General features: G+C 39.4%; 1 protein-coding gene across 2 annotated transcripts; it reads right to left on the bottom strand.

Moving 5' to 3' along the window:
- Positions 1-10,700: 10,700 nt before the first annotated feature.
- Positions 10,701-105,120, bottom strand: LOC146319363 (glutamate receptor 1-like). 2 transcript variants are annotated; one of them, XM_084729968.1, is made up of 18 exons: positions 104,809-105,120; positions 96,548-96,682; positions 63,256-63,495; positions 47,981-48,165; positions 44,339-44,392; positions 44,067-44,225; positions 43,561-43,728; positions 43,359-43,463; positions 40,989-41,099; positions 40,641-40,847; positions 38,786-39,001; positions 36,007-36,130; positions 35,762-35,903; positions 31,102-31,300; positions 30,640-30,887; positions 22,462-22,576; positions 16,796-16,930; positions 10,701-11,151 (listed from the first exon to the last, which is right to left on the bottom strand). In XM_084729968.1, the coding sequence occupies exons 1-18, from the start codon at positions 104,903-104,905 to the stop codon at positions 10,924-10,926; spliced, it is 2,868 nt and encodes a 955-aa protein (XP_084586094.1). In that variant the 5' UTR covers positions 104,906-105,120; the 3' UTR covers positions 10,701-10,923. The 2 variants fall into 2 exon arrangements, 1 of the variants encoding a protein (XP_084586094.1); XR_014771542.1 differs by lacking the exon at positions 22,462-22,576 and having other exon boundaries at positions 11,021-11,151.
- Between the last annotated feature and the right edge of the window lie 22,583 nt (positions 105,121-127,703).

Here is a 127,703-nt window from a genome sequence, read left to right as displayed (position 1 = left end):
ATTGTTTTGTTTCCTCTGGGACTAAAAATGTATTGATACCAAATGTATTTCCACATCTATATAAAACATGATCGAACTTCATTTAGTATACAATACAGTAAACTGTGAATTTTATCATCATGATCTGTAATTGTGAAATTTTTGTTATAATGCAAAGCTAAGAGGAATACAATACAAGTGAATACATACATGCATGCTTCACTCAGTGCAACTTGATTAGGCAAAATTGTCTTTAAAAAAAAAAAGAAACAAAGTGCGGAACCCTGAAGTGTTATGTCATATTGTATATATTTTTAGTGATGTGAATAATTATATACAATAAAGGACCTAAACAATGTGGACACCCTTGGCTTTTTTTTGTTTCTTTTAAGCGAAGCTTGAGTTAAAATTATTTTTGCACTTTTTAAAAACGTTTTGTTGTTCTTTGTTTACAGGCAACTAGTCAGTTTGTTTCTCTTTTTGGTCATTTTGAATCTCTTTGCAGCCATTGTGCGTCTGGTTTCAGGGAATAAATCTATTTAATATATAGTCTTTTTCTCTAAGTCACTATTTGAACTGCACCGCTAATTTTGGACACACAGTTGCTACATTTTGCTCCTTTAAATGTTGTGAGTGCATGCAATGGTCAAAATTAGTTATTTCAACCAATATTATAATAAGATAATACTGCCTACTGCAGCTTCGCTGTTGTCATGGTGAGCATGTTAGCATGCTATCATTAGCAATTAGATCAAAGCACCACTAACCCCGAGTACAACCCATGCTAACGCCTGACGGAGCTTCTAACATACTACATGGTCCTGGAAACGCCTCATCCTGAGCATGAAGGGGTTTAAAACACATTGAAGATAAACCTCTGCCGTATGTGGCATTTATATTCAGAGGCCTAAAGGATCTTTTTACCGACTCTTGTTCTTTTTAACACACAAAAGTTCTTCTGAGTGCCACAGAGACTTCATCTCATTTCCACTTGTTATTTCAAACTTCTCTGTATTTCTCTGCGGTGAAGAATGGTCTGGTGTTTTGCCGGCAGCCCCTCAGGGATCCAGTCCTCCTCCTCCTCATCGCTGTTCCTCTGGAAGCTTGCACAAGGGAAGCAGTGGAAGGTAATGGGCCACAAACTCCTAATCAGGGCCTTTCTGGGGCTAATTGTCGGCTTTGTTTCGACCCCGTCTGTCTCCGTCCTCCCTCACAGCCGGGGGAGTAATGAGGCGTTACGTGATATGATGTCCCCCTCAGGACACCAAGCCATTCAATGAAAGGTCCTGGGAGCTCGGAAAAGAGCAGAAGCTAATGGAGAGAAACAAGGACGAATAGACAAAGTCATAAGAGAAAGAATGGGGTAGAAAGATGGGGGTTTAAGTGCGATGAAGCCAAAGACAACAAGGGTTTTGTGCTGGAATGAGGAAGAGAAGAAGGAAAAGTTACAGAGAGAAGTGGAAATTAAGACACCACTCCGAGAGATGGATCGATGAAGGAAAGAAATAAAAAAAAGGATTAAGAAAAGGTGAAAGAGCCATAGGGGACTGAGCTGCAAAAGGACTCTGTAGGGGAATCAGAGACCCACAGGCAAAAATGTTCATTTTATTGAACTTTCCAGTGTGAACCAAATCATTATAAAAGCCTCATGGACTCCACAAAGCCTCGAGTATGTAACTTAGAAAACTTTACACTAAAATATGCATCCTTTCTTACAGTTTTCCACGAGCCAAAGAAACATCTGAACAATAAAAATGCCAGTCATTACTTGTACAACGAGACTTAAACAACGTGACAATGAATAAGAGGATCAGCATGATTAGCAGGTTAGTTTGTATAATAAAACGTCTGAGGACAAAAGACTGCTGCTGTCGTGGGGCCTTTTTACACCTTCAACCAAGGTAACCAAAGTTCATCTTGTTGTTGTATTGCATATATTTGGCACAGTAGGTTTTTGTTACATTGCAAAAAGAACTATTTCTAACTAACTTTTTCCAGCTGACTCTTTATAAAGTTATCATCAGTCGTCAGACAAAGTTCAGTTAAATATTTGCTGTCTTCATCCGAGTCAGGCAAAAACGCATTCATGTGGAGACTGGATTAAACTTTATCTGCTCTAACGTACACCGAGAACGTTAGCATGTCCAGCTAACTAATGCCAGCTGCAGTAAAGTTACCTCCAGCAAAACTTGTTAGATACGACTTCATCTGCATTTGCTATGTGGGGGATTTGAGGAGAAGGATGTGAGCTGGTGCGTCTCTCTGGCTGGCTCTCTTTGGTCTAAGCCAGGTTAGCTTAGCTCTTATCCCGGCTCTTTTTCCTGGCGGAACAACAACGCTCCCGCCTCATTCCGGAGGCCGAAGAACAGCGTAACATTCCCACCTTTAACAGGCAGAAAGGGCTTTACTATCGCACAGCCCTCAACTCTCAGTGAGCACAGATTTATACACTGTGGAAACCATTCTGTAAAAGCACTATTTCAGGGCTTTTTAAGTGTACCTTTTCTGATGATTCAGTTAAATCAATTATACAACCATCCATTTTTAATAAACATAGTAAAAGAAATCCCATCACTGGCAATGTTTTCACTTCCCCTTACATCAAGGGAAAAATGTTTCCCACTGACCTGAAATTAGTTTACTTTTCTGAGGAGGCATCTGCAAGCCGTCAAATTTCAGAAAACAAGTTTTATATTTCTCAAACTCCGGTGTATTGATCGTGCTGATGTGTCGTGCTTTCTGCAGGGTGATTTTCTTCAGTAATGTCTGCTGAAGTGTTGGCAGATTGAGCTTCTCCAGCCTCTCTCGTCACATTATCATTTCAATACCAGAGCGAGATTTCTCTGATCTGCCTCCGTCTCTCCACCAGGCCCAAATTTTCCTGTCAGTCGTCTCTAAAGTGAATTTTTTGCCGTGTTGCTCATCAGAAAAGCTCCTGCTGTCTAATTTCATCAAAGAGTATTTTTATATTTACTGTCATTTTAGCAACTCTTCTTTCAGAGACTGACGTTTTTTTCTGAGAAATAAACTTCTACAGAGGTTCAATCACCGCATCACATCTCTCTGCAGACTGCACTGTCTTCTGTACTCAGAAAGTGTCATTTCTGCCAATTGGTCACGCCAGATAACAGCTGATAATTAAACTGGAGAGAGACTCGATATCACAGTCCTTCATCTGACAGAGCTGTACTGGTCTTTAGAGGGGATTTTTCACCATCAATAGACTTGAAATAAAGACTTCTAATGCGTCTCATGTCAAGCTGGAAATGGGAGATAAAATCTGATTTAACCTCCCATCTGGTGTCGCCCTGTGGCTTCAGAGCATCACCAAATTATTTCATAAGGTTTCATAACGTGACAGATGAGGAAAATATATGGCAGAGGCTTGCCCCAGTCGCAAAAGCAATTTAAAGACAATGAAACACTGCTGAGTGGAAGAAGGTCTGGATATCATCTGAAATTAAACAAAACTCTTTTGATGTCTAACTTGCAGCGAGACTTATTAAGTGTTGTTTAAACACAAGCAGGCAGAACTTCAAAAGCTGGTATTTTTTAAAAACTCCAGTCGAGAAATACCGGATGAAAAGATAAGTAAACAATACTGCAAATCAATTTATTTTGATACTTTGCGCTCGTCATATGTAGCAATTGCATCTGCAAAAATGAGCACTGTGGCTTCAATAGCGAATTAGAGATTGTATGTTGAAAAGGTTGAAATCCTATTTAACATACGATCTGTGGTTGAAGTGAATTGTTTCTCTCTGTCCCCTCCTCTTCAGACTCGGGGAAGCTCAGACAGGCTGCAGGAGTGCAAGATGAGCACATTGTTCTTTGACATTATCAAGCGAGGACGAGTCCTACACTGTGAGTTGATCAGTCTGTCGATGTAAAGTTAAGCCCGTTATCCTGAAAACCAAAGCAATGAACACTCTCGAGTTTGAGTTGAGTGACTGTCTGTCTTACTGCCTGCCAGACTCTACTAACATATTGCTCAATTTAGCATTATGAACGTCCACGCCTTCTACAAGATTAGTAATGGCATCTTAAAAACATTTATTCCAGCACTGATGTCAGAGAAACAAGTATTTCAACTTAACATGTTTCTTTGATCACTGATAACTTATCGTCATTTGCTTATTTATAACATCAAATGTATTACAGATTCCTCCTTTAATCCTGTGGATACACTTTGGTCTATTCCAAATACATCCATACATCTGTACAAATGAAAGGTGTATATAACCTTGAGTTTTGTCAAATTTAGTACTTTATATTTTGATTTTTTTATTTCTTTGATATAAGTATTGTATTGTCGCTCACCCCCTTCTCTACCTGTACTATTGGAGCTGCTGTGACGTGAATTTCCCCGGTGCGGGATCAATAAAGTTAATCTTATATTAAAAAAAAACTGAATGTCTAACTGAACTGAATTTGCATTTTAAAATATTGCTTGACCTGACCTGTTATCAGGGTTAATGCTAGTAAATAAACTTTAATGAATAACTAATCTGAGTAAGTCCACCTGGACAGCAAGTGTCAGTGTAGTTATAGCCTAATATCCCATTACCAATTAGCCTACAGTGACATGTAATATGTGAAATAATGAAAAGTGTCTTAGTATCACCCAAACATTTACTTTCAACCGCCATGTTTTTGCATATGTGACATCAACAAATAACAATTAGGCAAATCATGTACCAAACTTAGGTCGACTCTCCAAGTTGTTGTTTTGACTTGAAGGGGCTCTCGTGGGATTTTTCCCAGTCCAGAACTGTTTTGTCAGATTTTTGTGACACCACGTGAATGCAAGTATAGACGATGCATTTAAAAAATACGGTGGCATTATTTTTGACTACAAGAAGAGAAATGTGATTCAGTTGGACTTGAAAGTGTGGGTTTTGTACCCGTCAGTGAAACAAGAGCTGTTGGCTCTGTGCAACTATCCTTCCTAAAAATTAAACAAATGTAAAACTTAGACACACATTTGAATGTGCAATATCCAACTGCATCTTTTTATGGTCAAATTGAAGCAACTCAAGGCACCTGGATACATAGAAAGAGTTAAATATTGGGAAAAAATAATGCTTACAGGAAGTATGACAGTACCAACAAGTCCTCCTCTATAAATAACAAAAAATGTTTGTGAAAAAGAGACATTTGTTATGGGCTGTTTGAACACCAACAGTTCCATGACAACTGAGCAAACTTCATTTGAATGAGTGCGATATGGTCAAAACATCCAAGCGAATCAACTAATCTTGCGTAGATTGTTTCATCATTATGGTTTATCTTGAGGGGAGTTTGAATGTTTACAAGAGAGAAAGAAATACCACAGAAGTTGAGAAATTTGTTAAGAGTTTTTATTAAATAGAGTAACTGATCAGAACGTAATCAAGAAAAATTATAAACCGATAAATCAATTAAAAATAACATTGTTTAGACAAACAAGTGTAGCTCGGCACATGTATCATTCATATCATACAAATGTGAACATATTCCTGATTTTTGTTCCGTTTCAGAGTATAAAAAGTTCTGCTGTGGTGCTGCTTCGTCATGTGTTCAGTCCAGAAAACACTGGGGAGAAAATCCAGAAGAAACGTGTGACCGACCTCAACCAGAACACAACAAACAGCTTTCTGAGGATATTTCAAACACGATGCCTTGTTCTTTAAGTCATGTGAACCACAAGGCAGAGCAGATTTACATTACTGGTAAATTTCATAAATGTGGTTCAATGAACGCCATTAAACCTCAGATTTTTTTCAGGAAGATTCACCCCAATAGTGTGTGACATCAGTTTCTTCCTGTGTATTAACGAAGCAACGTAAACAGCATGATGTCTTGTTCAGATAGTTTTCAGCCACATTGAAGTCTGAGACAAAAAGAAGTTTGAGGGCTCTAACATAGTAGATGGTGTACTGTATTTCCTCAAATAAAAGCCAGGTCTCAAATAATGGCCAGGACAGTGGACAAATCACAGTTCTAAATAGAGACCAGGGGACAAAACAAGCATGGACACTTCCAGTCCCTGCATGCCAACATATTTCCATTGCTTTAATTTAATTAATTCAAGAATCTCATCATGCTATTTCCAAAAAATTCGCACTCATCTAAAGTTTTATTGTCCTATTTTATTATTATTTAATTTGAAACGGACACAGGAAATAAGCTTCATACTATAATATGACCAAATATACTGTAATTATTAAAAATAGGGACTCAGAAATAAAGGCCTGTCTCTAATATAAGCCTGACTCAAATAAAGGCTTGGTAGCACCTGCACTTGAGCTCATTAAAGACCTTGGCCACAATTTGAGAATTTACAGTATGAGAGGTTTCGAAACACTTTGTGAATAACTTTGTGACTTCACCAAGTTGACATCTCCTGTCGTTTGACAGTTAAAGTTTGCTGCATTGCGTGTGATCATATGGACATTTAGAGTTTTATTTTTCTATGGTGGTCTTAAGACAATAAAACACACATCTTCACCCTTTTGACAACACAGAAAGAAATGCAGCAAGTAATTCTTTAAGCAAAAATGCCAAAAAAAGAGAGATGCTTTTCACCTTTTCTGTGTTTAATACCATTGTGACCTGAATATACTTGAGGGTTTTGGATTGTTGATTGGACAAAACAAGTCACTTGAAGACATTTGCCATTTTCTGACATTTTGTATAACAGAAAAATAACCTATTAATTGATAGAACAATTGGCAGATGAACTGATAATAAAAATAATTAGTTGCAGCCCTAATCTTTTCCTCATTTGCTTTTGTTTTTTTTTTCCATTTGCTTCTTTTTTCAAATATGGTGAGAGAGCTGCAGCTTATCAGTCGCATACTGAAAGCCCGTACAATTAAAATTTCTCCTTGTGTCTGAACAGACCTGAACAGAAGCCACAGTTTTGAAGACACTGAGCATAAAGTATAATTCATAAGCTGAGAACAGCTCACATTTGTTAGTTTGTCAAAAGAAAAACTCAATCAATCAATTTGTTGTTTTCCAGGATGCTTTGGTGCATTTTTCATGGCAAGAAATCTGTAGTTAGAAATTCCACATTTTCCCAAATGACCAAGAACCCCTAACAAAAAATATTTGTCCAAAAAGTCTTTAAACAATAGTTCAACATTTTGGGAAATACACCAATTCACTTTTTTTTGCAGAGTTACATGATAATATTGATACCTCCCTCATTGCTGTAGTGTAAATATGAAGGTACAGTGACCAGCCAGTTAGCCTAGCTTAGCACAAAGACTGAAAACAGGGGGGACACGACTGGTGTGACTGTCCAAAGGTAACAAATCCACCTACCAGCATTTGTAAAGCTCACTAATAAACATGTCATATCTTGTTTGTTTCATCTGCACAAACACCAGAGTGTAAAAACTACATGTTGTGGTGTTACTGGGGGTTGACTGAGAGCAGAAACTTCCCGTTTACCCTGTTTCCAGTCTTCATATTTAGGTACACTGGCTGGCTGCTAGCTACCACCTCATATTTACTGTGCAGTAATGAGACCAGTATCAAGGTGGCACTCTCTCCCTTTGAAAAGATATTATGAATATGTCTAGTCTTTAAATATAGTGCAACCCCCACTTTTGGATAAGTAACTTCCAAAAAATACATCTTATATTCAGGCCATTATAATACATCACTGTGGTATTCATTATAATACATTATTGTGGTGCTGAACACCAATTAGAGGTCTTCACGGGTCCACTCAGTTCTGTCAAACCTAGACCTCACCTGGGAGTTGGACTGGGTCCAAATTATGCTACGCCAAGTACGGTAGAGTGGGTCGATATGACTAATACCCACATGGATCCAAATGGACTTGAGGGTGGTCAGTAGCAGTATCTGATCATGTGGTACATCATAATTGGCGTGGGCAAGTAATGCATTACTTAGTAATATGTTGCGACAATGGGATTACTTTTTTAAGCAACAAGTAGTGCGAGGGATTATTTCCTGAAATTCAGTAATTACATTACAGTTACTAATCCTTCTTAGTTGCTAACTAGCAGTCACCTTATTTTGGAGGAGTTGAAGGCTTCAGGGTGAACACTTTGCAGTTTCAGCAGGCGCTGGTGCCGTGCCATTGTTCCGAGGGCAAATTATATCCAAACCCAGATAGTCCCAAAAATGTCCCGTTGGACTGAAAACCTGCTTGCCCAACATCCCGTTATACTGAAAACAAATACCCATTGCTCCAAAAATACACACTAACCCTGACAACTGCAGGGAGAGTTGGAGCGATGGGCCCTCATTTTAGGGCTAATGGGCTTTTGGACAAATGGGCTTCCGATCCTATGGAGCATTTTTGTGACTATTGTGGTTTCAAAATAACAGGCTGTTGGAAAAAAAGGTCAGTCTCCCCAGTGCTAAGCTAATGAAAGCTGCTGACAGCTGGTAAAACCTTCAAACTGTCTGTCAAACCATGACGTCTCATTTTAAGATGCGGTATGTGTGAAGGCTTTGTCGTCATTAAAAGGCACCTTTGATGGATCTGAGCTGAATAATGCAAGTAATGTAATGAGTATAAAGTAACTAATTATTATTTTATTTTTGGATGAGTAATCAGTAATGTCAGTCACTTTATGAGTAATTCATAACATTTTTCATAACACTAGTCACTATGGGGCAGAATATTTTAGGAAGTCAGCAGCCTGCATAAAAGATTTAAGTTACTTGATGACAATTAGGTTGACTTGGAATTTTTGATTGACAGATGCTAATTACTATCTTGTCTATTGTCCAGGTCACTACAGAATCTTCTTTTTGCTGTTGCAGGAGGTAAAAAAAAAACTCATTTCTTGTGTAATTAGTTTTGATGACTTTCCTTTTTTTCCTGAAGACATTTTTGTTATTTGATTGGCTATTAACTGATGGATAATCATGTGGCTGCAGGTGGTGGTGTTCTTAATCTATTTCAGCCTAGGCCGACTGTCTAATCTTCTTTGGGTCTGTTCGGGTCAGGTTTGGGTAGTTTCTCCACGGGTTCATTTCACAGGGGACCACCCATTGTTCCGATGGCCCATTATTCCAAAACCGTTTGAAAATGTCCCACTGGACTGAAAGCCCATTTGTGCGACTCTCCAACATCCCAAAAACGAAAGCCCACTCTCCCTGGAGTTTTTTTCCCCTAAATATGCAAGTGTATTTTGATGTGCAAACCTCTGATTTTCATGACCTGTGTTTTAATAATAATAAACATGTGGTTGCTTAGGTTTAGGAAAGGTTTAGCAGATGGGATTCAATCCATTGGGACATTATTTGGTTTATTGTTTTGTTTTTGAGTTTTGAAGTAGTCCGAATCAGATTCAGGGTTGTTGCCAAGCAGGGCTGGGCAATATATTGATATTATATCGATAGGATAGATGGGATGTCTATATCCTGATATAATATCTTCTTAGATTTTGGGTATCATATGAAATAATATGGCACAAGTGTTGATTTTTTTTCTGGTTTTCAAAGGCTGCATTACAATAAGTTAGATTGTTCTAGCTGTTCTATCATTTGCCTTTACCCACTTGTGCTAATATTTTGCAAAAGTGCCAGGTCATCCCTACAACATCGATCTGCAATAGCGATATCAAAGCATTTGGTCAAAAATGTTGTGATAGTTGATTCTGTCCATACTGCCCAGCCCTACTGCCAAGTAGGTTTTCACATATATACTGGTGCACAACAATAAACACAGCACGAGAAAATAGAAGGATTTCAATAGAAAATAAGAAATAACAGGAAAAAGGACTTTAAAAATAATATGATACGATATAATAATAATGTACCCTCGGAACAATAGCACCCACTTCAGATCGGGTCCAACATTTTGGACCGCTGAAGACCTCTAACAATATCATATTATACATTTGCTACAAAATATACAAACAAAAAGCATTTTGTGCAGAAAACTCAGCAGGTGACACACCTCTCTTCATACCTAAACTGTATTATTATATTCGAAGCTCACTGATCAGGTACTCCAGAATAATATCAGCAAGATTTTCATTGCCAACACGAGTGTTTGTCTGTGTTTAAAAAAATGTTTACATGCTCAAATTCTGACTTTCTCAACCCTCTCAGATATGGAAGTGGCATTTAGCGTGAACGTGACGAAGCTTTCGGTGTTACTGCTGAACTGGAGGAAGAGAAGAGGAGTGAAGGGTGGGATGAGGCAAAGAAGAAGAAGAAGGAGAGCAGATGCATTAATTAGGAAGTTTTTAAAAAATGAATCCCTCCTCTGTTTCTCCCCCTGGGTTCTATTATTGCAGAGGAGGAGGAGTTAAGTTTAAGACAGCGCTCGTAGAAAAAGTAGAGTTTCAGTTTTTTATGGTTCATTAAGCCCAGTCGCTTGTTGACTCTGTTTGATTTGATTCAGCTCTGGTGTTGTGTTCAGGTGCTCTCTGGATATCAGAGTTCTGTTGTCCAGCCACGGTGAACATGAACGCCCCTCCTTCTGCCTGCCTGAAAAAAAAACATCCTCCATCTTTTCTTCTTTTGCAAACTCTCTTCCACTCTCCTTCTTTTTTGTCTTCTTTTCTTTGCATCTCTCTTTTCGTTCTCTCTTTCTGCCTTGTTTTTCCCCTCCTTCATCTCCTTCACCTCTCCTTACGTCCTCTTTGTTTCCATCGTTACTGTCTTTCATCTCCTAATTTATTCTCCTTCTTCATCCTCGCATTTTTTCTCTTCCTTCTCCCTTTCTTTTCTTAAATCTTCCACTACATTCCCTCCATTCTTCTTTTCTCCCTCAGCAAATCTCTTTCTTCTCCTCCCTCCTTCCTTCCCTGACCTCTGGTCTTTCCTCCCTCCATCTGTCATCTCTCCTCTTCTCCTCTCTCCTTTCTTTTCTCTTAAGTCCTTCTTGTGTCCCGTTTTCCTTCCTTACAAACAGACAGACAGACGGACAGGAGCGTTCCGTCCAATCAAGAGTCTCAGTTTTGATCACATGCCTGAAGAGGACAGTCCCAGGCCGGCAGCTTTGCTCATGCAGGGTAAACCTTGGGCTCCGGCTTTTGGGAAATCGTGCGCCACCACACGGCCGTTCTCACCTCCAAGCCCTGACGCTCCTCCTCCTCCTCCTCCATAACCGCCTGCCACTGCGCCGCCTCCTCCTCCACCGCCCACCATCCCACCGAGGCTGGTGCTCATCATGGCGGCGTCGATGAGCTCCTGCGAGATAGAGAAGGAGTAAAGGAGCCTGTTTAAAAACTTAAGATAAACACACAGTGAAGTTCAGTCAATCCTGGGACGGAGTTCTGAGGTGTAAAAATCCATTCAGCTCGCAAGAGTCAACAGAAGAATGCTGTTTTCATCTTTATTTAACGGGTGAATCTCCTCTCTCAGCCTAAAATAAATCATTTCCCTCTCTCAGTGTTGACTATTCGCACATCAATATTATCTTTTCAAGTCAAAAACAAAAATCTGCCTTTCAGAACATCTTGTTTGATGGATTTCCTTTTGAAACCTCAAGGAAATGAAAGTCGACATTCGAACAAGCTTCCACATGACAATATAACACTGTTGGACACAACAAATAGCATACTCATGATTTAGCTTTTCTTAGCGCCTCGAGAACGAAATGTAGAGTTTGTCTTAGATGCTGATACAAAAACAGTCGTCAGGTCAGTAACAAGACAAGGACTAATTATTATTTTCATTTTTGATCAGTGAGTCTGTTATTTTCTTGATTAATCTATTAGTTGTTTGATCCATTAAATGTCAGAAATTGTCTAAAATATTGATAAAAAATCCCCAAAGCCCAAGGTGATGTCCTCTACTGTTTTGTTTTGTCCACCATCCAAAGATATTCAGTTTACTGTTATTGAGGACTAAAGAAACCAGAAAATAATCACATTTCAGGAGCTGAAATCAGAGAATATGGACATTTTTTAGTTGTCAACTGGTCAATTAATTGACTAATCATTGCAGCTCTACGGCGAGGTGTGAATTTCATTAGGAGAAGGTCATTAGGAAATTTTTTTGAATGAAGTGATTTCAAGGAACTTGATCAACACTATTCATTGCAGGAGAAAATATTTAAATAAATGGCACTGCTGAGGTACCCTTGAGCACGGCATCAAACCTTGAACTGTTTCAGGTGCCTGACTATGCGGCAGCCCCATCACTCTCAACATTTTTCAAAATAACTGTGTGTCTGTGGGTCCTGTGTGTGTATTTTGGGCCTGTGTGTGGGTGCATAATAATAACAATTGAGTGAAACTGAATTTCCCCAAAGGGGGATAAATAATGTGTTTGTTATTGTTGTTCTTCTTCTAAACCTTTAAGGGAAAATTTGGCAGTTTTCATATTGATATCCAGTCAGTGTTGATAGTTAATGTAGTCAATCAAAGCAATAAATTCCTCAGTGCTGCTGTATTGACTGGGGAAGCTAAGTTCTCCTGCTGCAAACATCTGCTGTTCTTCCTGCATCCAGTGATGTCACGAGTGATGTAGTTGGTGTTAACGAAGAACTACAGACTGTTTCAGCTTCTAGTCTCTTTGGGTAGCCAGGGCGCGTGCTAGATGAGTATTTTTGGCGCCTAACACCATGTTCTGGCCAACAAAGTAATAGCGATACAGGGCGGTGATACACAGCAAAATGGGCGCGGGCGTAGGATGCTTGTGGGCAATGCATCCTGGTACATGTAGCTCCACGAGCAGGAGAACTCAGCTTTCTGTGTCAGTATAGAAGCACTGAGAACTTTATTGCTTTAATTACCATCAACACTGATTGGACATCCCTGTGAAAAGTTCAGAATTTTCCCTTTAAAAACATGAGGATTCTCAGGCAGTTTCTAGAGTCATAAGGAGCGCCTTTTTTCTCTTGTCTAAACAGATTAATTTGCATTTGACATCAGAAATAATAATATTCTTGGGGAGTGTAAGTCAGATTTGACTGAGTTAGCGCTCTGAGAAAGGGTGCGATTTTTGACACAAATTGCAGGCTGAAGCACCTTAATGACCTCCAAGAGATGTGTGTCGCAGCTGTAAATCAGCGGTCAAAATACAATAAACATCTTCCTCTTGTTTCGAGAACACCTGCATGCACCTGTTCCTTGTGTGTTTGCGTGCCCCCGTCATGAAACGTCTGCTTCAGTGAAAGCACGGGTCATTAGAAGATTTTTGAACAAATAACCACTGTTGTTTGTAAAGCACAGTCTTGATTAGGTAGGTAGGAAGTAAGGTATTAGTGTGTGTGTGTTTGTATTCAGTCATCACCAGTAGTAATAACAGTAAAAGTTGTTTTTGAATAGCGGAGCTGTCTCTCGGTGTCTCCTCTCAGTGAAACTAATGATGTGGATCCAGAGTTAATATCCTGTATCAGGCCTCTGAGGCTCCCACACTCCCTCGCTGTTTGCCGCCTGCCATCAACAGTCGTCAGGAAGATTGGTACAAATAAATCCCAGGTTTATTCATTTACTGGAGCAGCTCTAACACCCACAACACCTCGGAGCCAGAGCTCTCACATCTGAACAACAAAGTCAAACACTTATCTCCCTCCTGCTTTCACCTCGAAGTTAACAGTTTACAATCCACCTGAGTCAGCCTCCAAACACTGTAAACACTGAGGGGAACTCTATCTCTCCCTCTCCCTCTCTTTGTGTGCCTTTCGTTCATCTCTCGCCAATCACTCTCACTGTAATAGAGGGTTTTATTGTCACAGTCTACATGTGCTGTCAAAACACAACAGTACAGCATCTGTCTCTGCACAAAGTCTATTAATGTTGTCGCCTGCAGGAGCAACAGCCACCTGTTAAAACATCACACAGAAGATTTGTGATTTACTAACCTGAATACATTTTCTTTTCTTACAATAAATAAATAGTGGTGTGTAATGTGTGCCTTATGAAAATGCTAATTCTTCTCGACTGTTAATTATTCAACCTTAACAACCGTCTGTCATATCTAACATACTGCAATCCCTGTTAATGCTTTTCCTCCCAGAAGCACCTGAAATTAAATTTAGCTTAATGCTTAAAAATTAACACAGAGTATAAGTATAAGAGGTGAAACTCTCATTAGGCTGTGGCACTACAATACTGTGTAATATTCTGAAAAACAAAGGGATCATAACAGAATTTAGAAAGAAAGTCCAACTTAATTATGTACATGGGCGCTAAAAAAGTGATCCCATTAAACGTGTGTTTGCGTGCCCCCAAGCATTAATCAGAATATCACCTTTTCCTTATGTGCAAACTGAATTCTATCTGTTGTAAAGTTTCTAATCTGATGGAAATACAACTGAAGATGAGGAAGACCTGGCTTCGGTTTGCCGGCTGCCACTAACCAAAGAATTTGTCCGCATGGTAATTTTCGAGGTGGACCCACATTGTGTCCTGGGAACAATATGAGCGTCTTTAAATCTTTAGGGTACTACCCAAGTTTGTTTTGCTACCGTCATGTTTCTGTCCCTCCCAGAAACTCCAGGTGAGGCAGACGTGCACAGAAAGAATGTATTTTATCCCAACCAAAGAGAAACGATCAGATTTAACATGTACATGGATGTTATTTGCCTTTCAATCAGATTATCATATTTACACCCACTCTCTCAATCAGCTTGAAAATGAATTCCGATCAAGATGGATTGGATCAGTGAGTGTTTACATGAGGAATTTTTCATCTGATTCAGTTATTATTCTGATTATCCTGGTAGCTGGCTGCAGTATAGGTCATATACTGCATCACCTCCATGTTAGCAGATGGGGCATGGACCAAACTAAAAGATCAAAGTACACTTCTAATTTTTCCCAAAGATGGTTTCTGCCATTTTAGGTAGTTCTTATCGCACTGATGTATGTTTGAGGGATCATTTTTCTGATTAGTTTGGTTTGAATTAGCTATTTGTGTTCAGTCATGACTGACAGCTGAGCTCTGTTTCTCATTGAGTCGGCCGGGTGTAAGGGCGGGACCTCAACACCGCGACTCCAACCCTGATAACTTCTGCATTAGCTCTGTCACCAAATGACGTCACCGGCACTCCAACACCAGCACTCATATCTGAGATATTTTGGCTTCATTCTTCCTCAGCGAGAGGAAGCAGAGATGCATCGTCCGTCTTTATTTACAGTCTACAATTAGCACTGAACACAGAGCGCAGCTGTGGCTGATGGGAAGCCCAATCATCAGTGTGTTGTGTCCAACAGTTTTGTATTGTGATGTGTGATGGAGACCGCGGCCATCGGGTCTGTTTGAGAGGGTTATGAGTCATCACAAAATTAACAGACAGCGTGTACACTTGTGTTATAATAGAAAAGCAGCAATAAACTAATAGAAAGTTGAAGTGGTGCTGTTAACATGTCGGCAGGAAAGAGAAAAGATTCACTTCGTCTCTACAGGAGAACATATTTTAATATTTATGGCCAAGCATCAATTATGTAGCAGTGAGTCTTTCATGGTATATTGCTGTATTGACTATTAGTTCTATGTGTGCTGCAGTGCTCCTCAGTGTGAATACATCTACCTCTGCAGCAGGTAACCGCAGTGTAACCCTGCTCTGCACAGCCCTCCATCTGCTCTGACTGATGAAATCCTTCACACATGTTGTGTCAGCGCCGCCTTCGGCGAGGGTTTCAAGTCTTTGTGCACAGACGCACATGTGAACAGAATAACAAAAGTCCAGCAGAGATGAGAGTAACAGACTGGTGCTTCTGCTGTGGAGAAAATAGCTCTAATGACTTGTTTGTTCCTTCTGAGCAGCCCATCAAAGTCTCAGTATAAACCGCCACAGTCTGTAATGAGGCGACCGCCGTTTCATCACATACAGACGCTGGCGATAAAGAGGAGCTCGAGAGCAGAGTGTCAGATAAGTAGAGTTCAGCTGATGCACTTTCAGATGGCAGTAATGCTGGTGATCCTGCCCTGTGGATGCTGGAAAGAACTACTCTGAAGCTACAGATAAAACTCCTGATAATCAAAACATAAAACTGCAGCCATGAATAATATTAAATGATATACATCTGGTTTACCAGAAATATTAGTTAATAGCTCATGCAGGAACTTGTATGGGTTTAGTTAGGAACAGAAACTTAATGAAAATGTATTTATCTATTGATATTTTCTTAAATTAACAATAAATCTGCTTGTTTGCTACTTTACCAAAGTGGTTTGTATTGGCACGTCCTCATACCTAAAAACCAGAACACATCGTTTGCCAGTGACTCCAAAAAACAACATAAATGATCTCTGAAGAGTACCAGCAACAGCCCAGACCTTTGTCATTATATGGTTAAGTCTGCAAAATGGACGCAGCATGGTTAGGTTTAAACTTGGATTATACTCCCAAACGAACGTGTACACAGCTGTGGACACAATGGATGCACAGTAGCTCAGCTTATAGTGCTGTCTGGAGTCCGTGTTAAACACTCGTGCTGTACATTGGCGCCGACAGGATCAGAGTACTGGCGGTCGCAACTAATGATGTCCGCACAGAGCCTGTTCACCCTCAAAATTTCTGTCATACGGACCTTCATGTATGTGGAAAGTATAACACCAGCTATTTTGGGGGGAGCTTTGAATTTAGACCAAAGATTCACAAGATGAGTTGAAACTTTTTTTTTTTTAAATGGCTAAAATGGTTTTATCTCACTATGACTCTTTGATTTCTTTTCTCTGGGAGAAAACCGGACTGCATGCTTCTTCTTGCTTTTCTAAGAACAGATCTCATTGAGCGGGGATTCAGCCAGGGGACCAGTAAAATCAAATCTGTTATTTGGTGTTCAACGACATGATTTTTTCAAGATATGGCACAATAATAATCAATATTAATATTCAGGGAAGACAGCCACAAGCTTTCAGTCGATCACGCTGGACTCACCTTCATTCTTCTCGACTCGATCCGGGACTTGTAGCAGAACTCGACCAGAGCCACGAGCATGGCCAGCCCCAGCCCACCAATCAGGATGTAAAACACTCCCGCTACGTTGCTCAGACTGAGCGCACTTGTCTTGTCCTGTCAGCGCAGAGAGGTGGGGTCAGGGACAACCAATCATTGAGCAGAGAGTCATGACATCACTACAGCTTGAACGCTACTGAGGATGAACTAGAACATCATTAAAACTAAAACTAAAAAACATCTTTCTAACTAACAGCACACTTTTTCGGCTTTCAAAGGCTGTGACAATGAGACTGTAAAATAAAAAAAAAACAATCTGTTGGCATTTAAAGGGGCACTCCACTAATTTTACAAATCAAAATCAGTTTATTCATCACCAATCAAAACGGGGTACACTTTAGGGTTGGGCTTCCTTATGATTGACAAGTCACTACCATGGCAACCTGCCAATCAGGATAGAGGCTTATCGATAGAATAGTTGGCTGTTCACTTTTCCCAGTAAGCACATTTTCTTTTAAGCCTGTTTTTCACTATCCCAAAATCAGCATCCCAATTAATATCACAGTTAACACGAATTGTGGTTGCAAGCTAGCTACTGTTAGCATTAGCTGACAACTTAGCATTTGCTGTGAAACCCCCCTGCTCCATGCTCATGTCTAAAAATATGGTGACCTCTGGCGCAAACAAAAGTGAAGGAAAAAAAAAGAAAGAAAGATGGCGACAGCTAAAATGCCAAAACTTGTAGTATTCAGCATTTTTGAAGTTTGACATACAAGAGACTAAAAGCTGCTGTACTTGGTGTAATTGGTGAAGTACCCCTTTAATTTTCATCTCCTACCAAGGGTAAGATAACTAACTGTCTCCTTTGCTCCTAATCACAGCCTTTGATAATCCATATCTGTGACATGCAACTTCATGCACATAAATGCAAATAAAGTGAAGGAAAACTAAGAAAAAAAAAAAAACTCATCTCTATAGACTGGGTTGTTGATTCATTTACTTAAAAATCAGGTAAAAATTAGGTAACATTTCAGATTTGCTGTCTACACCACAGTTATATTCAGTATGAATAAAAAAGAGGATGTCTTTGCTGTTCAGTCCAATATCACTTCTGACTATGTCAACTCGTATAAAAGAACAAATGTTTAGTATTGCATCCTTATAAAACATTTCTTTCTGAAAAAGGGGGGATTTGATTGGTTGTTGAGCACTTGTTTCTCATGACATAAGTGGCTGCGTGTTCTTCTGTCGCATGCATCACTTGATTTTTGGTGGGCGTGTCTTAGCTTTCTCATCCAATAGCATGCAGCCTCGTTAAAAAAAACAAAAATGAACAGGAGGGAAAAAAAAAAGCACTCAAAGTGAGCGGGGCCTTTCTTCAACAGGAAGTGCTGTGAAGCTGGGGAGAGCCTATCAGAGCGCTTTCCTCTCCAAACTGTCATGTTTACCTCAGTCAATCAGCTTGTGTGAAATACCAAAAGACACTTTCACATCAGACTGAAATCAACATTTTTTTTTTAAAGAATACATTTTAAATTTAAATATCAGTCAGGGTGACAAAATGTCAAAGGGAGTAAATGACAGAGTAGAGATAAAATACAGAGAAGAACCCTGCACACCAAGACTGATATCAGGTGGATAAATGACAAAAATGTTGTTTAATGTGTAAAAATTAACTAAATGTGACTTTTTTTCTGGAGGAATCACAAATGAAAATGATGATGCAGTATTTTTAATATCTCAATCAGCTAATATTATAAAGCCTAATCAACCTCAAGGTTGGTTGATAGCCTACAACAAAAGCTTTGACCCCTAATTCCAGCCCAGTCTCCCTTCCAACCTTGTCAGATACCAATGCAGTGTCACCACCCCTCTGCAACTCTTAATTCTTAATTCATAAAATAATATCGACTTTATATTTGTCAAAAAAATAGAATGACTTGAATTTAAATTTCCCAGGGATCTGATTTCTTTTTATGAATGTTCTATAGTGTGAATGTGGAAAAAAAAAAAAAAAAGTCTCATTACAGCTTTTTTCAGTCTGATGTTAAGTCTTGCTGCCAAAATGATGACAGACTGATGAATGTTTTCTTCCATTTGTTAGTTTCGGTCTGTTACACAGCGAGTTCAGAGGAAACAGGAGGTACATGGCAGATTGGAGACAAAAACGTAAGTGTGTGTTTGTGTGTGTGTGAGAGAGAGAGAGAGAGGGGAGGAAGAGGAGGGTGTGGTAAAGCTGTGGTCAGTAGCTTCAGATTTTTATCAACTGTTGGTTAGCAGCCATAAACAGAGAGAGAGAGAGTGGGAGGTAGAGAGTCCTATGTTGACACCATGAGAGAGCGAGAGAAAGAGGAAGAGAAAGAAAATATATTTACAGTTCTGAAAATCTGACTTTTTACATCTGATGTGTGGGTAAAAAAAAGACTTTAGTCTGGGGCTTCTCTGCCAGGCCAGAATAGCTACTTCCCTTTTGACAAAGAAAAAAAAAAATCGCCTGAAAACGTCTTTTTCAAAACTCCAGCACACTGTACAACCACAAGGATAGTCTAAAAATATAAATGTAAATGTGGCACCCAAAGGCAAGCAGGATTTGCGATTAAGAGTGATGTAAAAAGTCACATTTTTCAGCAGAGTTCCTCGTCTGTCTGTCTGTGGCTGCTTCAATTGAACTGTGCTGACCACAGAATATTCTGGAGAACAGAAGGAAGGCTGAGCAGAGAAAAGCCTCTGAAGAAATCTAATGATCTGGAGACATGAAAACCCCTTATCTCCAAAAAAGTCTGCTTTGTCAGAACCGGCTAAAGCCCGGCTCATTTTCTCATTAATTTGCATAAATTCATCTGACTGTACGCAGAGTCTGTAGCAAGTTTTGAGGTAACAAAGTTCATCAAATGTACTCAGCACTTTAAGCAGGCGTGGACAGCTTCTAATTTTAACTACAAATTGGAGTCATGAGGTTTTCACATGCCATGAAAAAGCTTAAATGACCTAATGTTGGTTTGATTTATCCTCCAGCTCTTCAGAATGGTCAGCTGAGCAGCAGTGTTACACTCTAAAAACAAAAAAGTTCTCCTCCCCTTCTTGTAATATGCCAGCAGGTACTGAACTTCATGTTGAGATGTTAAAGTAAAAGTTACATTAAAAGATTTATACCACTTTCTTCTCTGTACAATTACTGTGATGCTACCACCAGGAACCATTTAGCTAAGCGTAGTACTGTATTAAGACTGGAAACAAGGGCAGCTAGCCGGGCTCTGCTGAACAATAACAAAATCCAGCCTTTCCTAAGGCTTTAGGCACATCCCAAATCTTTTATTGCACTTGCCATAAAAAAAAGTTTATTTTTATGATTTATTTATTCATCTAATTATATATTTTTTGTTTTATGAGCTGCATGAAGGGACTACAAGAAGCATCTTGTCATACACACTGGATGAGTGCACTCAGTACTCTGCAGATCTCTACCTGGCAACCCAAAAGAGTATTTGGATCACCAACATTTTGATTGGTAACTGGAATTTAACTAGCTGGATACTCCAGCACTGCTAATATCCTACTAGACATTTCTGTGTATGAACTCTTGAGTTGTATGTCCAAATACCTGTTTTGTGAGGTCACGATGATCTTTGACCACGCACAAAAGTCTGAGCAGTTCATCCTTGAGTCAAGTTGACATTTGTGGCAAGTTCAAAGAAATTCTCTCAAGGCATTTTTGAGATATCACATTTACAAGAATGGGACACTGCTTCTTCTCAAAAATTGTGATTGCCTTGGTCACACACACACAGCAATCACATAATCCTCTGCAGGCTTACACCTGGGGGTCATAGAATGCCTTTTACTGATGTAATGACCCTTTCTTCTTTTTTTAGTTTCCTCTGCAACAACAAGGATGGGTTGCATTGACTGGTCTTTACTATGTCAGGTCCTAACTGCTAAGTAGGTCTTTGTTAAGACCAGTCTTTAGATTGGACTTTACCTCAGTTGTGTTAACCACACTTAAGCCTAGTCTGAACTACTCTTGGTCTCAGCAATGTGTGTCCATGTGAATGCCCAAGCGACCATGCCTAGCAGTGTGCGCTGCTGAGATACATTATTAACGATCTGCCGCTCTCTTGCTAATTTGGCACTAATCAATTCCAATTTGTAATGACGTTATGCAGGGTCAAGGAAAAATAAAAGGTGATTTCAAAGATGTTGTGATAAGACAATAGGGTTGTGCAGCCAGCACAACAAAACACTGACTGCCTAACAGCCCAATGTAATAATAAATAAGAAGAGGAAGCTGTTGACTTGGAGAGAATAAACAGAGGTCATAAATGATTGCTCAGACTTGGGGAGCCAATTTACAGAAAAATTTGAAAGGTCTCCTGAGCAGGGCTAAGAAAAAACGATTGTGTGTTTTTTTTTGGACAAAAATCCATTAAACTGATGGCGGTCCTCCCATGGAAATGTCAGTATAAAGTGTTGACATTTTTGGAGTACTGGTATCTATTAGAATGCCAAGTACCGTCAGACTTTGGTTAAGGCCAGGCATAAGCCCTGTTGGTGCAACCGGGCCCAGGACTCAAGGAAATCACTGCTTCCTTCCAAAAAAAGAGTCCACCAGATAATGCTTGTAAAACCACAACCTGATGTTTTCACACTTCAGTTTTTGTCCAGATTAAATAAACAAGATACAACACGTAAATTTGAGGAGGATTTAGTCACCTTTGTAGAGAGCCAGGCTACCTGTTTTCCCTTGTTTACAGACTTTGTGCGAAGCTAAGCCGACCTACACGACTGCTAGCTCTGATCTTGTATCTGGCTGACAAATACGTGAATGCTTTCAATCTTCTCATCAAAACCCTCTCTCTCAAATGACTTTGACTTTTATCTACAATTGGCTCTGAAACATAAATCAGTTTGGTCAAACTACAGGCCTGTTTCACAAGATTAATTTTCAGATTGTGACAGCTCAACAAATTTCAAATTAACTTCTTATCAAATACAGATTACATTTTCTGTCAAACACCATCAGGGACTGAGGAAAAAAGCAAAATATTTCACCAAGTAGAGACAGTTGAATCTTTGGTGGAACCTTCTTCGTTAGCCTTTGCTCAATTCCTGGGTGTCAAGCCTGAATTATAAGAGCTGAAGTTTACATTCGTTGTAGCACCATGATCTTAAAGAGTACCTCAACAACAGGCTAAGAAATAGTGGCTGCCATTAAAGACCCTTAAAACCTTTTTCTCTGTCAACTTCTTGCTCTGATTAGGTACCAAATTAAAGTTCAATACCCGGTGGCAAAAAATGATTATGCATTTACCAAAGTCACAGATGTTTTTATTGCGGGTCCACCTTCTAACAGGGTGAGCCAGAAAAAGAGTTATATCCAGATAACTACTTTTTCTGTTAGAAATTAAGTTGACAAACAAACCGAATTGGCCCAAAAAAATGTCCTATTATCATTAAATTAATTGAGAATAACAAAAACAAAACAAAAAGTTCCTACCAACTTAGGGAAACAACAAGAAAAAAACATTTTTCTTTTCAGAGTGTACCTGCTGAAGTTTAGGGATTTGGGGGGTGGGTCTGATGGGGGTAAGGGAAGTGGGGGAAACCAACACATGACCTCGGGACCAGGCCGAGCGACCTCAAGAACTGACCTTTCTGCCGGAGTCCTTGTGTCCACACTCCCCCTTGTCATACCACCACTTGTTTTTCAACTTGTCTAAGACGGCTTGTTCATTGAGCTTCAGTACTGCTAGGTTTACTGGGATTCTTCAAAGAACCATCAGAGGAAGGGAGGGGGAGGGGGGTTGGAAATAACATAAATAACATTATGCACCTCCATGTTATCTTATGTTATTGTTCAGCTGCACAGCAACAGAGCTGCAGTAGCTACAGCAGCAGCGGCAGCAATGATTTGAGCAAAACTGGCATTTGCAGTACAGATGCTTTTGTATGCTACAGAGAACACCTCAACAACAACAGAAAGAAAAACAAAATCAAACATAAAACAGGCACAATCACACATAAAACTGTTTTGGAAAATATCAGTGTCAAAGTGATATGCGTTAATACTCCATCTAGCTTGGTTTGACCTGACTCCCTACGTGCGAGATGTGTATTACTATATCACTTTGGGTAACCGGCAAGAGCTGAAAACACTCCGGTATCTTTTGGTCTAGTGAGCAAAACAGTCTGCTGTCCAAAAGCAAGAAAATATATAAAGAATTTTGTAGGGGAAAGAAGCTGAAGGATTGCTGCAGTGAAACTTTATGGGTGGAATAAGTCAACACTGTCCATAAACAAGGAATTGATTCAAGAGGTAAGATGACCAGAGGGGGTATTTTACTACGCAAGCTGACTGGATAATCCTGGTTCAAATTTTCTCAGTTGATTTATAGTGACAGAAATTATCTCAGTGTATGTGGATTTTTCTTGTTGATGAATACAAAATGTCTAAAAACAGATACTTTATTTTACATACACATAAACCAGTCCACATTTCTTTCCCCAGAATATAAAAAAAAACTTGCGTTGAATATAGTTTATTTAAAGAAACTTTATGTACCTATTCTACCAGCTTCAAAATCATGTTGATGCTACACTGACTTGTTATACAGAGGATGGTGTCTCCATTTTTCCCACTCTACACCCTGTAAGCCTTGGAGTTTGGTGAAACTGGATCTTAATTTATGGAGAAAATGTTTTCTGATGTTCCCTCTGATGTCCTCTGGCTGCTCCGCCTCAACTCTTTGTGATTTACAGAGTCTGCCGAAGTAAACTGTTAGCTAGTTTGATCAGCCGCACTGCCTGGACTTGGAGCTCAGAGCATCAGGGGAGCGTTAGTGTTTACACCGGTTGAACATGAGCTTTGGACTGCTGGGAAGAAGCTGGATTTTTTTTAATTTAATTTTGGATTGCGTCAACCTGTTCCCAATTTTAGACCAGATATCTCTAAAGGCCCTGTTTTGTTATTAAAGTTTTCCAAGTGTGTTTTGTAAAATACCCCCTGGATCAGAAGATGTAAAGTCAGAGAGTGAATCATTTTGATCATTTGGATCAAATCACCACTATTCCAGAGGTGGAAGCAATATTATTACTACTGAGAAAGACACCAAACAGGAGGTTCCAGTGTAATTTCAGAGGTGCCATCCGGAGTGTTTTATGCTTGATATTTAAGTTGTGGGTTGTTGCCGGTTACCCCCGTGTACCATTGCCTGTCGTTACCCGTTGGGGGTTACGGTGATCTGACCTTGGAGTCCCCTCCCCCGAGGCCGCACTCTCCCTTGTCATACCACCATCTGTTTTTCAATTTGTCCAACAGGCCCTGCTCGTTCAGTTTTAATACTGCCAAGTTAACAGGGTTTCTACGGGAATGATAGTAATAAGGGATAGAAGGGAACTAAGTGTTAATGAGCATAGGACTGCCATAGTGAAGATAGCAACATCATTACATCTGCTTACAAGCATGTTGTTATTAGTGTGATAATAAAAAATGAATGGTTCTCTACAGGACAGGTTCACTGCTTTTCAACCCAGACCTTGTTAAAATGTTGTTTCCCCAACCTCCTCATTATGTCTTCGTTGATTTAACGAGGATCTGATGTTCATGTACGTGTTTGTTAAGGGAGGGGGATCGGTTCTTCCAGAGGAATCCAGAGATCCTTTACACAGCAGAGCTTCTTCTCCAAGTTCTAACCAATTTCAAGTTCAACCATTTCCTGTAAGTGCTCAGTTCCTTGCATGTGTCTCTAGATGAACTTAAATCAGTGACATCCTGGAACATTCTTGGGGTGGTGCTTACAGGTGAGTGCCTGGGAGCCGGGTGACTCCCACAGTCAGGAAACAGCCTCAAAAAACATCTTGGAACCACTAGTTTGTGGTCTCACAAACAAAAAGGCGAAAGGCAGGGGTTAAGTGAAATGCCTGTTATAGTATTCCCATTCATACATGCGCTGCAGCCATGAACTTACTAAACATCATCCATAGACGTTGTGTGTGAGTGTCAGAGATCCTGAACATTAAATTAAGAGGAGAATCCACAGCCTGTGAGTGGGCCAGTTGATCAACATTTCTGTCCTGTCACTAGCACAAAACCAGAAGGATACAAACAACTGAACAAAACACTGCGATTGCCACAGCATACTTTCTGCGTCATGTCCTGCCTCCTGCACGCTCTACCCAGGCACCACCCCATGCCTAAACCAAACGGAGTATTGCCAGTAGGTGAGAACATAACTCACATAAGACAATTAGGGCTGGACGACTGGACGAATATATCATCTATCGTCAATGGGCTGAATCCATCGCCAGTCGCTTTTTTGGGCCAGTTTTTGGGGAGATATTTGTCATTTTATTTTGCTAATGTGACGGTCAGCACAGCGACAGCTGCTGCTCCGCGCCGCGCTCTCATCCTGTGGCACAGTACACACCCACTCAGCCGAACCATGAGCACGCCAAGCTGGATGAAGAGTGAGGGGTAAACATGTTATGGTTTAACGAGCCAATTAAGCTCATTTTCATTTAATAAAAGAGAGAAACTTTAATTCAGAAGGTGTACAGTTGTATTCCTCTGTTTAAAAAGGAAAATACATGTGAGAATATTCAATTTCTTGCACTTTGTAAGTTAATTTTGTTTATTAGATGTAGTGAACGTACGCAGCATGCGTGACATATTTCATTCACCGCTTGCGCACATCTCCCAGCTGAGACTGGAGAGGATAGGAGGGGGAACGAAGATATCGTCAGTCGCCACTTGATGGCCTGACGATGTTCATTTGGAAATTTTCTAACACACTGCCCAACTCTATAGACGATCTTTTGTTGTGTGCTTCATGAGTGAAAGGGCAACTCTGGACAATGTCCAGACTTGATTCTCTAGAGACTGTCAGGAGTTCATATGAAAAAATGGCTCTTGGATTGTCACCTTTCTCATGGTTAAAGTCCAAATGTATCAAGTAGATAAGGTTTGTTTCACTTTCAGGCACTCCGGCACTGGCTTTAAAACCAAACTCCATCACAGGGGCTGGTCTAAACCTTTGACTGACCTTTGGACCAAAGTACTCTGGCCCAACGACCTTTGACTACCCAGTCTGTTCTCAGTATAGGCAAAGAATTGCTGACCTCAACTAGATATCATTCATCATTCTGAATACACTTGGGAGAAACAGCCATGTTCTTAATCCAGGATCAGGGTCTTGTTCATGACTGATCCATCTTTGCCAGTTGGGGGCACTGGTTAAATCTTTCAATTTACAGTTTCAGTTTCATACAGGACACCCAAATTGAGCCACTGCTACTTTCAGCCATTTCAGAAGAATATCTCTTAGAAGTCTTCCTTTGGACATGTCCAAGTGCGTAAATTGGTAAAACATGGACAAGCTAGGGGGTGACTACACCTCCCAACTGGCTTAGGATCACTTGAGGATCCCCCAGGAAAAGCTGGAGGGAGCTAGTGGGAATAAATCCATTTAGGCTACTCATCCAGGCTGTGATGTGTGAATAGACTGATGGATGGCAAAACTGCTCCACTGTTTTGTGTTGAGCCCAGTGATGATCAGATATAGCAGGAGAGTTAGTTTCTCACAAACAAAGTTGTCTGTGAGGTATATCTGTGAAGGAAAACAAAATTTCAATATGGTCTGGGTTGAAAAACAGCAAATGCATCCTATTACTGACTACTGCGCAGCAAACCTTGACTTGCATTAATTTCCATTCATTACCTGATAAATAAAGGAGGAACAACAGACAAATGTTTAGACATAAACACCATGTGGAATATAAAATACCACTGTGACATAACAAGTTCAGATGTAATGAGGGGAAGTTTGCAACATGTGTTTTACATTTGTGTCAGATCCTATTTAAAATACACAAATACCCCACAAGCTGCCTGTTGTTCCCCTTTACATACCAGTGATGGTCAAAGCTACAGAGTGGCAGAAGGTAGCAGTGATGTTTTTATGGTAATGGAAAAAAAACATGAAACAATAAAATGATTGGTGATGAGTCGACCATTAGTACTTCAGTTTGAAGGGACAATGTCATTAATTAATGCAATGATAGCAACAGCAAAAGAAGAGTTTTGTTCTAAAGTACATTATGTATATAAGAGAATATGCAATAAACAATTTAGTGTAAAACATTAAATGGTCCAGTTGATATGTGAACAAGTCAAAAAAAAACTTGTTAATTCTACTGCATTGTTCACGTAAATGTCAATTCGCATTTGTAACTTTAAGAAAATCAAGAACAACTATACTACTCTGTATGAGATGTAGGCATTTGTTAAGACATCATATTTCTTGATGTGATTGAAGTTGCCATTAAACTTTGGTCAGAGTGGTGGTTGGCCATAATATCACAGTAATCGTCAACCAACTATTATCTCAATCAGGCCATTTCAATGCTGCTGTCAATTAATGGTCAATAAATGACATTACATATGACCTGCTGCTGATTCATCTAACCTGGACTAGAAGGTAGTTAAAACGTTGTAACACTCGTTCTTGACATTGATATGCATTTGTTTCAAATCAATCAATCCAGATTTGTAAAAATGTCATTTTGGAACAATACTCTCCAAAGTATCCACAGTAGCACAGTCTTAAGTCTTAGCAACAGTGATTCTGCAACAACAGATACAGCAGCAACGTGAGCAGAAATCAGATGCTGATTGATGGAGTTTTAACAGAGAAAACGATGAATTGAAGTACTTGATATTGTCAGGTGTTAGTACTGCGAATTGGTCAACCCAGAGACATAGTAAGAATAAGAGATGTGTAAAGGTGATTATCCAGTATGCTCAGCAGTCATATGATTTAACACATCTGTGTTGCTAGGCAACTGATCACAAAAACTGACTCCTTCTTGTTCTTTTTTTTTTTTTTTCAAAAATGTGTGATTGATTTTGTGCTTTTTGTACCTGCAACTCCATGCACACGAATAAGAAAATGTGTGAGTATAATTAAAAACTGCAGAGCTATTATTATTTTACACAAACCTAAAACCATCTTACAATGAAGGCAGAACGTCAAGCCAATTTGCTCGGCTCTGTTTTCTCGTCTGTGTAAAACTGATATTGTTGGAGCCACATACACACACACTTTTTCCAGTGATTAATTTCATAACACAGAGGAACATACTAATTATTACATTCAGCATGTGCTAATCTCATCTCTGGAGTAATTTCCTTTCTCTGACTCTGGGTTGGCTGTAAAATGCTGATGTGAAGCAGAAAGAATGAGAACAAGATGTTCTCTCACAGAACATCTGATTAAACATGGACAAAGTCCACTGATGTCTGAAACAAAGAATAGAAAAAAACATGACTTTTAAATGCTGCTGTCAGGTAAAAATAAAAGCACCCAAATTCCAGTTTTGATGATTTGTTTCAATTTAGCAGATCTAAGATTTTTGGTTATGTTTTGTAATCCTGTGACCAATGAAACCAAGAAAACACTGACAATAAACCAGCAACTATTTCAATAGGGAATAGATGATAACATTATCATCCAGCACCAATGGCTGACAGTTATTGACCACTGAGCCCACTAGCATAATAACACTGTGACTTAAAAAAGCCTTCTGTATTTGTAGCTGTGTGTTGTGTTGTGTGCTGTAAGGCAGGAGATGTTGGCAAAATTTAGTTTTTGACATGTGGGAGAAAAAATAAATAGAAGCTGCTGCTGCTGGTCATTGCACTATATCTCCATGACCTGCAAATTATTTTATTATTAAACCTATTGTTTTGTTAGCTTAGCTTCCTGAATATAGCTAGCCAGCCATTGTTTTGTGGGCTGAGTGAGACAGACTTCTCTCGGGTCAAAACTCTTCTGAGGTGTTGCTGAATTGTCTGTAGGGCATGACTAGGTGGTTGCTGGGTTGTTACTGTGCTTACGTGATGCTTACGTGTGCTGGTTGGCTGCAAGGGCATGTCTAGGTGGGTTGGTAAGTAGCATACAAACAGATAAGCTTAAGTAAAGGACAAGTCCCTCAAAATTGGACTTAAGTAGACAACAAGAATAAATACACCACACATTCACCGGGCCTGGATGGTTGCTAGGTGGGTACTGATTGGATATTAGAGGGCTCAATATGATTAGTAAGCAAATTTAAATGGTTGCCAGGTGCTTGTAAACCCATGCAATTGGTTACTATGATGATTCTGAATGGTTTTCCAGGTGTGCTGTTTAGTTGCTAGGGTGTATTTTAATTTGTAGAGAGTAAAGTGTATGTCTTTAAATTCAGTTTGGGAGTAATTATCGTTCTTTTTGAGTATTCAATTCATTAACGTAAATGTTTTACCTGACAGCAACAATGCAGAAAGATAGACAGAAAGACAGATAGGCAGATAGATAGATAGATAGATAGATAGATAGATAGATAGATAGATAGATAGATAGATAGATAGATAGATAGATAGATGTCAGTGATTGTAGATGCAGAGAGACAGGCAGGTTGGCAGTCAGACAGGCATAAGAGATGACATGACAACAGACAGGTAAACAGGCCGACAGATCAGGAACAGGCAGACAGACTGAAACACTGAGACAAACAGACAGAAAAAACACACATATGGACAAAGACAAACAAAAGAGAGAGAAAGACAAGACAGACAGAAAGACAGATTAAGAGACTGACAGTCGGACAGACAGACAGACAGACAAACAAACACACAGACAGTAAACGAGTCTAAAACCCAAACAGACTTTTTGAACCAGTGGTCCAGACTCTGCAGAGGTGGGACCAAGTCATTGTTTTTCCAAGTCTCAACTTCTGTCTTAAGCTGAAAGCTCTAAACGTTGGGTTTAAAGTCTTTAACAAGTCATAATGCATTTTAATATGTAAGCACATGGCAAGCATATGAAAGCTATAGTTCGTATTTTAATGTGAATCACAAATACTTTCTCATTATCACTGTTTCAAGTTAATTTCATAGGAAATACACAATATTTAAATTATAATATATTTTATACATCTACTCCACCACATTTCAGACTAAAGTATTGTATGTTTTACTTCACTACATGCCAGCTGGATAGTTAAAAAACACATAAATGTTTTCCACAACACATTCCTGCAAATGTTCCATCAATAAAAGCCTTGTTAAGAAATGAAGGGTTTCTGTCCACTAAAATGCTAGAGGGCTTTTAATTTGAAATGGATACAGGTAGTGATGAGTTGTCTTAATAGTGAATCAAAATTAGGCTTAATATGGGAATCAGAAATAAAGGCCTGCCTCTAATACAAGCCTGCTTCAAATAAAGGCCCGTGAACTTTTTTCAGCATTTGAAAGGGGGCATGCCATATAAAGTTTGGCAACCACTGATGTTTCAGATCTTTCAAGTCCACATTTAGTCAAGAGTCATTTTTGTTAAGGTCAAAGTGCATTTTTTGATTTTATCGAGACAAGTCTAAAGTCATAAAACCTATGACTTGAGTGCGACTTGAATCCATACCTCTACACTTCAGTGACCACTGTTTAGATCCCAGAGCACTGGCATATTCATGTTAACAATTGTTGAAGTGATAAATTTGTAAATTTTGTTTGGTTAATGTAACCAGTCCGTTTATTTATCTTCAATTCGAGGCTATGAAAAAAGAATGTATGAAAGAATGTTTCTATGTAAAAGGACACGCAAGTTTAAGAATTTAACAAATGTGTTGATGACGTGGTTCAACCTGTTGACATGGTTGGGCTGGATACAATTAATAAGCAGATGCACATGCCTAGTTTGACTGGCATGGGACTAATTTCCCACAAAAACAGACAAAACAGGACACCAACATTAACCCCACATTCACTGTCCCCTGTCCAGAGATTCAGAGTGTACCTGAGGGGCGATCCTTTGGGCGTGGCCACTCCGTAGCCTTTGGAGTCTAAGTTGCCTCCTACTTTCATGGTGTCGCAGGGCTTTCTCTGCTCAATGTACTCATTCATGGAGGACTCCAGCAGGTAGGCATACTTGCCCTTTGACTTTCTAACTCTACTCACACCTTCAGTGGTGCTCTTGACAAACACTGAAGGATCCGCGCTCCGCATGTATGACCACATCTTCTCAAAAACTGCTATTTTTGACCGCTAAAGTAGGAGTAGATGGTAAAGACAAAAAAAGACAATCAGGGTATCATATAATGCATGCTACTGAGAATGTAACACAACCATGTTAAATTAATAAAGTAGCCATATTTCCAGAAACTGTAAAGGAAATTAAATTTAATGTACACTTGTATCAATCCATATAAATTTTTATTCCTAGCCTAGCTTCAAAAAGAACAGAAAAGAATGCCCTCACCTTGAAGAACTCTTTGGTTGAGCCTCCATCCAGGGTACCATACGCAATCTCCGTCTGCTTGGCCAGGTCCTCCGCACTCTCTATGGGGGAGACCATCCTCTCCACAGTGAGGAAGGCTGCCAGGTTGGCTGTATAAGAGGAGATGATGATGAGGGTGAAAAACCACCAAACTCCGCCCACGATTCGACCTGAGAGAGACCTGGAGAGAATGAAGATGGAGAAGAGAAATAAATTGGAAGGTCCAATTTTTAAACAATTACTTATCTAGTATAGTTAGCATTCAGCACAATGTTGTCAGTCTGAACACTGCGTTCACACTCAATTATTTAGCTGCTCAGTACAACCAGAGGCTGATCTGCTGGAGCGGTTGGACCTTGCTTGAGGATACCTCAGAGCAACACTTTTCCTTTCCCCACTCTACCCAGATTACCGACTGAACCATCTGGTCACAAGCTGTATGCCTATTATATTAGGCAAATTAATAGTGTTTAATGTCTTTTCAACCTGTACCATAGCTTGGACCAGATAGTTCTGGGGACTCCCTGAGAAGGAGCTGCCCAGTGGAGAGCCACGTTCCCAGAACTACGTACCATGAAGTGATTTTTTTTTCTGTTTGCATTTGCCAAAAGGAACACTGAAGTGACATAAACTGCCCACCAGTTGGAATAGCAACACCACTTCTGCACAACTTCTGAGGTCTTTAAAACCTGGACTTCACTGTCCATTCGACCCACCAGCTGTTCTAAGAACTGTGAAAAACCTTTCAGTCTCTCCAAGAGGGCAGGTCTGCCTGTCTCTCTGTGGATCTCTGTGGATCCAACACTCAGGCATGAGACAATAGCTGGTGAAATCAACTGAAACTATGGTATGGATATTTAGGGTCCCCAACTTTTAATGTCAATTGATCCATTATTAAACTTTTGTCGATTACTTTTCTGACAACAGACCAATCATTATTTGATTGTTTCATTATGAATACTTTAGTTATTTGTGATTGTAGACTATTTCAACACTAATCTAAACCAACCAAAAGCAATTTCTGATAAAGGTAATGTAAATAAATGTCAGTCATTTCAGGAAAAAACAAGTTCCATCCATCAATCCATCCATCCATACATCCACATTTACACATTCTAGCTCTTCCTTCCCAAGGCATTCCCGAACCAGATGAAATAGGTAATCCCTCCAGGGATTTCTGGGTTTACTTCAAGGTCTCCTCCCAGCTGGAAGTACCTGGAAAACTTCTAAAGAAAGGCACCAAACAGGATCCTAATCAGATGCCTAAACTACATCGGCTGGATCCTTTCGCTGTGAAGGAGCAGTGACTCTACTCCGCGCTCCCTCCAGATGTCCGAGCCCCTCATCCTATCGCTAAGAGTGAGTTCAGACACCCTATGAATGGAACATCTGTCGGCCACTTATATTTGCAACCTCATTCCTTCGATCAGTACCCAAATGTCATGACCACAGGTGAGGGTTGAAACATAGATCGACTTGTAAATCGGAAGCTTTGTCTTCCACTCAGCTGATGGTGCACCAGTTCACTTGGGGCAGCAACTCACTTCTAACCACTCACAAACAGGTTGTGTCTTTTAGAATAATTAGCTGCTCACAACCGTTTTCTGCAATACTGACCTCCAATATGGCCACCAGAAGACACAACACATCACCAGAGAGGCCTCTGTTGCAACCTCTGCTCACTGCTGAATCAGTGGAAAAAATAACACGTCTTACTCTTATTTTTATTTCCTACAGTAGGTGTGACAGCTGAGGCTGAACTGGTGTGAATAAAGGAGGAGACATGGCTCTGCCTGCAGGGACACACAAACACAAGCATCCGTACCTCACATCAGCATCAAACACATCGACACATTTGCACAAGTTGCATCAAACACAGACTCATACACACACCCTGATACTGTTAAACCCTCTGGTCCTAACCGGCTCATTTAAAGGTGACCCCGTGTGATGTGTTTCACAAACACACACACAGAAACACACACAAACAGGGCTTCTGTTATGATGAATGGGGTTGAGACAGATAGACAAAGCATGTATCTGTATGCGTACGTGTTTTTGTGTGTATCTGTGCAACAAAAAGTCCTTACGATAACGATAAGAACATCAAAATGAGGATAGCTTCCCTACAAGGAACAGATTTATAATGAATCTGATGCAAACTTAATTTTGATAAATTTGTGTGATCAATCATTTTACGCCTCTTTGATAATGATCTTCACATTTTTTCCCTTTATTGTAAAGCACTTTGGAAACTCTCTTTTGTTAATAAATATGATGAATGAATAATGAATGAATAAATTAAATCACTCAACATCTTGTTCTCTTCTCTTCTCTTAAAAGGAAACTTTCCCGACGTTCAACAAGCTTTGTATCATTACAGTGTCGGTTGTATGAACAATGAACGGTATTTAAGTTCCCTCCATGTCGCCTGCAATCAGAGCTCCCCGCTCATGTTATGCGTCATCTTGCAGGCTCTAGTCCTTTCATATTTTTTGTATGCTCGCCTCCATGGACAGTCGGCTCAAGAGAGGGGCTGTCACTGTTTAGCCAAACGTTAGTGGCTCTGACCAGCTGTTTGTTTACACTTCAGCAACCAAACTCGTTATCCAAAATAGTCCAATAGGAGCGACCTGGGAGTGGTTTTGGACATCAACAGGTTCAGTGCATTCTCCTTGTTTTAGGTTTTCTACCTTTTGAGCGAAAGGAAATACCACAGCTCTTTTCTCAGCTTTCTCCTATATTCTTATAGGTGATACTGCTTTACGGGTTCATAATTGATTAATTAATGATAATGATGCAATAAACAGCTAAAGCCACGTTAAGACACCAGCTCTTACACCGCTGAAGAACTTTGCTTATGTGGCATGATCAGGAAAAAACGGCAGATCTAATAAGTTGTGGAGAAGTGCTGATATGCAAGCAGTAGGTTAAAAATGTGTCTACATCCATTTATGTGTAAATGTGGCAATAGAAATCCAACTTGTGCACGTGCAGTAAGTTTCAAACATTTTTCACAGTATCAGTTCTCCAGTATCAGCTGCACTTTCTCACTCTCTCTCTTTTCTCTGACAGTGAGTTGACACACTCTGCTGCAGTGCCCACACAATCCTGCCTCCTCTCACTTAATACTTTGTTTGTCTCATCACTAGTACCATGGTCATTGTCATGATATAGCATTCTTATACTTATCTTTCAATAAAAATAAAAATGAGAAATTCCAGTGTCATGACAATACTTGTATATTGCAGTCCAAAACTGAGCCTTTGTTTGTTTAGGGAGGCCATAACAAAGTACTAATACTGCACTGCAAAAATCCTGCATTGAAATCTAAGTAGGCAAATGTACTTGTTTTCAAAGTAAAAGTGCTAAAAGCATTAAAATGGCCCCTGTGACCTTTCTACTATTATGTATGTATCATTAGATTATTGTTACTCACGCATTAATAAAAAAAAGAGGGATTTCACTGCTGTAGTTGGTTCAGGCAGTTCATTTTGAACTATTCTGTAGAGGATTGCAACCAGTGATTATTTTCAATAAGGATGTGCGGTCACAATGACCCAGAGCCCGAACCGACACCTTCACAATATTATTTTCATCCAACCAACACTGCAAACCTCAACACAGTAACAAATGCATTACAGTTATTAAAATCACAAAAAAGAAAAGCAGCAAATGACGACTGAGATTGACAGACCGACAAATATGCCTCGACATACACAACCACGTGCGTACACACGCACAAACTGCGACATTGCTTTAATGAGCTTTTGAGGAAAACAGTTACTGAAAAAGCCATGAATGCACATACATAGTGACACACGCACTCACTGTATATACACACACACACACACTGACAAAATAATACACACATACACACACAGAGTGCAGTCGATCCAGAATAGAAACAGCCTCAGGCCTTCACACAGCTGTAACATACAACTAACCCGGCAGCATGTCATACAGGATTGTATGTGTTACATGATAACGTCTGTGTGTGTGTGTGTGATGATACGTCTACATTAATAAATGGTGTATATCACTGATGGTATGGCTGTGTATCTACACTATGTATCTCAGTCTGCCTTTGTTCTTCCATGTTTGTGAGGACCGACTGCGAGGACATTTTGTCCAGTTAGACAGGAGATGATTAGCTTACCTTAGACTGTAAGCAGAGGGAAACAGCTAGCTTGGCTCTTTCTACATTTTAAAAATATACCTAGCAAAGCTCAGAAATAGTTCAAAATAGTTTTTGTTCAGATTAAACAAACAATAAGAATGTAATCAGTAAACTGTCTTAGAATTTGCTGAATTGAAGACAGCGAGGCTAGCTGCTTCCCCGTTTCCAGCCTTTATTAGAAGTGTAAATCACAAGATTCACCACAATATGATATTATATATATTCTTTGGACAATGTGTTCATCAGTGTAATGCTGCAGGTGGTAAATATGGAGCTAATTTGAATTACTTTAAATACTAGCTTCTGAATTATCTGAAAGCAGAAGTAAAAGTAGAAGTGTAAAGCATCAGAAAATGGAAATACTCAAGTATAAGTATAAGTAACTCAAAATTAATACTTGAGTGCAGTAGATGTAACACTGTTTGACACATGTTAGATGTTGTGTTTGTCCAGGCGTCCTACCTGGGGGAGATGTCACAGCCCTGCTGCATGAAGGCCCCGAGTGAGAACCAGAGTGAGTTAAAGATCCCAAAGTCATTGGTGTGTTCTGGAGTCTCTTTTTCTTTCTGTTGGTTCTGGCTCTGGCCCTGAGACTGGGAGTAACCTGAGACACAAAACCAGTTTCACATGTTACAAGAATGACGTAAGCAGGACAGATGATGATGATGGTGATGACTATAAAAATGATAATGATGATGATGAGATACCTGGAGAGTGAGCTAGCTCAGAGGATGAAGTGGGCAGAGCTCGCCGAGAGGCAGAGGAGGCCAGAGTTTCATCTTCATCATCAGAGTCTTCACCCTGCCACTCATACGGACTGAAGCGACTCACCTGAGACACACAGAGACACACAAGCACTATCAGCTTACTGTAGGTAAAGTATCAGTAGTAAAGTACAGGTTGTGCAGTAAAATGTCTCTGTGACTGACATTTGATTCTATGTGACATTAAGCGCACTGTGGAGCACCTCTCCAGATGCAGCCACTGTCCACTGCCACCTGTCCTGCACAGTGAATTTTTTATTTTTTTTTCTGGACCAAATGAGGGTTGGTGATTGTTGGGGCAGTGAAAAAACTGAAATGTTATCTGTGTGCATATCTGTAAGCTTCTATCTGGTTTACGCTGCTATTGTTATGCACACTGACTGACAGGGAAAAAAATTTGACTGCTTAACTGGAAGAGTCTCAGTCGACTAAAGGATCTCTGACTGATAATTACAATCTTTGATTTTCAGGGAACAGCCCTAAGGCAGATATTAATGCCACATACATTCTCCCACATTCATGTACATGTGAGTGTGCCCTATGACAGTAAACTGGGTTGTGGACAAAAAAAGCCACTTGCAGAAATCATCTGGGCTTTTTCACTATTTTCTGCCATTATTGACCAAAAATTCTATCTATCCAATCTAATCTTTAGAGATTAATCAATAATGAAAATAATCCTAGTCCATAGTATATAGCCCTAATCTCAAGAACGACTGACCTAAATTATAGCTAACACCTGAAGCAATTTTTACTTTTCCTGTAGCTGTATAGTTTTCTTTTATGTAAACCTTTGATCAACAAAAGGGACTCCTTGAAAAGAACTTGTTAAGTCTCAACTTTTAGGAGATAAGGGAGGGAGAGAGAGCACATCCATAGTGAAGTGGCGAATGAGAGCAGCTCATCATCAGATTTCATCTGTTTGATCTTTTCTTTAATCTCATCACTGAGCGTCATCTGTCGACAAAAGTGGATAACTTCTCCACCCTCCCATTCCAGCGAGGTAAGGCCTTGAACACCTCTTGAGCTGCAATTTTTAAGCTCAGAAATTGCAGACATCCTGGCAATGGTGCTCCAGTCAACACCAGATGAGTCAAACTGTCTATACTTGTGGAGGCACTGTGGCTCCTAATACTTCTATCATTCAGTAAGGCACAGGTTTAGAAGTGGAGTCAGTCCACAGGCACTGCTCAGCAGCTGCCCACTGCCCCTAATACTTAGGATGGGTGAAATCTCACTCTGCGTTGTACCCTGTATAATTATACATGTAACAACAATACTGACCTTTACCTTTCACTCAGGATCTTCATTTCTTCACTTAAAGCACGTAATCACCATTTAAATTAACTTCTAATCACAGCGATTATAATACTTTGAGAACTATAATACTCCATGATGCAGGGCGGCGCAGCGGAGCTCTTTCTTTTTTTGAGATGGTGACACATTAGCAATGCTGAAATTTGCATATTGCAATCAGATTACGAAGTGGAACGATAATGAGAAACCTTGTTTAACAGCAGGTTTAAATGCAAAGGGCCTGTGGATTGGATCCCATTACCCAAATCCAGACGACGTGTTAATACCAGGTGTAAAGCCATGTTTACGTGGTGCAACCCACCAGCATGCAATATCTGATTATTACTTATTTATCTGCAAGAGGAGATGTTATGACCATCGCTTACATGCAGAGAGATGCCTCAATAGGGAATATACCCGTATCCGAAGGCAGATGTGTGCTGTCAACAAGAACATGCACTTAAGCTACAATTAGATTCAGCAGCTAAAAATCTGTATATTTTTCTCAGGAGGACTTGGTAAAGAGCAAAGACACCTAAAAGAGAGTGAATAATGGACTTAAACTTATCAGAAGAGACGAACATGACTCAACATGCTGCTCCATATAGCTAAATGTAGGAATAATAAACTGCCTCCTAACATATCAAGTTCAGGTATACTGTATGCACACGTGTCAATCAAAATAAAAACATACACTACAATAGAGCATCTGTTTTGGTTTTAGTCCTTTGAGAAATCTGGTGCCTGAACCCTGGTGTATAACTTTCTTTCCTTGTGGGAGAATTAACTTCCCACAGTATCCAATCACTCATGTAAACCCAAAAGCGGTTAATGATGAAGATCCTGTCATCAAATTTGTCATTCATAGCTAGATAAGTCCTCTGTTGATCCCTTGCTCTGAAAATGACTAAGCATCAAATAATCATGATCAAAACACAGAAACAAAGTTAATATGAACAGCTGGTCAAATAAACAGAGTGGCAATATTGTTTTGGTTATAAAGGAATTTGTAATTGCATTTATAATAAGAACGATGGGATGATAAAGACTGAGACAGTCTGTAATTTTTTTGGTTTATGTACCATGGAAGTGGTTTAGTTTTACTCTTACAGAGCTGTAGGAACCCTGAAGAGAGATCAGGAGGGATTTCATCATAATAATGGAGGGAATTTAATATGCAGTATATCTCAGGCATTTTGTGATCTATCCTGCTCGAACACATGCTGTTAGCATAAATCCATCTTTAATGTGACCGCAGTTGTTTTAGTCTCAGCTTCCAGCATCCCCCTAAAATTTTGTCTATTTTAACATCTAAAAAATGCAAAACCCCATCATGTTTTAAAGATACTGCAGTGTTTTTTTTGTTTTTTCTTTGGCTACAAACATATACACTTTCACACACATCCATCCACACACTCCCCCTCACCAGGAAGAGCACCACGCTGACTCCGATGTAGGCGAAGACGATGCACATCCAGATCTCGTAGGCCAGCGGGTCGAGGAAGGAGAAGACGCCCGGTTTGGACTTTGTGGGTTTCTTGATCATGATGGAGATTCCCAGAGACATGAAAGGTTTGGTGAAGTCAATCACCTGCTCTCGCACCAGAGTGATGGTCAGCGGGGCGACCGCCACGTCGGCCTTCTACACACAGAGAGGGAGAGAGAGAAGCTGTTCAGAATACAGACGTTTCTGTCTTACAGCCTTGTACAGCCTGTCTTTTACAGGTTTTATAGATGAGATTTTAAACACTGATATAGCAGCAAATAATTATTATTATTATCACTTTCCAAGTGTTCCTGCAATCAATTCCGTGATTCCATCATTCATAACTGTATGCTGAAGGACCTCTGGGTTTGACAATTTTTAAAAAACATCAAAAAACCTTTATGGCGACAACCGTGGCGACAGATACTGTGATTTCAGGTCATCCCATTGTTGTGCTCATCAAGGCCGAACTGATTCGGTTTTGGTGGTCAAAAGTCACAGTGACCTCTCTGATTATGACAAAATTTCACTCAATTATCTAATAGAATAAAATGATGACATTTTACATCCAGAAGGTCAAAAGTTAACTCACTATGACATCATAATGTTCAGCTCTCTGTCAGTCCTCTGTACTCTGTATTCTTAAGTGGCCACTAGGGGCCACAAGTGACCAACTGCTTTAGTTTGAAATCTTGGTTTCAGCTCGAGACAACGTATGCGGATGTCATGTCAGTGTTGGCAGAACATTGTAAATCTCTGCTGGTTGCATCTGGCAGTTGTGGCGTAATTGCAGTAGGTGGTTCAACATCTGTTGCCTGGTGGGAATCTGCACTCTACTGAGTGACCTGTTTTAGTTTGCTATGTAAAGATATAGTGAAAGTAGCGGAGCATTGAGCAGAGAATGAAGCCACGCTCCCTCTGTGTGTGTTGTGATCTGAGCTTCTTCTGTTCCTGTTGTTCTTTCTTTGTTATTTTGTTGTGAAACTGTTGGCTTATAATGGCTGACGCTTTTCACATCTAATTCAGTGAATAAAGAATTTGTTTTGACTAAATTACAGTTGATGACTGTTGGAACAGTGTAAAAATGAAGCTTCGTGAGCTTTATTTAGTCTCCGTCAAGTTTGAATGCCATGTGTTTTACAATGACTTGTAAAGTTATTGTAATTGTCAATGACGGTCTGACACGCTCATCAGAGCTGCAGTGACTGTTGCTCAGTCTGCTTTAACAACATCTGTATTTCAGCTCAATCTTCACTTCAAACCACATATTTATTGTATCCCTGATATGTGTTTCCATTTGCATCTTTGATTTTGTATGCATTTACAATGCCTCTAAAGGAGTCTATGAATATTTTTAAATTTTTTATGACATAAAAAAATAACTTTATTACTTATTATAACTTCATTTTTGCAAACACAAGCTCAGTTTGTAACACTTATGTTTGTTCTGTTGGAAAGTATTATCCGGCCTCCCAAAACACACTGTCCATCTGTCCACTCCCGTTTAGTTTTTACCAAGTTGCCAAATTGTTGTGCCAGTTGATCAACTGATACAACTAACAACATGTCCAACTTGTTAAGGAACATTTGTGCTGATCAGAGTTAGGGATCTTGATTTTTCTGAATATCCTCTGAAGCTAAATCATGCTAGATTTAGCTCAGCTTTTTTTCTCTTTCCACTCTGTTCATGCTGTTTAAGCTCTGGCTTTGATTTATTAACCACAGGACTCCTAGATTCAACACAAGATTTCAACAAGATCCCCCCCCGCTATGGTTGAGGTCTGGTCACACTCACCCCGTACACCAGTTCTCCCACCATGCCGTTCCACATCTTCGTTTCGCTGTCTCTGGCGCCATACTTGCCGTCACCCACCAACTCGAGCCGGTAGACGAAGCCGACGTGTTTGGCGATCTCTGACGCGAGTTCAGCGCAGTAACCTTCGTACTTGTCGTTTCCTTCAAACTGCTCGTGGTTCTTCTTCAGCATCATGTAAGGAGCCTCCTGTACAGGGACAGATGGTGTTCTGGATTTGAAAGGACTGCACTGATACTGATGATTCTTAATGCAGCATTTACTTTCTGAGTAATCACTTTTGTAAGATGAAGGCGAGCTATGAACAGCATCATGTCTTTCTGGTCTTACCAGTATGGTAGTGACTACGTATGTTCTGTTCTGCAGACCGTAGAACTCCTCCACCACTGGCCTGTAGATGGCTGTGTTCACGTAGCCTCTCCTCTCGTTCCAGTAGCCAATCTGAACGCAGAACAGCACCAGTGTTACACTACAAGATTTCTGGGTTAACATTTGGTGTTTCTCTTCAAAAGAGTTTCAGAGCAACTTTCCTTTAGCCTGGATATCAGGTGAATCTCAGAGCTCATGTTTAATTTGCTCTGGCAGATGGATTTGTGCTGTGTCATTTTATTGTGCTTGAAACAAAACCAAGCACCGCCCAAACTTGCATGTGTAGCTCAGCGCTACATTGCACTTTTCCTTTCTCTGATTGGTTGCCGGTCTACCCAGTTGCATACAGATTAATTTTGGTCTGTGCCCCTTGGCCATCAAAATGGACTGAGACATCCCAGACTAATTCAAATTTTCCAGACTACTTCACATTTGTGAATATGGAGAATTGGTCTGGTGAGACCAAGCTAATTTTCCTTAGTTCCCACTGAGCATTTTTCCGTTGAAGAGACATTTTAAAAACGAATATGGTCACCGGTGGAAAGACATTTAGAATTGGTTCCAAAGTGTACGTTTTTTTCACCAACATTATTTGATGACGATTTGCAACAGTGACATTTTTCATCCTCTATAATGTGCACATAACAGCCTATCATCACTTTGGACCCTCAGTAAGAAACTACATCTCAATCATCACACACAGGACTCAAACTTCAGTCTCCTGGATGAAAGTCCTGTATTTAACCCAATTATCCACTACGTCTTCTTATTTATTCAATAGTATTATAGTATGTTCCAATGCATATATCCCCAAGTTGTAAAAGCTGTAAGCAATATTCCAAAGTACTTGTGCATGCTTTCTAGGTTATATCACAAAGCACAGTTTCTTTATTTTACATTAAGAACTATCAATTACTTAAAACTGTCTGACTGCTAGTAGGACTGGATGACAACCTTCTCTTTGCAGATGAGACTAAAGTTCTTATCATTGCTTCAGACAGAACAAAGTTCAAGGCTGCTCAGCGTTTTGAGTGCCTTTCTTCATCTGTACAGTCTAAAGTTGTATTTGATCAGTTTATATACCTCAATCTACATATCAAATTGTTGACCCATACATGTTTCTTCCATTTAAGAAACACTGTCAAACTCAGGACTGTTCCATCACAATCTGAGCCAGATATGATTATTCACGCTGTCGTATCATCCTGGCTAGACTACTGTAACTCCCTCGTCACCTGCCTCAGCAAGTCATCTCTGGTCCGTCTACAAATGGTCCAGAGTGCTGCTGCAAACCCGCTGACCAGATCCAGCAGGATGACTCACATAACATCCATCCCACAGAGTTCTGTCCTGCTTCGACATACAGAGCGCCTGGTCCTCTGACCAGGGCTCACTGGTTGTCCCCAGAGCTCGACTGAAAACAAAAGGCAATCGAGCCTTTGAAGTGGCGGCTCCGAGACAGTGGAGCGCTCTTCCTGTAGACTTGTGTTCTGGTGTTTCTGTTGGCTCCTTTAAAAGGCAGCTGATAACTTATTTATTCAAACTGACCTCTGTCTTGCCGCATGCTGCCTGGTGTTTGTAATTCTGTGGGGGGTTTATGTCTATTGTTGCTTATGTTTTATTGTTTGTTTCTTTTACTGTTTGTTGGTTTTATTTTTAGCCAAATAAACTTAACTTATGTACTTTACTGTGTTATGTTTTTCATGAAGGAAAACAGCAATGATACATCAGTTTTTTTTTCAAAATGCTAAATGCAGCAGCCTTAACGAGGAGATGAGGGAGGAGGGGGGGGGGGGGTCACATTTAAGTTTTAATTAATTTAATTTTAATTTAATTTAAGTTGTCAGTTTCTGAGTTTAGCTCCTGTGGTTTAATAGTTCCTGGAACTATTTTGGTCAGACAGTGAGCTGTTCTGGTTGCTGCTTGTTTGTCTCATTGTAACTGGGTCCACTGGAGATGGCAGCACACAGTGAACCTGAATTCCAGGCTTTAAAATGTCACATTTCAGTCCCAGACCTCTGTGTGTCATCTCATAAACTACAAAGCAAGCACAATTCTGTACCTTATTACAAAGATAACTCGTACTCTAATACTGTGTTGTCTGATGGAGGTTAAAAGAACGCTGAGCGTGTGCAGGTTTTTATACCAAACAAGCGCTGCACCAGCTGATTTCACTGATGATCACACCTTTCATCAGAGAAGAGGGAGCTAATTATTGAAATGAGCTGATGTAGTGAAAACCTGCAGACTCCTCTGACTCTCTGCAGAGTGACTCCACACCAAATTTCAGTTAGAATTTAACTCATTTAACGAAAAACAAAGGAGCAGCACCTTCCTGGGTCCAGTGTGGCTGAGCTCCATCACAGTCAGAGTGTAGTTGGTGCGATGTCCTCGTTCATCAAACTGAACCCAACCCGTCAGCCCCTCCAGACGCACCTGGAAACACACACACATATATTATACACACACGTTGACTCACAGTATTAGTGTGTGGATTGGGTATATGTGTTTGTGTGTGTGTGCACTTGCTTACCTGTTGCAGTGCTCTCTGTATATCGATGCCCTGTCCCCAAGGGGCGGGAGGGTTTGCAAGACACTCCCCGGCATTGCCACGGCGAGAGATGTCGATCCGTTGCCGCCGCAGGTTCTGAAAAGCTGTCGCCATGACGCTGACGCCATCATAGGTCAGTGCTCCTGTGTACTGAGAATGGAGTAATAACACCAACAATTTTTACATTATTATGACCAGATCCCTTTAGATTTACACAAATAATATATATGTATTTTATTCCTTCATAATTTAACTTCTTTTAAACTTTATTTGTTCTACTTCACATTGTTTTCATTTCCTTTTCAAATCCATTCCCCAAATTTACTCCTTTAACTGTTATACATCATGCAAACTCCTCTTTAGACTGACTCACCCTGATGTGAAATAAAACTGAAAGTACAGTTTTCAATGCAGGGCTATTACTTGTATTTTCACAGTGTGGTATTAGTACTTTTACTGAAGTAAAGGATCTGAACTGTGTGTGTTACCCTGAGCCTCCTGCGGGCCAGTTTGAGGTCTTTGCTGTCGAAGTCCAGCCAGTCTTGGTTGATCTTCTCCACAGCTGGATCGGAGCGGTTCACCAGCTGGAAGCCTGTCACGTTCGGCCCGAGCTTCTGAAACTCTGTCATGTTCAGGTCCATGAAGCCCTGACACACACACACACACACACACACACACACACACACACACGATTTGACTGACTGAACTCCTCCTGTGCACACCGTGTTGCAAGTTCCTTCCAGGAAATAGCCAGACTCACCAGATTGGCCAGGATGTAGTGGTAGTTCTTCAAGTTTCTCCTCTGAGCAGCAATCTGAGCAGGAGAACAGTCAGAGTAAATGATATGCTAATTACATTTTTCTGATGTTTCTAATGATGATAAAAAGCATCCATTACGCATTCATCACACTCATCTGCATGTGTGTGTGTGTGTGTGTGTGTGTGTGTGTGTGTCCTCTCAAACAGCTGCTAATTGGAGGACTCAAATTCGTCTTTGAGGAATTAATTGCCCATCTTCACTATCAGGAAGAGATAGAAAGAAAGAGAGAGGGAGTCTCCTCAGATTAAGAAGGAAAGAGCAAAGAGAGGAGAAAGACGAGGAAGGGAGATCGAGAGAAAATGGAGGAGGAAAGTAGAAGAAAGGTTAAACAGAGGGTGACGAGAAGGAGGTGGAGACAGAACCAGCTGTAGAGAGGAGAGGAGGAGAAAGAGGAGGAGGAGGAGGAGGAGGACGAGGAAGCAGGTGTTGGCTCCCTCTCAGGTCCAGCTCCTAATGAGCATCAGTGGATGAACGTTCACTAACACAGCTGGTCGACTGTGCTGAACGCCACTCGCTGCATGAGGACATAGGGAGGAGAAAGCTGTTTGAGCAGTGCTCCTCCTCCTCCATCCCTCCATCCTCTTCAACTCCTCTCACCTCCTATCCTCTTCATCGCATCCTTCTTTACTTCTTGTTGTTGAGCAGTCAATTGAAAACAGCACTCCAAATGGAAGGATAAAAAAGAAAAAGAGATGCAGGCCTGTGTGACACAACTGAAAATTTTCCGGCCACCCCCAGCGGCGGTCGTGCTTCAAGCTCCCTCCGAATGTCCAGTTGTCTGACTTAAAAAACATAAAACTGTCATACCAGCGAGCTAACTTGTCCATGTTTGTTCGCTATTTCCCCATGTTGATGGTGCAACCAAACATGCCTATAGATGACATAGATGACTGGCTGTTTATGAGTCAGGGCATATGTTTTCTTTTTGAGGGGGTTTGCTTTTACTGCATTTACGTAAAACAATCAAAAACTTTATTAACTATTTTTAATTACCATTGATGACTTATCTATTGCTATTGATTTGTCCCTCAGGTATACAACCATCCTATACATTCCTCCTCTGCAGCCTCACAGATCTGTTAACATGACTGCAGACTCTAAGGCCGTAGATATTATGTGTCCCAGGGTTTCTACCAGAAAAATTGTTAAGTCCGGTAGCAAAGTGTCTTCTTTTTCCTTTTCTCTTTTCCTTTTCATGGCACACTTGCTAACGTTACGCACACAACCTCACAGAACGGAGTTTGCTATTATAACCACAATGATATATAACCAAGCAGGAAGTCCATTAAGGTCTAGAAGGTGGCCAGGTTTGCAATACAGTATTGGAAACCCTGGTTTATGCAACATACAATACTAGCAGTAATGGGGATATGCTGAGGTAACATACACTGTATAAAATCTATACTGTGTCATTGTTGTTGCAAAGTGACAAATATGCTTGTCAAAATAGCTGGTGTCGGATCAGTACCATTTCAGAAGTCACCTTGGAAACCAGCAAAAATAAACTGAAACAATTTTGACCCTGTTACATCTGTTCACAGCTGAAAATACTGGAAAAACCAAAGTGGGGAGGGAGCAGTCATCAGATGCCTGAGGTGGCTAAGCAGTTTTGGCAATCATGGTCCACTGAGACAAATGCCCTCTAGTAACACAAGAAGTACAAAGGCAACCATGTGAACAATCACAATTACGTTGCAACTTGTTCTCTATGTGAATGTATGGTTAAAAAGTAAGTATATCTCAGAATTGTGATGCTTTTGGTGCGTTCAAATGTGCACACAACAAAACACACACATTTTGACCAAGACTTGTTTCATAATGGCAGTTTCACTGAAGTTGGCCTTCATTTTTCTCTACTTTTTTTTAATTGTCATGCTGTCAAATTTCAGACAGTACAAAATCTTTCATTATTGCCCCCAAGTCTTGTGCCTCCATTTTTTACCAACAGTGTTCAATAATGGACCTGTCAGCTCAGCTCAGCATCATCACCCTGCAGATCCAAAGCTCCACCTGATACTACACTTGCCATCAACCAAACTAAATGAGCCAAATGAAGTCAAACTACAGTTGAGCTGAACACCACCTGATATTTTCAGCCAGGCCACATGAAACTAAACTAAACATAAAATAAATTCAGCTCAAGCCAACAGCTTCATTTCACAGATCCAAAACACCACCTGATACTTCAGCCTCTGTTAGCCAGCTGGAGTTCAGCAGCAGGAAGACGAGTTGCCCAAATGATGGCTGGTTTCTGGCCAGAGTTCAGACATCTTCTCCTCCTCTGCTCTCTGCTGCTGTCCTCTCTCCCTCTGCTTTTTACAAACTGATTCCATAATATTCCAACACATCCTTTTCGCCCACTCTCTCTGTTCTCTCGCCTGCCAGTCAATTATCAATGAAGCTGAAATCAAAGTATTAAAATGAAAACACAGTGAAAGCAGCTGCAGCTGGAAAGCAAAGCTGCTGCTCTGAGGAGTTAGAGCGGAGAGAAATCAACAAAAAACACAAACACACAAACAAAACAACACAAAGGTGTGGGTGTAGGAGACTGTAGCTGTCTGTCACAAATTATCACAAATTTCATGTAAACTGGCAAAAGAAAATGTGAGTGAATGCTTGTTTCCCTCCACTACCCGTTATGTGATTATTGGGAGTTGGTTCATTGAGATAAGCAGTAGGCGGCGCCAATTCTCCACTAAGAAAACCATTATACCATTACAGAAGAAGAGGCTGCAACAAGATGGTGTAATTAAAACACGGCTTGTGCAGCTGTGAGTACAAAGACCCAGCAAGACTTTCAACATGGCAGCACTGCTGGACTCAACAACACAAGGATGCAGGGTTTTCTCATGGATTTCAAGCAACTGTTTCCAGAAATTATCTGTCCTTTTAAATAGACAGTCCTTATTTATCAGATTTTTTTGTGCACTTAAGGCAAACAAGCAGTGGATCTTTATGTTTGGAGTCATCATTCTCAACCCAATCTTTTGTGTTTCACCTGGACACAATGACTGTTCTCCTGCGTTTAACTCATCTTGTTTTAAGAATACCCATTATTTCCTCTATAGCCCATTTTAACACATGCAGTCTACTTCTGAAATGTTCAGGAACATTTCCTGCATGTCACGTGCGACTGGGAGTAGGGACTGACATTCAGGGAAATCTATACCACCAATTTCCCACTTCAAGACCTACTAACATTTCAGGGAAAATGTCAGTACGGCTGTGTTGTTAATGAAAGCAGTAACTGTAGCAGTAGACTGTAGTAAAATAACACAGACCAAGAAAAAAACATTAGTTGTCTTACAAACTTGTTGAACATTAAATTTACACAACGGGAACACCAAACAAAAACAGCTCCTCGCTCGCCATATTCTTAATGTTGATCCTCAGGTAGGCAAGTGATTTTAGCATGATCTGAAAAGGTAAACTATTAATAAATCTATCTGCGTAACAGGAACAAGACCAGAACTAAAATGCAACGATGGATCATTTTTTCCTTCTGTCTGGACCAAACTTCAGGTGTGATTATAATATGATTATTAATATGATTTATTGAGACTGGATCAGTGAGTGTTTTACCAGGTTTAAGATGGAGTTGAGTCGTTCCAGCTCACAGTCGATGATGATCTGAAAGTCCTTCTTATAATCCAGATCAGCCAGAAGCTTGATGAAGGCCGTTTCTGTCAGAGTGTCCAAATTAACGGAGGTAACCTGCCAACTCCGCTCTGCCGCCGTGTCCAAGATCCTCTGCAGCACCGACAGACCTGAGAGGGAAACAGCATACAAATTAGTGTTTACATCAATGTTTACATGAAGGACACAGCAAGATGAAACAGTAACTCTGACACATCAGGACATTTTATCACTGATTAAGATAAATTATTTTTTTTTTCCTAATGACTTAATTAGTCTTTTCTTTCTCTGATTTAAAAAAAAATAAGTCTGTATGCTGTTATAACGATATGTTTAAAAACTTTACATGTAGTAATGACAAGAATGAACTTATGACACAAAAATGGCCTTGATTAAATAAGATCATCTTGTTATGAGACAGTGATCTCTCAGAAATGTGCATCAGTAGCTTCTGGTCAAAGTGCACTCCGCAGTGTGTTTATCTGTTGCTATGGTGACCGAGACATGCAAATCAAATCAAGAATATTGTGGTTAATTACATCCCAGACTAGGGTTGGAGGGTTTTATTTGCATTTCATTGAATCTAACTTGAATTAGCTTTTGACATTTGAGAACATCTTAAGATATAAATAAGTAAAACGCAGAGCTTGAGTTGAGATCGGCACTTGTTGTGGCTGAAAAGGCTGAAACAATTTTGAGTGGCAGCTTAATCAATGTACACAACCTGGAGCGAAAACCTGAAAAAGAGATGAGCAGCAGAAGATCTGAAGTGTTGATTAAATGTATCAGACATGCCGAAATAGCAGCTGAAGCACACTGACTTTAACACTTTTTATTCATGAGGTACTTGCTCCAAATGCCACATAGCAAAACAGGTCTGTGCCCAATGACGGTTCACGCAGCCCACTTACATTCAACCCAAATACAGCAATGAATTATGCTCCGCAGGTGGTCCATACCTTATAACCATACAGTTTATGACCCATGGTATAGCCATATCTCAGTCAACTGGATGCCCATAGCACCATAGCACATTGAACACTTGTAAAACATTGTCAAACAACAAAAAACAGTGCTGAATAATTATAGATATATAAGATATGTATAATCCCACATAGAGCAAAACTATTGACCTGATGAGCCTAAAATATTTAAATATACTACCTTAATGATGTGATGAGTGTTTTCATTCACAAATTATCTTTGGCTGGGTAGATGCTAGCTTGCAAAGAGCCAAAGGTTTAGTTCGGTTAGTCATGTTTGCAGTTACATAGCTGCAACAGCTGAAAAGGAGAAATATAATTTCTTATCTGATTGACTGATAGAATATTTATTTAACGAAAATAATCAATAGCTGACCCATCATGGCAGTGGTAGACCAGCATTACTAAAGCATCAATAGCTGCTGCTTAGTCCTGTTTTAAAGATCTGTTTCTGTTCAATAAAAAAAGACAGAGAAATCAACTGTTTGTATTTTCCATTTCATCTTGACATCTTGACTTTTCAAAGACACATTGCTGAATTATTTATTTGCATGTGTATTTGAGCTTCTGATTTAATTAAATAAGGTAAACTAAAACTTAACTAAATTCATAACTGCCTGCCTTGTTGCTCACAGCTGGGAAGCACACAACCAACACCGAGATATTTTTCGTGTGAAAGACTGAGGAGTGGATTTGAAGAGACAGTGGCTTCTCACACTGAATGTCAAACTGTTTTTTTTTTCTTCTGTGGAATCAAACTCTTGTGATGTTTGCTGTCTGCCTCAGGCTGGACTTGGCCGGGGTTTAACTTCAAAAAGCTGTTCCATACTAAGACTTGTGATGGTTTTATTTCTGTTTAAGTGGCCTGTTGAATTAGAAAAAAATACATTTTGATGACGATGAAGAATTATTTCTGATGAGATTTATCTTTCTGTCTCCTCTCATGAGCTGTAATCCATTATTTAAACAGAAGAACCCACACAGTCAGACCGTCAGCAGAAACATAATACACCGACTTGACTTGATGATCAAACCTGAAAGACCTGATGTAGGGAAAAACAAGACTCCACAACAGTGCTGAAGGCTCCGTGAAGCTCTAAGACACATTTTAGCACAATACATTGTTGAGATCTTTTCCATAAAGTCTAAAACGTAAAACTTATGGTGGCACAACACTCTTAGAGTTAAGGGTTCTTCCCAAATGGCTGAGGTTCTACCCAGAACGTTTTCCTTCTGAAAAACACTTTTTTGAAGAAAGGGTTTGTCAAGGGTTCTTTGTAAACTAAGGGTTGTTTTCAACCAAAGAACCGTTTTCAAAGTAGTCTTCAAGAATTATTTAAATCCTTGAAGAACCCTTTTGTCAAGGGTTCCCCAGGGTTCTTTGCCACATAATGTACAGTAAAATGATTCTCTGTACAAGTCCCTGGCTGTGTTGTAGATAAAACCCTGAGAAGAACCTCCTGAGTGTGTTCTACATAACACGCTTGAAGCAAAAACGTTTCTTGGTAAAAACACTCTTGGTGGGTTACAAACGCTTTGAATATAGAGGGCTCTCATTAAAAGCCCCAGAGTGGGTTCTATATAAACAGCTTCTGATTAGAACCTCCTGAATGTGTTTTAGAAAAAACCCTTAGAACAAAAAAGGTTCTCGGTAGAACCCCCTTGATGGATTCTTGATAAAACCCTTGGAATATATAAAAGTTCTCAATAAAACCCCCTGGGAGGGGTCTAGATAAAACCCTTGGAATATAAAAAAGGTTCTCGGTAGAACACCATGGGTGTGATCTGTAGAACCTCTCATAGAGGGTTCTGGGTGAAATTTTTCACAGATGATTCTAGCTATAACCCACTATGCTGGATGGATTCGAAGTAGAATTCTCTGAAAGTGTTCCAACTGTAACCTTTGAAAAGGTTCTACCAGGAACCAAACAGCATTCTCCTATGGGGATAAGCCAAAAAACATTTTATGGTTCTAGTTAAAACCTTTATTTCCCAGAGCGTAGAGCAAAAGTAAGTCGTTTCAATGTCATGGCGATGAGGAATACACGGTCCAATGTGTGGCTTCATTTCACAGAGAAAGATGGTAACAGCGCTAGTTGTAATAAGTGTAAAATAATCATAACAAGTCCTGGTGAAAACACCAGAAATATGCAGAGAGATCATCAAGAACATGGGCTTAAATTCCAGGAATGACATGTTTGACACTACGCACAAGTGTCTCTGCTTCTCAACCAAGCAGCACATCTGTTATCCTGGTATAATAACATTAGCACCACACAGGAAGTCTCACCAGATTTTTTTCTGTTACCAAGAAAACTTAAACAAAAACGAACAGAGATATTCTCTCATTTCATCAGTTTAAGATGAGGAAAGACAGACTGTTTCTACAGTCAGCTCAACTTACCAATCATATGTATGCCTTTTTTTTCTAAGACAGACTGAAAACCTGTGTAGACTTTAAGGTTGGGTACCAAACCGCGACGCCAATAGGGACCAAACCACAACCTGGTGCCTTATTTCGGTGCCACACCCCTGAGCTGTCTATTGAAATATTTACCCTTGGGTGCTGACATTACAGATGCATCACCAAGCAGCAACAGTCACTCACATGGCTCTGGCTGCACAAACCTTTCCGTTAGCTAGCATCCACTGTAAACACAGTTAAAATGCTAAGCTAAACAGCCTAAAGTGTGGCTGTATTTCACGCCAAAGGATTCCAGCACTGCATGTAACGGGGGGAAGGATCTAATGATGCACAGGGCACACTTGAAAGCAGAGGGTTGCACCGTGCTTGACTGCTTGGTTGACCTCATGCCAATCACATCAGCTAGCAGTGTGGGCGGCCCTGACCCCGGCAATGAGGAGCATAAACATAATCACTGATGCGATGTGTCATAATGACTTGCTAATTATATCTCTGTTTGGGATGCTACTGATCATGATGACAGCAGCCTTTCCACAGGTCATAAAATACGATCATATCAATCTGAAGATTGAAGCTGGAGTTTGTAGGATATGAGGAATACCAAAGCAAAAATTATTGTTCTGTAATTAGTCCTGTAGCTGCTATTTAGTGTGAAGTCATTGCACTTGGGTTAGATAAGTGTTTCCCAAACTGGGGGCCTAGAGACACTGCAAGGAGGCTGTGGATGACCAGGGGAGAAATACAGAGTGAAACAAAGTTAAAGTAATATGATGTATATAGAGGAACTAAACAAACAATAGTTTGCTGATGTTATCATGTTGACCTTTATTTGTTTTCCCAGTTATGTATTGTTAATTATTGTTAAGGATTGATAATGATTGTGGGATTGGGGGGGCATGAACTTTTTTCAGGTTCTGAAGGTGGGCATGCCAGAAAAAGTTTGGGAATCAATGGATTAAGTTTACATGATTACATGATGCGCCAAAATGTCAGTCCATGTCCCTTTTTGGGGGATAGAAAACTGGAAATCCCACACACAACAATGTAGTTTTGCATGATTTTAAATTACAATTATCACAAGTTTGTATGAATTCATGTCGAGTTAAACAAATCCTTGCTTTACAGGCCTGTCTGATGCCTGAGCCAGAGCATTCACATTATCTTAATAAATTAAGGCTGATCAAACGGCTGTCTTTGCTTCTTCAGTCTTTTCCATTCCAAGGGGATCAATGCGCCAACACAGAGACCACACACTGCTAATACTGAATTACATAGACAACTGTTGATGTAGGCTAGGCTGACATTTAGTCAGAGACGACAGGCTGAGGCTGCTGTACTCTAAATGTCGTGACTGAACCCCAGCAGCCTCCCACACAAGCTAACGTTAGCTCTCCATCAGTAGTAGAGGCTCACAGACTCTTACTGTTTTCTTTTTGGGATCCCTTCCTTTCCAGAAAGGATGAGGAAACAGATCATGATACATTTGTATGTTTGTTTTTAAGCATTTTCCTATCTCTCTCATTAGATAAAACCATGAGTTTTGAACATGAGAAGGGGGCGTGGCCTTGCTGCCTCGGGCTGGATGATGTATTGCCAGTATACCCAACCCTAATAGGCAGACTTTTTGTCCCAAAGAAAACTGATCAGAAATCAATAAAGAATCAGAGAGACAAAACAAAATCAACAATGGCTTTGGTATCAATAAAATCTTATTAAGGAACAAACTGAATGACTTTCAGACAACGGCACCCACAGATGCCGTTAGCATGGCAAAAATATAAAAACAGATCTCTAGGACTTTACACAAAGACAAGAAACCAATCAATCATCATGCATTTTCAAAACACTTAAAAGGTAGCAATATTTCTAGTTTTGTAGCCTGTTTTAGCTCCTTGATTTAATTTAGTCCAGGGATTCTCAAAGCTTTGATGAATCAGTGTCAATTTAGGGGGCTAGCATATGATTGAGCACCACACAGAAAAACCCATGAACACCTGGAGGATTTGTGATTGGTCTCATAATGGGTTTTAGCATTATATTGCTTGAGAAACAAATTCAGCTATTTGCAGATAATGAAGATCACTTTATCTGTTCCCTGAGGTCTAACGATGTAAGAGTGATCTATTTTTCCTTTTAATGTTCTTCTAGTATGTTTCTACAACGTTGCAGCCAATTTTTGCTCTGTTTTAAAACCCTATGAGTCAACACACAGTAATCACATCAGCATTTTACATTACACACACCCACACACACACACGCGCACACACACACACACATGCAGACGCACACCGTGTTCAAAAGACAAGTCAGCAAAATGCACATAGACTTCAAAGAGAAGAGAGAGATGAACAGAGAGACACAGTGAAAAAGGAACTTCAAAGATACTGTCTGACACACACACACATACACACACACACAGAGCGACACCTCCTCCAGGGTTATTACCTCAGTGTGTCTCAAAGTCAGAGCAGTCAGTGTGTCTGCGTGTGTCCTTCACTTGCTCAGATTTGGAGAACTCAATTATACAACACAATAACTGCAACTGTACTTGGTTTAAATGTTTACGCTGAACAAAGAGACAAAATATAGCACATTTTAAAATCTGGCAGGCAGATGAAAACCCTCATTATTTCTGACTCAAGTGTTGTTAAGTGCCATCATCAGAAAATTTAACTGGGCAGCGTAAAAAAGCCAGATAGTAGGAAGCTCCAGCAGCAGCCTGAGCCACTGAATAGTATATTTTCTTGTGTCATGTTAAAAAAAAATCAACATAGAGGTGTACGATCAAGATCTAAGAGGTTGTAATGGGTATCATTATAGTAAAAAGTCACTGTAAATAACCTCTACACTGTATTCACTGTCATCCATCACAGTCTTGTTGATCTCAGAGGCTGTGTTCGGTCCCAGTCCAGCTGTGTTTACTGGCTGGCCTTTTCCACCAACATTGAACCGGTGTTCCAGATTCATCACACATTCACAAATATATTACTGGTGATTTTCAAGTTGCATCTCATACCTACAGTCTATATGCTTCTATAAGCAAGCGCTACATTACAGCCACCGACAAAAAGCTAAATTTAAGAAAATATAGTGTTTGAAAGTTTTTTTTTGTTAAAATATGCAGTGTTATAGAGGGCTACAATGCAGTGGTCATAATGGCTGTAGCCCCAAGAAAAAAAAAAACAGGTTCAGGTATTTTCTAAGAGAAGCTTGAGGTAACCATTTGTTTTAGATCAACCTCAAACAAAATATTACCTGGCTGCTGACAAAGTTAATCAATGCAGGATTGGAAATACGCTCAGTGAGAGCCTGAGTGGCTCCCAATGTAGAGCATGGCACTATGAGACGGGATTACTTTTGCTCTGATCAGGTTGAACACAATGATTGTGCAATCATGTTTTCTTAAATGCATTTGTTTTTTGCAAGTGGCTATGATGTAGTGCTTCCTTATACAATCATTTTGCTGTAGTAGGTATGAGATGCAACTTGAAAATCACCAAGTGATCCTGCAAGTAATTTTGAACGATTCTGAGAATTTACACCAAACATAAATTGGTTCTGGAACCAGAAGCTTTAGTGGAACTACAAAAACAGCATGTTTTTGTTGGGTACCAGAGTGTGCATGTCAAATTCCACAGGTCCTTGTGCATTCTGCAACACTCTCTGTTGATGACATCTTTGATTACAACAGTTCCACTCAAACTTGGTGGAAACGCAGGCTGGTTCACTAAATAGCACCAAGGTTCTAAAAATCTGGAACAGAAACGGTACAAAAACTAGAGCTAATTTGGTAGAAAAAACCTACTGAGTCTGGTTCCTTTGTCTATCCTGTACTCCAGAGTGCTAACTGCATGACTGATTGAGCTAATTAGCGAACAGCAGCTTCAGTTAGCTGCAATTAGCGGTGATATGCTGCCCCATTTACATGAAGCATGAATTAAACGGCTGACCAGTTCTTACATATAGTACCTTTAAAGTCATATTAGTTACTGAAAAAATGTTGCTATTATTATTGCTACTTTGATAATCAATTCATCATTTCAGTTATTTTTCACGCAAAAATGTCAAACGTGATGGTTCCAGCTTATTAAATGTACGTATTTGCTGTTATTGGACTGCTGGTTGGACAGGAAGGCTATATGAAAACATCACTTTGGGCTCTGGGAAATTGTGACTAGCGTTTTTCACAACTTTTTTTTACATCATACATACTAAAGGATTAGTCAATTAATCATGGAAAATAATGGGCAGATTAATCAGTAATAAAAAATAATTAGTTGCAGAAGTAGCTGAGCTGTCCACATACTTCTGGCCATATAGTGATTAGTTACTCTCTACTGAGGCAGGGAAAGGATAAAAATGGACACCGAAGATACTTTGCTCATAATTGCTACGATGTGACATGATCTTATGTGACGACCTCAGATAGGTAACTGCTCATTAGCATCCACGCAGGCTCAGTGTGTACAGCTGCTGTGTGGGCTAAGCTCTCCACAGTAACACACACACACACTCAAACACAGAGACTCTGAGCAAAACAAGTCAAGTGTGTGTTAATGATAATGTATAACCTTCAATTAAAGATACAGCAGAGCCGCACACCCACACTGACAGAGAGAGAGCCAGTCACTAAAACCGAAGACAGAGACAATGAGAGATTAAAGATACAAATAGAGGAGGTGTCTGAGAGTGAGACATAGACGGAGAGGAAGATAAAGAGAGAGGAGTTTTATAAATATAGGTATTACTCTGCTCTCCGCTCTGCATCTAATTTACATTAACATCCTGCATGAATTTACTATTAATGTACTGAGAGAGGAGAGGAGAGGAGAGGAGAGGAGAGGAGAGGAGAGGAGAGGAGAGGAGGATAAAAGATGAGAGAAGAACAGAGAAAGTGGAGTGATGGCATAAACAAGAGGAGGTGGTGCAGGAGGAGGAAGAGGAGGACAAGGAGGGGGGACTTTTCAGCACTGTACCAGTAAGTTTCCATCACTCCCAGTGTTTTTTTTTCCCAGTAGAGTTCTTACAGAGAATTACAGCATCAGCCTCCATCTGTCCTCAGGCACTCATTAAAACACAAACTGTCTGTTTGATGCAACACAGGGCCAACTCAGGTCCAACATGGGGCCAACTCAGGTCCAACATGGGGCCAACTCAGGTCCAACATGGGGCCAACAAGGTGCCAACATGGGGCCAATGTGGGACCAAGTAAGGGCCAACACACCGCCAAATCAGGGTCAACATGCAGCCAATCCAGGGCAACTCAGGTCTAACATGAGGCTATCTCAACTTTGTTTCTTGAACTGGTTCCATTCAAGATCCTTGGAAGCTTAGTGCTATCCTCTGAACCTGTCTGTATTTCCACCAGTTCTGAATGGAACCATCATAATCAAGGATGTCATCAACAGAGGGTGTTGCACAATGCACAAAGACCTGTAGAATAAGACATGCCCACTTTGGTTCCCAAGGAAAACCTGCTGTTAATTCCAGCTAGGAACACATTTTTCATGTTTATTTTTAGTGGAAATGCTCAGAACGGTAAAAATCAGGTGTCTGAACTGGAACCGGACTGGTTCCATGTTGGTGGAAAAGACCTAAGAGAGACAACTCAGGGTCAACATGAGGCCAAATCAGCTGCAACTAAGGGCAATTTATGTCTATTACGTTGGCAGATACTTCAGGCTTCTATATGGAGCAGGGGTATCTTCAAGGGAACTAGTCATCTTTTACAGTTTTGATTGCACAAAATCATCTAATGGAGCAATAAAGCTTCCATTTGTGTCTATGTGTGTTCTGTCTTTTTGTTTTGTATGACATTTATGAGATTTTTGGGGGGACATTCATGCCTTCATTTTATAACGACAGTAGAGACAGATGACAGCAAAGTGATGAAGGGAGAGAGAGATGCAACAATCAGACGAGATTTGAATCAGGTGTGCTAAATTAAGTTGGTGAACATGGTAAACATTAGACCTGCTAAACACAAGCATTTTAATGTGTTGTTTCAACCTCTCTGGACCAGAACATAAAACCATGAAAACATCAAACAAAGGATCTGTTTGAAAGTGTTAAAAATTTAACAAAAAAGAGGCCACTCTCCTTTTGTTTGCTCCACTTGAGAAAAGGAAGATAAAAGACAAACTGTCTTTCTCTTTTCAACCACACTGTAATGTTTGTGCTGCTGCATGAATGTGCAGATAACAGTGTGTGTGGGGGTGTGCAAACATGCATGTCGTGTGGCTAACAGTGCGTTAGCGAGATATTAGACAAGCGATGCAGCAGCAGTTATGCCAACCACACACACACAAAGTCAGTTTCATGTTCAATTACACATGGACTCTGTTCATGCACGCTGATGCTTTCCTCTGCCTGGTTTATTTTCTTAGCAGCTGCTGTCTGTCTGTCTTTCTGTCCGTCCTTCAGTCCAATGTTTTGTTTTGTTTTTAATCAATGGAAGGGTTGACTGAGCACTGTGCTGTCCAGTTCAGCCACGTTGACCACTGGAGATTAAATGCCTTGCTTAAGGGAACCCTGATGTTTGGCAAGAGGACAAGAAAAAGAACAAAATAAAAGACTGCAGCAGGGGAAAGACAAGAACATGTAAAAGCTTTCCCAGTCCTCTGGACAGTTCGACGAACAGAAAAGGAAGAAGAAGAGGTGAAAAGAGGATAATAAGGAGGAAAAGGAAAAGGAAACACAGATTGTATTTAATGTACAGTGGTCAGATGTCTCTTGAATAAGAGATTTTGTTTGTTTTTGTGTTTTATTGTCAATGGCCACATTTCCACCTAATTGTCAAGCAAATTTGAAGTGAACTTTTGAAAGATTCCTCAAAAGAGAAAGAAAAAAAGGAAAATGCCCATAGGAACCTTTTTCATCAACTGTCAAAATGTATTTGTATAGCGCTAGAGAGAAATCTTGAAAGTGCCAAGATTAAATAATAAACATAATGAAGACACAATATACAATGAAAACGCACAGTAAGTACATAAAATGCAGAACAGGTGGATACAGGTCCCCGAAACGCCTGTCTAAATAGGTGAGTCTTTGGGGGAGGACAAGGAGGACAAAGAGAAGAAGAAGAGGAAGAAGCAAAAGAAGACGCAGCAGCAGAAGAAGAAGAAGCAGAAGAAGCAGCAGCAGAAGTAGAAGGAGCAGAAGAAGAAGAAGGAGAAGTGATGAAACACTGAAAAGACTCTACTGCACTTTGCTGTAACTACTGTATGTTTCCAGGAGTCTGTCACTGTACAGAGAGCACGCTTTACTGCAAGGCTGCATCCATGGCAACGAGACAGAATGATAATTATGGGATGAGTCAGTGTCGATTGCGTCTTTATCTGTGTGTTTGTTCGTGTGTGTTAATGTGTGTGTTGAATAAAGGTCAAAGTAGGCTTGTTAGTTCATTATGTAATAAATGGTTGGGTTGTTGATATTGTATACATCTGTTTGGAGAGTTCACGCGCACACACACACACACAGACAGACACACACACACAAAGCAAGCATTAGAGTCTGTTGCAGCGAGTCATATACCAGCAACCAAGCAGAAAATAGACAATCAACAACACTCAGCAACATTTAGTGAGAGGAGAGGAGAGGAGAGGAGAGGAGAGGAGAGGAGAGGAGAGGAGAGGAGAGGAGAGGAGGTTGCTGACGACTTTCTCGTTGTCTGTCATTTTGATGGACAGGATCATAAAACTTCTGCCATAATCTGTTTTTATCTGTCATTTCAATTCTTACTTTCTAATGATGATGACTGTTTAATAGCATTCAGGCTAATTTTGAAAAACAATTCAATCACATTAACATTTAATACAGAACAAACTTACAGATGGTGCATTTATAAGAGCATGGAGCGACATGATGAGCACAGACACCGACCGCCCAGGCACTTTTCATGTCAACAGTGGAGGTCTGCTGTCAACACAAAGCGCTGCAGCTGGCTAATAAACATAGTTTTAGCCACCTGCTTGTCCTTCAGTTCCTCTTTTTTCACCTCGTTTATCAACCGCATCGTAATTACAGGGCTCAATGCTACCAATTTGGTGACTTTCTTGTTTTGTTTTTTTTCTCTCAGGGGTAAGATGACAATACAATAAAGATTGTCTAGGGCAAGTAAAATGCTACTTGGGACTAAAAATCTGCACGTGGTAAAAAAGAATTAAACGCATGGTTTTTGCAGAGCTTCCCCAACCTGCTGACGGTTGAGCTGAAGAAGTCCATCTCTGGAGAGAAGGAGGGGGATTGTTGTACCATTTCCAATACATAAGAATGTTTATTGTTTCATATCTATCAAAGTAAGTAAGTAAAAACTGACAAGCAAGTAGATTCCTGCCCCACTTGCCCAACCAGGCAAGTCAAATATATTTTATTGTAATTCACTCCCATGCATGTTGCTCTGAGTAATGCAGCCCACAGCTCTTCTGCCAACAGCACTCCCTCCCCTCGTGCATTATGCCCAGGCAGTCAGGTGTGGCGTGTGGGGCAGGCAGGTTTGAGCATCTCTCTCACTCTTTCCCTCTAGATGTCTGAAATTAGTTAGTTTGATCCTCTCCCTCTCACTGTAAATTTTTTAAAACATTTTTGCTTTTAATAAATGATGCCCTTGTAGTTTGTGATTATTTGGTTTATGATTTCTCTACTTTTTATGTGGCTTCAGGTGATCTCTCCCTCGCTCCAACCAACACAACCACTCGTTGCAATCGATTGCCCTTAGTAGATGCATTTACAGACATTCCAGTAGTAATTTGAATAAAAGTCCTAATCGGAGTAAACATGCCTCATGTAACCACCTCAATCAGAAGATACCGGCTCGATATGACTCAAATGGAAGGATTTTTTTAATTGGGTTGAGAGGGTTGGTTTAAAATTTGCACCTAATGACCACATTAACACTCAAACCATATTTCTGTACCATATTATCACAGAGATATTACTAGAAACATCAAATTAACATTTATTAGCATGTTGATAGACTCTAAATGTGATTATTTCTTTTTAAGTTGCAAATTTTGTGCAAATTTTTGTATCAGATAGTTGAAAAAGCTAACAATCGATTAATTGATTGATCATTAATAATTTAATATTTTTTCTCATATTTTTCTTGTTTTGTCTCTCATTTTATGTACAATTTTAAGTTTCTTTATTAAACAAATCACTCCACCAAACAAAACAATGTCAAATGCACCATTATTGACATTGCTAGACTAAAAATGAAATGATCACTATTTTTTCATTAAATACACTTTTAATCATTTAAATTCTTCATGGGGAATAATTGATTAATGGTCATTAACATCCACAGTTTGGAATAAATATATTCTTTCTGCATGTTTGCCTCACATGGAAGTAACATTAGGTGATGTGAACGAGTTTCTAAGACATAAACATGGTGGTAAGGCAAGGCAATTTTATTTATATAGCACCATTCATACACAAGGCAATTCAAGGTGCTTTACAAGAACTTGAAAATAGATTAAAATAAAAACATTAAGCAGCAAAACAAAACTGGTCTGTTGCTGAAAAGACTTTTTCATTGGAGACGAAGAACTGTTTAATGCCTCAGTGGTCAAAAGGCTTGAATAAAGGAGTTATTCAAATAAGTGTCTAAAAAGATGAATAATGGAATTGGCTGAATCATTGATCAAATAAACATAACAGGAAGAACTACATATTCTTCTTCTAATGTCAATTTTTTCCAGCAGATTAGACACGTCACAGCAGGTGGAACCACTTTTACCTGCCAAGAAAGTTACATAAAGTCATATCTTATTGTATAACTTTATTTAGGGTCCATGTAAATATTTAAGTTGGAATCTCTAGTCTGAATGATTTCAATCAGGTTGAAGAAATACTGTCCATGTAAAAGCAGCCAGTGTTTCAATCTGCCAAAACGATGGATGATTTTGCTGTCATTATTAAAAAAATTCACTCAGTGATGAAAAATATTTGGTTAACAGGACCTTCAGAGAGGAGAGGAGGAGAGGAGAGGTTTGGCCTGTCAAAGTTTGGTTGCAACTTTTATACAGACTGTAGTTTTTACACAATCATTTTCTCTCCTCTTAGCTTTTGTGTTTAAAAAGTGTGTTTATTGATCGTTCTCTTTAATCACCACCGGGGGCACTGTGTGTGCTGATGGTGGGCATAAACCAAAGCTGCGTTGGAGGCTCTCAGCCTGGGGAAAGCCCCTCTGCCTCCAACAAACATCTAATGTCTCCTCGGCAGATGTTGAGGAGCGATAACATTAGACAGACTGCTCCACCGGGGCAGACAGTTACGCACTATTACGCTAGATAGACTTCCACCGATGGTTCCTGGGCAGATGTAAAAGGCAATAAGATTAGACAGAGTCTGCCACCAACTGTCAAATGGACTATAATGTCAGATCAGAGGCCGTGGGGAGACACTAGATCCGGCTGGGTGGGGGGAAATGACAGAACTAACTGCCCTTTTTGCTAATTCTTTAAGTTTATTTGTTTGTTTGTTTGTTTGTCTGCTTGACTCAAAGACCTGAAGGTGAAGTTTAGAGGAAGTTTTCACTGCACAATTTACAGTTTGAGTCTCAAAATGTGAATTTTTTAGCAGTTTGTTAAGTTCCTGGCTGACAAGCAGCAGCAGATGAAGACTGAGTCTGAGAGGGTCCTGTCAAACGCTATCATTATGTTTGGTGACTTTTCTGCACTTTCTGCACAGCCACGGTTGAAGAGGTGGAGGTAAAAAAGACTGCAGGTGTTCTGCAAAAGTTGAAGTGCATGAATCTGTTTTTTTATTTCTGTTGTTGACTCTTTCCAGCTGGCTCTTTCCTTCATTAAGTGTGCTTCCATCAATGCCCTGCTATGGTTCTGACGGCCAATTATTCCGAAATCCTTAAAAATGTCCCATTAGACCAAAAGCCCATTTGTCCAGGAGCCCATTATACTGAAAAACACCCATTGCTCCAAAAGTACACACTCTCCCTGCAGTAACACCATTTCAGGTTTTCTTGATTTAATTTAAAATAAAGTTTAAAGGTATAATATGCAAAATTTTCCAAAGAAACAATCTGTGCTCATACAGACGTGCCCTTTCAATCATCACTTACAACCGACCAGAAGTGAGTGGTGGTGACTCTGTCTGCAGAGAAACTGTCCTCTGACTGTATTTCCTTATTTTTCTCATTATTTTGCTGTGCTCCGGAAACTTTGCCAACCCAAAACATTGGTTTTTGATGTCGTGATAACTTTCTGGTACAGTTGTGAATAGCTTGAACAAATCCCATTGATTCTACCTTTAAAATTATTTAGAGTGAACCATACTGTCAAGTGTGAATAAACATGATGTCAGGCACTGCTTTCTGATGCATTTTGAAGCCTTGAGTTTGGCATAATGGGGTTTGCATGTGCAGTACCATCAAGGCCATGGAGCTGGTGGGTAATGTGGCAGGCTGCCTACACACAATCATTCTCATATTACAACTACACAGCGCACTAAAATATGTTTTGGAAAACATCTTAAGGAAGAAATAGGCAATGCTTTTTTCATAATTACGCCAAATGATTTAAAATTTCATTTTAAAAAGTAATTTTTCTTGTTATAAACACATCACTTTATCTTGTCATATCGCAAAACTACAAAGTCCACGTATCCCATGAAAAAACAACAAATGGCATACTAACCACTATGATTAAAACAACACACTTTTAATAATACACAATAATCACAACAATAACACACACAATACTTCCTGCACTGTCCATGAATGCTGCCATCAAACATAAATCACGAAGATGCATATAAAACTTATTTATGGTGTATCATGTATCTCGTGTCCTCACCTGAGTCGGAGCTGTACATGTAGACGAACCTGGTCCAGTAGAAATGCTCCAGCAGGGCCATGAGGGGCTCCTGAAGCTGGGGCCGCAGCTGCAGGACGAACTGGTTGTTGGTCTGGACAGGGAAGGAGGGCGTGACGAAGCAGACATGCAGAGAGCCGCAGAAAGACATCAGCATGTTGACCGTCCGCCGGTCGTACAGACCCATGATGGCGTACACGCCCTTTGAGAACTGGGAGCAGACTGGGATAGATGGAGGAGGAAGGAGGAAGAAGAGTGGATTATTAAAACAGACATCATTGTTTCATCACTTGTCAGCTCATCAGACGACAGAAGCTGAATTAATGTGGCACTTTTCTCAGATAAATATTTACTAGAGCTGCAACAACAAATTAATTATGAATCAATTTTAAATTAATCACCAACTATTTTGACAATTGATTCATTGCTTTGTTAGTAACAGCCCTAGTATTTCCATAACCACAGACATTATTTCAGTGTGCTTTATTTTCAGGTAACTGCACAGCTCAAATGCACTGTTGAAAATATAACTGGAAGGCTCTTTTCAGGTTTTAAAAAGTTAGAGCTTTTCCTTCTTATTCCAGTAGCTATGTAATAAGAAATGGACAAGTGATTTTCACCATTAATCCGCTGCTTATTTTTTAATTGACTGATTAATCATTTAATCTGAGACCAAGGTGAAGTCCTTGAATATCTTGTTTTGTATTAACAAACATCCTCAAAGATACCGATAATCAGAAGCTGGAATCAGAGAATATTTCCCTAAAAACTGATGTAAAAGATTAAATATTATCACACTTGTTTGTCCATAAACAAATCAGCTAAGTAGTTTATTAAATCAAAACCATGAGTGGTCTGCCCTAAAATATAAAATAACTATCATAGTCTAATGGCTGGTTGATGTAAGTGGGGTTAATCCACACCAACCTCTGCCATTATGGAAATATAACACAGTAAAGAAGGGAAAATGATCCACATATAAACAAAACAATTATAGTGTGGCAACGAAAACGTTAGAGCAGAGAATAGAAAAGGTAAAAGCCATACAACAACAACAACAACAAAAAATCTTATTTGTCCTTCATCGATCCAACCAGAAAAAAGTAAAATCACCTGAGCTGCTCACTGTGATCAATGTGTTCCTGTAACCTGTGTGTTTAATGCTGTCCTGCAAATTACGTTTCCTCTGCGATAATAATAAAGTTGAAGGTGAAGTTTGTATAAGCCTGGTGATATCCTCCTTCCTGTGTTTGGAGTGTAACATCCACAGGGCATAACACACCTCTTCCATACCTTTTTTTGTTACACCCCCACCCCCCTCTCACTCTGTCAGCCTGCATCCCTCCATCCCCGGCCCTCTCCTCCACCTTCTGTCCTATTCCTTCACATCTTTCTCTTTCCAATAATGCCATTTGTCATGTTGTCTGTCTTGTTTTCAAGCTCCAATTCCCCTTTTTCGCCGTAAAATCCAGGTCACCAAAACAAACCAAAAGTAAAATATAGTTTGTGTATTACACTCTGTTTTCTTCAATCACACTGTACTTCACAAACTCCCTATCTGTCGTAAGGCGGTGGAAATTTGTCTTTGACACTGCTCACACAGCCAAACACAGTATAAAAACATGCCAACAGGAAAATAATATACACATAGATTTTAAAGAAAAATATAAACTCTGATTAGCCACAACATTCAAACCACTAACAGATGTGAATAACATTAAACATCTCGTCACAACGGCACCTGTTAATGGTTGGGATATATTAGGCAGCAAGTGAACAATCAGTTCTCAAGTTCGTGTGCTGGAAGCATGAAAAATGGGCAGCTTAGGAACTGGAGCAACTTTGACAAAGGACAAATTGTGATGGCTAGACGACTGGGTCAGAGCATCTCTGGAGTGGCCAGTCTTGTGGAGTGTATGCAGTGATTAGTACAAAAGTGGTCCAAGGAAGGACGACTGGTGAACCAGCAACAGGGTCATGGGTCCCACAGAAGAGCTACTGTTGCACAAATTCAGGAATAGACGACCACATCTACATGTTTGACATGTCATCAAACATGTTAAGTTTGAGGCAGATTAGCCGATGTACACTCAAGTCACAACAACTCTGGGTTTCATGGCAGAACATCGAACTTAGACGCCACACCACCAACATGCTGTTCAAGGAAAACTCACGAAATGTACAATATATCAGAATCAAGGGCTTGAGGTTTTTCTGACCAGATTTGACACGGATCTGCTCAAGCCGCTTGGAGAAACACGTCAAAGTATAGAATAAGTTATTTCCTGTTGCCAGTAGGTGGCGTAATGACTAAATATTGGCATACAGATGTCTTCGTTAGTGTATAAAAATAAGAATTTTGTTTTTGTTACCTTAGAATGTGCCGTTTATATCTACAAAGGGAGCGAGCCCTCTTCCATGGCGGTTGCCATGTTACACTGCCATGTTTATCCTAGAATAGGCAAACCAAAAAATGTATCTAGATACAGCCTTTCATGTTTTGAGTGAGATTCGTGACTCCTACATACTTGGAAAGGGAGGATGACATGAGCTGTTTGCAGCCTGCAAGCTCAATGCAACATGCCGCTAAATCCTACACATTGGTCCTTTGCATTTACTCCAAACTGTCATTTTGTCAGACTTTTAGGTTGTTGTTCTTTTGCATTTTCATCAACTCCTCTCCATTTCTCTTTAAAACGACACTACATACACAGTCATTAGTCATGCACGTTTATTGTTTTATCTGCTCTTCTCTATTTTTTAATGCAACATAGAGCAGAAAAATCTCCACTTGGCAATAAGCTGACAGATGATAAAGTGTTTTTATCATCATGGTAGACAGACATAATTTCAGTGCCTGACTTATCTGCAGCTGTGCAGCTGATAAAGTTTCCTGTTTCACACAAAAGGCCTCCACATGGTAAATCCCCGTACACACAATGGTTATAATCAAATTACTCTTCATGCAGGGCCTCTTCACAGTCAGGGATTAAGTCTTAAGACAAAATAATACTCACTGCTGAGGCACCACAAGTCATTCAGTGAATCACTGTCTTATTTTATGGTCTTCTGGGCACAATCCGCTTTAGACTGTATAAAAACATGTCAGTATTATCTGTGTCATCACCTGGAAAATCCTCATTTGGACAAAAAGAGGTGAAGCCTGAGTGTAGCTGAGGAGAGAGAAGCAAGTGGCATGTAGCACAGCTACATATAATAGGCTAAGACACCTGTCAATCAAAACATATGCAGGGGCTACTCTCTCCTCCTCTACTCCCCCTACTATACTCCTCTCTAAGGATTAATGTCCTGAACATTATCACAACGGCAGTGTACCAGTGTACCATTATATTTGTCTTTTTTCACCAGTGGTTTACCCAGATATTACGTAAAAAAAAAAAAAAAAAAAAAGAAGCTTGTCCTGAGGGCGGTGCTACAAAGAAGGTCATAGTGTTGTTAAAATCAAGAGGTTCATGTAAATACAAACAATATAAAAAAGGAAGCAAAAAAAACAGAACGCACATAGCGATTAAAGTGCGAAACAACAAAAAGATGAGGAAGCCACATTAACAGATGAAGTGCACACAACACACGCCGTCTGATTTACAATTGGAAACTGGATCATTCATATCGCCAATTAAGTGATTTATGAGGATTTCAAGAAGATGGAGGGGTATGGTTACAGTCAATCACGGCAGCAATACCAACGTAAAATCAAAAACCATAAGCATGCTTTCAGGAGAACCCAGGACAGGATGAGATTTCCCTTTGATGACGAATTGGAAAGGGTGGTAGGAGACTAACTATAACCATGTCTAATGCCAGGAGAGAACTGACATACTTAGAGCTGTCCACCTGTCATCGGTTCAGCGAAGACAGACACAGTGTGCATGTGCATCAGAATCACTAATCCATGGGGCACCCTGCAGCATGAAAGCAGAAGCACTCATTGTCTTCGGAGGACAAAATGTACCCATTAAATTCCAATCTCCCCATTAGATTTATATGAGAGTTATGCAAGAAAGTTCCTGAAGCACTTGAAATGATAACAGTTCATCCTCTGGAGGACGTCTAATGACTAAAGTGTCAGATGGACAAACTGACAGTGGCATGACAAGGTCCAAACACTGGAGTGGTCAAATACCAATACACTCATTAGAATAAGTGAAAATAAGAATTGAAAACTGTGGAAAAATGACTGACTTTCTGTTTCTAAAGTAAAGTTGGAGGCTTTTTAATTCACTTCGAAACAGTCACAGCTCTTGGAACAGCAACTGGTTACCATCTGAATAACTGGAGCCTCATGTAATTCAGCATTGCTGCCAGCTTCCAGAGCTGGTGGTTGCTTCTTGGTACCAAACCAGTTGGCATTAGATGTTTAGTGGATGCTCTCAACTCATACACATATACAACAGTTATCCATCTAAATGTAGTGCAAATTTTAACTGAATTTTTTGAAAAATCTGTAAAGAGAAATGGAAAATAATGCAAATTTCAATCCATTAAGCAAATATTAGGAGTTAGTCCATCATGAGAAACAGTAGGTGGAGCTAATTCTCCAGTTGGTGCAATTAAACCATTGCAGAGGAAGAGGAACAAGATTGATGTCATGTGAAACAGGAGCAAAAGGGAGATCAGACAATCAGAGATGCAGTGGAGAGAAACAGCGTGTACAGCCTGGGGCTGTAGTCAACCAAAGAAAACAAAATGATTGATAAATGCAGGAAAAAAACTGCAAACTGCACATCATCTCTAGATTAATTAAGTCAAGCACAGTGCACTGAGTGCACTCTACCTGCTCGCTTAAATGGGTGCTTATCAAAGATACACAACATTGCCAAGCAAATTAATTCTTGCAGTATGGCTATTTCTTTTTTACATGTAGTTATATCATGACCATCAGGGCATGTCTATCAGATTAATTTACATACAGCAGGAACACACACAAACACACGCACACAGGCGACAAAGATCACAGAACAGAACCAGCTGGCTTCTGTGCAATACCACAGCTAACGCAGCTCAAGCTGCAGTATAAACAGACACAAAAAGCAACATGAAAGTTAGTTACCAGCATCTGACCTGACTTTTAAAATTCACATTTGCTCTTCACTATCCCACTTCATAACATCCAACATCGTCCAACCTGTGGGAGTAGCCACATTAGCAACGTGCTAGCACCAAATTCAAGAGATAACCTACAAAATATACACTAAAATTTCATCAATCATGGTGAAACTTCAATCTTTCGAGTTTGAAGTTGGGTCACGACCAGCTGGTATTTATCCATCATTAATCTTGAATTGTTACCGGCGGGCCCTCATTAAAACAAGCAGTCTGATGGAGTAAAATCCACACAAATGCTGTCATCAAAAGTAAACTTTTTATCCACTCAGTTCTTCTGTCCTCCGAGGCTGGGGGCTGATGTAGCAATTTGTGTTTGTTCTCTGACATGGTGTCAATTAGTCTGAAGCCAAGAAATGTTCAATAAATAAAATCAGATCTGCATATGTCCCAGATAATGGATGCACTTCTGTCCTTATCAAATTAAGTAAATATCAGCAACTGTCCAACCAATGAAATTTGGGTCAGGCCAATCGACACAAGGTGTCAGCATAACATCTAGCTTAAAGAATTAAGGGTATATTTTGATGAAATCACAGTTGGTTATAGTTGGAACAGTGGAGCAATGAACCAAGATGGTTTCAAGAGCAATATAGTGTCTCTGGTTAAACAAATATCTTACTCTTAAAAAGGTCAATATAGGGATCCTTTCCATAATGTTGTAAGACACTTTAGAATAACAACCTGAGCCTGTCAGTGAAAAAAAGCACTTTTAGTGAACTTTGATGTGTGGAATTGCCCCCAAAGCTTACATTGGAACCTGTTTCACTTCCACCAGCTGCAGCAGTCTCTCTCAATACTGGACCTATTTCAAAAATTGCTGTCCCCATTAGTCACTCCAACACAAAAGCATGGGAAAATAGGGCACAGGTTGAAAAAAATGTCCTTTAGGTCTGTTTCCACTGCATTTGATCTGAGTTTGCTTTTATCAATACAACTTTTCCATCTCAGTCAAACGGAAAAACTTTTTTGCAATACACAGATTTTTTACCACTCAGGTTTCTTCTATGTGCAAATTGAAAATGCACATAAAAAAAGTGGATGGAAACACACCTATTAACAGTTAAGATGCACCTCATTTGTTTAACTGATGCCGTTATCCCAAACAATTTACAGTGAGTGCAGTGAAGGAAACTAATCATATTGAGTTTGTATCGATACCATCACTTGTGTTAATGAGTGCACTCCAGGTGGCCAGCTATTAGAGAAGAGTTTCCCACTTGATGGCCTCTTATGCAAACATTAATCTGGGTTTTGAAAAGTAAGCAAATCCTTCCATTTACACCAGTACAGCAGTTGGCAGTAAAGCATCAATAAATTGTTTTTTGGACTGAGAATAATCACCAGAGGTGAAGAAGTTGAAGTTTACGACATGCTGGTTTCAGCCTGAATATCATCATTCTCAGTGTCTTAACACAACATGGGTATTATAGACCATCCACTGTTAGTTTATTTCTTCATATCAACATCTAATTACTGACATCTTATATCTGACCCTGTAATTTAAAAATGTATAATCTTATCAGCAACTTTAAGAAAAAAAAATCCCAGGAAATGTTTGCCGGCAAACAGTCAAAAATAAAATAAACATAAATATTAACAAGATGCTCCATCCCTCAAAGTTTCTTTAAAATCAAACTGCTGATGTAACAGTTGAACCATTCATACCCTGTCTGTCTTCCTCTGCGTCCATCTAAACCTAATTATATTAAACGAACAACAATCAACTATCAATAAATCAGCATTCGATCAGCCACATACAGTATGTGCTGACAGATGTCCTCATCTCTTCTGTGTGTGTGTGTGTGTGTGTGTGTGTGTGTCCTTGACGCAGCCTCAGAGTCCCGTTGGCCAGCGCTAAACATGCTAACGACAAGCCTGGTCCCTTTGGGCAGGCTAACACTGGAAATAACCGTTCCCTCTGGGGCCATGCTATCATGCCAACAATAGACTTTTGCCTGCGGGCGAATGCTATCATGCTAACGAGGTATCTGTCTCTTAGCATTAGGGCTGCTGTCCCACTGGGACGACAGACCGCTCCTTCATCAAAGACGGTCAGGCAGCAGAGAGTCGACAGATGTTGTGAGCCTTGAGAATCTCTGTAGTTATTTGTGTTTAGGTCAACAACATGCCCATGATGGCCATTCATACACAACCTATGGGATGATGCAATAAAGAGAAGTCTAATTTATGTTACAAACTTTAATGTTACAGTAATCAATGAGCTGTGTGTGTCTTATTATAATCTTTTACTTATTCTATCATTGTTTCATAGCTTTTTTTTTTTTTTTAATGTATAGCAAAAGTGCTGTATGAATAAACGTTATTACTTCTACTATCATTGTGCTAATATTATCCTCGCCTTCAAATCTCTGGTTGTTTTAACAACCGGTTTGTTTTAATGAGCACAACACCACAGCTATTTGGATCACTGAACAAATCTGAGATTAAGGCAATTAAGAAGTTTGGAACCAGACCAGACTTTTGAAATGTGTTTTTTATTCACTCTAGTTGAAACAACCCTCGTAGATTTCCCCTGCTTCCTGTCTTTGTGCTAAGCTAGGCTAAACAAATCCTGGACAAACATAACAAAAACTGATATCAATCTTTTATTTGACTCTAAGACAGTTAACAAGAGAGCTTCTGTAAATGTTGTAATTCTTCTTTGCGTAACATTTTTTTGTTTGTTTGTTTGTTTTATTTTTTAGTTATTTATCCACTGCTGAAAGCAATCACATTTTGTCATCATGTTTTTATTTGACCTGCCAAACGACTAGGGTTGGCTATCAAGAACTAGTTCCAAATTTCCAAGACTCGTGGATCTGACAGGACATGTCTATTTAGACTCTGCTTACTGGTTCCTAACTTTTGCTTACTTCAGTCTCACTCTTGGAGAACTCCAGAGAGCATTTTACAGGAACTTAATGTCACATCATACATTATGTAGAAAAGCATGTGAGAAGAGACATTTCTGTGTAGCCTGTATCCTGGACCATGGGACCAGGGCTGACTGCAGCAGATGCATAAAAGTTAGCTTAGCTTCACTCAAGAACTTAACAGCACAGCAAAAATGCAACACATGCAGTAAGGATATTTCTTGCGAGGGAAGAAACACCTCCAATATGACGAAGCACCGACCTGCACACGGCGTGAATCTGAAGGAATGTACTGTGTTCAATGTGTAGCAGTCCCAGGTACAGCTATTGTTAACAGTATGTCAACATTGATTATTCCTTAAGAGAAAGAGTGATCAATTTCCATAAATGAGGGGGAAAAAGAAACCTTCCCATCACAGTTGACAATTTAATGATTATATTTTCAATGTATCATGAAAACTGAGCTCACAGGAGATTGTTGCTGCCACAATCCTGTTTTGAAACTGATCTAATATGAAAACCCTAAGAGTCAGGACATTCACTTTGCATTAAAACATTAAGTGTTCTGTATTTTGTGTCATCACACCGCGACAACATCTTTACGTGTGGTACAAAACACAAGGTTGTGCTATGAAGTGATGCCAGCAGAAAGGCAGAGAAACAGGTCAATAGTTTATGTCAGACACAGACTGAGTCAGTCATTTCGAGCCTTGTTAAATATTTTAGAGATAAGAATCATTTTAAGATAATATAGAGAATGGCATCACAATAAAGAAAATACCAATACAAGCACTCTTGAAATATTTCTAATGTAGAAACTCAAAATGCTTCAAAATGCTTTTAGACTCCACTCAGAAAAATGAGCATATCTCAAAAACTAAATAACAACTATAGCTGAAATAACTTATGGAGTGTTAGTTAATATTTTGTTCATGTTTTTACACATTTCAATTCTTTTATTAATATTTATAGTTTATTGAGTTACATATCTTTTTAATTAAGCCTGTAAAGATTTTAGAGATTTAAATCATTTGAAGAGAAATGACATAAGCAAAAATACCAATACAGGCAGCGGCGGACCATTTCTATAACAGAGTTTAAAGGGTTAATGTATTTCTATTATCCTGTAAAGCACTAAAGAATTGCCGTGTATTTGAATTGTGCTATATTAATAAAACTCCCATGATGATGTACATGATGAATGATACCCAACCATACAAAGGACTGATGATTAAAATGAGCTCACCACAAGGTCCATTTAGTATCTGCTCTGGAGCTTTTTTAAAAATCTTTGTCAGTTGTCACAGAAATGTAGATGGTAAAATTTTGAGAATTTATCTGTCATGATGGCTTTAATGTTGATGAGTTAAAAAATATAAATTTAAAACAGCCACAGCTCCGTGACAAGGATGCAGAGGATGTGATATGATTGAAAGCACCAGAAATTTGACTTGATAATAAACAACAAAATAAACTAAATGAATCAAACATATTTGAAAGACATCCTTTCGGAGGTTCACTACTTGCTACATCTAATTAATTCCAGAAATTAATAAATAATGATTCTTTCTGTCACGAGGTCAATGATAAATAAATAATTACACCTTCTGTCATCGTCGCTGATGTTTAAACCTGATGAGCAAGAACACATCAGCCCCCTTTAACAAATAATGTTCAACAAGGACACTCATCACAACATCGCAGAGGCTGAGCTGACCTCGCCTCGTACACACTGAGGGTCCTCGAGTCAGACATCTCGCTCCTCGCCACCTGAGGCTTTTAGACAGAGCTTTATTTAAACACAGCCCAGAGACGACGCCAAGCGCCACGGGGTCCACAGCTGAGACCGAGTTTACCCACAGAGCTGTTCATCCTCCTGACACATCCGGGCATCTTTCCATACTGCAGATCTGTCTGCACCTAATAAATAATAATCAAAGAAAGTAAGATTGTTCAGCTGAAGGGTATTGGCGGGTGACTGTGAGGACGTCTATTGACCAGAGGCTCTCGCCGTCATCATCCTCCACTGGTTCCGTTCACGACGACCCACGGCTCAACTGTTTACGCTCCTCTGCTGAAAAGACGAGACAGGACGGCCCCGAGACACACATCCAACGATCAGGTCACTGTTTCACTATGTCGTTCTGTATTCCCGTCATTTAGCCGACACGTTTCGCTGTCGCTTTCCCAGAATGACATGCAGTCAGGTCAGAAACAGAATGAGCTGTGATCCCAGCAACAAACACTTGACAGTGACATTTATATTTGCTGTTTGTTTTGTCCGAAGTGACTTGCATGTGAGTGCGGCAGTGGATTCAGCTTCAAGTCTGCAATCGCTGACATTACAAGTCAAAGGTCACAGACTGCAGACAAAACAGTGGTGAAGTGGACCAAGTCTCTGCTTCCTCAAATACTGTTCTCACTGTTAATTCACATTTTTGTTTATTTTTGGGAATCCCAGTGTCCTCAGAGTTTCATGCTGCCTCTCCCTTTATTTCCTGTCAGACACTTTTTAATTGCTTTTGTCAAAAATATGTCCAGAAAATTCTTTAGTACATTGTTTCCCAACCTGAGGGGGCAAACGTCACAGGGGGTCCCCAAGGCTTTGTCTGCTCTGAGGGTGTCGAAATAAAAATTGCACATGCAAATTAAAATTACAATTTATACAAGTCTGTATACAAAACTATTTAAAAATATATTTTTGTCATGATTCAATAATGCTACAGTAAGCTACTTAGCAGGCCACATCTCTGTGACCTCTCCAATTCTGTGATAATGAATCATTATTATTCTTTTGTTGAGGATGAGTGTTTATAAGCTACTCTGATGGGAGGTTAAAAGAAAAGAGAATGTAGCAAAGGTAAAGGTTCTAAGAATCGAAAATGTTGTGTATGTGGGTTGGGGGGGGCATAGCTTTTCTTATATACACATGGGAGGGGGGGGCTCAGGTTGGGAACCACAGCTTTAATACATGTTGAAAATCTAGTCATCCAATACCATTAAAATAAAGCTAAAAATTTTTTTAACACTATTTAGTCTAGGAGTGCAAAGTGATCAGGGGTAAAAAAAAAAAAAAAAAAAAAAAAGGTGACAAAGATGAAAATCCCCTGCGGGGGTCCAGGAGATGGTTTGTCCCATGTCACTGACAGTATTAGCTTTGCAAATATTATTTTAGTGTAAAGAAAACTGAACCAGTGGAGGCTAATGTTAACATGAAGTTGGCACTTTGGCTGAAGAGCTCAACTTATGTTATAAAATTACTGCATTTTATGTATTGCTTTACAGCTATGTGTCACATTCACCCATTCACACACACACATTCTCACACCCATGGGACAGTCATCAGGGGCAAGCTGAGGTTCAGTATCTTGCCCAGGGAGAGCACTTCGACATGAGGACTGGCAAAGCCAGGAACTGAATCAAAAATCTTGCGATTAGTGGACGACCCACTCTACCTCCTGAGCCACAGCTCATTCTGAATTTGACGCCTAGAACATGTTCCAGAAAAACAGGGCATTCTTTTGACCAGATATTGAAATTCAGCTAGTGTGTTAATCAGGTAGATCCACAAAACAATTTATCCATAAAATCAGCTGCAAACAAAAATCCAACAGGATGGATCCGTTTACCAACACACAAAGTCTGTATTTCAAGGTTTACAGGTCCAAGGAGTTGACAACTGGACCTTCAGCTCAAATAAAAACAGCAGATTTCAGGTTTCTATTGAAACCACTGTGCACTCATTTCAACCTCAGGCTCTAATTAATGTGTTTAGTAGCAATGCTGAATAATAGATTAAATGGCTGCCTTCCTCAGGGTGTTACACCATTCATACACACACACAGACACACACACACATAAAACCTAATACAGTGAATACATGCACAAGCTGATTCACACACAAACACATACAGTAAGCTGAGACAAGCACACACACACACACACACACACACACACGCACACATTGAGTCTAAAGTCATTTAGGCTGCTGCTGCCTCGCAGGCATCAGTGCAATAATCTCCTGCTGAGCATGCAGCTCTGACACACACACAGAAACACACACACACACACACACACACACACACACACACACACACAGGGAGAAATGGAGGCTCCCTACAAGTGTTTTCCCCCCTCAACAGTCGCAGGTTCAAATCCCATCCGCCTGCTCAGTCGTCTCTGTTGCCTTCATGTCTACATTTACATTTCATTCGTCCACTGAGATTTACCCACAATTCACTCCGGAGGCAACAAATAGCTGCGTGTGTGTGTGAGAGAGAGAGAGCTACACAAAAAACTCTCAATCCAGACCATGACTTCAGCTGCTGCTATTTAGCAGAAGAAGAAGACATGTGGTTGATAGTTTAGTAGCTTTCTGAACTGAGGCAACAGCTGAGCGGAGCTGAAAGGACAAACTGTTTTCACCCAAAACTATCGGTCTGTTCGATGGACAAAAAGAGTCATCAAGTGTTGACACATTAGCTACATGTCAGAAGTACACAAGGGTGAAAACTGAAGTTAAAGCTCCTGTTTGTGTATTTTACTTCCTTTGAAGCTTTCAATGCACATAACTGAAACTCTGGAGTAATCACTGTATCATTTACTTTAGCAAAATGAAAGAATTAAAAAAAATACACACAAAGTAGTCTGTGGTGGCCAATCAAATACATGCCGGTACACATTCCTGGTAATTACTTCGTGACTGTCGTGACGAAAGTTTAAATAGTTGCTGCCGTGATTATTTCCCAGAGGTATAAAATTTTGCCTCATAGTGTTATAAACAGGAGTTCGGGCATCTAATAAACATTTAAACGAGTAGATTTGTTCCTCAAACTGCACTTCATGGATATAATTTCATGTCTCACTGGTGCCTTAAACAACACAACTTCCTGTGTTTTAATGGCCCAGGGTGTCTACCATTATATTACAAATTAAAATGTGTATTATGTGTTTTATACAAGTACCAAACTCCTTCAGGGAGTAACTCAGTGAATACCTTGTATTTGCTAGCAAGCAGTCAAGAGACAAAGAGAGAGAAAGCATGTGTGTGATGTTAATAGTTGTGAATGTAATAGTGTAGTGTGTGTATAGTTTACACTGTCTGTTGGTGAATAAATGCTACAACTCCTCAAGAGACGAGGTTAAGTCCAATAGAGACAACGTCAGCTCAGACAGTCACAGAGCTCCAACTACAAGGTGTGCATTTTCAAACCAGTGGATAGGATAACGTGCTTAGCTTTCACTGATAGATGACTGACATTGATAAACAGCTGACCGATTCACACTGTAGGAGTTGTCATTGTTTGTTATTGTCAAATTACAATGTTGTGCTCATCTTGCACTCCTGTAGTGTCCCTGCAGCCTGCCTGAGATTCCTCGAGACCGAGGAGGACAGGACGGGGGAAACAATTCACTGTTTATTAAATACAGTTTCAACTTGTCTATGGCTCCAATGTGCCACTTCCTACAGGAAGCAGCTAAATGATCTCACCAGATTTAAACATAAAAAATATTTTCTGACCCAAATTGTTCCTCATTGGACTTAAAATTAAATACTTTAGAACACTAAGAAACAAACCCTGCAGTTTGTTTCCTCGCTTTTGTTTTGTTACCTTCAGTTTTCTGTGTGTACAAAATCCCTCTCTCCTGGCTGGGACTCCGGCATCTGATCTCGCTTCAGTTTTGTCCGACACGAAACTAAGGCTTAAGAATATTAATTAAAGATAATCCCTTTTTCTCTGCTGCCTGCTAGCCCTCGTATCTCAACACCGGCTCTCCCTCTCTGTCATTATTTGCCAGATTGTGTTGTTGAAGATAAACGTCTTTCCAGGCGATACATGCAACGCTGCACTTTATCCTCATTTCACATTTGAGGCATTCAACTGAGCGTGTAACTACAAGTGAGTCCTCAAGGGCAAAATGTCACCAGCAAACCAAATCAGTTCTCTCTCTTCTCTTTCTACGGGTGCTTCATGCCGACACGTCTCCAACGCAATGTATTCTGTATTTTTTTTTTATTTTCTACACCAATAAACAATAAATAACACAAACTATGGGGAGCAGCCGGGGCAGCCTCTTCCTATCCGTCTGACGTCTCAATCTGTGGACTCCTGATAAGGGAAGTCCTGGCAGCAAAACAGAAGAGAAACACCGTTTAATTTCCCCTCCGTCTCCCTCCCTCTTCCTCCTCCGCCTCCTCCTCCGCCTCCCATCTTCATCTGAACCCCTGGGAGGGTGGTGAGTTAAAATGTTAGTTAGCTGCCTCTTGTGAAACTGCTGCTTAGATGATAGAGTTCATATTTAAATTACAAACTTGAATGATTGAAAACACAGAGGAGGAGGAGGATTTACAGAACTGGGCTGGTTTTTGGAATAGTCAGGATTTGTTTAAGAATGCAAAGAATTTCGCATGTCAGTAGTTTTACACAATTCATGTGTTTCAAAAAGCTTGCATTGTATCTGTTTATTAAGTCTAATGTGTTTCCACAAGGATGGGAGAAAAAAATCACATCTCCTGAGTGTTGCAATTCTTTTTGCCATGACTCCTGGATGGATTTTTTGATGGCTGAAATAACTTTTATACATATGATAAACTAGTACTTAATCTGTTAGCTCAATGCTCACATAAAATGGATTTCCCATTAACATGCTAGCTTAAATTATCACCCTTATCGCTGTAACATTATCTTAACAAACATCAATTTTACTTCACATGCTTAACGTCATGTGTGCTCATATTTTCAGACATACATTTCTTCTGCTCTGTGGAAACAAACTAACAGCTTCTGCCTTCACATTGCTAACTCAATCCAACCACCTACAGCAACCTCAAAGGGTCAAAACTCAAAATTCCTAATGGGTTTACCAATACAATCATCATAAGGTGGACATACTGCATGCCAGGAGAGAGCAGCACATGAATTTATATATATATACTTTATTTAATGGTCACTACTTAATGAGGAGGAACAGATAAATATGGCACTTTAAATGTATTTTACAACTTTTATTTGCAATATAGCGATGATGCTGAAATTCAGAAAGACAGACGTGATGTTTGTTGTTTATGGAAATATGACTCATGATATGAGATATAAGATTCAACCGTGGTCTAGTCTTAGAACAGCAATACTTACAGAATCACAGTACTTAAGAATCACACTGTATATTAAATTGGCCATGATAGTAATTTGGTCTGAATCGGGGCCAAATTGAACTTTAAATGCTCTGATAAGGCCTCTAAATGTCGTAAAACACATAAGTGCTTTTCTGTTGTGATGTGAGCCAAATAAACAGGTGAGTATTTTGTCTTTCTATTTTTGTCTCTCTTGAAACTTAAGGCGTGCTACCTTTTTAATTTCCTCGCAATATGCTTACTGGATTTTGCTCTTCACTGAAAATCCCAGACCTGAAGCACAACCTCCTTTTCCAAATAGATATGTCAACAACTATTGGATGCCAAGAAGTTTTTCATAAACTTCCAGAAAATTCAGCTGAAGAAAATGTGCACTGATGCTTGTTTTCATCCACTACTGTTAAGGGAATATAAGAAGTTGGTTTCCTAAAGATAAACAAAGACTCGATTTTCAGTTCATGAGGTGAAAATAATATCTGTGGGACATCAGTCAGCCTTAATCGCTGCACTGCGCTCGGGCTGGACAAAAAATTGACATTATATTGATATTCCAAGGTGAGACTATCGACATAGCTCTCGGATATACTGTAGTTATATCATGATATGGCAGAAGTGTTGTCTTTTCCTGAACTTAAAGGCTGCAACAAAGTAAAGTGATGTAATTTTGAGAACTTACCAAACTGTTCTTACTGTTGTTATTGCCTTTACATTATATCAGCATTACTGATGATTATTTATCAGTTTATCATTGTGTTAATATTTTGTAAAAGCACAAACAGTCATCTCTACACTGCACAGGTAATCTGGTGAAAATTCGTGACAAATTACTGAGGCTGAATCATGTCAAAATTCTCAACTGACTATCAAATAAAGATCTAAAATATAACATATTATTTTTTTGAGTGTGTTCCACATGTTATCCAATATTCAAGTATATGTGTTTAATATCTAGGCCTTTACATATTTATATTTTTCATACATTATGTGATACTGTCAGAATTTGCAATACATTTCTGTGGATGTGATGCTTTGATTGAAGAGAAAAATGAATGCATTTGGTATTAAGATTAATCACTTAATTGAATGTTAATGTTACGAATGATCATTTAAGGAAAGTCCTCACAATGTGCAACCCTAACATCAAATCTAAGTCAGCGACACCTCTGTGTTTGAAGCATGTTGCATATTTCAGGAGCCTTTTCACTCCCAGTGTGACAAAATCCAGTTAGCTGCTGAGCTTTAGTGATTTCAGTGTGACGGATCGACATATTTGGATGTGTCGAAAGTGCATGTATGTGTTGTCAGAACTAGTGTAAGAGGAGTTCAGAGGCTTCAATGTAAACGTGTATCATTAAGTACAATGATACCTTAAAAGACTGATGAGGCAAAACAAAACTTCTACATGTCATTAATTCATATCCAACACATTTTGCATTTAAACCAAACTGAGCTGTCTGTTGGGAGTTGTAAAATCCAGTGCGGACTTCTCCCTCTAGTCAACTCCATGTCAAGACAAACTTGTTTAATTCTACAATCCTGCAGGTGAACACTGTAACAGAGCGATTTAACAGACTGAAAAATTACCTGGACCAAAAGAAAAAAAAAAAAAAGAAAAAACTTTCATTTTCTGTGCTCTGAGGACTTTTCCTCCATTTCATTCATCTCTGCTGACGGATGGATTTTCTACCGCTCAGCCCAAACCTATTACTTCAGACTGGGAAAAAAAAGCAATATTTTTTCATGAAATGGTCCCATCCTGGATTTTTAATGTGCAGCAGGGTGCGAGTTCATGAAGCCATCAGCGGAGCCTGAGTCTGTGTTAACATGGGGTCACACTCAGGTTAGAGATCCATTCAAAACCCTGTTACATGCTCTATTAGACTGCAGAGATGCTCGCTCTACCGTCCTGTCTCTCTTTCTCTGCCTCTCACGATTCAATTCATTTCACTCCTATTCAGTCCACCTCCATTCAATTCGGTCTGATTTGCTGGCGTGAATGCTACATCGTGTCGTTTTGCCAAAGTGCCTGACTCCATTTGGGTTCCTTCATAACAAGATGTGTTCATTGTTGCAGCAACACATTCATTAACCTCCAGACGTCTCTTGTCTCTTGTCTCCTCTCCTCCAGTGGTCTACAGTGACTCTGAAGGTCATGACCTCTGTCCTTGCATGTTTTCTCAACCTCATTAAAGGATCAGTTCGACATTTTGGGAAACGTGCTTATTCACTTTCTTGGCGAGAATCAATCTCAGAACCCATCGCCTATCCTCAATTTAGCCTCTGAGTGTAATGGCCAGTGTTTGTGGGTTTATAGTGTAGCCAGCAGATATTCGGATAACAACAGATATCTGTGCCAAGACTTCATCTTTTGTGTGCTAGAAATTGTTTATAGTTCAATAAGCAACTTGAGACGTGAGAATGGAACTGGAGACCAATCTCTAAAAACAGATATCTATATCCAGTATGATCGCCAATACATTTTTTAAATGCTAATAAAAAGCTAAATCGTCATCAGAAGATCACGTGTAGGTTCTGAGTTTGACTCTCGCAAAGAAATTAAATAAACACTTCCTAAATTATTGAACTATTCCTTTACTGAGTAAACTTCTGAAGTAGTTTGACTCATTATGTTCAACTCGGGAGCAACTGAGTCATGTGTGACACCTAGTGATTAATACCAATACCGCGTAATATCAATCCCAGTTTAAAAATATTTATATCAGCCCAACACTAGATGGTAACAAAAATCTACAGCGGTTCCACAGAAAGGTTTAAGCAACGCACACTTCTTGATTAAAACTGAAGAAATACCATGTTTATGGTTAGAATAAAATACTGTTGACCGTTTGTAGGAGCTGGGATGTAAACGTCAGTCTCCAGTGTCAAACGTGCACTCATAACTTGGGTTCACGTGGATGATTATCTCCAATTTTACTATATAACATTTGACCACAAGAAAATGCTTGTCAGAAAGGATGACTCCGACTGCACGCTTTCCTTTGTTTTTCAAATGGAAAAATCCTCTCAGTTATTAGCAAAATGTGGTGATTTAGGCTACAGTGCTGATGCCTTTCCCTTCCTCGGGGGGTTTATTTGTAGCAACATCATCATTCAGAAACGTACAGCAGGTCAAGTGAGGAAAAACCTGTAGAAAGGCTTGGGAAAATAGCACGTTGATGCTAAAACACATACTTAGACCAAAATTTGAATGTTTGGTTTTGAATACATGAGGAACACTACTGGGAAGTTACAGAATGAAAATAAATAAATAAATAATGGACCCACAGTTTAAAGTGTTTAAACACACAATGACTAATGTTGTTGTTTATCTGGTGAGGACAGACTCTGAATAAGTGATGTGTCTGTGTGAACTGAGCTTGAAACGTCTCTAAGTCTCAGCTCCAAAACACTGTGGGCTCATAGAAGGGTAACAAAAATACAAACTGAAAATGTTAGATAATAAACAACAACACTGGCGCTTAATAAGCATAAACAAAGGAGGGGAAAATAAACAGTATGTGTGCAGGGTCTGCAGAATATTAGCAGGAGAAAAACACAAGCACAGAGTTAAAGACAAAAACAACACAGAAAGGCAATATCAAAAGCATGAAATATGCAAATGAGAGTAATCTTGTGAACAAATGTGAAGACGTAAGCAAAGTGGAACAGTCTGTAAATGTGAGAAAATGGGGAAATAAAGAAAAAAAAAAGTACAGTTCAAAGTGTCCAGACAGAGAATTCCTCTGAGGGTTCCATCTTCCAGTAAAAACACAAACAGTCTGACAGATCGGAGACACATCACAGGTTAGTCACTGACTGACTGTCTGTGTGTCTGTTGATGATGGCTGAGACAGGCAGCTGGATCTGCACTGTGTGTGTGTGTGTGTGTGTGTGTACATGTCATTCTACAGTATATAATGAAGATGACTATGTGACACAAATAGCCAGAACAAGAGCAGAAAGTCTCTCGAGTGCCTCTGCATTTTCAAGGCTGATGTTTATTTGCTGTGCACTATTTTCCACTCAGTATTTGAGAATTTGATGTACTTTCACATTTTGTACTAACAGGGACTGAAGCCAGGACTGTCCCGACAGAGAGTCACTGCTGAAAATTTACCAAAAACATATTTTTGCTTTTTCTCTGAGATTTCTCTGGAGCTGCTGCAACGCTGTCCAACAATAAGCAAAGTTAGTCTGTTGGTCAGTCCAAAACTTTGGTCCAGGCTGAAATATCTCAATTCTGAATGGATTGACATGAAATTAAAATGACTGAAACTTAGAGCAAATCTCAAATGAAATTCCAGAAAATCAGCAAAAGAATAACAGAAATGAAAGCTTGTTTTATTGGTCATGTCTAGAAGGAACATTTTAAGCCAAACTGTGATCATGCTCCAATCATTCTGTCCCTAAACATACCCAGATCTTAACAACAACAGCGCTGTCACAAAATAAAATATTAGTAATGTCAGAGTTGTGCAATATGTTAAAATTTTCCAACCAGCCAACATCAGTCCTCCAGTCTTCTCAAGTCTGATCTGGGAGATTTTGCAACTGGCAAAGTCACTATGTTATGTACACTGCATACATTCACTATGCCCAATAAACAAAATAAAACCAAAAAGTGTCAAGAAATTAAATATTCTCACACTTATTTTGCTTTTTAAAAAGACAAATACAATCATACACCTTCTGAAATTAAGTTTCTCTACCAAACTACAACAAGCTTAATTGGCTCAAGCTCAACTGAAAAACATGTAAAACTCACCAAAACAGCCTGATCACTCTTCCAACAATCACCAACTCTGGTTTGGTCAAATGAAATCCTAAATTTCACTGCATGAAAAGAGCGCGAAGAGTCTGATTCAGCAGGCTGTTCTCCTATCACTGCTCACCCAGCTCAGCGGGTGAGTGGGTGTGTACTGTGCCGCTGGATGAATGTACATTGTCAAGCGGCACCCGTCACTCTGCAGACCATTACATTAGCTATATAAAACAGCAAATATCATCTCAAAAATCAGCAAAAAAACCCAACCACCAAATGGATTCAGGATTCATGGATTCAGTCTATCGTCAATAGGCAATAATTCAACCAGCCGCCCAACCCTAAGTTGTGTAACAACTCTGGGAGGAACAAAGACTCAGAAACAGAGAAACTCACTGGACGCAAGGTTGAGTTAAAAAATACAAGGTATTTACTGACAATGAAAAAAAGGTCATGCACAGGTAGGCAGTCCGAAAAGCAAACAAAGCAGGCAGGGCGCAGACAATCCATAAACCTGGGAAGTAATTAAAAACTGAGCAGCGGTGGCCTAAAGGTTACAGAAGCGAGCTGGGTGGGGGACCCAAGCGGGGAAAGTGAAAGGCAGCACTTGCTCCTCCTTCATTGCCACCACTGAGGTGCCCTTGAGCAAGGACTTTAACCACTCCAGTGCAGTTTCTCAGTGGCAACTAACTGTGTGAGTGTGATCAGGGCAGTCCTGCAAAAGAGTCATCATCAGGTCAAAGTTTTAATCTGTCCAATTCTTTGGTTTACGACCAAATACCTGTAAAACTACTCATAATTTCAGCTGTATTTTATGTTCAAGCTCAAAGCACTGCTGTGCTTCAGTACAGCCTCACATACCTGCTAGCATGGCTGTAGACTCACTCAACATTTGCTTATTTCAGCTTCTTAAATGTGAGGTTTGCTACTTTTCCCTGTTTTCCTCTTAATGCATTAATAAAACTTTTTAGGTTTTATTACAAAACAAGCAATTTGAATACCTGAGTTTAAGGAAGTGGATGTGATAGTCAGTTTTAAGTATTTTCAGACATTTTATTCATCGATTAACCGAAAAGTACAGGGTAAGTAAATAGTAGTATTTTGTGAATATTGAAATTGGGTTCAAGTCCATGTGTTTTTCAATGGACATAGAAAAGCATAAATACAGCTAAGCTGAGAGGATAGCTTCCTTTTCAGGTTAGTGATGAACTGAAATGTCTTTTAATATCAACACCAATTGATTAGAATGTGAATTACTGATAACTCCTCCATGGGCCAATGCATATTTGAATTTCAGTTTAGTTGTAGCACTTTTTAAAATGTACAGTGTAGCCTCATTTTTGTTTTCTACACTTCATCTTTAAGAATAAACATGACATGAGTATGAACTCTTGCACAGGAAGTCTTTCATGAATGAAAAGTTAATTTCATGGTGTAAAAGTTTTCAAAACAAAAAATCTGAAATATTTGTACATGCTGTGCTTCCTGTTTTGCTCTCCATTTGGAATTTATTGTGAAATTAAATGAAACACTACCTTACAAATCAGAACATTGTATTGGCTGAGGTTTAAATGCCTACTGAACATGTTTTCTCTCTATATTAACAGCAGATGTTGTTGTTGTTGTTGCTGAAGCTGCAGCAGCAGAGGTGCAGCTGCAGGTTTTTTTCCAAGAAGATCACAGTTCATTTCATTCATTCGATTCGTGTGTTCAGAACTCCCTTGTGGTGCTCGGCTGCTCTCCCACCATCCCCCTGCACAGATGCACCCTACTGTCTGCACTGTATACTGTGTACTACTACTGTGTATTTACTGAAAAATTACATCACTGAGTCCACTATCCACTGTACAGAGGTGATTTAAAGTAGCACACAGAGGCCTGTATCATCACATGAAACAACTTGGAAGTTTCTAATGTTATGGACAGATCTGTGAAATGTCACAGTTTTGGGATACATCCATGCAGGCTTGTGGCAGATTCCTGGATCAGAGTAACATGAACCAGCTCTTCTCCACCTTAAAACTGCTAACCACTCGCTATTATCTCCAGTAATCACAGGTGTTGTCAAATCACAAGGACTGAAATCAGTGGGATTTTAACATTAATGAACTGGGGAGTTTGGTGTTTAGTATAAACTAATGTTTCTTTTATGTGCAAACATACTGTTTACAGAAGTAGTCAAAAATTCACCCTTTAGACATTTTCTGTCTTTTCCTCTAGGGTGTCTCTTCTTGTCCCTCGCTATTTTCTTGTTTTGCTTCCTCAATGATTTTGCAATCGCATCCACAGAAATAACCAACCATGCAGGGATGGGTATCGTTTTGATTTTGTCAGAACTACTACTATTTCTACTACCGCTAATCAATCTGGGACTTTAATGATGGTCTCATGGGTACGTTTTCCACTACTAAATAATAACCTTTTCAAAAATATGAAATATAAAAAAAAAGAGATTAAATTCAGAACGGTAACTTACCACAGCAAAGTCAAAATATAAACTCATTAATATCTCACTGGAAGCAAATCTAAAATGTCAAAGTAAATCGTATGCCTGACATCAAAATGCTGAGTGACGTTTACAGCGAATGAAGAACACAGATATCAGTTATTATCATTCAGCCTGTCCTCTGATGCTGATGTGATTCACTGCCTGCAGGTCTCCGAACTACAGTTAGACAACATCCAGACAGCTCTGGTTTTAGTTTGGCCGAGTTAGCCATGCTACTGCGCTGTGTTTGTGTAAAACAGAGATTTACAGCACGTATATACAGTTACAAACATTGCTGTTGTTAATTTGAGTAATCCAGTTACGTCACCTGTTTCATTTCACTGTACCAGCGGTGCAGTGACCTCACTCCATGTTTGTGTGGAGGAGCTGCATCGACACAGACAGAGAAAGAGAGACGCTGCGCTCCAGCCGTGTGCTATTAAATTACACCAAACCTTAAAAAGGACTGAAAAAAGGACAGACAACGTCAGAGACTATCAGTTCTCCCATCTTTAATAATTCAGACCCGCGGCACCAAGTCTCGGTACCCATCACTGCGTGCGAAACACAGTGCGCTATATTGTTAAACAAATCCTTGAGGCAAATATTATGCCTAAAGGTTTTTTTACCAATTGAGTTACTCGAGGAATCATTTCAGCCCAAACCTACATACCGCATGTCTCATAGGAACAAACTGTCTGTGGCAGAAATATTAAAAAAAGGCAACCATCCGATTTTAAATTTCATTGAGCTATTATTACTCAAAAAGATTGTTGGACTGGAATTTTAACCCAAGATTACACTGAAATCTAAAGACAGCAATAAACCAATATGATCAATTCACAAACAGAGAAAATGCTTCCTCTTCAACTCTAACTTGGACAGTGACTGACTGACACGTCCCATCAGTTCAGGTGGAACAGCGAGATAAATCCTGCATGTCCCAATAACTGACAGAACTGATTTTCTTCCTCCTTTTTTACCTTTAGATCATTTTTCTTAGATTGCTGTTGCTCCTCATTTCTCCCCGTGGAGGTTTTAGGAGAAACAGATGAGAATGTAAGAACATGATTTATCTCACAGGAGATAAAGACAAGACAGCTGTGAGCAGCAGAAGCTTCCTGTGGGCTCACATCAGCTCCAGTTGTTTGAGCTTCAAGCAAGTTATGTAAAGATATTAAGCTAATTAAGCAACACAAATTAAATTTGCTTTAATGTTAACACGTCACAACATAGCCTTTTACATGCACAGCTCTATGGTAGCTTCTACTGTAATTTGGCTCAAATTAGAGTCGTAATCTCCAGTCTGAAAAACAAAGAAGTGAACCTTGTCTATCAACTTTAAAGCAATAATTCAACATTTTGGGAAATGTGCTTGAGAAGAACAATATAATTTTCATGTCCAGCTGGAGCAAGCAGCAGTTAGCTTAGCATACCCAGGACTTGTAACCTCCAGGAACATTTGCTCTGTTACCAGCCAAGAAATTGTTGAAAACCTCCTCGGAGACTGCCCATCGTTCAGACGGCACATTATTCCAAAACTCAAACAGTTTAGGGAAGGACTTTTCAGCAAAAATACAATTGTGTTGTTATTGTAAATATACTACAGCAACTATGTGATATGCTAGCTTTACCTGTGTTACCTTTTACAGATTCGGTCCACTACCGTAGTTGTAAGCGCACTGGTTTTGACTAATTTAGTCTGGCTCATAGCTGGCAACCAGTCTTTAGCAGGCTAGACTGCTCTGCTAATGATGGATGGTAGCGAGACGCTGTGATGTTCATAAACTCTTCCTCTGCAGCAGTGAACACACAACTGTCTAACTGCAAACTGGCCTAGACAAGACAACAGTTGCATACATAAATTATTATTATTATTTTTTTTATAATTTAATTACAATTTGGAAATCATTAATCATCCAAAACGGGGTTAGGGTGCCAGTGAGAGTGTGTATTTTGGATTTTTTTGGTTTGTTTTCAGTATAACTGGCTGTCAGGCAAATGAACTTTTGGTCCAATGGGAAATTTTTTAGCTGTTGGGGTTTCAGAATAACCAACCATACGAACAATGTCATGTGACCATGCTCCAGGCTAACCATTTCCCCCCGTTTCCAGTCTTTGTGTGAAGCTAAGCTAACAGGATACTAGCTGTGGCTTCATATTTTCAGTATTTATTCATAGGGACATGAGTGGTATCAACTGTCTCATCTAATTATCTGTAAGATTCTCTGGGTATTTATCAAAATGTGAAACTATTCCTTTAATTAAAAAAATCTTCCCAGGAGTCCAAACACTCCTTTTTGCTCTACGTGTCGTAGCTGTAATGTTGCCATAACCCAGCTGTCAGTCCTGCACCTCGTTGTCATTCAAGCTAATTCCTGATAAAAGTGACTGCGAGCTCAGTCTGAGCTGCTGTATAAAACTCTGAGGTGTCAGACGCAGCAGCTCTGAGGACTCTGAGGCTCTGCTCTCAGAGAAATATTTGTTTATCTTCCTCAGATGCAGCCATGCTGCTCTGCTCCGACTGTAGAGTTTGTCTCACAGGAGGCAGAGCTCAGTCTGTTTTACATTTCACACAACAACAGACCGGGGAGAAAACAACAGATAGAACGGGAGAGGAGAGGAGGGGAAGTGTTGTAGTAAGAGAGAAGAGAATAGAGGGGAAGGATGGAGGGAGAAAAACAGAAAGAGGGAAGGCGAAAGTTTTTATATCAAAATTACAATTTGAAAGACTGCATTTTTTTTAATTCAATTAATTCAATATTTATCTTACATCACTGACAAAATAAGATTTAAAATTTAAAAAAAGCCAAAATATTGCTAGAAAAATGCCTTTAGGTTTGGTTGAAGTGGAAAACTTGATGTATCAAAAAAACGAATGGAAACAGCCTTGAACAGTGAATAAATGATGACATACATGAAGCATGTGACTTGTCACTTCTAGTGAAGAGCTTAAAACATCAGACATGCGAAGCGATGAGGAGACTTTAACCTTCCTCACATGCATCAAACTAAAAGAAATGTCTTATTTCCATAATGTCTTTGCCTAGGGATATTCCTTATGACTAACCTCCCTGTTATATCATACAGAAATTTAAATTTAGACTGGACGACTATGGTAATGGCATGGTAAACAAAATGTTCTAGTACCATTTTTTCCTTCCTGATGCTGACTCGGATACTCTGCATAACAACCAATGTTGAATATCAATCTGATACCAATGCATTAAATAGATAAATATATTATCATCAATTTTAACAACTGTATAACACTAACCCTGTGTGAATGTGATATAACTGCTATTATTAGTGTGGACTGGCATACCAGTTCCCGTTATTGATATGGAAACAACCCTAGTCTCAAAATTAGAAAACACTCAGAAAACAATGTCATATTGGCTTGCAGAGTGCGGCTAACATTAGCAGTGCTAGCATCAGCAGCCTCCATACCTCTGCTGAAGTCGTGTGTTGTATGCCAGTTTCTTATATGTATAGAGGTACAGGCTATATAGCTCTGTATTGTGATTATGGACTCTAATTTCTCAGAGTACTTGTCAAGGTAACTAGTGGCTCTGCCATTTAAGATCCTATGGACTATATTAAGTTGTATCTGGCGCACTCTGTCCTGAACTGGAAAAGACTGGAGCTAAAAGAACTGAGACCAGCCTTTGTTGAGGCCCCAGTACCCATGAGCTAACAGCACAGTCCAACACTGGCACTGGATTAAGCAGGAGGCCAACAATTTTAGGGAAACCCTACCCAGCAGTATAGCCCTCCTGGGTATGTATCTGGCACTGGCATTTACTTTGCCCAAAACCTTCAAGGCCTTGGAAACTCCCCACAAGATCCCATCAGAGCATGTGAGCTGAGCGGAGCGGAGCAGGAGCAAGCGGGGAGCACGAGCAGGGAAGGGTTGGATGGAGCACAGAGAGGCTTTTTTTAAAAGAATGGAGCGTCGCCTTATCTCCTGCTCCGTCCCGCTCCAATTTCGCTCAGATATCGCTCACACCACGACTACGACGCACGCCCAAGTGCCCACTGCACAGACACCCACACTATTTTGAACTGTCCTGTTGATGAACTGTCCAGAGCTGTGTCTCCCTCTTCATGTCCTCAGTGTGTCAGTGTTCAGTTTGCTGCCTGCTGTGGCCTAAAACATCCTCGCTGATGCAAACTGTGGGAAACTAATGTATCCTGCTGCCTTAATACAAAAACATGAATACCGTGCACCGTTTAGTCATTAGAGCTACTACTACTACTATATATAAACTATTATGAATAACAATAATAAAAATAATAATAGTGAAGAAATAAATAGATACATATAAATACCAACCTTTTCCTACAATATCGCTGGTTCTGTAGTGTTGGAATTTTAAATCTGAAGCCTGCAGTGTACCATAGAAGAATCAATTGACACATATATATTGAAGCTTTTAGTGCATTTTGGCCTACAGGCTTTGGGTTAAACTAAAGCTGGATTACAATGCAGACTTTTCTTTTCTGAGCGATCTGAGCAGAGCGGGATAAAATCTGAGTTGAGCGTGGAGCGATAATGAGCGGAGCGGCCTGGCGCGGCTTTGAGCGGACGAGCAGCGGGTCAAACAGCTCCGTGAGCGAGGAGCGGAAATTCTCATCGCTCCTCTCTGCTCACATGCTCTAGTTCCCATCTAGGATGCAAAACAGGTAACGGACAGAGGACTTTGACGTAATAGATTTCTCTTCAGTCTTATCCAAGTATCCAGAGTTGATTCATTATTCAGACTAGGCTTTGAACCAAAAAAGATACATTCGATCTTACTGAAGTGTAGAAGAAACCTGTTGTCAGATAGTCAGTCCCTCACTCCTCAACCACCGTTTCCTGTATTCTTACTTTATGCATTACAACATCTGTTTATTACCACAGAGAAAGGGGGACTGCCCTCTGCAGCCCAGGCTAGTGGCAGGCAGCTGCATAACATCTTAGAGGCAACAGTTAAGAGGCATTGTACACTAATTAAATATTCAATAATTAATTTAACCAAATAATCTTTCTGGTGTCTTGTTTTCCTCAAATTGTTCAGTTTCACGAAGAAGACAAAATAAGATAGTGTGGTGAGATGAATGAGAGCACAAAGGAGGGCAAATGGAAAGCGTGACAGAGAGAGAAAAATGACAAGCAGCTTTAGAGGAGAAGACAGAGAGAGACAGAATGAAAAGGCAAACAAGAAAGGGAGAGACAGACAGATAGAAAGAGACAGACAAACAGACAGAGGGAGGTTTGTCAGTAGTATCCAGAGGGCAGGTGGGATCAGCTCAGGTGCAGCAGCTCCATCATTCAGACTCTGTTCACGTCTGCTTCAGAAACATAACCTGCAGCATCAAGCAGAAGCAGGACGCACCTTTCTTTTTTATATCTACAGCCACGTTTTTACAGAAGCCCATAACAGCCACGCCAAACACCGCCTCTACAGAGGGTTTGTTGTGTTTTTCACGTCCACAGTAGAGAGGGTGAGGTGAGCTGTATTTAGTTGGTTGCAAACTAAAACCTAACCACTAGATGGCACTAATTTCTGCAGCCTTGACCTTTAAGTAAAGTTTAATAAAGGCCACTTTATTTGGGTAGTCCACCTACAGAGCAGACACTCTATAGATCATCTGTAGAACATTTGCAGATAGAGTGAAACAACTGAATTGCTGAATCTACACCAATAAGTTGTTGAAATGTTACAAACACTCTAAACTAACCGTAGGCAGTCTACCTAAACAAAGTGATAACAAGTTTGATGCAAATAATTTTATACTTTTACTGTTTTTATCTTTGTTGACTAAATTTTGTTTATGTCTTTCGTAAACAAAACTTTCGGTTCAGTTTAGTTTCAAGACGTAAGCTAACCTGGGGTTAAATGTGTAATATAATAGGTATGGCAGAAAAAAAATCGCTTAGTCTGTTACATCAATGCTAACAGATAATGGAAAGTCCCATTGAAGCACTAACAGACATCAGCATTGCCATCGAGGTAATAGTATCTTAACAAATGCATGCTTTAACACGCCACACTGACCAGCTACAGCAACTTCAAAGGGTCAAAACTCAAACTCAAACTTCCCAGTGGGAAATACAACTACCACTTGGGCGAGGCCTGTCAGGGGAGGGCAGCACATGTGTTCTGTTTTATTTATTGCTCACCACTTGATGAACAGGAATGAACATGGATGTAGCACTTTACTTCAAAAAGTGTTGATAAGTGTATCATCCCAGCCCTATAATATATGTCTGTGAGTATAAACCTTTGATGTCTCTTCTGATCAGGATGTTTCACCTGCTCAGTTTACCTCCAGCAAAATAAAGACCCTGCTCAGACCAAATCAAAGGAAGAGATTCTGTCATAGGAGAGGTGAAGACCTGCTCTACGGGACTCTCTGCACATGTATAAAGCATGACTCAGCAAAAACACAGGCACTTGTTACTGGACTTGTTGATTAAAAACTGCTGCAAAGTGTCTACCACCGGCTAGAAGCACATTTTGGGATTCGGCGGCACTGTTGGGCACTAAAACTGAATCTGAGAGAGCAGCAGTTGGGAATTTCTAATCTCAGAAGGACCTGTTTAATATGCAGCAAAATGTAGTTTGGATCGTGAAGATGCGGAGAATGGCCTTATTACTGAGGACAAGGGATTTAGCAGCCCAGGGTTGGGGGATGTTTTATTCTACAACCATGACTTTTCTTTTTTTTCTCACTTTGTTTAAATTTGACCACTTTTAGTCAGACAAAATAATTAAAAGGATTTAGTATTTATCTACCAGGATTTCATTCCTGGCAGTGTGGTGAGGGCTTTGACACAGAATCTTCATGTTTGGAAATATATGAGACTACTTAATTTTACAGGTCTGCAATTTTCTAATATCTTCCTTGGAAGCTTCCTGGACACAACTAGGAAATAATATTTTAATTATCCAGGGTGACGGTTTATTTATAATGTCAGTTCAATTCCAACTACAATGGAATTCAGCCAATAGTGGTTGCCATAACAACCACGTTCAACTCCTGGTGGCAGAATGTGAAGGCACCAGCCAGCCATTTATTTAGCATCGGGGAAGGATTCTCGTTTGGGTTAAAATTATAACAGCAAGACGTTTTCCATTGACTACTGAAGCTTCATCATATTGAAGCTCAGTTCTTTTCCCTTTTATGACATGAAACAGAGTTCTGTGAAACAAGCAATCTGCTATGTTGAACGTTTTGAATGTCATGTTGTCAACAACATGTAGTTTTATAAGTCAGATGTGAAAAAAAAAAAAAAAATGGTTGCTTGCAAAATGCCTCTGGACACAAGTGGGCAGACCGGCAACCAATGACAGTGGTCGCCTGGTCACAATCCTTCTATTATATTACATTATATTATCTTCCTATTATTTTTAATTGTTTGTTTGTTGACTAATGCAGTCAGTGCAGTTGAAATGAATCACCCCTTGGGGACAATAAAATCTACAGTTAGACAGTACACTAAAATATGTTTGTGAAAACAGTGTTAGGCAAGAAACTCTCACAAGGTTTCTACATGTTATTCCATCATTGTACACATTGTACAAAGTAATTATGTTTTATAATGGACAACACTAACGCTAAGATCTGGGTAAGTTTCGGGAAAGAAAACACTTGTTTAAATGATACTTAATACTTCTTTTGATACCACAGCAAAAACAGAAAAAAAAATCATAGTAACACAAAATAGATTTTGTTTGTTTGTTTGTTTGTTTTAAATTAACCTGCACACAGTGCTTGCACAGAAAAAAAAAAACTCATTGCACACCACCTGGTTTTGTTGCAAGCAAAATTTCAGACAGGGCAGTAATGACTGAATCGAACTGAATCGCTCTGATACTTTTGACAACCTTAGACACAACCCAGACATATCCGCCAGAGCAAATGAAAACATGAGCTCAGCAGATTTGTCCGGTTCCCAGGGTACGTGGATGTAATGTCAGTTAAATTCCAACTGCTATGGAATTCTGCCAGCAGTGGTTGCCATAACAACAGGATGTCCAAACTGAGGAATGGCAGAAATGTTAAGGCTGTGTCCGATTGTCACTCATTCACTCACTCATTCCCTAAATAATAAACACTGAACAGTGAGCAGCAAATTACACTTTTAAGTTTTAAAGCTTATTGTGACCTACTGCCTTCTTAGCAGGAAATACATAAATGTTGGAAATGTTCATTATTTTTATAATAAAAATATAGATCATCCAAAGTTGCCGAGAGGATTTTGTCACTTTTTGACCCCTGTACTACTATTTGTTCAAAATAAAGGAAAATGAATATATCATTATGTATTTGGGGTTTTTTTTCCCAGCTGAATAAAACTTGCACCAAACAGTAACTAACTAATTAAGAATTAATAATTCTGCTGATTAAAAGCACATTAATCAATAATAAACTGCACCTCATTTGACATTGTTTCATCAGGCATGGCCATTTATTGAATACAGAAACTTAAAATGAGAAAAAAAAAAAAAAAAAGAAAATGAGAAAGAAAAATAGTTTTAAAAAATGTTTTATATCTTATTAATTATTGCTTTCAACTTTCTCTTAAGGAAAATGCACAATATTTGCAACCCTAATTACACACTCACCCAATCCACAATCCTCCATTTGCTGTTTATACAACACTTACAGATGCTTCACAGGCGCATCAATCAATATAATAATTTAAAAAATGAGAAATTACAAACATTATACACTGCTTAGAAATGCTAAATAGACAAGTATTAAAGTAAGGGGTTACACGCTTGGTTCCATTCTGTTAAATGAGCAGTTAATTTCTGGAGGAATTTACATGAAAGAACTGCTCAATTTGAATAAATCTCACAGAAAATAAAAACGAACAGCTAACTACTAAAAAGCTGAATAATTTATACGTTTTAGAGACTTTTTCATATCCAGGGGGAAGGAAGATCTCGCTATTTCTAAAATGCTGGCTTAAGCCTTGATGAAGAATCAGTATAAAGACAGTGTCTGATAGCACACTTACAGAACACCTTTACAAAGCTTACATCCGATTCTGACGACTGCTTTCATCTGCAGTTGAACTGAGTTATTATATCAGATTTACATTCAGGTGAAATAAAAAAAAGGCCTGCTGGTAAATTCAGCGTTTTGGGCAGAACAAAACAAGGTCAGCACATTGTTCTCCAAACCTACTGTACTGTACTGAACGTTCCCTGGAGCCAGAGTCCATTTAGTGCTGAGCTCCCTCTGGTCTATGTCCATTTACTGCTGCTGTCTGCTCTTTTAAAGCCTGCCTCCATTTAGTTATGTTTGCCTATTCTTAAATCCCAGGTCTGCTGAATGAAGTCTGAATGATGGAAGAATGAGGCACTGACCCATGATGAGGACCACAGCCTTTTCCAACCTGCAGACAGTCTACTGTTACACTAACCTGATGCAAACGTTACACTGCCTGACCACCAAGGCTACATTTTAAAGTTCACTCACCACTGGGGCAACAAAATGATTGATTCGGCAGTGTTTGAACTTGCTCAGAAGTGAGAAGAAAAAGCAGTGGGAGGGAAACAACAGATGGAACAATAGTTCAGTCAGAACTGAAAACAAGCAGACACACTGATAAACACATGTTGGTGTGTCTGTTTTTGGATGGCTTACAGATAACATCTGTACGTGTGGTATATTTGTGGCGCATAAAAACGGACAGCTCAAACAATCCGGTAGTCACATTCATCCAAATGATGCCAGGCAAAAAGTCAACTTAATCTAAATAGCACACTAGTTTTAAGGACATTTCATGTGTCATATCTAAACATTTTAAGCTTTCTTTTTGTTATTTAACACCATTCAGTCCAGCGCATTTTATGAGTTTTTGATGTGGTAACAATAGTCAGGCAGCCTTAATCATCATGATGATCTTCATCATTGGTTAGGATTAGGCAACAAAACTAATACTGGTAGCACTAGATACGTTTCAGAAAAGATCAGGGTTTGGGTTAAAATAAGTACATTAGTTTCAGAAGTTAAGTTACGTACATGATGTACTTTAAGTGTATTCCATAACTTAACTGACAGACTAAAGTTAAAACAACGTTGCTATCCTAATCGAATAAAGGCATAAAAATCTCCTCAAAACAATTAAAACAATAATAACTCAATGCTGACTTTTGGTTTAACATGGACAGAGGTCCCCTGGGTGAAAGTCCTGTGTCTGACCTACCCATCCACCCTGACCTCCTCTATACGTGGTCTTGGCAATCTTTACACAATAGAGACAAAATGGCATAAAATGTTTGCAAAAAGCAAAAGAGTCATTGTGATAATAGACAAAATGACTCAAGGCACTGGCTTGTTATTCATTTGCCTTTTGGTGAGACCAGGCTGGAAAATTTGATTTTTGTTTGAACATACCTTAAGATAAATTTGGCATTACTGGTCCAGTTTGGCTTAATATTAAACTGATCACCAAATACTGCTGTATTTTTCTCTGAAAACAGCTGCCTGCTGGAAACAGACTGAACCAGACTGGAAATCTGCCGTAAAAACAGAACTGCATTTTGTCAAATGGCAGGCTTAGAGGAGCTGCAGAGTTGGTGTTAATTCTTTGGGGTCAGAAATATGAGAAACACATTCTCATTAAAGTCATTTGACTCAGAATTGATTTTAAAAATATCACTTTAGTTAAATCCAGAAAGGTCACAGAATCTGACTGCAACAGAGAGAATATTTTGGCTCAATTACTCCACCATTTTGACACCACAGAGCCGTTGCTTTGAATCCAACCTTAACACATGGGATCTGGGGATCCATGATAAAAAATCCATTTTTATGTTCTTGACATTTAAAAAGAAAGTCTAAAAACTTTGCGTCAGATAGTAATACTTGTTGTTTGAACTTACAGGCATAGGTCATGGCGAAGCTGCTCCCCGTGTCCACCATGTCCACCTGTGGCACTAGTTTGGGGACATCCTGGTGTTGTGCCAAAGCAAAACGAAACACCTCGTACTCATGGGAGCCGGTGGGGAAAAGGCCTCCTGTTTGACAAACACAAAGACAGACAGCGGAGTCATTTCCTGACACAGGAAGAAGGGAGAGAACAAGGAAGAACAACATAACTTTACACTAGACAAAACTTCACTTTTGGCTTAAAAAAGGAGGTAAATAATAGATATTATGTAAAATGTTTCAAGATTACACTACCCGCAGAGTTTATTTACTGCATAAATTCAAAATCCTGCTGTGATGGAAATCTGCAGACAAAGCCACTGATAAGTTCTAGGACAACAAACTCTATCGCTGTGTTGATAAAACTTTATTCCTGGCATTAAACGAGTGTTTATTTGCTGCTATAAAAAATGTGAGTGGAACTGGAACTAAGCCTTTACAGAATTTGGTAACACTTTATAATAAGGCTACATGAATTATCATGAATTGACACAGAACTTCATGCATGAGAAAGCATTCATCTAGTACTTCATGAACTATCAAGAATGTATAAGAATTATCAATATCCAATGCATGACTTTATGGAAGAAAAATTAATTAATGCAACAACGCAATGCAAGGTATTTCAATCATCATGATATCTGAGTCATTAATGATGTTCATGTCTTTTTTATAGGTCAGTCCACAGTTAAAGGGACAGGCCAACAACTGACTAGTCACAGCAGTGCTCATGACGATAATGATCAATCAATGATCAATTAATTGGCCTAAGTTGGTCAATCACGTAAGATTTCATCAATCTACTATCAAACAGTAGTATATGCAAGTATCTGTGTTTAATATGTAGGTCTTTACGTCTTTATATGTTGCATAGAATATGAAATATGTTGCTGTGGAAATAAAGTTTTGAGTGAGGAGAAAAAACTGTTTGGTATAAGCATAGTTAGCAAGATAGATATTGTTCAAAATGATCAATTCAGGGGGAGTGCTTACAATTTACAATCCTAGTTATAATCATTATTAATTAAGCATTACTTCTTAATGACTCTATCATGTTTGTGGCCCTTCAAATAAAGTCAGCTTTTACATATATTTATGTTTCATGTAATTGGAAAAAAAAATAAATGCAATGTGTTTGGACTATATTCAGTTATGCATGAGCAACAAATGGTTAATACACGTAATTTCAAAATTATGCATGATTGCAACACAACTGCAAACTTACTAATGCAGCAGATCATCATGACTGAATGACATTATTTGCTGCAATAATTAATGTGCTGTTCTTGCATTAAGTCATTAATGAGATGCTGTTAATTCTTGTACATTTCTCAGTTTTAAAAAAACACATTAATTAATTCATGCTTTTTCATGCATGCAGTCATATATGAATTCATGATAGTTTATCTACCCTTACAATAAAGTGTTACTCAGAATTTTTCCAGTACGGCGGTCTAACAAAGTTTTTGCTTTTCCCCACCAGCTTGTTTAAGATTCAGATAAAAACAGCAGATGGTTGGACATGTTGCCTCTGAAATGTTTTCGACAAAAAACAGGATCTTTACTCTATGAGGGTTGATGACCCTGTTAGCATTTAATTTTCTCTATTGTGAATAAAACATGTTGGTTGAGCCGTCACATTCACGCTCATTATCATGAATTAAATCAGATGGAAAATATTAAAGGATGACTCCATCTGGCTTCTTCTCTGTGTTTTTAAGAGGAAACTCCCACACAGCTGTTAACAAAAAGCAGTGACGTCAGTTTAAGCGCTGATGCCCTCCCCTCCTTCAACCTAAGGGGTTTACATGAAGCAACGTCATCCTGCAGAAGCTTACATCAGGTCATTTAGGAAAATGTATTTTGAAGAGCCTGAAAAGTAGCATATTTGATGTTAAAATATACATATTTACCATTGTCACTACAAATTATGACTCTCCGATTTGCAGTAATTGCTGTTAAAAGCCTCTTTTCTCATTCGATCTATTGTCCTGGCACTCACACGCTCAACATAATGGTTTTTAGGGTCACAGGGAAATTATCTGAACACTTAAACTCATACAGATTGATCCTCTTGTCTTCTCTGTGGTGAAGTAGGAAGACATGTTTTTTTTCCCCCCTATAACTGCACTGTCTTTTTCTCCTGAAGCTGTCATAACTGTTTGTTCTCACAAGGAATTTAGCATCTCTTTGTTCTCAGTTCTGTCTCTTGTTGTTGAGAAAACAGGCCAATAAACTGAACTCTTCACTTCCTCTGCAATTCTCCCTGAATGCTAACCATTCTCTAAATTGTCTGGCTGCAATAATTAGTCCATCAATAGTAAACTATTTTGGGATAACTGAATAGTAGTTAAAGTAGTTTTAACCAAACAATTAATCAACCAAAAAAATAAAAAATAAAAACAGCAAATTTATCAATTATAAAAATATACTAGGTTAATAGTCTTTTATGAGTAGACTTGAGGTCAGAGAACTCATTTATCTTCACTATTTGAACACTCAAAATAGCTTATTTACAGTATATTTAGATATTCAGCATTTATTTTTGTTTATTATTTATTTAGAGAATATATATATATATATATATATATATATATATATATATATATATATATATATATATATATATACACTTTATTACTCAAGATTACTCAAGATAATCCACAGACCTTGTTATAAACATTTTCATGTAAGAACTACTTTCTAGTAGAAAGAAAGTAGTCTAGGTAGATTCTACTGCAGAAAGAAAGTGGTTCCTATATAAACAATAGCCAATAGTTAATCTTCATCACTATGAATTACAATCAATCACAAGGCTCACCCTCTTTCTTTCCTTGTTGTTCCATCTTCCAAAAATGTAATAATGCTACAAGGAATGTCTGTTGCCAAGAATATCAGACTAAGAACATGCTAAAATGGAGCTCTTTCATTGGTGTATTGTTTGTATCTGTGTATTGCGATGTTGATTAGGCACAAAAACTACTTGTGTAGGTTAAGGAAGACATGGTTTGGGTTAAAACAAGTACATTATGATCGGTAAGCAAAGGATGAAGGTAGCATAAAGAGCAACACTCAGTCAACATAGTCAGTCATAAGTCGGGGGGGATAATTGGGAAAACAGGACTTTCACAAAAGAGACCAGGCTTCGCTTTCCAAATGAAACAAAGTTATAACCAAAACATAATTTCTCTTTTCTGCCATTCATAATTATCCTGCATTTGTCACACGAAATGAAAATATGAATCTACTGTGTGGGCAACCAATTCCATTTCAATCTTTTGCATACTAATTGGGTTCATGTATCATGTTCTAACCCTGGAGCGCAGCTGTAACCATAGCTTGTCTCTATGCTTGCTTCCCCGTTCAGCTCTGGCAAACCTATCATTGCTGGCTGACATAAAACGCATCAAGACCAGTACGTCAGAGTGGGAATGTCACCACAGACACCAGAATACTGTGAAATAGATGCATTATTGTGGTATTGTTACAATGTGCTCACCAAGTTTTATACCAACTCAACAATTTGAAATGGCATTATGTCCTTTGCAACATCAATGTCTGTTTTCACGTAAAGCCCAACCTGCTGCTGTGCCTACATCTGGAAGGTTGGTTGCTAACTTCTGGTGAGTTTTTAAAAAGCGCAGTAATCAAATATGGTTTTAAGCATAATCAAAATTAGAAGTGGTAATACTATACATAAACGCTTATTCTTGAGGGGTCACAGAGGGAGGCTGCAGCTTATCCCATCTGACATTGGGCAAGAGAGACAGACAACCATTCATGCTCGCATTCACACCTATGGGTAATTAACCTATTCACCTGCATGATTTTGGACTGTGGGAGGAAGCCGGAGTACCCAGAGAGAACCCACACAGACATGAGGAGAAAACGCAAACTAACAATCGATAATCAATCATCAATAATTAATAAGATACAAGACACAAAACAGCTCGAGACGGCAGCACTTATCCCCCAGCAATCCAAAAGATGGCTCTGCCAAACAAAACAAAGTCCAATGGGGTACAATTACTGCCATTACTAGACTAACAAGGCAGACCAAACCAAAACATGACAAAACCTTCGAGCTTTGATGATATGGTCCACAAAACATATATTGTTTTTTGTATTTTAATCTATTCAATTCTTAAAGGCAATTAATTGATTAATGCCTGACCATCATCTCTGGTTCATTTCCAAAGTCCTGCACTGCAGATTCAAGCAGTAATATTATAATATTATAATTCTGTAAGATAAAAGGTCTGAAAATATTACTGAAGTAAAAGTATTATTAGTAAAATAAACATAAAGCAGCTATATGTAGTAACTGAGCATGTAAAATGTGCAGTGTAATCCAAATAGGATGTTGGAGCCACATACTTTATGTTAAATAGGATGAAATCCCGTATCTTTGATGACAATTGTGAACATTTTATGATTTATTACAGTAAATATATTACAGATTATTCATTAAAATAACTGAAAGCAAAATATACAATAATTCCCTCTGAAATTTAGTAAAGCATGAGTGTAACTTGGCATCAAATGAAAATATTCAATTAATACCTCAAAATTGTACTCAAGGAGGTCATCAGTAAATCTACTTTAAGACACTTAGCTAATTCATGCGCTATATGCTGGGGTAACTGCAACATAACCGTTCATACTACTGCGTCTCTTCACATTATCAAAGCCAGCTAACCTAAACTATATTAAGCTAATATAGCCAACATGCTAGCTAACACACTCACACTCACGCGCTCACTTTTTAAACTTAGTAAAACGTTATAATGTCGGTCTATGTTAAACACAACATGAAACGGGATACTGACAAACCTTACGCCTCCATCAGTCAGCTACCAAACAAACTAAAAATACTCCATTTTGCTTAGTTTGGAAGAGACAGTTTGACCTGCTAACACCGCACCTGCGTCTCCTACCGACGTCACGCCTTCAAAATAAGAGCCCCGACTGAGTTGAACTAAAGTGGAAAATACTGTCACAAGAAACATGAAATCAATACATATGAAAAACAAACAAAAAACAGACCTTGACTATAATACATCTTGTTTAAAGTGTTGGAAAAAGATTAAAATCCTTTACTTCATTAAGAGCTGAAATACCACAGCGTAAAAAATACTCCATTATGAGTAAAGCATTGAAATGTTACCATAACCGAAATTAATTAATTAGTTTTAGCAAACTGTACTTTAACTAACAAAAGTAAAAGTAGTTGTAATGGAGAAAACTTCCCGTGTCAGTGTTGCTCTTCTCTACCGAAGATCCCAGGCAGTTACTTAAACCATTTATCATTATCATGGTCGGTGTCACAAAAAAAAGAATGTGATTTGCAAAACACAGGCGCAGATTATATGTGGAAAACAATTTAAGACTCATACTTACTCTGCAGAGTTATGTGCACCCTCTCAAAGACATCTTTCTCATCGATCTGTGTTGAGTATTTCAAAGTTTCAAGTGGCTTTTATGTATAGGCTGTATGTATGTGTGGAGGGAGGGGTGACAAAACATGAAGAAAATTGCACAATAGTGGGTGGATGGGTGCATACGTAGCTGGACTTCAAACATCTGAAGGGGTACAGGGCTGTAAGAAGTTTGGGAAACACTGCTCTGGGCCAAATGGACACCTCATTTCACTGTTGTGGTCAGTATAGATCAGTTGCTCTCAAACTTTTTCTGATGCGGGCCCTTAAGAAGCCAAAAAAAGTTCAGACTTCACACCCTTCAAGGAAGTTATTCATTCCTTTATTTATTTATTTATATGTGAATAATTGGCAAAGCGCCTGATGAAGAAGGACCATGTTTGAGCTTACTGATATAAAGATCTGTGCAACAGCATCGGCCGACTTTTGTTTATTTTTCCCACATAAAATCTTTCTCATTCAATTTAGTCTAATTTCATAGTTTTCTCCTGATCATCCACACCCCACATGCAGTCACTCTATGCACCATCAGCTCATTTCACTGTTGTATTTGGCTTCTAGAGCTAATTTAAATATTTTATAGCTTATGCTGCCGGGTAGAACAATCTTTATAAATAAAACTCCAATCCTTGAAGTAACTAGTAAGCAAAGATGTCAGATAAATGTGGCAGAATAAAAAGTACATTTTCCACTGAGATGCAGTGGAATAGCAGTATAAAGTAGAATGAAAAGGAAATACTCAAGTAAAGTACAAGTATACATCAAAATTACACTTCAGTACAGTACCTGAGTAAATGTAAAAGTAAAACACTGCATTAAAGTGACTTAAAATATAACACAGATATCACAGAAGCCCACATTAATCAAAAAAGACGTGGTAAAAGGAGAGATTTGAAAATAATGATCATTAGCCTTCACTAAGTCCTGGATTCTCACTGTTAAAGCCTCTCATCACAATTTTAACCCTGTGACGAGATTTATTTTAAAGGTAAAATCTTTTATATTTTATGTATCATATTGAACTAACACTGGGATATACAGACTGACAGGAATATGATTCTGATATTCTGATAGTGTGTGATTTATTCATCAGAGTTATAAAGGCTGGAAGCAGTCCATCTGCCCTGACAGAAGGTCTGTGAATCAGTAAAAACTGTACATGCAGAGAAAACCAATGCAACTGATTTTTGACTCACTGGTTGGCATACAGACTGCAGGAGTGAATTTAGCCCTGTGATGCAGGTTAGTCGGACTTGATGCCACATCAGCAACAAACTGCAGCGGGGGTCTGGACCAGTGGTCCGATGAATCACATTCTAACTTCATTTTGGAAGAGTAACACACTCTGCCACTCACAGTGGCTCGACCCACACAAAGGATGGATTTTTATCCGGTGCACAAATGTCACATCGAAAGATGCATTCAAAATTATTGATACTGAATCCATGACAAATAATTGATTGATTGCTTTGTTTAAGTGTCATGCAGCCGATGGCGCCCACCCCATGTCTTACAAGACACTTCTAGACAGCAACAGCCAAGATGTCCACATTATGAATCATCATTTGTTCATTACACTAACTGAAAAAGAGGGCAATTCAATTTACATAACAGAAGTGTCCTATTATGAATGCCACAGTGTTCTCTGTCTCAGCTAGCAGTTGAAAAGAACTAAATACATTTACTCAAGTACAGTACTTAAGGACAGCTCTGAGGTACTTGAACTTTACTCAAGTGTTTCTATTTTATGCTTCTTTATGGTTTGCTCCACTACGTTTATCGCACAGCTTTACTTACTTCACTGAACTATTTTAGGGTTAAGATTTTAAAACATATGAGCAACTAATAAAATGGAAATCTCAGTCGCTATCCATGGTTCTGATTAATATAAGTATTGCTATATGACTCTGTCCATGGTGCTGAATTCTATTATTCTCTGCTGTTCTGCCTATGTTGCCAATTCCTGTAAGTATTGCTATATAACTCTGTCCATGGTGCTGATTCTCATAATTAATACTGTGTGACTCTATCCATGGTGCTGAATCCTATGATTTCTGCCTCTGAGTGACTGTCAATGCTGCTCATTTCTGTAATATTACTATATGACTCTGTCCATGGTGCTGATTTCCATAATATTCCTATAATATCAGTTGAGGTGAAAAACTATATTACTGTCGTTTTAAGCATCTGAATGCACTTGCGTCATTAGGGGAATATTACATATCAATTCACAGACTGCATGATGCAGGAATATAACAATTCAAAAGGCAGAATACTGTAAGTCACCACATGAATATATGAATACTAACATACTGTAAGTCACAGAGGGAATCCCAGCCACAGGCATTATTACAGGAGCGCTGAGCGGGGCTACATAAACACAAGAATATTATTATAGCAATATTGTAGGATTATTATAGGAACCAGTCATGGGAATGTTTCAGGGAGTCAGTGCCAATGTTGGACTATTAGGCTTCCAGAAAACATTTTAAGTCAAAATGTATGTATGTATGAAAAAGCATATAAATGTACTTGTGATATGTTAAAGAGACAGTTTATTATTGAGAGATCCTTACACAGTGCGCCATTATATGAATGCATAATTTAATCAATGGGAATATGAGATATATGTGAGTATATGAATATGAAAATGTTATGATCTTAGATGAAGAAAATATTAAAGACATTAAAAGAATACTGTAAAAAAATAAAGTCCAGCTGGGTCTTCCCGCTGGTCCCAGAGCACCCCGGGTGCAGGCGCCCTGCCGCTCACTCACCTATGTTGATGTTACTTGGGAAACTTGTGCCGCTGCAGAGCCCGAGCAGCAGCAGCAGCAGCGGGAGGAGGACTAAGGGGAAGCTCTGCAGCCGCATGTTTCCTCCAGCAGCAGCACCGACAGGAGACACGGAACAACCGGCGTAATCCCATTCACACCGGGGCCGGCACAGATCCACCGCAGCCCGGCCACTGACTCACACATCCACTGGCAGACAGGCGGTCTGCTTCAGTCCTCTCTCTTAATCTTTGCTCTCTCTCTCTCTCTGAGTGGCTTTCTCTCAGCAAACATCCATAGTTGGAGCGCAGAGCTCTGCTGCTGCGTCGACTCTGAGTGTCAGAGTGTTTGTTCACTGTTTCTGTACCCAACTACCCCCCTCTCCCTCTGTGTCTCCCTCCCTTTCTCTCTCTCTCTTTCTGTCCGTCTCCCTCCCTCCCTCCTTCTTTCTGTGTGTGTGTGTGTGTGTGTGTGTGTGTGTGTGTGTGTGTGTGAGTGAGAGAGAGAGAGAGTGTGTGTGTGTGGTCAATTGAAATGAGCTTTACTGGTGTGCTAGACACCAATATGTTCTGGCAAAGCATGATGAATATGGAGTAACAACGTAACTGATGAGACAGCTTGTTTGTTTGTTTGCTTGGTTTCTTCCGGTGTTCCAGCATCAAGAGTGTAAAAATATGTGACAATACACAGAACTCACAATTATACAGTATAATCACAATGTTCAGTCCTGTGGAGTACATTTATTCAAGTACTATAGACATTTTGAGGTGCTTGTTTACTTGGATATTTCCATTTCGTGCTGTTTCATACCTCTGCTGTATTTATTTGACAGATGTAGTTACTGTTTAGTTTGCAAATTAAGATTTTACATTAATCTTATATAATAAAATGCACAATTAAAGGAACGATTTACCAGTTTTCATGTGGATGTTCAGTCGGTGTTGATGGTAAATGTAGTTAATGGAACCAATAAATACCCCAATGTGTTACATTGACAAAGAAAGCTAAGTTTTCCTGATCAAAGCTCTGTTGTTCTCCAGTGATTTCACTGAATATAAGGAAGAACTTCATTTCAGCTAGTCTCCTCCTTCTTCTAGTCTCCACCTCTTGGTAGCCAAGGGGTGTGCTAGATGAGTATTTTGGTCACCTTTTGATCAACAAAAGCACCAGTAGCTCGTCTGCAATGCATCCTAGAGTTTCTTGAAATTTTAAGAAATATTAACTGCCCTGCCTCCGTGTATCTCCTAAATAGTTTCATGTATCAGTACAAAAAGCAAGTATTGAATAGGCCTAATCTGCTCTTTAAGATCAAGTTAGAAAAGGCAGCAGCATTGATTTTACTTCACTGTGAGTACTGAGTACATCCTTGTTTAATCACTGCATCTCCACGTCCCTGCAGTGAAGCTAATTAATAAAATATTAGAATTACTGATTTGAAATATTGTCAAGTCTTATATCTGTTTTGTCAATGTAAAAAACGTCCTTAATCACAGCAGGTCTGCGCCGATCAATTATTAAGCAGTGAACTTATTGGGCTCATGCTGACTGATGGGTGTTTAAACTCACTTTAAAAGTAAGTAAATTTAAAGTAAGTTTCTGCTTTAATTGAAGTATACACTCCTTCGCCCCAAAGATGCCTGAATTTATTGAATCTACATGGTCTTACCTTCTATAAAAAATATTCAAACAGACATTTAATAATAAGGTTAATGTTGTTAAATCTCTAATTTATTTCTGTAGCAGGTGACAATTTGTGTGAATGGATAATTTAACGTTAAAGGTTAGAAAATGATAAAACAAGACAAAAAGCGTGCAGCCACGAGAGCAACCAAGCTACAAGATAACTATGAACCTCAAGGTGATGTTTGAGGAAAAGTCAATAGAGTCATTAGCATAAATCCTCTGGGCACCATGAATATCTGTACAAGATGTGCAACTCCATCTAGTAACTAGTAATTCATCTGTCCTCACTATATGAATCACTGTACAGGTATTCTGTGCAAGCAGCTGATTAAGATACATATTTACATTAGGCGGCGATCTCTAGGGTCTGTAGTAATTATGAGAGGAGCAGTGTAAAAAGCGAGAGCATCCATGCACAGAGGAGGTGGCGTGGATGGATGGGTCCAGCAAATGCTTAACAGTAACACAGATAAGCAGCGTGTGTCACGTGAACAATAGCTGAACGTGAGTGAGACCCGTCAGCAGCGCTGTCATCATGTCAGCTGTGTGGAGTTATTTTAAGCTCAAGGAAGAAAAACAAAAACAAAACAGCCGAGTGCAATTCATTTAAATTTCATTGTGAATTTTTGAATCGTGCTGACCAATGGTGCTGCTAAAAGTATAATATATATATATATATATATTTGTTTAAATAAAAAGCAGCAGCAGTATTGACTGAGTCATGTCTTCCTTTTGTTTCACAGTTGAGCCTGATGTTTTTAGAAAGCTAGATTAGGCAAAGTGCATCCATACAAACGTAGCAACAGCTTAGTTTTTTAAGAGATAGAAAAAAAAACTATATTAGATTGGTATCAGTATCAGCAGATACTCAAGGTTGTGGTATTGATATTGGACATTAAAAAATGGTATCAAGCGATTCCTACTAATTTTAACCCGACCTCTAATCCTAACCATAACCTAACCAAGTAGTTTTAGTGCCAAACTTAACCAGCTTGCAACTGTTTCACAACATGAACCATGTGTTTAACGTCCAATGTTTTGGAACCTATTTTGTATTCTATTTTTATATATGATTTGAGTAAAGACATTCGATCGAAAATATATTTATATACTGATGACAAGGTGATTTACAGACAGCATTTCAGTCAGCACAGGTTGCTCTGCTGAGTTTAAAATTGGTTTTAAATGATGAAGTTCACAGTCCTCTCAAAAGATTGTTCACAGCTACTTGACGATTCCAGCATTTTACATCTGCCTATAAATCCATGGAAAAGGTGCCCTCATAAAAGTACCTGGGTATATGAATAAATGACAAGCAATTTTATGTAGATATTGCTAATCTAGTTTGGAAGCTCAAACTGAAGGGTGACTTTTATTTTAGATATTAGTCTTGTTTTACTTTCTGTGCCAATAAAAAAAAAACTTGTGGAAGCCACTTTTTTTTCCGTGATTGATTACAGTGACATATGCATGCAGCCTCCGCCATTTTTAAGTGGCCTTGATTCAGTGCACCATGCATCATATGTTTCATTACAAGGTTTCTTATCCGCCACTGCATTCTTTATGATTTGGTGGTTTGGACATCATTGACCACTTACAGACAACAGAACTGGCATATTTTTTATCCATAAGGTGATACTGGGTAAACTTCCTCCCTGGGTTACTGGGTTTCTGGGTAATGCACCATGGACAAGGAACAATTTGCAAAAAGATACAAGTTTAGATATACTAATATCAATTGATGAATTTAGTGGAATCATAAAAAATGTGGTGATGGAGACATACACTTGTTTTTCTCTGCAGAGGCCACTATGTTTGAATAGCTGTTGTTTTATTGTGGGTTTATTTTTTTTTTATCATGTTGTATTTGTTGCATATGTTGAAAATTTACTAATCTATTTATGTATGCTATCCTCTACTACACCAGTCCAGAATAATTTCTTTATCAGAAGCAAAGGAGAGTGAGCACAATGTTAACTCATTGGGCTTCACAGCTTCTAATCACAAAATGGCTGTCCTCCTACACAGTTTGCCCACACAAGGAAGAATAGTGACGCTGATAATCCCCTTCTATTCACTTTCTAACCAGCCAATTTACTGAGACAAAACAAAGAGAGAGAGGAAAACGATCACCCTCTTTCATCCACATCCTTGCCTAATTAATTTATCTGCACTCGACAAACAGGCTAACGGCAGCGTAGGTGGATCTGCTGGAAACAAGACAAATGATCAACTTCTTCTGCTGAAGACGCCTTGTTCTCATCGCTCACAGCTCTCATTTATCTGTTTCTATCCTGCAGCTGCGTGTTTGATGTCTTTTGTTCCACATGTTAATATCTAATAACCGAGCATTTCTCAGTTATTTGACAAGCTTTCAATGAGACTTTAAAGAGTTAGTACACCCAAATCACAATCATGGTCCAGCCATGCGGATAGTTTCAGTTTTAGTGGAAGATATTCACCAAAAAGGAATTAGTTTAAAAAAAAAACTCTTCACAGTGATGTATGCAATTTATCACAAGCAAGAGGGTCATTTATGTAAAAGAAAGAAGGCGCTGTTAAGCATCAGCCATGTCAAGTTCTGGCAGGTTTTCCATGAGTTTGTTTTGGATCAAGACCAACACTCTGGACCGGTGAAGATCTCTAGTGATATAGACCACAGCCAATTAGACTGTAATAATTTTGGGCACTCTTTAGCAGCAGTAAGCTCCTGACAACATTATTCTCAGTACTTTTGTGGTTTCTAACTGAATCTCTCTGGTTTAAATTTTAGTTTCCCCTCTGTGTCGCTGTTTGTACTTTCAGTTATCTGCTTTATTTTAGCCTCACTTTCAGATGTGTGGGAGTTGTGTTAAGTTACTGCTGATGAAAACTCAACATTTCCCATTTTGCTGCTTCAAAATAAAACCTTTTAAGTTGAAAAACATTCGACTTAAGACAAGCATGTCATGTATGTGTAGGTTTAAGTACAGGTTAGCCCCGTACAGGAGGCATTCATGATTTAAAAAATCTTGGCAGGTGATTAAGCTTAATATTATCTGTTTATTTATGTTACTGCACAACTTTGCTACTATAAATCATTTTCATCTGTGATTTTTCTGGGGGGAAAAAAAGCTTATTTTTGTCCTGTTTGTATTTAATTCACTTTTGCCTGTGCCCATGAATTTATATGAATGTATAGTTTTCATCCATTGCAACTTTTTAGCAAGTTACCTGGCTGGTGACTACCTGTTGGTACCTGAACTACTGCAGGACTCTTGGGTGTATTGCCAATCAAGCAAAAATAACTAAGTTAATGTGTTTTCATCTAAAAAATTGTTGTAGGCCTTTGCTGTGAAAGTGGAACTGAGGAATAAACCAGTCAGATGTTCTTAATGTTACCAAAAAACTTTTTTTTTAACCTGTTAAGCCACTTAATTTAACATTATCATAGCCCTGAAAGACTAGGATGAGAGAAACTGGATTTTAAAAATGACAATGAGGACATGAAGACATGTCACTTGAGGGAAAAGTTAAAATTTCATCCTGTAATAGAGATAAGCAATGCCTTCTCTGTATGTAAGGTCTGCAGCTCTACACAACACCAATATATATACATAAGAAACTGAGCTTTTCGTTTGATGTTTTCTTCCCTGATACAGTTTTTCCGTCCTGTATGTCCAGAGAACAGCCAGAGGAAAGATTTCATTCTGCCTCATTGCATATCTCTGAATCTCTATACCTAGCCGCTCCTTTTTCTTCTTTTCCCTCCTGAAAACCAGCCTGTCACACTACACTGGGCCGCATAGTTGCACACTAATTCCTGAATGTTGATATATTAACAGTTACTTAATATTTTATTGTCACAGATTTTGCTTTACTCTGTGAAGCTCAGTTGAGGGGAAGGCCGGCAGACAGTAAGAGTTTGCTGTCTTGGGCTGAAGGGATGCACAGACATCCCTAAATCTGCCGATTTAGTGCTGGAGTCTGTGCAAGACTGCTTATGAACACAAGGTAAGCGAGGCCAGAAGAACAGACACACATCACACATTTCTTCCCACAAGTTATTGGAAGATTTCTAGGTTGAATCCTGTGGTGCTGGTGAGTAGAGTCTTCTTCTTCTACTTCTTTCTACTTGGTAGCTTTGCATTTATTTTTTTTCCCTCCACAAACTGGTGGAGATTCGGGGCCAAATTGAGCATGACAACAAGGCTGCTGGGTCCTGTGATGTGTGCTGCCTGCTACTCTTCTGTTCGTACCAAATGCATTTATTTCTTATATAGGATCTGTAAAAATACTTCACTCTTGATATTAGTGCAGAGTTACTAGTGGGCCAACCATTATTATTTTTGGTAGAAATGTTAGCAACAATAGTAACAGTATCATTAATGTTAGCGACAGAAGCAGTAACAGCAGATAGTAGCAGTAGACGTACCTGTTATATTTGCAGTAGGAAGTGACAATTCCAACTTTTTTTTATTGTTGCTAGGCAACCACTGATTTTAGCTGGCCTTAGCCTCATCATACATTTACTATGAAGTAAATTCAGATTTGTACCTTTTATGTTTTGGTTGGAAGTAATTAACTGCCTAGTTACTAGATAGCTGCTTAAAAATCCAAAAATACACAGGCGGGGGACAGTCGCTCTGGCTCTGATTGAGGGTGAGAAGGATGTTTTCAAACACTATCGCAGGAACTTCGAGAGAATGAAAACAACTTAACAGAAATCACAAGTACATACCTCCAGACTGCTGTTTTCTGTTCTTTTCCCGGTAACTGTGGTTGGTAAAATCATACGGCTCCAGGTACTCAGCAACAGCCATCACTAATTTCTCCTCCATGACTGTCATTTCCAAGCATCTGAAAACGCCACAGAAGGATTGTCTCTCAATTAATGACACCATTAGACAATGGAAAAAAAACCCCAAACACATATGACGTCTGGTGCTTTTGCGCTCTTAGCTGAAACTTTTTTAACTCGAGGCGTTCAGAGCACAACTATAGGTGCATTAGCAGCATGCAAAACACTTACCACCTATGGAAAACAACTGAAAAAAGATTTTTCTTGCCACCAAAACTGCACTCTGTCTGACTGGGGCTGCAGTGGATATTGTAATGTTAGCAGTAGACCTACTGTTAGCAGGAGATTAACTATGGTCTGATGACCATTGCTGGTTAGCTACCAATGGGGCTACTGGGGTTACTAAGCCTACTGAAACTGCTAATGTGATCCTTACAGAAGACCCAGAAACAAAAAAGGCAGACAGTGAAAAAATGAAACGGCAACAAAACTGTAGGAGTGAATGGAAGCAGGATGTAAGTGGCAAGAATATGACACATCTGAGGAAACACCACATTACAATTCATGAGAAATCTAGACAACACAAGTGTCACAGTAAGGGAAGGTTTTGTCTATTTTCTGTAGTTTTTACATAAGTTTAAGTTTGGTTTGGTTTGGGCAACCAAAAATGTACCCTGGGTATCAAAATTTAGGAGCTTGTTGGCCTGCACAGGCAGTACATAGCATAGCATAACTTATATTTATAGCAGTAGCAGTAACAGTGATGTTAGCGATGAACATTTTTTATTTATTTATTCCATTCCACATTAACTCTATGGTATGATGATTTGCTTGTTTGCAAGTTATTGTTTTTGTTTTGTTTTGTTTTATGCGCAACAATCTGCTCCAACAAATTACCTGTAGTGGGATTAACAAAGTTGTACTGAACTGGACTGAACTGGATTGTAGTGGAGGATACAATGATAGTAACAGTGGGAACAGTAACAGTAATATTAGAAGTAAGAGTAGTGATATTAGCAGCAGCAGTAGTAGTAAAAGCAGTCATTGATAAGTTGAAGCGTCCACTCTGCCTCCTCGGCTCATTTAGACTCTAATTAACACTGCTTGTAATTAACCGAAAAGGCACAAAGCAGCACATACTACAGCGAGACGTCTGGTTTATCTTGCGGCAGCACATGAACTACATCAAACAGTCTAATCTGAGTCCACGGCTGCCTGCCTGCTGATGGGTGGAGGTGATTAGTTGACGGTCTGTTCAGCGATAAGATGTGGAAGAGATTTTATTGTGATAAGACTCGTCCTCTCCAGAAGAACAAGGAGAGATTTGTTAGGGTTTGAGGATAGAAGAAAGAACTGTGGTTTGTGAATATTTTGTTCTCGGTGCTGTAATTTACAGCTGGAGACCAATTTAATTGCTAAGAGTAGGAGATGACAGCTGGAGGTCAGAAAGACTGGATTTAGAACAGATTCATCAGAGTTTTCTTGGTGTTATCATAAAGCCGCTGTAATCTTTGAATTTCATGGACTTAATCCATAACTTGTCTGATATTTATTTATTTTACAACAGTTTCTTGGGTGTGCTTCTTCAGGTGAACTGACAGCTGAATGCAAATTTTGTGAGTGGCTGAACCATATGTAAATTTAATATGATCTGTGGTGAGTTCTAGGTCATGAGAAAGCACATAAAACTGCCAAATAAAAAAATATTTCAGCAGAGTAAAATGCATTCCTTAACATTTACTATCATCTTTCCAAAAGAGTTCCAGTGCAATACATCAATATTAAGGGCCCTGTTTAGATGATCTATAGCACACAGTCCAAAGTGCGCAGCAAAAGGGCAGTCAGGGCATGTCCAACTCCACTTTGCTATTTAAATGACACATAAAGTGCATGCAAATTAAGGTGCAAATGAGTTATATGTAGTCTTTTAATTTAGCACAGGTGTGTTTTGTGCTTAGCAATACCTTAGCAAAGGAATTTCCCAGACTTTCCCTTAGCGAGTGCTTTTAAGGAAGAGCTGCTAAGGTACATCATGAGCTGTAAACTATCTTTCACCACAGTGCACCCACTGACTGATCACTTTAAAGGCTCATGAATGATGTTTAACATAACAAGTGTTTTAGAACGAAAGAAGCACTTTTCACACCTATTAGATAAGACAGGTGTGTTGGAGAGAGGTGAATAGACCAAGAAATTGCAAAAATCACTGCCTAGATGACAGTCTAGTACCGAAACATTGCAAATAAATGATATATTGCAAGTCAGACAGTGTGCTGAAGTCCCTTTTGCAACGTAAAATACAACAACAAAGGAAGCTAAGCCTACTAAAGATCATCTGCTAATCTATTTAAGAGTCCAGATAAGAGTTTGTGATAGTTGCAAGAAATTTGTAGCCTATAACCAGACAAAATGTAAAACTGACTATGAATCGTTTGTTGTTGTCACACAATAGGCACCTGTAGCAGCATATTAAAATACGTTTAATTACAGTGTATGTGTTTGTGTGTGTGTGTGTGTGTGTGTCAGCAAAGCTATATCCTCACTTAGCTCCATTACATTAAAGAAAACTAATTTCATTTTTTTAAATTCATTTTTTAATTAAATTATTATTTTTTTTAATTGAAAAAATAATTCAATCATTTTTCACAAATTGGATCAGTGTTATGGATCGGTTCTATACTTTTTAGGCCACCATCATGATAAGAATAGACAGATTAAATGACAACATGCTCATGATGTTCTGCACAGAAACATTGTTTTCATAATTAATAATTTTTTATAATTAAAAAAACTGTGACAGGATGAACAGAGCGCATCACTAAGGGACCACCCTTCTAAAGGTGTGCCTTTAAGAAGGTATACCTTGGCTTGTCTCTGGTAAACAGTCCATAAGCTTAAGGGAGACCTTAAGGTACAACTTACAATGCACTTAGCACTAAGGAGGCTCTGGGAAACGAGGCCCTGAATGTCATCTTCCATTCCTTTTAAGAGCCAGGTGCGCCTGCCTGTGATGTATCGCTAGGCACTGTGGTGCTCTGAGCTAAATGCTAACATCAGCATGCTAAAAACAACAATGTTTAAAAGACTGGCCGCAGATATATTCTTTCACCTTATTTGCCAGGTTTGAAGCCGCCATAGGTTCATGCTTGAATGGAAAGTGTGAGACAAGGTGTTTGCACTCTGCAAGCTCACCACTAGATGATGTTATATCCTAAAAACTGGTCTGTTAAGAGTGATCTTGCATTACAAAGGTTCACACAGAGCTAAAAGAAACAGAACTACAAAAAAACAAAAGAAAAGAGTCAGTCCAGCCAGCCCGTCACATGTTGGATAAAAAGAAACGCCAACGGTTGTTTTATCTGCTTATTCTTCATCATTATGCCAAAACTAAAGGAATAAATCTCACGTTTTCATCCTCAAATAAAAGTTTCATGCGGACTTCATCACGTTTTGTGCCGCCGTTTAGTTGGAGCTGTTTGACATGAATCTCAAAGCACCAGCTGCTGCTACTGTTGTTGCCTTCAGGTCAGACATACGATTATCTATACATTAAATTATATGAAACAGCCAGGAGGCTCATGAAAGAATGATGCTTTTAATCTGCAGTTTTCCATAAAGGATGATGGCAGAATGAATAAATGATGAATGCATTGTGCCCACACAGCACTATTTTACCCATGCAGAGTGTATGTAATGTGTGTAAAAAGCTGGTTTACAATGCTCAGCGCTCACATTCACCTCCTGTGAGTGTAAATCATAAATGCAGAGGGGAAGTGCATGTTCACTGCTGATGTTGTAGCTCTGTTGTTCTGCGTCACACGCCCCCTCACCCTCAATCCTCCCCCAGTCTCACCTGTCAGTTACATTTACCTAACAGCTTTTCAGCTGATGTGACCCACACATGTACATTCAGATGTTGTAAGAGACCATCAGGCAATAATAACAACAGCTGCAGTGCTGCTGAAATTTTCACCTCCACTCCTTCAGAGCAGAGCAGATTTTCATTTCTTTGGTTCTTGTGACTTATAGAGCTCTGCAGGGTCAAATCTACTGTAGCCCTACATTACTGTGGTGGAATGTACTTGCTGATATTTAAGCAGCTGTTTTGCATTTAGAAATCCCCAGACGATCTGTAGACGGCAAGATCTCCTATTGTCTGGTATTACAACACCACAAATTGAGATATTTTTTTAAACTGGTCCAGTATCGAGCGCCCTACTCAAGTTGCGTAGGGCCACATCTTACAAAAGAGTCCTGCCTCCCGTCGTTAACGTTACGGTAAGGTTAGGGATGCACTGATTGCAATTTTCTTTGCCGATTCTGATTTCTGATTTTTATGGCTCTGACCTGCCAATTCTGATCGTCAGTCTAAGAACTATAATTGACAGAATACACAACCATTTTTGTAACTTTTCTTTAATGTTAAATCAAATTGGATGTTCATAATAAAACGCTAACCTTTCAGTAACTTTTACAGGTTAACATTATATACCAGAGGGGAAGCACGATCTCCCAAGATCTTGTGAAATCACTTTTCATTTTAGATCTCGCAAGATCTCCTGAGAAACGTGATTTGAGGTGATCATGTGGAAGCAGATGTAAACAAACCGCAAACAGATGCAGTGCTTTGCAGTGAGAAAAACATCTGGAGAAGTTAAACAAGTCTGGATGAAAAAAAAAATGTTTGAGGTGATTCATCAACACTGGTTGTTTATTCTCCAACTGTCATTAGCCTGAAGAGTGACAAACTACCAGGGGAGTGAATGCATTTCTCGCTTACCACCCGGGCTGTGTTCTGTGACTTTTGCCTGTTCAAAAGTGAAACAAAAATAAAATGAACCAAAGCTGTCTTAGTTCACCTTTCCACTGTTCCAACTCTTATTTGGCTAAAATAAACTCATAATCCACCACATTAGATATCAAAATATGTTAGACATCAGAGACACAGCCAGTATTTTCAAATCTAACCACTGTGTACAGCTGCATGAGCACTTTCTGCAACAAACTTGTATCCCAGGAGCATTAAACATTTATTTAGCCTCAACATAAAATATTGCTTGTGGTATTTTGCAGTTTAGCACAAAGGTTCACATCCATTATATCTGCCACTGTGTAGCCTTTATAATTGTATATAACTGCTACTGCAAAGCCATTGTTGTTATTGATTGTTGCTTCCTGCAAGCTAAGCTGTGAACCGAACTGCAAACATCGCGCTTCACATGAGGTCTCTTTCTCTTTGTTTTCAAAGAGTTCAGGACACAAACATGTTCAGTGGTGAAATTAACTTTCTGGTAACTCATAACATGCACGTAAATGTGAAAACGCACCAGAAGACTTCATGACAGAGATGTTTTTAGAAAACACTGAGACAACAGAGAGACAACATGTCCTGCTCAGAGCTTCAACAGCATGTAAAAAGTCCTTACAGATAAAAACTGTACAGGTTTGTCTTCATCAGCTCTTAAGCGATCACATGATCAATTACATGCATGCGCCGAGCAGGAACAGCCAATCAGACACAACGATTTATCAACATCTGCTCCATTGTTTATTCTTTTAAAGAAATCTTTACATTGATCTGCTATTCTGTTGTTAATTTCACATATTAAATGCTTTAGAACTTTATGAAGAACTTTAAATAGAAATAAAATATATGCATATATATTCTTTTTGTAAAAGTCATTTTTATCATTTACTTAAAGCCACCAAGGGATTTTTAACTGGTGATAAAAAAGTCTATATTTAATGCTGATTCCCCTGTATGACCTACATAAGCAGACAAGACCATCAGCGAGAATATTGGCTCTTTCTGTATAGTTATTTTTAATAATTTTTTATCATTTAAAGCTCCCACAATGATCTTTAATACTTTCTTGATTTTGGAGCCTCCTGGGGACAAAAGTATACAACTGTGATAACCACAAGATTAATGCCAAAAATAATAATAACCAAATAAAAATATCCTCCTGCTTTGTTCTCAGAGAATCCAACCTGCTGAGAGGCACTAAGAACTGCTGGTCTTGTTATCTGATATAAGTCATACAAAGGCATCAGTATGAAATTAAAACAGTTTCATAACCAGTTAAAAACTCCTTGTTGTAGATTTAAACTGTCACTTTGCAGTGCAGTGAGCTCAGAAACCTGTACACCTGAGGAAAGGCTCAGACTCCCCTCACAGACTGGGAATTACTGCGGCCGACTTCATGTTGGAAAAGCTTATTTTGATTGCCAGTTACACGGTCCTAAAATTGTCAGTAAGCTGCCTATATGGTGGTACAGTCACCTCTCCCCACCTGCCCTCTCTCCTTCAAGTGGATCAGTCCACTCATGAAAAAATACAAATGAAACTGATAAACTGGAAAAAAGACAAAACAGTCACTTGTCTGTTTAGTTTTTACTGTTAGAAACATTGCTGATCATGCTGCTCGTCATGATGCCATGAGAATAAAATGACTGCATCTGTTAGGTAGGCTGACTGTTGTTATTATTGATGTAAGGGCTGCTAAATTATTTATCTCTTCATCGTTGTTCATCTTTCAAAGACCACGCATTATTCGCCTTATTTGTAACATGCTAGGAACGCAGCAATCTCCAAGTCTGCACCAATTTTAATTATGACCTCTGTTTGTTACGTCTCACTGTTTTGAGTTATTGTCTGTCTGACCTGTCACCTTTATGTTTCGCTCAAATGCCAGTGTGTTCATCTTGACTACTGTACCCTCTACAAATTGTTCAGCTGACATATTGTCATGTGGTGCAGCCCAGATGTGATTTATAATGTCGAATGGACTCATGCTGCACTACTCTGTTGATAGCACTTTTCATCTTACGTGATTATAGTATGTGGACAGGACAGAAAATATCCAAGAACATCCACTAAATCATCCATCCCTGGTTAAATAAACATAAAACCCTCCTGCCATTCATTATTAAATTGAGGGAAGTTTCCCTTTAACACGGGAGGTTCCTCTCAACTCTGTGCTGCTGGAGTGAGTTCAGACGACCTCAGCATGTGAATCGGTCATAACCGGTCCCCTATTAATAAAACATCCACACCTCCTGCTGACTGTCTCTGTGTGTGCTTTATCATGAACATGTACTGTAGTTACTGTGTGGGAAGTCACCTATCATAGGTTATATTCCATATATTTAATGTCTAGACTGTATTCAGTATCAATATGATTGTTAAAAAAAGCACCACAACAGTAGCTCATGTTATCTTAGAAATGGAGTCCACTAACATCAACAAACAACCAGCACCCACCACAACACACCTCTAACTTTACTCACCTCATCTATCAACATGATTCTGGCCCTGTGTATGTCATGTCGCAGTTTCAAACGTTGATGCTTGCTCATGCTTACGGGAGTTTCAAGAAAATTCCTCAAAGTGACATATTGGTACATGAGCGCATTTTTTTGAAAAAGGGAGGACATCTTGTAATGCAAATTTTTTAGATGATTTTTTTAGTGATAGATATGTTCAAAATTTCAAGTGACAGTTTTAGAAAGTAAAATGTTTTTAAAATCTGAACACTTTTGGAGAATAGGGACACTTTTTGAGAAAGAGTTTGAGGGTTAAAGGTGCGGATGTAAGGTTTGGCCATATGTTGAATTCATACCAATCTAATAAAGGGCGGCATATCACCAGCTGCCCGTTGCTAGTTAGCTCAGTTAGCCGTGCAGCTAGGGGGGATGTTTGTGTTTACACATCTACCACAGAAGCTTTGGACTGGCCTGGAGGAGGAGGTCAGGCCTGGGGCAGGGGCACCTAGTGGGGAATGCTGGCAGGGAGCAGCGCTAGAGCCGGAGGAGCGAACGGGCAACAGAACCAGGCTCAACAGCCTCTCAGTGAAGGCAGCCAAACTGGGACCCAACAAAGACGCCAATCAGACTGACAGTGGTAGGTGGTGGGGCACATTTTCGAGTGTATCAGGACAGCATAAAAAAGCCAGCATGCTCAAGTGAGTGGGAAGAATCCTAACCAGCTCACCGCCATAGTCACAGTTGCCTCCCACTGTCAGTCTGATGGCAACCTCGTCTAAAACTCTAGCCAGCAAAGAGAGCAAGAAGATTAACTCTCACATCTCTAAACATACATCCCTGTGTCAAGTTTAAAAAGGATCTTCGTCTCTGCGCCACAATTCAGTAACTTAGTTATGTTCACCCTCTGAAGCTTGAAACAAAGTTAGCCAAGAACACCTAACTCTTGCACAAACATAAAGCTCTCTGCTCACTCCAATCAAAGACACACATAAATACTATGAAAGAAGAAGAAGAAGAGGAAGAAGAAGAAGAAGAAGAAGGAGTGGAGCTGGTAAACAGGTAGAAAGTCAGCAGGTGGGATAATAATACAGTAAAACAGGAAGTGAGACTGATAATTAAACACGTCACTCAAACAGAATGTAAGTGGCTGATTGTTTTTCCTTCCTCTCTGTAATCAAACTCTCTCACACCTCCTCTTGTATAAAATCATTGATTGCCGCAGTGTCTCAATATGCTCTAATTTGCACAGTCGTCAACGTAAAGGTCAAATTAACTTCCTCCTCCATCGTTCTTCAGCTAACAACAGCCTCGATTCCATGAAACACCTGAGTAAACCTGGAAACGGCGCAGCCTGGACTGTTTTATTCATGCTCTCTGTGCATTTAAGCTGTCAGAAGTCATCAGTGGGCCACCGAGCTGCTTGTTTCCCGGGTCACACGTTCAAATCCAGCTCAGCACTGCCAGCTTCTTCCTGCTCGCCGTCAGCCTGAATTGTTTACCAAAGCAGTTTTAACAAAAGCACTTAGGACAAAAAGCACTTAACAGAGCGCCGAAAGTCCCAAAATAACACGTCACATTTGCCCAGGACACATTACGGGAAAATGAGTTCATATGATTTCACTGCAGGAGAGAATCTGACTCAAGTTAAAAAAGGAAAGAAGGAGGTGAACTGAGGAGATTTCTGTCGTCCTTCATTCCTTAAATCCTTTTCTTTTCACCTCTCATTTGTCCCTGATTTCTATCTTGTGAAGCCATCTTCCTCCTTCATCCTTCATCCTTTCTTTATGGTTTTCTGTCCTCCATCTTTCCCAACTTCAGTCCTACTCTCTCTGCATCCTTTCCAAGGTGCTCGCCATCATTTTCTACCTTTATATCTCACCTTTTCACTCTCTCTCAAATGCTTCTGGTCTCGATTTTGCTTTTGTCCTGGAGAAAAGGCTGTCAACAAATATTCTTTGTCACATCGTTTGTTGACAACTTGTTGTCATCAGATTTTCAGATGATTATCACAAAGATGTCAAAATAACGATATTATTCTGATATCTGTTGAAACTTTGAAAAAATAAATAATGACATAAAACTGTTAACTTTATTGTGTGTTTTGTCAGTTTATTGCATTGAATTACACTCAAAATATAAGTGTAGTGAGGTGGTGAGAGTCTGGAACCATAATTGTACATTGTAAGGCGCAATTACACATAATGGATAGTGAATAGCTGTGCATGTTGAGGGGGAGGGTGAAAGAAATTATTTAGGAGCATGGAATACCTTTAAGAGGTGCTGTCCTATGATTTTACATGTGTATTATACCAGTATTTAATTTTTTAGACATCACGTTTCCTTAACAGATAAAAACTAAATGATCATGTGAAACTTGATAGAGTCCTGCGTGTGAATCCCACCTGTTCCTGCTGGATTTTTGACCATTACCACAAGCCATCTTTTTGTGGCATTAAAAAAAGATATGCATACCTGTTGATAATACCATGGCAAAATTAAGTTCTAGTGTATGATTACACCAGTACTAATTACAGTTATTTAATTAAGCAGACAGTAAGACAAATGTGTTTGTGTCTACTCACTACAGGGACATTGTATGGTTGAAGTAAACAAGTTTTAAGGAATGTACAAAGGAAGAGAGAGGATCAAACAAACTTTTTATGAGTTATAGGAACATCTAATCCAATGATCCAGAGAGGGAGAAGCTGCCTGCACCACACGTCACACTGACTGCCTGCAGCACAGCTCGACAGGAGAGGGAGGGAGAGAGCCTGCTGGAAGTACACCTACACCAGCGCTATTGGCTGAAGAACCGTACACTGATTACTCTGAAGAAGGTCTGAGAATTTGGCAACACTGGCTAAATCCTAGAACTGCAGCTTATTCTTTGACCGCCCTCCCGCCTGTAGCAAAATTAAAACCACCCGCTCCTGCAAGGTTTGTGTTGAGTCCTGCGGGTCCCACAATCCCAATGCAGCCCTCCAAAACACAGACAAATGAAATGAAATTCATACTGGTTAAATGCAAATGTTTTTAGTCTTTCGCCAACAAAAATATCACATCTTCAGAAGATTATTCAGCTGGTGCAATGCTGATAAAGTTTCATTCAGTAATGTTAGGATTCTGTCAGAGCAGCCTGGTCTCACCAAAAGGTGTATAAATAACTCTGCATGGTGAAGTGAAGGAGGAATGATGTTGCTGGTGTTGTGAGGTGGGACTGTGAAACCGCAACCACTTCAGACACCATGTTTGTTTATGTTCTTCTTCCAGAAGTCTGTTGCCAAACACCTTCCCAGTGACATCACAAGGTTTGTGAAAGACAGCAAGCTATGATTGGTCAGGGACTAACATGAAATCTGTCATGACTTTATAATTAATGTAAATAATGTGACACTGTGACTACTGGAACAGACAAAAGAAAAGTAAAATAAAAAAAAACAAAAAGGAAAAAACAAAGGAAAGACTTCCCTTCACTGGTCCAGCTGTCAGCAGCGGTTAGACCTCCAGGAGCCAAGAGGAGGAGAGAGAAGAGTTGAGGAGATGTGAAGTGTTTTTACTCATCTTTGTGGGTAATTTTTGTTTGGTGGGATGAAACCCCTACTGTGAGACCTGTCAAAAGAAGAGTGAAGAGACACAGATAGTGAGGGTTTGACTTTAGAGAACTTATCTGGCCTGCCAGCAACAGATCATCTCACAGCAGGAGTTACATAAAACATCAAGAAAGAAATAAAAGCAGCAACTGCAACAATCAGGGATGTTTAAAGCACTCTGCGCTCACTGCATTTTTAATCCTCTTTGTCCACTTATCTCTTATTTCTTAAATGTCAAGTGTCTTTGAGTTCTTGTCTTTCAGTTTGATGCGTGTACATGGTAACAAAAGAAAAGTTTTACAAATATAAAACCTCCATGGATCAAAAATTCATGATAGAAAGAGTCATAATTGATCTCCTTTGCAATTCGAGGTGTCCTGTCAACAGTGTTACAGATGCATCTTTTATTATGGTGGTGAATGGGGAAAAAGCTTTATGGGCCCCGCAATACTGTGAGTGACCACTGGGAAAAATTGGAAGCAAAGCTGAGAAGCAACGCCCTATCTAGGTTTAGTTAGAAACTAAACTGACATTTTGACCTGATGGTGGTGCTATAGGTTTTCCAGGCACAGAGCAATGCTGCTATTATGGCTACAAATATGAACACGCAATCTTAAAGCCCTATTGGACAGATTCATCTTCTTTAAGAGACATTTTGTTACCTATGCTAAAAGGATCTGGCAAAGGTTGCTTTGTAACATTAGTTGAAGTAATTTGCAAGTCAATTTACAAGTCAGATCATATCCCGCAGCCTGGATAAATAGTCAAGATAGTATTTTGCTACATCAGCTAGCTGGAAATACACCTGTGTTAGCAAGCAAGCTAATATTAGCTAGCATCAGCCAGGTAATACCTCAAGATTTTAGTATATTTCACATGCTTTGCAGTAATGTTAGCTTTGAATTTGGACTTTGTGTTGGCTCTGTGTTGTGGTATGTATGCCAGTTATTTGTTGATATTAGCTGAATTCCTTTTAAAGCTAATGCTATCAAGTTTTGCACACTGCTGGTGCTGTATAGGAGAGGGGAAGACATAGACAGATATAACAAATCAGTCCACAGGGTGGTGTAGGCATCTGAGAACTTCTCATTTTATAAGTTACGTTACAGTCTGTTCAAACATTGCAATTAATACGTGTAAATTGCTTCACAGTCTTGCATAATGCAGCTTTAAATACCAAAATGTGTCCACATATAAATAAGAGTATGAGTATTAAGAGGAGCAACAGCAGCTGCTGTTCAGATAAAAGTGAGCTGTAGTGCAGCAGCAGCTGTCAGTCACGATCACTCGCAGCTGCAAACCGCCTCGTGTTTCCTCCTGAGCGCAGGCAGCAGCCTGTTAATTGGCCGGAGATGATGGGGGGGGGGGGGTGATGATTTCTGCCGATGATTTCCACCATGCAAAGCTGCCTGGCTCAAAGGCCTGTTGGTGAGAGAGCCCTCAGCTTCGCTTCAATCAATTCTTGTCAATCACGTCGGAGCAGAGTTTCTCACGATCACGATGCGTGTGATTCCTCTAAACCTCAAGAAAACTGTTCGGTTGTTGTTATGAGAGGATCTGGAAATTGAAAACAGTTTCCAGTAGAGGGAATGGTAAAACGACTTCTTCAGGGCATTCTGGGAAAAAAAAAACAGTGTCTTTGATGGTATTTCTGCTTTATTAGATAGATATCTAGGTCAACAGACGCATCACATACACATTTATTTCTCTTTCTCAGACAAAGATCATATCGTTTTCTGTGTTGCCTCTGCTTTATTAGGCAGTATGTAATAAAATGATTCAGACGTGCACTTCGTTATGTAAATCAATCTCACGTCTGAATAGTTTTTATGTAAAAAGACAAATTTATTCGTCACTTATCTCTTATGCACAGAGAAAATGAAATCAGTTCAATAAGCCGCACAAAAAGTTGAAGTGATTCTTCTTGTACAACCAAGTATGTATTCCAAGTCTATAAAAGGGCTATAAAAGTGTTTGATGAGGCAAAACAAAGTGGTGAAACACACACACACACACACTTTATCCCCCCCGTCTCTCTGGTCCAGCAGTTATCTGTTCTCTCTCGTCAAACATTAGCAGCCAATCAGCTTTTAAATCACTTTCTGATTGCTTTTTATGACAGTTGTCATGGAAACCAGGCTACTCTTTGAAGCCATTTGATGGTTTTTAGGATCCTTCAGGGCTCTGTGAGTGTGTGTGTTTGTCTGCATGTGTGTGAGAGAGAGAAGTACAGTACAGCGCTGATGATTTGCAGATTTTTACGGGCCGCAAATAAATACAGAGAAGGGGTGCAGCGACTTATCCAGCAAAACACGCACACAGCCACACACACGCACACTCTCACACTCATACACACACTGGCGTTCATGCTGGGCTGGTGGTTGTACAGAGCTGGCAGGGAGGCAGGCAGCTGCAGGGAGGAGTGTTTTAATCCTCAGATCTGTAGGAGAACTCACTGAACTGGAGGCCTGCGGGGAGCTGAGGGGAAGCGGCAAGCAAAAGGTCACAGGTTCAATCCCCATCATCACTATCAGCGGATGTGGTTAAAGTGATCGTGAGCAAGCACCCCGAGCTCATACTTGGAGCTTTATGTTTGTATTCCTTAATGCCCCGTTCAGACTTCATGATCCGACAGACAAATGAAAATGCGTGACAGTAGCCGCGTTTCCATCCAAATGCATAACAGATTTTGACAAATAAATCAGCAAAAGCAAATGATGTTGGATGCTTGTTTCCATACAGTATATTTCTGTGATTATCAGGAGTTGGTTCATCGAGATAAGCTCATCTAATTAGGCAAACATTATACCTGTAGGACTGATGTTGAGGAACAATTTTTGAATCTGCCACATTAAGTAATTGCTCTTCAGCCGTACTGGTCCTGAGACCAGTACGGCCGTACACACAACAGGACCACTCTAGTTTCACTCCCAGCTGTGTCAATGGATTTTTTGTGACTGTTGTGAAAAAGGAAGTTACTGCTGTGGGATGGTATTTTAACAAGACAGCCCAAATAATAACATTTTACTTGGCTTTAAGGATACTGTCATAAGCATACTGTTGCTCATTTGAGTAACAGGGCACTGCATAAATGTGTGTGGCATGCAAGTGAGTGATAGAGCAAAAGGCAGCAGACTGGCAGTGACGTTGCTGCTCATAGCGGAGCAGTAATTTAAACTTGAGGAGTAACTTGTCAGTGTGGCAGTAAATGTACAGTGCAGGTTACAGTTTGTCAGTCTGTCGTTTCCCAACGGCTGGAAAAGTGAAGGTGGTTAGCCGTGAAGTAAGCTGAGCAGGAAAGGCTGATGGTCAGCTATTGCTAATGCTAGCATATATCTTTACGATGTTGGCTCCAGACCCCTTTGGTAAAAACAGTAGCTTTACTGGTTTCTGGTCTACCGCTGCATCTGTCTGTGAATTTGTTTGCGTTATTGTGTGACTTCGGGGGAATCCAAACTAACCAACTGAAATACCAAAGTCACAAAACAACATAAACTAGGGTGGTGAATTATTTGTTCCCCCAATTAGATATCACCTATTGATGATGGGTTGAATATTGCAATATTGCCCCAAAATCTGCAATCGTCAGTTGATGGGCAGGTGATTGACGGTTAGAAAATTTTAACATATTGCCCAACCCTAAAACAAACTTACTGACTGAAGTAGCAGTAGACCAGTAACTCCTGTGTTCTGCAATGTAAAATTACTGTTTTTGCAAAAGGTTTCTGGTGTTGTTAGAGAGAGAGAGAGAGATTTGGCTTATAAAATGACTTTTCCCATCAAGACCGGCTGACAGCAAGCTAAAGCGGTGAAAATATTCTAAATATAGCGCACGCTTCCCACACCACTAGCTTCCTACACTGGTGCTACTGCTGCTTCTCCGAACTCTGAACTCCGAACACCTTCTACTGTAGGTAATAAACTCACTATGGGTAAGTAGCTTATACAACCCCACTTGAAAAAATCCGAACTATCCCTTTAAGGTTTGCAGAGGCAGGGGATGATGATGGTCCTCACAAGTTTAAAAGTTTAAATGTGTGTGCGCTGTTCGAGGTGAAAGCACCACTGTTCATCAGAGATCTCTGGACTAACTAACATTAACAACAATGCGCTGTCAGCACTTTACACACACGTCGACACACTCCTTCTCCATTATGTACCGAGTGTGTGTGTGTGTGTGTGTCTTCATCACGCACACACGTGTATCTGTGTTGACAGCTGTGGCTCTTCAGCTCACGTAGAAAACAAAGAGATCAGAACAGATCTTGTTGTTATTTATTAGACATCATTTACCTGAGGGATGATCCACTGTGACACCTTCTCTTCTGAACACACTCATCGTACCAAACAGGTCAAACCTCATGAGTCCAACATGATCCTCTCTGTGCTTCACTCTTTATGCATCTACATCAGCAGCCGCTCTCCAACTTCACACATCTGCTACTTTTTACATGCTGTCAGCTATTAAAAGAGAGAAGGTAGTCCAAACATGAGCGGGATCTTACAGCCCTGTTCCCCTCCTTTATACCTCTTGACATGGAGTCATTATTCCTCCTGCTGAAAACTCTTTTTGTCCACTGAACAGGCCGATAGTTTCGGTGGTATTCCTGCTGAAGACAGTCTGTCCTTTCAGCTCCGCTCAGCTGCTGCTGAAAGGAGATCAGGAAACACACCAACTCATTCAACTACTAAACAAAAGAATCTGCAGACTTTCAACCAAAATAGAACCGTCATGGACCGACAGTTTTTTTTTTTTTTTTAATCAGGCTTACTGACAAACAACAGCAGCTGGCCTTGTTTATATTTGTAACACAAGTCAGTGTCCACAGTTCATTTAAGGTCAGGGGCCTTTTCCGTTCTCACGCTACCCTCATTTTTGTCCATCTCTATTCTATAAACTATCAGAAAAGGTGATGATCCTAAAAAATAATCTATGATAAAAGACACTTGCCTGGTCCAAATTTAAGGCAAATCCTCTGGTTTAAAAGACTGCTGCAAGAAGAAAGAAAGTTGATTTATATGAGTTCAAGTCCAGTCAGAGCAGCCAGATGCACCACCGCAGGTGACCACCACAGAAGGAGAGGAGGTGAGCGGATAAGAGACTAAAGGCGGCCCCTGGATAATGTCCAGTCAGGAAAATGGAGTGGACAACATAGGACTGGTCTTGATGTTTTCCGGTGCTTGGCTCAATGTGTCAGTCATAACCAAGTGTTTTAGTTTCATAACCCTAACAGTACTTCAATAGTTTTTGCCCTGATTACAATCTGTCCTTTACCAAACTTAAGATGCCTTGTGCAGAGAGCAAAAAATTTAAAAAACATTGTGAAAAAACTTTTGTGACTGGATGTAATCAATGGTTTCACAGATTAATCCGATATGGATGTAATTCCTGGGTTACTTGAAAATTGATTGTTAGGAAAAGGCCAATGGCCACTGGCTCGGACTGGAAAAAATAGCTAACCCAAAGCTCACTGTGTCCCATTGGTTTAATCTGTACACCAAAAGAAGTGTTTGCTGTTTTATGGTGAGCTATGAGGTGCAGACAGGTCTTTGCTGGACTTCAGCTGGTACCTCATAAT

The sequence above is a fragment of the Lutjanus erythropterus genome, chromosome 11 (genome assembly GCF_056507025.1).
Source record: "Lutjanus erythropterus isolate fLutEry1 chromosome 11, fLutEry1.hap2, whole genome shotgun sequence".
NCBI lineage: Eukaryota > Metazoa > Chordata > Actinopteri > Lutjaniformes > Lutjanidae > Lutjanus > Lutjanus erythropterus.
The sequence above is the reverse complement of the archived record's forward strand: the minus strand, read 5'-3'. Positions and strand labels throughout refer to the sequence as shown.

Excerpts from the sequence above, each read along its gene's own strand:
- LOC146319363 (XM_084729968.1), bottom strand. The coding sequence starts at position 104,905 with ATGCGGCTGCAGAGCTTCCCCTTAGTCCTCCTCCCGCTGCTGCTGCTG. Across the intron at positions 41,100-43,358 it reads GCCACACTGGACCCAGGAAG|ATTGGCTACTGGAACGAGAG; the intron begins GTGCTGCTCCTT and ends TTCTGCGTTCAG. Across the intron at positions 36,131-38,785 it reads TCAGCGTGGTGCTCTTCCTG|GTGAGTCGCTTCAGTCCGTA; the intron begins GTGAGGGGGAGT and ends TGTGTGTCTCAG.